Genomic DNA, 112,763 nt, shown 5'->3' on the forward strand with positions numbered 1-112,763 from the left:
GTTCAAATTGTTTTAGTATCTGGGCTCCTTTGAGAGCAATTGACTGATTTATCACTACAGAAACAGAAAGAGGCCTTGATAGCTTGAACTGTTAAGGTAGCACAAGGTTTTTAAGTCTGGTATTTCTACAAAATGTAACAAAGTTAATGCAACATCCTAGACAATGTGGAGGCCCCAGAGGGCTAAGTAAGGTAGAGCTCACATTTCTTGTTTTTTTGTTCTGACCTTGCACTGACATTCAGACTATGTGTTTCTCTGCATCACAGTCTGTTGTGGAGTGGAAGGACAAAAATTACAAAGGCTCTTGCTGGCTGAGCACTAGAAAGCATGTTTTGCCAAATACAGAAAACAAGAAGCCTTGTGCATTGCTCTCCTGTAAAAAAACAGAGACATTCCCCCATTCCAAAATGTCTGTTTACAGAAGAGCAGCAAACCCCTTTTGTACTCTATCAGCCTTTAAGGCAACACAGAATAATGGCCATATCACCTAGCAAGGTGGTGTCACTGTTCAATGCTGGGCTGACAAATAGACAAATGGCAGGTGCTCTCTATTAACTAACCCCTCTCCTTTCCCTTATAGGAAAAGGAGAGAGAATAAGGGAGTGAGACTTGCAGGCTGGAAACTAAACTACACAGCTTTAATGAAACAACAGTGATGAAAAGGAAAATAATTAAATATGTACAAATATATACAAAGAAGCCACTATGGTGCTCCCCCCAACTAACACTCACGTCAACACTGAGGCTGCAGCGCAGGCCCTGGAAAAGTCCCAAACTGAGCTACTAGAATCAGTGGCAAGCAGAAGCTGGATTCAGGAATGCACAGTTTCAGGAATGCGTGGATCAGAATGAATGTCAGACAAACTGATGGAGTCCTCCCAGGATGCTGGCCATGGACAAAGAGAGCTTGATCCTCATGATCCCTTCAATTTATGCCAAGTATGACACATATGGGATGGAATACTTCATTTGGTCAATTTTGGTCACCTGTCTGGTCATCAGTCCTACAAGCAGACACTGATGGAAAACACACCATTGATTTCAACAAACGCAGCTACTTAGAAGAGATTTAACTGAAAAGTAAAGTTATTAAAAAGAAAATTGGTTCTATCCTGGCTCAAACCATGACACAAGGACTTCATCTTACTCCTGCAGTTGCTACAGGTTCAACAAACAGGTTCTTTTACATTTCTGATGATGGGGATTTTGTTCCCAGGCTGCTAAAGAGAAGATGTTTGCTTGGCCAGAGCCTCCTCTGCTTCTTTCGTGGCTATCACATTACTCAGCCAAGAGCATTCTAGCAGAATGACCAAGGTAGGGATTTTGCCAAGTACACAAGAGTTAGCAATTACCTAAATATCACTGAGGAATTGCTTCCTGATTAAATGTTTTGAGCTTCCAAGGAAAAATACAGGGGGGAAAAATTGGCTTTTTATTCCTCCAATCCTGGTAACATCTAATCATTGACACTTCAAAGAACCATTAAGCTCTGCTGCTACAGCTTTTGGCATGATTATTTGCTGCTTACAATAAAATTACACTAAGCAAATACAGGACATTATTTAGAAGCACTAAACAGTTTCTTTCTGAGTCAAAATAACATCATTAGTCAAATACTATACAAGTCACATTAAAGATTTTTTTTTTCCATGCCCAGACTTCACAGCCTCTTGTGTCCTGAAGGTCTTGAATACAATTGCACTGTGGTTTGTAATATTATTTTTAGTTATTTGTAATGGTTAAACAACTTATTATCATTAATATTTATTTTATCTGTGTTTTGGATCACACATTGCTATATAGTTTTCAAAAGCATTAGAAAGCATTAGAAAACTGTCCAAGGGACAGTTGCTTGAGGGAAGCAATTTTTCTTTACAAAACCTCAATGACAGGCCACAGCTCAGCCCTCTGTGATATGCAGCATTTTGGGACATACAAGTCAAAACCATTCAGCTAGACAAAGACAAGCATAAAAATAAAAGTTGATGTTCTTTCCCGTAGGCATACTTGCTAATACCAATAATTCTAATTCACCTCTGCAGATCAGTCCATACATGGACTCTGCACTCACGTCAATGAAATTCAACACGTGCTGAGGGCTTCCTCTTGCTTGATGTTTACAGTGGAGACAGATGACAGTGGTTATTCACAACACTTGAGATTTTCTTGAAGCCATATGCCTTCACCCCCCTATAATTACTTTGAAGGTTTCTACAACATTTACAGAATTTCTGTTCTAACAAGTAAAAGTTTTCCATTTCATTTTCAATACACTACTAAGAAATGTTGGTTTAAAGACACGAACACAATTGTGCTGTTTCATGTGAAGAAGTTCAAATATATCAGTTTAAGCACAAGTTTGTTTATTTTTCAGAGAATTTTAGAGCTGCAAGCCGTATCTTCAGATGTGATAACTGGAAGATTAGCAAAGGTTGGAGCATGTTTCTGAGACCTCTGAGTGCATAAGACAAGCATAATTTAAGTCTATGTGCTTAGAAGACATCACTAGTCAGGTTGTAAAGAAAAAAAAATAAAAACCAAGCACATCAGAAAGCAGATTAATATACTTGCTAACATCAATAAGATGAAAAAAAAAATCTAGGAGGTGGCATCATTCAGCTTTCAAGCACATGCTAAACAGATACAGCAGTTTTCTTGGAATTCATAAGTGATTGTAAAATGCCCAAACTGCTGACAGTAGAGGAAAAAGCCAATCAAACAACAGTGCAGGCCTGCCTTTTAGTGGAGAAAAGACAAAAATGTACTATGCTGCTTGAACTAACCACAAAAATCATTCTGGATTTCAGCACATTATTTTACAGTCCATTGCCTTTCCAGTCCCTTAGTATTCAGAGCCATATGACTGAAACACTAAAACAATGAGATGTTAACAGTATTTCAAACATTAAGTCATTGTAATAATACCTAGATGATAGACAATAAACTATGTTAACTTTAAAGTACAGGTAGACTAGATTAAATGGATTTATCATCAGATTTTAAAAGATGCCATAGTCAGATACAGACCTAAGCCATAGATCTGTATCAAAATCACATCCCATCTACTCTAGTCCATAGTGGTGTTTTGGGCTTCAGTTTTTTGAGGGAGTGTAAGGGATGTTTTCTTTTTCTTTTAGGCATACAAGCTAGGACTTTCTAGACAAGTTCAAATCTAAATTTGTATATACCCAGGAAAGTGGAAAATTAACTGCAAATGCTTAGAAACAATAATGATGTCACATTATCCATTGTCATGTTTTTAATTACCTTCCACACTTCAAAATGCACAGACCCCAAGTTTTTGTTTTGATAAAGCATTAACATTCTGCTTTCTTTCTTTTAATGAAGTAAGTTATTTTCATTCTCCAAGAATTCAATTAATAAAAAACAACCATCCCGCCTGGTACTGCACATCAAATGTTACTGCGCATGCTGTGGTTATGATTCTCATCTAATGCAAGGTATCAAATTACTGTCTAATTAAAAAGAATTTCCTAGGAAAATCACTACCACACTTTTGAAGATACCATCATATCTCGTATCACAGAAGTACAATAGTCACTGAAAAATACCAACATTTCTCAGATGAGCAGAGTATTTTGGAATTACGTTCTTTCTAAAAATCAACTGACTAGAAAAAGCTGTGCAAAAATGAAAGGACTATTTAAACAAAAAGAATCACCTTATTAAGCCTGTTACAAGTCAATTTCTCAGAGTATAAATTTCCATTCCCTCTATATACCTCATTATCAAAAGCCTTGGAAAGAAGGTAGACTAATGAACAAAAGCAGCAGCCCCGTCTCAGGCCAATTTCCTTAGGAAACACCTATATTCCCACTGATGGAACAGAAAGGAGGTGTCTGTTCACATCCACAAGAAAGAACTTGGCCTGCTATTTAAATTGCACTTCTAAAAGACCGTGGTATTTGAATTACTCACTGTTTAGACACATCAGGCATTATTGTCTGTTCTTTTTTCCTTGTATCCACTGTCGGTTCTACAGGAGTAAGTACTACAGCAGCACATGAGACTATTGACTGGTATGAGTCTTCCCGGCAAACTGCGAAGATAAAAATAATATCAGTGTTAAAGAGTGAACTTAGTTTCTATTTTGAATGTTTAAAGAAGAAAAACAATCAAGTCATACTGTGCCCAAAAAAAAAAAAAAAAAAGCAAATGATTAATTGGACTTCACCACACTCACCTGCAATGAAAATTTCATTTTCACATTTCCTAAAGTACTTACTTGGCACCTTTTTTGCCATAGACTGATACCCCCATCATCATTCACCAAGTTTTACCTAGCACAAGTACTGATGTCAGCCTGCTCTAGCTGATTGGTATGCATGAGTCCTAAAAGAACTCATAGTACCATAAATTACATTAGAATATGATGCTCTACTTTCTCCTTTTTCATCACAACTGAAAATGAGAGTAGAAATTATGGATGGTTTTCAGACAAACCAACCTTCAACAATTTCAGACTTCATAAGAAAATAGATTTGAGAAAACCTGATTAGTCATTTTTTTGTTTTCTACCATTACATGTCAATTTAATCCAAAACAGCTAAATCTAAGTGCTCTAGGAGAGTATCTGATATATTGATCCATGCTTTCCACAGTTCCATATAAATTTTCTATGTATTACTGTGCTGGATAAATTACTTAGAGAGTATTTAGAGCTAGAAGAATGATAATGTATTTTATTAGAGCATCTGGCTCAATTAGCCCTAAAAAATTAAGTAAAAGTTCTCGACCTTCAAACAGCAAACTGTTCTTGTTAAAAGTTAGACATGTCTAAATTCTAGTTTGCAAGTGTCACTACTAATTTAGCACTTAGCAGTCACCCCTTCTACTGATTTTGGAGATGCAGATATCTTTTACAGCCAAACTGTACCTTTATGAGTCAAATAAAAGCTGGGATTAAGAGTTGGTTGTATCAAACAAAGCCCAGCAGCTTCTTATATTCAACACTTACGGTACTTTTATTATATATAAACAAGAAGCAATGTGGTCACCTAACTTTTAAGTAGAAAGTCACATGATATTTTATATGTGTAACATACAGAACTATTTTATGAAGCGCACACGTGCACAAAGGCAGCCAATAACAGCCTATAAAACAAGCATGACCACAACAAATTGTCAGTAATTTAAAATCAGAAATAGCCTGTTTTACAAGTACATATATGCATTTATGCAAGACTGTGACAGCTGGGAACACCGGACTGTAGCATTTATTTATTAAAGGAAAATTTGTTTCTGAAATCTTTCCTACCTTCCATCCTCCACAATCATGTGCCTCCTTATTTCTGACAGAGAACTTAACTTTTGCATAGTCCAGCCATATGGCCAGTTTTCAATTCACCTCGCTCTGTACTCATTCATCTCACACATCAACAACAAGGATGTATTATTACTTAAAAAAACATATTTCCAATAGTGAAATAAAAGACACTGCTTACAAACTACAAGTCAGAAAAAACCCAATGCTACAAAAAAAGTCTACTGTCATATAATACTATTATAAAATTTTCATAGTGCCTTTGAAGTTCCATTATTTTCCCCAAAATTCAAGTTTATACTTCAATGATGCATACAGTTTGTTTTCTTCCATTGCCAAGAATTCTAAAAGTACTTCATATATTTGTCATTAGCAGTACTGGCTTGGATTTACCGTAGTTGGTTCAAGCCATCCCAGTCATTCACTGTCAAAGCAGATTTCTACATCTGAAGAACAAAAATGTTAGGTGTTTTTTTTTTCCTTTGCTGTTTCTTTCAAGAACAATGACTAATTAAATAGTTTTCTTCTAATTTGAACCAACTAGTGAAAAGTTTTTAATTCCCTAAATAGTAAGACAGTAGGAAGCCTTCACCAGCAACAGAATAGGAGATATCTCTCCAGAGATTAAAAAGTCTTTTAAGCTCTAGGGGAGTCATTCACAGCATCTATTTCACCATTACTCATACAATTTATTTAATTATTTATTTATTTTATATAGAGGAGAGAAAAAATCTGGTTATCACCAGTCACTAACAAAAAAAATATATCTCTTGACACAAGATGCAAGTGATGGTTAGATGAAACTAGCAGGAAGTACTACCTGCTTAGAGAAAACAGAAGGGAAATGTCCATATGCAGTGTGCAATGAAGCATAAGGGATTCTTGGCACAGGGAGACAAAAACAGTGAAGTATTTCTGGATTTAAAAAAAAGCTGGGCATTCATTCTGACAATTTAAAGTGTTTACACTTGTGCCTGCAAAGTTTAACTTGATCAGGTCTCATTGTTCAAGAGACAGTTTGTCTGGAAACAACTGCTGTTTTACAAACAAACAAACAAACAAAAAACCAACCAAACAAACAAAAACACCACAAACAAAACCAAAAACAACCCAACAACCCGTAGTGCTTTGGTAAAAAAGATAGGCAACCAGCCAGCAGCATGGAAGGTGCTAAACACTTCCCCTGAAATATCTGTCAGCTGCCACTATAGGAGATAGGGGACTGATGCATGGGGGAGCAACGTCTGGATCCCAGGTATGCAGTTGCATGTTCCTTTTACTACTGAAGGCCAGCAGATCCCTTTAAACTACTTCAGAGCACCAATTCTCAGTGCAGGCACTCACACTTTGGCACACTCACTCCAAAACAGCTCTGCCACGAGGAGGCTCAGAAAATGAGGTGCTCTAAACAAGGGATAAGGAAGAGCTGCAAGATACGCAACCTATATTCAGGTTCTTCAGATAAGGGAAACACAAGACAAAGAACCCTTACACAAGAGACAGACCCTTACACAAGTAACCAAACAACTAAAAAGGAATAGAGGATCTACTGCAAATTTCTTTAGTAGATTAGTCTAGTTTTAAGGACAAGCAAAGAGCTGAGAAACGAAAAAGGACTATTTAAAACATGTAATTCAAACTATCTTCCCAGGAAACCTGCTGGCACTAGAAATGGTTTATAAGGGAAGATCTTGAAATCTAGTCTATTAATTCTGATATCTCCAGTAAGAACTATGGTTAATCACCATGCTATTCCCTTCCTGACCACACAGACATATCCATTTGTTCTTGGTCCATCCAGTGGGCTCAGAAAAGAACCACTGTTCAGACCTGTCTCTTCATCAAACACAAACATCACCTGCATGAAAGACTTCAGTAAAAGACAAGGGTATGATTTTAGTTCCATACCTTCTTTCTCAGCGCCAGAAACACAACAAAGTTTATTAGAACTTTGTTATTAAACACTACAGCTCAAGGAGACTTTCAGTCTCTTTAAAGCAATGCAAAAGGTCAAGGTACTTTGTGTGAAAGCCATTTTTGCACATCTACTTAAAGAAAACCTAATATTAAAAAATAATAACAATAAAAAGCCTAAGTTTCCTGCTGCTTGATTCCAGATTTTATTATAGTCTTTGGGGAAAAAAAAGGAAACTAAATAGATATCTATTTTATTACTAGTTCAACGTTATTCTAGGGTCTCTTTTGCCTTAGAAACAGCTACATTTCTCAACACTGGTCAAATGAATACTTAAGAGAATGAGACTATATGCTCAGAGTTCTCAAAGGGTTTGCTGTAATAATTCTGCAATAAAACCATAGGCCCAGTTTTTAAACACAGCATAGTCACAATCAGAAATTTTGTAACAGCAACAATTACATGCCCATTACTTGCAAATGAATTACTTACTAACAGCTTATTATGTTTCCTGGCTCTCTGCAGTATTTATGAAGGCTGCAGACACACTCTGCTTTGTGCTGAAAAGCAGGAGTCAGGGAATTCTTCAAATGCATCAGCAGCTCTGTAGTGCTTATCTGCACTCTTGCTTTCATATCCTAAGTTTGCTTGTTGTCACAAGCCACTATGATAACATGGCGATAGCCACACATGAAATTTGGGCCTACTGACTTTTATCATATGTGTAAGAAATTAGACTGCAAGAAGAGGTGAGTGCTGCCTCTTTTAATGTTAATGCTTAGTGGAATGCTGCTAGCATTGACACTGAATGGAAGGGTATGCCCTGATCACCTAAGGACCCTATGGACATGGTAAGTAATGGAAACACCAGTTACTAAAATAATTACCTAGATAATGATGACACTGGTGGCCCACTTGCACATTTTCTGTTAAGTACACAGTATTGACAGGGTAACTGTAGTTTGGTCTCTCTTGAGGACAGGGTAGCACCTTAACTCCTGCTCAGAGTCTTCTCAAGAAGCCTCCCTCAACTTACGATGACTTGCAAACTTGCATAAACAGAGGGATTGTGTCTTTAGATACCAATCCCTCATGGAGTTTATTAATTTGTTCAGTTACTTCCGTTCTTGTGCAAACTTGCAGCACCCACAACACCCTATGGAGTTCCAAAGCTGAACTATATGTTACGTCAAGAAAAATTCACATTAACTTTCTCGCCAGCTAGTTTCATTTGACTCTTCCAATTTTAGTACTGGAAAAGACAATGCACAATTCCCCCTTGACTTTTGATTCAGGATTTTACCAACTTCTTTTGGATACTTTGCAAGGCATCGCTTTTACAGGCTGAAGAATCTGCATAAAACCTGTTCCTTATCTTTGGTTACCCTGCTAATCTCTCCACAAACAACCACTCCGTGTTGCAGTTCCTGCAATGATGGATCACTGTAGCAACACCAGGAGAAACTGTAACTCCATTCATGGAAAATTAAGTAGGTTATTTTTCAACTGTACCTACAGTACACCTAAAACTGTTAAAGTGTATCTACTTATGCATGAGGTAGCTTCTGAAATACTTGTTGTATTCACAGTGAACAACTTAGAATATATATTGTTCCATGCAGCCTACACAGGAATTGAAAAAACAACCTTTAGAAATAAAATCATATTCTATATCCTGTACGTAGGTGTTGCTTCTCAATATCAAAATGCATTGTTTTAGTGTTAACATTAGGACTTAAAAAATAACAACTAACTTTTATTAGTTTTTGGCAGGACAGTCAGGTGATGTCATAGGCTTGTATGTTTAGCATTGTAGCCTGTGACTTGTTTTGTGACATGGACGTGAATAAAAACCATGCACATAAACGAGGGAAATGCTCTGATGAAAGACTAAGGATATGAGCCTCAACAGTCATGTCAAATTCTGCCAAAATGTGGGAATTCTCATAACCGAACACTATGAATATCCATTAGAACAAAGAATGGAGGCTTAGTCACTCAGTATAGGATAATAATCATCATGTGGTCCAAACAGGCCCATCACTTTATTCAAAAACAGCCTTTGAAGATAACTGGTTAAATTAATTTACTACAGAAAACAGCTGAAGGTAGGTTCATGAGACAAAAGAGGCTCACTCAGACCTCCTCTGCTCCTTATCTGCCATTCTTTGCCTATTCACAAGATGATCCCTTAGACCCCTTGGTCCTCGTGACTTAGCAACAGAGTCACAAAGTCTGAGACTGCCTGCAGGAGTTCTCATTGCAAAAATAATAAAGAAAAACATCAGAGTCCCAGGAGACACAAGAAAACAGAGCAGGCAAAACCTCTGTTTTTCCAGTACGAATGCAAAAGGTATTACTGAATTGCCAATTTCAGAAGAAAGTATAAAGTTATAAAGTTATAGTTATAAGGTGCCAGAAACTGGGAAATCCTTGTTTCTCCTCCTAAAGGACATGGAGAAAATCCCAACAGGGATTTCACCAGCCACAAGAGCTAGCTGCCTCCAAGTCTCCTTTTCAGCAAAGAGAAGAGTAATAGTTTTAGTTCTGGTTTTGATCACATTTGGGTTGCTGTTTAAGGTATGTGACGCCTTCAAGACAAGGAAACAAGAGCAACTGTGACACTGGCATCTTAAAAGGAGAATACAGAAAGACCTGCAGGGCATTTCTTTAGGCAGAATACTAACTCCTGAAGGAATGACTGCTCTAACAACAATATCCTTGACTGCCATTCACTGCAAGTAAAACTGTCAAAACTCAATGGCAAGCATTTTCAGGAGCATAGTTGCTTGTCTTCAAGTATTATTCTTCGCCTAGATGCAATAAAGACTGACAGGAAGCAAGATTAATTTATTGTTGTTTGTACTGGATGCCTGTAGTCACAAGAAATTAATTTAAACAATTAATACAGAGATAAGCCTCCAAAAGCATAGTTGTCCAAGAGGAATTCTTTAATAAAATCACAATGTCAGCTCTCCCTGCAGTTTCTAAAAACAAAAGCTCACAAGGAAAATTATGTGAGATATTTGCGTATTGCAGGAATATGACGATATTTTAGGTTGTTTTGGTTTAACTGTATTGGCAGCCACTAGCAGGACCACAAGATACAGCTCCCAGTAGAGCTGTATGTCTTCACAGTCACAGAATTACAGCCTCTGTCAACCTCAGTGACAGGTAACCCAGTGAGCAGTCCCTACAGCAGCACATTTGTCACAGCTATTCCTGACCCATTCTTCCTTTGACATTCACTCATACACCATGTATTAGAAGTGTACATCAGACATTGAAATTATTTGAGGATTTATAACAAAAACGACTCCTTTCTCTCTTTTCTCAGGAAATTCATCTTCAGTATTCATTATAAAAAACCCAAACCTTTGCCATCTCTAAGGTGGGTGGTTTCCTTTAAAAAATACAGAAAAACAAAACAAAAAACCACCAAAACAGCAACAAAAAAAACCCTCAAGTAATTTTGCTCTGATTGCTTTTATTTAGAGATTAAAAATGCCCCAACTCTGGACCCTTGTTAATAACTCCAATATTTGCACATCTCCCCATGAGAAGATTCAAGAGCATTATGCATTAATATTGGGGTTTTGATTTGCTTTTCTTAGAGCTAAAATTTTCAGAATTTTATAAAATCAGTTTTGTGGTACTATTTAATAAATCTAAAAACAACATATACCAAATAAAAGAAATCTCTTCAGAAAATGAAAATAAACATACACTAGGGAAAGTCAATTCCACTTTATTTTTCAGAAGCTGTCAGAAGTGGTTACAGACCTTTCCTGGGATAAGCTGCAGGCTGGACCCCATGCTCATACAGGATCCTACAGGAATTCAACTCCAATGTCTCTGAAGTCAACTAATCTTGAGTATGAGCAAGCATAAGCAAACAGCTGGGTACTACTCCAGCTGACTGCTCCAGTGAAACTGCAAAGCAGAAGAGAAATGATGAAAGCTGGCAGAGCATCATCCACACTCTTACCAGTTGGTACTCCAGCAGCAAAGGTACAGGCCAGCAGAATTATGACCTGGCCTGTACCAATATCATCTATTGATATACCTCTGAATCAAGAAGGGAACTGGATAGCCTTTAAGAAACACTAGGACAAATGTTCACTACAAGAAGGATGTCAAGCTGCTGGAGCATGTCCTGAGGAGAGCTACCAAGCTGGTGAACGGTCTGGAAAATAAGCCCTATGAGGAGTGATGAAGGGAACTGGGATTGTTTACTTTGAAGAAAAGGCTAAGAGGAGACCTTATTGCTCTCTACAACTACTTGAAAGGAGGTAGTAGGGAGGTGGGAGTTAGCGTCTTCTCCCAAGTGTGTAATGACAGGATGAGAGGAAATGGCTTGAAACTGCACCAGGAGAGGTTTAGACTGGATATTAGAAAGAATTTATTTACCGAAAAAGTGGTTGGAAACTGCAACTGTCCCAGGCTGCCCAGGGAGGTGGTGGAGTCACCATCCCTGGAAGTATTTAAAAGAAATGTAGATATAGTGCTTAGTGACATGATTTAAGCACTGAACAGGTAACTTAGGTTATGGTAGGGGGATTTGGGTTATGGTGGGATTTTATGATCTTCAAGGTCCCTTCCAACAAGGTTGATTCTATGATTTTACAAAATCCTGGGATGAAAAAGAATACACTGCACCCTCTTCCTGCAGGCATCTATGACTAAGCACCAGTTAAACCTGAACATGAAGGAAGAGCACTTGTACATTCACAGGCTTGGAAAGTGAAGGCTCTTGACTGGCTTGTTGTGACAGCAAGCAATATATGGACTCCAGAAGACAACCACAGTAAAAATTTCATAGGCTGCTTACACTGCTTTTCATGCAATACCAGGGAAATGGTGTTCACGAGTCAGCTTGGTCACAAGAAAGGTCAGTACCCATTGTGGAAAAGAGAATGGTAAGAAGCTTCCTGTGCCACTAATAAAACTGGGAAACAGAATAATACTGTCTGTTTGTTGTGCCTGTACTTTTAAAATTCTGCTCATTTGTATAGATTGTAGATTTTGCTATGCTTTGCGTTTGTCACATATAATTTACCAGATTTCAAGGCCAAATTAAACTGTTGTGGTCATTTGATATGACACGTGGCACAGATACATGCTGTAGTTCTTCCAAAAGTTCAGTACTATAGTGCTGAGGCAAAATTTTGAAGAGTAAAGGTCACTGCTATGTCAGGTTCCTAAGTGATCTGCTGATTTCTTCCAATAATGGTCAAAAAGAAGCATCATTTTTCTGATCGATCATCGAAAGTACAGACTGGTAGCCAAATACCCATGCTGCAGCTAAAGCATATGTCAAGTAAAATATATGCATCTGTCTGAAAAGCAATAAAACCACTACACTGATGCCTTTTCACATTTTCTCTAAGTGTCTTAAATATTCTATTAAAAAAAAATCACTACAGTTTGAAATCTAACCAAGTTTTGATGGCAATATATTTTACTTTAAAGATAAATAAATGTACATGGGAATAGATTGTGATTGGCAAAAAGGACCAGGGTCAAAATGACAGGCAGGTCAAGCAAGCTTAGCAGTCTTGAAGAGCCATTATACTGGATGATTCTAGGAAACAGCATTTGAATGAAGCCAAATGCAGGATTATAGAAACAAAGAAAGAAAGTATGTAGACTCTCACTATGCCTCTGATGTAGAGTTTTGATTCACAGCAAACCAGTAACTCAATGTGCTACCTCTACAAAAATGTCCAACATAAACCTTTGTCCTGGTTTGAGCCAGGATGAAGCCAATTTTTCTTTTTACTGATTTTTTTTTCCTTCAGTAAGCTTTCTTGTAACTAGCAACAGTGTGTTCTGCTAGGCTGATAAGACAGTGGAATGTTTTTCTAACTACTGAGGCTTCAAGGCCGCACCTGCACTCTGCCAGCTCAGACACTATGGGGAGATCTGTGACCCCCCCGTAGGAGGCTGAGTTAGACGGACAGCAAAATTGGCCAAAGATATTCCATTCCATATATCTACGTAAGCTCAAAGGAAGGTCAGAGATCACAGAAGACAACTTCCTTTTTTCTTCTCCCTTCTCTTCCGTCCGTGGCCGGTGTCCGGGGAGGACTCTGTTCATCCCTCTTCCGTCCATGGCCGGCGTCCAGGGAGGACTCTGTTCATCCATCACTGTCGACCCTTAGGCTCGAGATCTCCTGACCCCCATAACTCTCTGCTTTTTCTCCAGCAGGAGCTCCGGGATTCCTCGGGACTCTTCCCAGTTCAGGGAAGTGCTGTGGGAGTTGCTGGGGTGGGGGGAGGCGAGAGGCTTTTGCCTATACCTGAGTATATCTGTATATAATTGTATATATTTTCTTGTATCATTCATTAGTGTTTTAATTAAAGCTGTGTAGGTTAGTTTTCAATCCAGCCAAGTCTCTCTCTTTTTCTCTTTCTCCTTCCCTACCTTGGTGGGATGGGGAGGGCATCGAGAGCATTGTTGTCGGACCTGAGTCAAACGGTGACAACCTTGGCTGTACAAATATGGAATTGGTGACTTGAAAGTCACTGAATTCAGGCTTAACTTGGTTATCACTTCACATTCTCAAAAAGATGACTGAAGATTGTGTCCATTATGCTGTATGTGATCCTGTATGTGTGAAAATCCCCAGACTTCCCTAAATAAGCATAGAAAGGTACAACACAAGTCACATTGTAGCTTCAGGAGAAATTAAACTGTTTGGAGAAAAATAAACCCTAACATAAAATTGGTGGCTGTCTTAAGACATGTTTAAAATTAAGGCAAATATCCTTCTGAAAGATGTGTGTTAGTCAAGTATATATTTTAAGGTTCATGACAACAATAACTATGCAAAGATAATCACTTTGTTATTTAGGAGTCCAGAGTTGATGAATTGAGGCCCCTACCTGTGAAAGTCACAAGAGTTGGTTAAGATTACACTACAAGGGTGTGACACAGACGCTTCAGTTATTCTGATATGTAAACCAGCAGTCATGGCAAGCAAAATATCGTTAGCATGTACAGAGGTATTTTGGAGGCTGTTTATCATAATAAAGTTATCTAAATTATTTTCTTCTTCCTGTAATTTTCAAATCTGACACTGACATTTACAATGTAGCCCCACAGAACTCAACCAAGTGAAGAAGAATCATGTACCAGAAAATCAGGTATAAAACTACATGGTTTTAATTTCTTCCCAAAATATTTTCCTCTACATAGGTCATAACTCTGTATAACATGCAAATGTCTGTTAACTGAATATATGCTTGACATTCATATGTAAATATGTCTGAAAAACTTCCCAGCAGGCTAACACAGGACAATGAAGCATTAAGCAGATAGACTGGTACTGGATGCAGAATAGCCAGACTTCAGTGGTCTACATCGAGGGTTGCATTATATATGCTCCAAGTTCATTAAACTTACCAATGAGGAGTAATTAAAATTCCTAACATGAATCAAAATAAAAAACGAACTTGCAAAGAAATTCCGTTGCTTTGTTTCTTGTTTCATGTTACGTGTGAAGTTCCTGCCAGAATAAAGTGATACATACAAACCTAGAAAACAATGCAACACCGAAACCCAAGTTTCATCAGGGTCTGTTCAGATTCTATCCACTGTAACAACTCCAAAGCAAAGAATGAATAAATGAGTCAGTTTTGTATTATTAGCAACCAACGATTTGGAGACTATACAGAATACCGACTTGCATCTAAACTCTCTACCCTGGTTTAAGCACCTTTCTTCAGCCTTTGGCTCTAAAGGGTTACAGTGCCATTTAGTGGTCAGGTAGATTTACTGCACCTTTTAAACAATACAATATTGTGCACTGGTGATGTTACTGAGAATTGCAAATGCTGAGCAATGGCACCGTTATTAATGTAGTTGTTTTTACTTGATGAAATACTGTAATTGTCTTTCGGAGGGAAAGGATGAGGTTTTATTTAAAGCCCGATTTGGAACCTGCACTGAATCTTTTTGCACGTTGTCTCCCCCACTAACCAAGAACTGCATGCTCCTTCTTCCACACTCCACCAGGTGATAATCTAGCCTATAAATTTTATGAATAGAGAAGAGAATACAGGGAAGTTCAATAGGTGCTGGCAGGAAGATAACTCGAAAATCCATTTCAAAGAAAAAGTAATTATGTTCTAAAGCAGCAGAAGATGCACAGGAAGTAGGAGTAGGAAAGACACCAATGAATAGTTATCCCAGGATAACTCCCCAGCTGAATGCAAAAAGTACATGGTCAAATTCACCTGTAGCTTTTTTTCTTATTCACCAACCTCAGGATTTCTAAACCCAAGGCGAACTGGTTAAATAGAAGCAAAAAGATGAAAGTTCAATTCTCAAATTGTACCATTTGTCAAAGCTGATGAAGAATGTTCATGAATATGGAAGACTAGTTGTGCATCTGTGAACCCAGCAAAATCTGGCCTAATGACTATTTAAGTAGTGAGAACACATTTACAGTCCCATGTTCCATCTTCCCTTAGGAAATCTTCGATCTTTACTTCAGATGTCATTTCAGAGGCATCCAAGGAACCAGTCAAGTACAACAGATCCTTTTGAAAGTTAGCAAAGTGCAAGTAGACCAGATTGCTAGAGATACCTAAAAATGAAGATAAACTACTTTTTTTTTTTCAAATCCACAGTGATTCTGGAGACTTTTTTTACCTACAACTAAATACCAGGGAATCTCACCTTTTTACAATATCAGCTACATGAATCAGTGTCCATCACTTGTTTTCAAGGGACAATACATCCCTTTACTACATACTTACTTCCTTGCTCCTAAAGGATGGCACACAGAGCACAAAAAAATTCAAGTTCTTGGAACACTGTAAGCTACATAGGGAAGCTGGATAAATTAGCTCTGGAATTTCTAAAAGGTAGCACATGTAATGGCACTGCACCATTCTCGTGCAAATGTCAAAAGCCATCCCCTCCATCACCTAATTTAAAATCCTAGCACTCACTGGAAAGAGTTCCATTAACTTGAAGAACCCTCTAGACACCAGGGCACAAAGGTTACCCTTATCTCTTCATAGAGAGGGTGACTAATGTGACCTTTGGCACACAGAGCATTTACCTGCATTTTGGAGTCCATGACCACCAATCTTGGAACCTCCTTCCAACTAGTCCTTTAAGCCGCTGTGTATAAGAAGGTAATGTACTTCACTCTCTAGTGAACAATTATGCTCTTAGCTGATTGGAATTTAAAAGCAGGCCTAGGATTAACACTTGACATTTGTTGAAAGCCCTCCAATTTAAAAATAAGGATTCTTTGGAAATTAGCCAATATTTTAAATATGATGTGTATTAATCAAAATAAAACTTCGCTTTTGACAAAATCCTATATATGAATGTTACATGTACTGCATTTAATCTACAGTTAAGGTAATATTCAAAATACAAAGATCCAAAAATGGAAGGAAACATATTCAACATACCATCCTCCTTGAAAACTCCTCCCATAACTGTCCTGTAAGATTAATTTGTATCTATCAACAGCATTTGAACCAGGTGGATGCTTTATACACTCAAAATAATAAAAAGCTGGAAAATCAGCTATCTAAAGTAACATTATCCCATTTGAAAGTGTAACTACTGTTTCAGTCAAAATACAGTTTTATAACTCTGCAATAAATAAATGTAAACCTACACCACTAAGACATGAGATGCCATGCATAAAATGTGCTAAAGCTACTGTGCTCAGGCCATTAGCACTATGTAGATTTAAAAAGCAGGCAATGCATTTCCTACTCGACTCTATTCATTCTCACTGTATACTTTTAGTTTTCTTTCATATGTTCAGTTTCTCCTTATTAGCTTTGGTTTCAGAGGTACTGTCCAGTGTACCAATTTAAAGCATAAAATTCTCTTATGAGATACCTGCAACACCCTGGGATTAAACACTTCACCAAGGTTTCATTTCTACTATTCCCTGTCTGCCTCTCTACAAATGTACAGAATGAGAATAGCAATGATTACGGACAGAACTGCTACCTATGGATGAAAAATGCTATGAAAGAGCTCTACATTAATATTTTATATTGATACTATTTCTGAATTCTAAGCATCTATTTTGATTTTTAGACTTACTAATGGGTTTGTTGCTGAAATGTGTTTTTAATATGAAGTAATACATTAAACATTTTGCAACCTGTCAATGTCGAGACAGCAGGTAGACTGTTCAATCTAACCAGCAAATGATTCCCAGAGCTGTACTGTCAGTATTAATGATGTCAGGCCACAAACATGAAAGAAAGGAATGATTACTTACTTTACAAAGCCATGATTCCTTCTGATAGACTAGGAAGCAAAGATTGCACAGTAAGCTATGGTTCACTGCAGCTTCAGATAGGATATATATAGGCCCCCGTGCCTCTGAAGGAAGGTCAAGAATAACAGAAAGATCAGCACTCTGTCTCTGTCCCTTGAAATTCAAACATGTAACAAGCAGCCAATGACTGAAAACTACATTTGAGAGTCAATCTAGGTTGACCATGAAGATCTCAAAGACCGACATTTACTGTGGAGTATGTGAAACTTTCCTTCCTTTGATAACTATTTTAATTATTTTATTTATTTAAAAAAGCAATCAAAAGTAGTGTCTTTTTAGGACAGTGGAAGTCAGGATTTCTGACTTTATCAATCAGAAATAACAGCTCTCAGCTTGGTGCTTGATCCAGCAGGTAAAATCTAAGGGGTAGGAAGTTTTAACCAGGTCTGGGGGTCAAGTTACTCCTTGCTATTTTCCAACATTGGCATAGGAGTCAGAGTGGGTAGCTTGTCTTCTGCTTGCAGGAAGATGTCGAGAGCAAGAGAAATGTTAGTAAACCAGAAGTAAACTGTGAGATAACACACAGTCTTCTCTTCAGTACTCTTTGTGAAGAAACCGCTTAATGTCAAAAACATCCAGTTATACCTCTCAATAATAAGGAAATGCATTGAAAAGGTGCATTCAAAGTGTATAAAAAAATAAAACCTTATATAACTCCAGGATACAGCTAATGTGCCCAGTAGTTCTCAGTAGGAATTTCCCATGCCTCAATTTAGGACTAGAAGATGAAGATATGGAGCCTGCTGTGGAGGTTGGCAGTGATGAGGTACAGTGATGAATGATAACATACAGAGAAGCTGTACAGTCAACACACAGATTAGCTCAGTTCTCTCTTCCTTTGTTACAGACTATCTAACTTGTCAGAAATAAAAAGAGAATTAAGAAATAATTCTAAATAAACTAATCAAAACCAGTTTGAAGTTCAGCACACAGTAATGTACTGGGCAATCTCCAGATTCTCTCTTGCTGACACAGGGAAAACAAGGGAACAAACAATAAAGGCAAAGGCTGAAATCAATTTGGATGGAGTATCTCAGAAATATTTATATATTGAAAATGTAAGTACTTCCTACATTACAAGCTCCATTTGGAGATAAACTATTCCTGTGCTGTTAAATAGGTATTTTGCAGTTTTTACTATTAAGCTGTATTCCCTTGAGAGGTATTTTCACAGTTTAGTTACTGGTATTACAATGTTCAATATAATAGAAATTATCCTTGCATAGAATTTGCCGGAATGCTTTGTTGTGTACATAAATCAGTAATGCTATTAGGATAGAAATATTCAACAACAGTTGTCAACTCTAAAAACTTTACATAGTAAAAATTAGTCACACAGCACTAACTTTGCATTTTTAAGGACCTAGTAATCAGTGATGAAGAAGTAAGCCATCCACTTAAGTGACTTACACTGTGTACTAATGTGCACATTCAAGTGAGCAGTTATTGCAGAAAGTTCCAGTCTCTGGTCAGATTAAGTGCAAACTCTTACTAACCTTAATGAGGAAAAAAGCACACAGAAAATATATGCACTGCACTTTGTACACCAAATAAAAATTTGCAAACAGATGTTCATTTCTGTGGAGTGCTTTGGACACCATTCTGTGTGAACACAAAGAAAAGTTTGTAAAAGCACGAAGAAAAGATTTAGCCATTTATTTTCCTTGTGCCTTTAAGTTCATCCAATATTCAGTTAATCCAGAAACAAGCTTTCAGGGCCCATATATTATCATCAAAGTTACTGCTAATGTCAAAAACCATTTTTATTTACTAAGAAAAAAAAAATTATCATTCCTTAAATATGAATTATTTTTCTAACCTTTCAACTTCTAAATATTCTTATGGGCTTCAGATATGTGCGAATCCCTCCCTGATACAGAGAGCACGGACCATTGAGACCTTACACTGGAAAAAATTCCCACAGGCTCTAGCAAAGGCATAAGCAGGGCTGTGACCCTGAACAGTGGCAGAGAAACATAGGTGCACTATATAGAAGAATTTGCTGTTTAGAAATCTGAATAGCCTTTATTCATGAGGTACTGGATAGACAGGAATTATCATTCAACTTCACAGTAACTTTTTGGGTTGATTTTACAGTACTAAGACTAAATCTGGAGTTGCTCTAAATGCAATGTTCTTTTTGGATTTTGTTTTCACTGGTCTGGCTTTTCAGGGGTACTGATAAACATTCACTTAAAAAAAACACAAGTCTTTATAGCCATAATTACGTTGTCACAAGGATGTTAATTACTGCTGAAATTAACAGTATCATATAAGATTTTAAAATAATTATATAGCATGTGGGCAAAAATTAAACTTACTGACACATAAGCAAATAAACACAGAATTATTCTGTCCACAACACACTCTTTTTTGTCCAAGGTCACAGCTGAAGACCATAAACTGCCCCATCAACATATTCTAGCCTTGGCTGACTTCAGGTACATACAAACAACAATTCTGATGGAGGGGCTGGGGCAGGAGGTGGGGATGAGGGCGGAAAAATAAGATTCAACTTCTCCACATTTTGCAGAATATCAGATAATGCAACCACACAAGTTTTCCCTAATGCTTAAGAATATAATCAGGGTACAGAAATTTATCTGAGGGATGAATATGGCCTTTTTTCCTCGTCTTTTTACTCATTTTGAGTAAAAAGATTTTAAATATATGTTGTATTGTAAAGGAAATACATTAACTTCTGCATGGTCCTTTTTACCAAAACAAAAAAAGGTTTCTCCTCTATATTGCTAAGTTCTCCCAGGTAAAGGCAGGATGATGGATAAGAACAGATATAGTTCTAATCCAGAACAGAAACTCCCATGTTACCATGTTATTCTGATCTTTTTATTACACAATCTATATATAGGAATTCCCTGTGCTTACAAATCAATTTTTATGAAACAAATTATCCTTTCTTAACTGATTTAGATATATCAAAGTCCTTATTATCTCAAAAAATACAGTCATAGGTACAGTAAGAAATAAAATAATTAAAAATTCCCAACTTCTATCAAAGCATACTGCTACAGTAGTTTTTCCTTGTGGTCTGAATTCACATATTTCAAGCACTTCATAGCCACCGATTCACAGCTGTCCTTTGTAATTTGGTATTTCAAATCAATGCTTGTAGTTTAAACTGAATTTGAAAGATCATAAAAGCATGTTCCTTTACAAAGTAAAAAATTGTTTTCAAAGACTATTTTGAGCTTTAAGGATTTTTAAAAGTAGTTAAGCATACAAGATATCACAGTTAAATTTAAAATGCATTTTGAGTGAAGATTGAAATAACTTTTTTGCATACAGAACTGAAATGCAGATGAAGAAGCAGACATATCAAAAAATGGTCACAATTCCTAAATCCATCACTGATACAGCAAACGTCCAGTAAGCAAATCAGTGCACTGTGCACAAGTTTCCTGAATTAAAGCCTTCCATTTTGTCTATAATGTGAAAAGGTAAAGCTAAGGCCCAAGTTTTTAACACGGATGTGCACATTGCTTTGCTTAGGTTGTAGGACTTATCTGAACCAAACTTGAGTAGATCGAAAAGCTTTAACGGCTATGAAAGACAACACCTAGGTCTTTTTGGACTCTGGACTTCAGTCTGATTTCAATAGTCTGACTCCTGGGAGCTTGTCTCTCACTGCAAGTCAGAGGAAGAACACACAGTAACCGAGTGCTTTTATGAAATAAGACTTGTGCTGGTCTTGCAATGTGAAGCACAACACCTTTAAAAACCAGGAGGCAGACCCTTAGCTGAGGAAAACTGGGATAACTCAAATTGTGTGCTAATATATTACATCCATATACAGTTTGACACGGCTGTTTAAACAGCCCTCTTGGTAGCTTAGGAACACAAGCAGTAACAAAGCATCCATGTACTAGAAACAGAAATAGCCTAGCTAGATAGCTAAAGCAGATATGTACAATAATGTATTCCATGTGCGAGATGAACATCTCTTCACACACATACAAAATGGGGAGTGGGGGGGGGAGGTCACTCGTGCTTCCAGTTAGCCCCTTAGTACTAATTGTTTTTTGGAGTAAAGATTAATTTAAATTTTAAGTAACACCCTCTGCAACCACTATTTATTACCCTCTCTGTAAAGGACAGCTAACACCTTAAAATGCTACAGCATTAATGATGCATATAAATCACTACACAAAGGACACACAGTTAATTTTAATTGTTAATTAATTGTTTGCTGTTTTTGTTACAAAGACTCAAGGCTTAATTAAGTGCCACAGGAATAGTCTTTCATGTTTTCTGACAGACACTGTCATAGATGAAAGTGTTCAGAGACTTTCTTCCTCCCCCCTATTAGCTTACATCCTCTACAGTCCTACCAATTCAAGGCACTATAACAAAGAACATGAAACAACACCACATGGAGATACAAATGAAAGAGACAGCTACCTGCAGCTGACCATACAGCATCAGAGCTCTTCCCTTAAAGCCTCTGAGACTTAATATTGAGTCCTCACTCGAACACCTGAATACTATTGCTCCAGTTAAAATTCACCTACTCCAGAGACCTACCCACAGCCAGAATCTCAACCCACACAATGCTGTTCAGTTAATTTAAAGATGTCGCAACTTCTTTTGCTAAAGAGTAAAGGACAAACCAGTGCAGATAGCTATATATAAAAAACCGTTTATGACAGAATGACAGAAGTGATAAACCAAGAGTGTGTCCATGACTGAGAGCAGTTATGCCATACCGGTTTCTAAACAGATATACCTACAAGCGGTACAATAAAGTCCCAGATAAAACTTTTGCCTTGTCACTAAAAAAGTTCATATAATAGATACAACCCTCTTGCTCTGGATCATCTGGAAGGAATTTTACTTTGCAATTTTGCTAGAGTTTACATTTTCCACACTCTAGTTGTCAATGCAAATCCTTCAGTTGCATCTAAATTCTCTTACAACAAATATTTTAAGAGACACATGTAAATCAGAGGGAATTCTTTCTTATTTCAGAATACAATTATTTGTTTTATTATTGATTTTTTAATTTCATAGCAGAAGAATTCATCCAGAGCAGTTGATATCAAACAGTGGATGCTAAGGATGATGGAGTGGCTACTGAGTCAAAAGCACATCAGCTAACACAGTCTTGAACAAACAATGAACTCCTGAACGTGTGATCCTGATATACAGGGGCACAGATAAGTAATTTACACTACTGAGATACTCAGCTTCACCTTTAGCCCTGGAAAAGTGATGATTTTTTTTTTTTTTTTTTACCTTTATATACACTCTTCTGGGATCTCCACCTTTCTGGCATATGCAGGAGACTAAGCTTTTCTTCAGTTCTCAGATGGTCAGCTGAGCTCTGTTGCTATTTATTTTCCATGTAAACGTGGAACACTCTGGGAAATAACCTTCATTTGATGACAGCAAGGCTGAGAAGAACACATTATCTTTCAAGAGCCACATGAGCACCAAAACCAAACTATTGAAATTGGCACTATTGAAGTTCATATTTAGGCACCTAGGAAGCATTCACAGACAGTAAAAAAGACTAAGTGCAGAACTGAAAGTTAAATTGCAAATTTAATTGACAAAAGCCAAACCATTCACCTTTGAGAGTTCTATTTAAACATCAAAAGATACAAGAATATTTGTATTATTTTGGGGACTGCTGTATATGAATTTCCTGAAAGCATCATCACAGTATGACCATGCATTTATTCTCAAAATTATTCTAGAGCAAATGTGCTCCATTTATTTCTATAACCTTTTTATTTTTCCTCATGGCATCATCAGAATGCTTAATAAAGCCTCTGGGTTTCTTTTTAGGCTAATGAATAATTGCTAATAAAAATCAGAAGCAGCTCACAATTCTGATGATTGAAAAACTGTTGATTAAAACCAGAAAGTAGGATAACAGTCAAATTGTTCCTTTTTGCACTCCTTCCACTAAGTAAAAGATCAAGGAAAATTTTAGGTCTGGATGTAAATTTTTGTGAGAAATGAGCGGATTAGAATCAGAACATATATCAGAAGCCAGCTTACTGAGTAAGATGGTATTCACCTGCACGTTTTCCTTACTACAATGAAGAAATCATATTGCTTCATGGAAGTCATGAGTGAAAACAAATACAACGGGGTAATTGCTTTTATTTATAGCTCTGTATGTATTAAGAGATTGAACGAAATACCTGTGGCAATGGGGTGTACACTGTCAGTTGATTACATGGGACTTTCAAGATTGTAATTTTTTTACTTCTTCAACATCGTATAAAGTACAACTTAAATAATAACGCTGCCTACATTAAAAAAAAAAAAAAGGTGTTTCTGATTTGTTACCCACATCAGGAGGAAAAAGAAAAAAAGGGGGAAAAAAGGGGGGGGGGGAAGAAGGAAGTTATTTGCTCTTAGATGAGTATCCATTAAGTTTAAAGTAAACATTTGTTACAAAGAAATCACTAATATTATTTTTATTAAGAATCAGGGTCACAGAGGTAAAAAAATGCAACAGTGGAACCCTAGACACATCTGTTCACTCATCTCACTCTCAATTCTTCCCCTGAATCTCTTCAGGCATCACTCAGATCTATGAATGCTAGATACAAATCAAATTAAGGAAAAAGCTGGAACATGGAAAACAGGCAACTGGCTGTGGTCTCATAACTGAGGTAATGGGAACCTGATAGGAAACACACCATAGAAAACATCCTGTACTGGCAGGAAAATGGAAGAAGAGAAACAAAAATGAACATGCCAGATGAGGTAATTAGCTCTTTCCATCTGTAACTTCCATGTTATCCAGCCCTACTAGGTGAACTGAATGCTGCTGGTGAAGTGATTAGCAATGACAGAGGTAAAGCTGGCATGTAAAATTTCTCACTAAGCATCAGGGTTATTTGCCTGCTGCTGGCAACAGGGAATTTATACTATGTTGGAGCAGTCATGACAAATTATTTTTTCAAATACATTGGCTTTCACTGTAGGTTTTTGTAAATAGCCTAGTAAAATAAGGCTTGTTAGGCATAGCGGAAGATTGAGTTTCTCTCATATTTAGGAAGTCACCTCTATAGCTGTTGAAGTTAGCAACTTAATTTGCTTTGAATTTAAAAATTAAAATTAACGGCAACAAAAGAAAACAATTTTCAGCTCAATTTCAGCATAATGAACAGGAGGTGCACAGATAAACATCAAAAGCAGTCTGCATTTTATGCACACAGTGAACTTGATTCTCCAGCAGTTCTTCAAATGGATTTCCCATTTCAGTCAGTCATAGACTCTCACTCCATTGCTTTTTGAGACTTGAAACACTTTAAATAAATACATAAGCAATAGTTTGATTAATCAAGTGCACATGCAAGAACCATTTTAAAATCAGGATCAAGGAAACCTTCCCAGGAACTTCAAGAGCCTTGGCAATGAGGGTCTGCAAGAGTACATCAATCATGCTACACCAGTAAAACAGATAAAAAACAAATAAGAGAACTGAGATATGTATCTACAGATAAATACATGTATTCGTGTGACTATAGCTTTACACAGAACCTAACAGGCATCTAGCACTTCTCGAATAAAACTCAGTTTTATTTGCAAGAAAAAACACAGATGGACCCCTCATATCTGTTTTAAAAAGTAAAACAGAATCTACAATAACAACAGCAGGATTCATGTCACCTGGATTAGTTTAGATGCCTTTGCAGCCCATGCAAAGAAATGGCCACACCTGATTTATGTCTCTCAACAAGCAGTGGTGCACACTGGCCAAGGAACGTAGAAGAGTCCTCGGTGGTTCAAAAGTAGATTTCTAAAATTAAGCAGTATGAATTTCAGCTCTGGGCAATAACAGAGAGGAAAGAGGAGAGGGAGTGACCAGGTATAAAACGAAAAGTTTGAAGTTGCCTGCACTCATGCTCTGAGGAGAGTGAGACACACTGAAGGAAAAAGTGATACACCTCTGGATGTCAACCTAGACACTCAAAATGTCTGCAGTTAATACTAACCAATGACTGAAGGTAAGACATGTCTAAAGTCTTAGGGACTTGGCTTCTGCCTGGATATTTAGCTAAACAAACAGAAGACTGAGTGAATAAAACCAACAGCTCAGCTGGGATAGCCTTCAAGATCACCATTAGTGCAGAGGTGTCTGGGCAGCCCTTAAATAATGAACCCCATTGTAAGGTAAATTGCCATTGGTCTTGATTTGTTTTAAAATGCCAAGTTCTAAACTGCAGAGGCTGGGTATTGATTCACTAACAGCTCAGACACCAGGGCAGGGAGAACAGGCTTACCAACACAACAGCTCTCAAAATTATCTAAATCATAGACTATAAGCATGTTTCTAAGTACCTAGCAATAGTAAAACATAGACAAAGGCATGTTTCCATGCCCTCCTAAGTCTTCAAATATGGGAAATTCCTGCAATTCCTATGCACAACCAAGGCAGACACTATGTGAGCAGATACATTAAGGAAAAAACAAACAAACAAACAAACAAAAAAAACCAAACAGAAAACAACTCATGTGTCTCTAGGAGAAGGAAGATTGCAATTACACATGACCAAAAAAAGAACTGAAATAGAACCTCTCAAATTTACAGTTCACCTAAATGACTGGCACTAATTATGACAATGACATGAAACTACAAGGCACAAAGAAACATTCTTTCTACTAAAATGTTTCACATTAATATAATTAGGCTACACTCATATATCAATAATTGACAACACATTATTTCTGCTAAGTGGTTTTAAATAACTTCATACAAAACACATCAACTGTAGGTTACTATGGTGTTCTGTATAATTCAGGAATAATTGGTTTGTATTTTAAACAAACACTTTTGATTGTTCAACTTGAGGCATTCAGTAGCTAGTTTGAACTTCAGTTTTCCTGCTTAAAGCCCGTGACATATTGAGGAAACTATGACCCCCTCAAAGTGAATAATGCATTGAAAATGCTCAGTCCCTGATGCTGAATTATGTATAAAACCACACCATTCTGCCCTTGATTTTTGTTGAGTGCTAGTATTTGAAACTTAGTGCAAAAAGTATGACACAATTTGCCAGTAAACGGATATGACTACACTTAATATATTTTCAGGCATGGTGTGCCAGGCTGTGATCTCCCCATCACCACATGGACAGTATTAGGCCCAACCACTATTTAGATGAGGAATCACTGGAAGAGCAGGAAACACCTGTGACTTGGGAACTGATTCTGTGTCTGTGACAAGAGCTTTGGCTCCCTGTCCCAATATTGTGCAAGACAATACTTTGCCTTTTCATAGTTACAGGGTAGAAAGACAGATGCTCAGCTCATTAACATAAGCCAAATGTTACTATTTGATTGTTTGTTTCCCAGAACTAAAGTGATTTATGCTGGCTCTTAAAATCCATGTTTGTTGCTTGGATGAAAGATGTCAAAATATTTTTCAGACAAGTAGGGATGGTCAATTATGTGCTCTTTTAAAATGTCTATATTCTAGTTTTGAACGAAAGTATTTTTCCATTTCTGTAAATATAGAGATGTTAGTAATGTCATAAACAGTAATTTCTACAGCAGAAGCATCTAAACTCTAAACACTAGTGAATGCCAGGAAACCGTACAGAGCAGAAGGTCTTATAACCACAGGCTCTGAGAAGTCACAAAACAATCCAAACTTCAGTTGGGTATAGAGCATAATGGTAAGTGTAGATGATGAAAATAGCTCAGTTTTTTCATCTTGATCATTTGCAGGAGGGTTTTTCCCCTCACTGTAGTTTGTTTTCCAAATTGGGTTTTAAACTAAGAATCCAGTTACGGATATAATTCCAATAATATTGCTTGTGATGCCATAAAATGTTCTAATGTTCTTCAGGATTAAGAGCTTCAGTTAAAACATGGACACACATACAAAACAAATACTTGTGAACTAAATTAGTTTCACATGTTGTACAATATGTACGATGAGAGCACACCTACAGATCTGCCAAAGGCAAAACGACAACACAGAGCACTGGGGTCCTTGGACTAGCCCCTCCTTCAGTGCAGGCTCATTATCACAGCCTGAGGACACAGCTCCTGGTGATACTCGTTACTAATACTCCAGATCAGAATCTCCTGTCTGCTTCTATTCACTGTCAATCAAGAACAGAAGCTCCTTACAGAGCATTTTTTTTCTTTATTGTCAAAGATATTTACTTTCTTATTTTTTAAAATAAACACCACTTGAAAAATTACAGCAAAAAAAGTGTAAAAAAAACATTTCTCAAAATCAGACTCTTATTTGCAAAATGCTTACAATAAGCTATTAAACTGCAGGATATTCTATAGCACTTGGAATCACAGTATATAAACACCTATGAAATAAAGAATGTATCCCAAGAGGATCCTTATGTGAGAGATAAATACTGATGAGCAAATTAAACAGAGTCTCTTGCAAAGGATTTTATATACTAACTGTGACAGAGCTAGAAGCAGGTCTCAAATTTCCTGAATCGAGACTACACAATTTTCCTGTGAACTCTATGATTTATTTCTGCATGTCCAGAGTAGGAATGTAATTCCATTACAGTTTCTGGGAAGATCAAAAAGCATATCAGAAAAGAAGCTGTTCTGAATACAAAAAACTAACATGTAAGTGGAAAGTTTGTGCTCGTTTAATTTAGGATATTTATCAAGTAAAACTAACAAATACGACTGAATATATATTTTTAACTATTTACATAGTGTATTTTGTTACATACATGTGTATTTTGTTAAAGAAAGTAAAAATCAACACTAACAAGAAAAATATTTCTCTCCTTCTCGCCTACTCTCCCTTTTTTTCTCCTCCTCAAAACCCAGTAACCAAACATACTACATTTTTGTGTCAGCATAATTATTGATGTCTGGACCAGAGGTACTGCAGGGAATCCACGAATCTGCACAATATCCTTGAGTGTGAGATGCAGTGTTAGAATCTCTCTGGATTATGTGAAAGACATATGAGGTCTCATGTTACGGGACAGTTCCTCAGTAGGTACAAATGTGAAGAGGAACATGAATCAAATATCACTCTCTCCAAAGTCATTGGAAGTAAATTCTTTGATCTGACTCAATAGTCACCTCTTTAAAATTACAGTACTTGACTAAATTAAATCTCCCAAAGATATTTTACATTCATTTGTTTTAGGGTATGTAGCATACTAATGCTCTAAGGACACCAGCAAGCCTACTGTGAAATTCTATTTATCCTTGCCCCTCCCCAGTTTCATTAGAGCTGAGTCAACTCTAACATCAGAAAGCACTTAACAACAGACTAAGAAGGACAGTCTGGTACATTTTTAAAAATTAAGCTGTTTTGCATATTTTAACTGGAGCAAAAGTAGATTTTTACCAATCAGTTTGCTAGGGATACTTTCAAAAGCAAAGCACAGTTGTGCATTCATTTAGAAACTGAAACCAAGTTCCAAACACAAATAATTGTTTAAATAGATCCATTAATAAAAATTATATAGTGAACACAAAACATATTTTGCTGTTCTCAAAGCCAATATCCATCTAAGGAAGTCTGTCACTACCTTATCACCTGACACTTCATTTTACCAACAGTGTTAAAAAAAAAATCAACTAACATAAATAATGTATTGAATATTCTGGTTGTTTCCTAACTACCCTCCAAATACTCTACAAGTGCTTCAAGGCAAGAAGAGATCCCCAGACCACAGCCATAAAACTCCGTTTGCTACATCAACAGGAAGAGAAAATTTGCTTCTTGAAGATGAGTAAAATTCAAGGTAACTTCTTCATTAGAAACTCTGAATCACTCTCCACTACTCCACTCTCCACTGTCCACTACCCCCTTTTAAAAACATCTGCTGTGTCACCTTCAAATTCCGTGAACTGCTCTTATTCCCATTTTCAAGTGACAAACTAGAAGTAATAAACAGTGGTGACTCAGCAGCACTGCTTCCCTGCCACCTCAAGTATTAAGAAAATAAATAAATATTATTTTTTCACAATGCAGTAAGTCTTGTTTCTCTAACATTATCTTACACAAACACATGTATCTTCTCAGGATAGTAAATATTTTTTAGACCAACTACCAGTTAAAGAAAAGAGCTTTGAAAAAAATCACAGGAAACAGTCCAAAGGTGTACAACAAATACAGTGTAACATTCCCTGTGGTATTTGCTATGGGAAATTCTAAGGTGAAAGACTGCCAAAAATTCCCCAGATAAATATTTCTAAATCCTGTCCTCTGCTCACACAGTACACTGGATATTATTTTTAAAATACTTAGGTGTAGTAAAAGGCATGAAAAGTTATTAGCTTATTCCTGCAATCTGAAGAGCTATACAACATGGAATGAAGCACATGAATAGCAAAGACAAAAAAACCTCAAGCCAAAACTACTGAGATGATTAAAGAGCAGAAGGCCAAGTCCAGCTAAGTATGGAAAGCTACATCAGCACATGAGAAATTACAGCTGACCCCACTTCTAACAACCTAAAGATCGATGGCTTCACAGATCTATTCCTCCTGTAAGTAGTCTACACCTAACCTACTTTATTTTTCCATCTATGCATATCCTATTTTCTGTATGTATGCACTGCATCAGGTTAAAAAACAAATAAACAAACATGAACAGTATTTGATTTTTACCACATCACCACATCTGACACTTGAATGGTGGGTGCTCCATAAATTTACTTCAATGAGTGTGTGATACCTCCATAAGTTATTTGATTACTTTGTACCTAACCAGAAGGGTAAGGAGTGGAGGTTAAAGCCCTTAACAGCACAGACCACATACCCAGGTAGGAACTGAAAATTGTGAAATCGTGGTCTTTGGTTTAGATCAGAAAAACAAAATAACCTTATTAAGAATCCCTTAAGCAGATTAATTTAGTTATGTAGGAACCTCCACATATGATCAAGGATGCCAAGAAGGAGAAAGCTTCTGTTCTAGAGAACGCCAGACTGTAGCAGACAAAGGGCCCAACAATTTCTTCTGTTCTAGTTTATTAAAGAACCAATTTCGCATCACTTCTTACAGAGGAGCCTAGTGAGTTAAAAGGCATGCTGAGATTTTAAATGAACCTCATCTAAATGAACCTTGAATAAGTTATTTTTGCATTAAGTTTCCTCCCCAGACTACATAATTATTGTCAAGGTCTCCTCAGACTACTACATGTAGGAAACTGGCAGTTATAAATAATAAAAAATATGTTTAAAGAAAATATTTATTACAATTAAAGTTTTCATATTATCTATTTCTATGCTGCTTGGATGATTAAAAATGAGTCTGGAATGATGCCCTCATTGTTTTGGGAAAACAACAGTTTGTATGGACTAAGTCTTACCAGAGGAGAGTGTCTTCTGAAGGAATTTATTATGGAAAAGATATTAACATTTTAATTGAAATAAGCATACTGTGTTTTGCAACCAAATCTAATTTTCCTTCCAATATAAACAAAAATTTTGTAATATCTTCAAATCCTTTTGTTCATATCCATGCCTAGAAAACACATTAAATTAAACAGTTAGATTGCATCCTCAAATGTATTTTAGGAAAAATAATCATTACTCCTTTAATAATATGACCATTTGCTCCCCTAAACTATGCTGCCATTAGTATCACAATTCAGAAAAAAACAGTCCATACATCAGCTATCTGTAATTACACATTTCCTCAGCTGGGTTACATAGTTTAGTTTTCTATCAGATCTGTTAGCAATACTCTATTTATATCTACTTTTAGACACAGCATAATTATATTTAAGGCAAACGGTAGCAATTGCATAGCTATAAAAATTCAGACTCATAGGGAGCACTATATGAACTGAGTCCAAGCCCCTACAACCAAGGTCACTTATGAATGAACTGAAATCTGAAGTGTATGATCAAAATGACTTCAGTGGAGCTAGTTATTTGCATTTGGCTAAATACATACCTAACGCCCCATTGAGAAACCTTCACAGCAAATTCTCAAAGCACTGAACAATTCCTGTTTCCCAAAGAAAAGCGTATTTCCCACAAAATAGTGAACATGCATATCCACAATGAGTTAGGACATTGAAGATATCTGAATCTCTAAATAACTTCAAAAAAATTAAAATCAAAGAGATAAGGGGTAAATGTAAAACACGCTGAATCACCCTTGATACAGACTGAAATTTAAATAGAATAGTAAATGCAGTGACCTAAATCCTGAGGAGGTACCAAAATTTCAAATATATTTTTGCAGCAATAAATACAGGGACAATTCATCCCCACTCATAATTAGAAAGTAGGCTGATCTCCAAAGAGTTCTGCCGACTTCAGAATGTGTAACCTGTAATTTACAAATACAATTAGTGTTATCAAATAATCACGGCAATTCTTTTCTACAACACAAGAAACAAAGTAGTCTATTGGGAGAAAGCATTCTTCATTATTACATCAGCAAAAAGCTGGTAAATTAATGCCTTCGTTGTGTGGACTTTAATACTTGGATGCAAGCAAGACTTACCACATTTGATCTACAGTTTCAAAATATACTGTAACTTTAATATGCTCTTACCTGAAATCAAAAAAAAAAAAAGCTGTCTGCAGCATTCCTCAATATGAGACTAGAACAAGCATGTAAAGCAGAAAGCAGCCCATCAAAATACATTTCTTTAACAGAAAGCAAACAGAACTAGGACAGGAGAAGGACTAAAGATGAGCAAGTAAGAGGTGTTTTTTTTTCATGGCATCTCTAAAATGAGCTGAATCTGCAAAAGAAGTAACTAATTTTATAGGTTAGATTTGCAAGCATAATAAATCCAAATGTCATCTAAGATAACATAGGTTCCTACATATTCTGGGAAAGTACAGAAAGCTTGTCGGTATAGAAAAAAGACATGCTAAATTTGATGGGGTGGTGGCAGGGAATATGGGGCAGAGGCAAAATTACCTCATTTATATTTGAGAAGAAAGCTCAACAACTAAGAGAGTCTTCTGCTACTTACAATTACAAAATCTGGGAAATATAAAATCCGACTCTGGAAGAAAGAACTGTCTTTTCTGCCATCTCCTCTGGCCTCACTATGTTCCCATGCAAGCCTTCTAGCACTTGCCACTGAGCTGATTTAATGGCTCATTATTCCTGTTTGCCAAGAGAAGAAATCCTGAGGATTTCTTGCAGGTTAGATAAGAGTGCAGGCTATTGTGAGACTAGATAGACCATGTAAGATACGTCTCCATAACTCCGAACCCATACTCTTGTGTTTGCTGTGGGGAACAAGGGGAGCAGCGCACACAGCAAGCATTGTTGTACTACAGAGAGCTCCTACTTATGATCCTTGCAGACTGAAGAACACACTCCTGGGATTCATTCTTTCAGAACGGAGGGACAGAAAACACTTCTGCTGGTATCTGAAATCTGGAAGAATTTGAAAAATTCCTTTGTGCCACTTGGCAACATATCATTCTAAACCAAATTTAAAGCAAATTCATTCCAAAGAATGGTGAGATTTTCCCATGCAATTTTTCCTTCTTAACCCTATTAATTTCTTCAACCCTTTCTATTTACGCCTGCTACTCACAACTTGTGATAACTCAGTGTCAAAGGATCACAGCACAATGATTCCACAAAAACTGAGTGCAAGGCAATGCCTTTTGTCTGTTGAATATTTCACAGTCAAAACCACCCCTTTCAGATGCCCAGATACACCCAGCAGTTCCTCCATGGGAGTAACTCCCCTCAGCTCTGCACAGCCTGACTGCAAGCACGTAAGTGCTGTATCTGCAAACTGAGGGGCTTGAAAAACCTCAGAATCAGGAGCTGTTTGCATTTAAACTATATATACACTGACAATAAGATGGTTAAGTAACATATCTGTCTTTTTCTAGCCTAAAACTATTATTTAGAACCAGTACATCATGTCAGTAATGTTACGTTAAGAAGCATAAAGAGTATCTTTTCCTGAACCTCCAGTGCTGAAAAAAATCTCCAAATGCATCAAACAAACAAATTAAAGATTGAGCAGAAAACAAAACAACAAAATTGAACCTTAGAAATAGAGTTATTCCATGTTTTATTCATAAAGGAAATGTGTTAGAAATACAGAGGCTTGTCAAAACTATTTTCTGTGAAATGAACAGTTTGGGAGAAAAGCATTAAAATAATACTACTACATACTGTACTTTCATTTTATCTTCTGCCTCCTTTTCAACTTCCAACTTGTATTTCAACTTTTCAACTTGTATTTTTACAGTCAAATTTCTGTGGGAAAAAATAATCAAGTCAAGAAGATCTTCAACAGGTTAATCACATTTCCTGGGCTTTTAACAGTCAGGAAACAATAAACTATTATAATAAAGAGTTTACTTCAAAGACCTTATTTCCTTTTTTCCTTTTCATAAGAGTTTCTCAGGTCCTCAGGTTTCTATTTTATCTTTCAGCCTTCCAGATTCAGCAGTTACTCTGTTACAAATAAAACCTGTCACTAGTTCTCAAAAGTTGGTTGGAAGGAACTAAAGCATTTAAACCACTGAAACAGCTCTAAGAAATGCCTATGTTGGGTACATCTTACGTTTATGTACATACGTACATTTATGTACAGACTACTTTCAGCACAGACACACAGCACCAAGGGCTGAAGGATGCTGCGTGGGGCCACTGCCTCCTGTGCTCCAGCGCAAATGACACTGCTGCCACTTGCATGTTTGCAGCTTCAACCAGCAGCGAGAAGGAGCTCACATGCCAGAGACACACAGACAGACAGAGGACACTAACATGGCCAGACCCGCAGACAAAGCACTGCCTGCAACTGCACCTACCTACAGGACTTGCATAAAATGCAAGCAGAGACAGCCAGGTCCCCTGCTCCTCTTGGGCTGAAGAAGACTGAAAGTCACTGATAAAAGCACAGACCACTTTACTTTCTGGATTCACAAATACATTCATGGATGCTTCAAGTACCAGCCCAGCCCTTCTCTCTGACTGGCACCCTGCCCACATCCCTGCCCCTCTTGCCCCTCATGATAATCTTCTACTTTAGCAACCGCCTATTTTGCTGGCAGTTCAAATGACCTTAATACTAATACCATATTCACCACAACTAACTGTAACCTCTTTTCCTCAGTGTGCCATTCACTGCCTGCAGGAATATGCTGATTTTTCCTTTTTTTTTTTGTGTCAATGTGAAAGAATTTTAGTTTCACCATTGTGTTGAAATAATAAGATTTTGTAGAGGAAGATTCAACAAACTCTCAAATTACCAATTAATTAAACGATGCTCTTAGAAACTTTCCATTGGCAAGCAACATTTCACAGAGTAACACAGAATTCAGCAACTCTAAACATCAAACTGATAAACACCTAGTTCTTTGAAGAAAAGAAAACAACATGGATACCCATAGATTCGGTGTAATATCAATTTATTAATAACTTGCCACTTGCAGATCCATCAGTCTATGTGTTCTACATTCTGCAACAGACCACGTGTTGACGATTTTCAAAAGTGCATTCTGAGTATTTTCAACTGCAACCACACTTCCCTTTAAATCTCGCCTGGAAACGGACTCTCCCAAAGATGATACAACAAGCTGGAAACAAGAGAGAAAAAAAATCCCAAGCCTCGTAGTTCTGATGCAAGCCTCAGTAGGTGTAATGAATGCATTATCTTTTGCAGAAGCTATTGAAACAGCAGCAAGTGCTTTGACAAACATTCATTTTAAAGCTGTCCCTTACAGTAAGGCTTGCACAGAAGTATTCTGAAGTCAGGTGTAGGAAAAGGAGATGCCTGGGCCTTATTCACTTGGGTTGAGATTGAACAATCCTAAAATATGCCTAAGTACAGAATGTTAACCCAGAAAATTCCTTCAAGGTAACCTTTGAGAGTTTATCTCAAATTGCTCCTTTGGCAAAGGAAGGTGGTACAATTTTCTTCTTACAGTATACTACAGAAAATTAGCTAAACTATACAATCCAACAGCACAGACTTCTTATGGGGGTCTCCAAGAAGTCAAAACATTTTCAGGAAGCCCATGCACCCCTGCCTTACCTCCAAGGCATTTGCTACATATTGACCCCCTCCCCCCTGCAGCTGAAACTAGGCTGCAACAAATCTCAGGGCTTACTTGCCTGCACTGCATTTATTTGTGATTTCCTTTCCCCTCAAGGGAAGCTGGAAGTAAAAACATAAATAAAAATCGGCAAAATCCAAACAATATCAAGTATTTGACAGGATCCTTAGCAGGACAAATGAAGGAAAACAAGCTCTCTCATCACAAGAGATTCAGGTACAAGACATACAATAATAAATTAATACTTTCAAACAATACAGCAGATATGTCCCAATCTTTGAGTAATGATGGATCACAGGTACAATTCTGGAAAGGTTTAAAATGTAATTTACTTTTGAGCCCAGGCTTTAGTTGATCAGTATGACAGGCTTTCACAGTTGTTGTTTTTTCCTGCTGTTACAAAGAAACTTGTGCTCTGCTTTGGCATTTTTCAGCAGAAGGTAAGACAAAAATAACCCAAGTGGTAACAGTAGGGGACACACCAGCAATAGCAGTGGTAGTGTTTGCTCTACTTCCTGGAATGACCTATGAAAAGGCACAAAATGTAACATAATCGGCCTCTAAAGACTGTAATGACTCCATCCCAATGGTATGTTGAGTATCTCTCAAGCTATAACGTCAAATTCCAGTGACTTGAGAGTACAACTTTCTATGTGCTAAGTGACTAGCCCAGAGTAACACTGGAAATCTGCATCAAATAACGCAGCTCAGCCTAGGAGATCTAGACTACCTTTCCTTTCTTTATGTAAGAGGATCCCAGGGATAAATATATAAAAATGTCAAAAGCCCTCACTAACTCACTTGCTAGACAGTTTCAGCCTGACCTTGAAATAGGATCATTGCAGAAGTTGTGTGGAAGGTGCAGTTGTTTATGTATAAACTGAGTTATGGCTCTTCTGCAAAATAATTGTCAGCTTCTAATTGTTCCTCTTTGTCCCTAAATCTCTTGGTTGTACTCACTGAAAACTGAGAAGAAACAGCATGCTCTTCTCAAGTTCTCATCACATTTCCATTTTGGCAAGACATCCAGTCCAGATCTTTATAAACTCATAAAGCAGGACAGAAAAGCAGAACTTGGCACCCTACTTAAACTTTGCAATCTCAAGACAAAGAATTGCTTTAAATAGTCCAGTATACTTTGATTTGGCATAATGTTTACTATTGCAGTTATTTTCCGCCTGCAGATACTATTAAAGAAGATGTTTCATCTCACTGTATGTATAAAATCAAAGGAATGAAGAAAGGCAGTATGCCTAATTTAATTACTGTCCTGGTTCTTTCAGTAAATGGCGGCTGAGCACACCAATATGAATAAGGATTTGTAACTAAATGTCACACTATAATTATGAAAGAGCAAGAAATTGAGATTCAGACTCTGATTCTCATTGGTCCATGATAACAATACAAAGTATTCTTTCATGACCGTAGAGTTCGGGACTGTGCTCTTTTGCCCTATTTGTCTATTTATGAAGGAAAATCATTTTGTTATCTAAATTATGGCTGTGATTATCTGTGATGCTGATCTTCTAACCCATCCATTTAACTAAGTAGGATTTGAAAGAATGTTTCACTAATAAAATTTCTATCAACTAGAAAAGAATCTAACATGTGTCCACTATCTGAACATATCAGTCATTCACCCCTCTTCACATATACGCATAAAATATACAAATACTAATTTGCTCAGGAAATTAAGTATTTCCCTTGATCCACTCAAAAAACACAGCACAGACCAATTATCTATAATATCTCAGACACACTTGAAAGATTTCATGGAAGCACAGCTAGAAGCTAGTGTTACATGCTTTCTGCAGCTCATAAACCAGGCTCGTTCACAATTCAACTTTTCAGGTAAAATACACTAACAGAGTTTTAGAATAAAGTTAAATTGGTAGCAGTTATGAGTTTTGGAGTGCTGTGGGGTTTTTTTCTTAATTAAAATTGGACTAAGATTACACCATTTATTTACATAAATAACAGAACTGAGACAGGACTCTCAATTCAGTATTTCTTTTTCAGAATATGGACCACAGTGCTCCAGGATGATGGAGGACTAAACTTATATTAGCCTATGATTTCTATTTAGTTTAATTCCAATTTCATGCTAACTTTTTACTTCATTCCAGAAAGGAGAGCCACCCTCCAGGAAGACCTGGACAGGCTGGAAGGGTGGGCTAACAAAAACCTTACAGAGTTCAGGATGGATAAATGTAAGGTGAAACACAATCCAGGAGTGCAGCTTAGATTGGAATCCACCTGGCTGTAGAGTAGCTCTGTGAAAAGGGACCTGGGGGTCCTGGTGGACAAGCAGCTCTATGAGTGAACAATGTGTTGCAGTGGCAAAGCCAACAAGGTGCTGGGTTGCATCAACAAAGGCATCACAAGCAAATACAAAGAAGTGATCATCATACTATACTCAGTGCTTGTCAGGACACACCTGGAACACCAAGTTCAGTTCTGGTCCATTCTATTAAAAAAAAAAAAAAAAAAAGCATACAGGCTGGAGAGGGTCCAGAGAAGGGCCACAAGGATTATCAAAGCACTGGAGGCATATGAGGAAAGGCTGAGGGAAGTGGGTTTGTTCAGCCTGGAGAAAAGACTTACGGGAGACCTTATTGCTATGTTCCAGTACTTAAAGAGTGGCTACCAGCAAGTACATCCTCTGTCATTACTGACAGTGCTAAGCAGACACCACATCATAGCATTACAATTTAAACATAAAGAGCATCTATTTCATAACTATTTTTCTATTTTTTATTGGGTATACATGAGCAAGTGTTACATCGTAAGAGTGACACTATAACCTCAGAACTTCACATAGACTTTTCTTTCAGTTATATTGCCACAAAGCTACATAGAGAACAGGTCCTTCTTTTTTAACATCCACTAATAGAAGAAAATACACAGGACATGTAAGAGCCATTGCCACCATTTCAGAAGATATTTTGTCAAGTCACTTTTTTTCATCATAATCCTTGAGGAAGTACCAAAGGATGTATGACCACATAAATAGAATTAAGCACACATTTAAAAACTTTCTAACAGAGATGGTCCTAGATTTGAATAAAACGTGCCCTATCTCTGAAAGCGTTTGGGTTCTTTTCAGAGTTGAACAATATTTAGATGGAGGCTAAAGCGTACTTTCATATTTCCACTTTTAATTAAATTATTTCCAACAAATAAGAAAAATATTTTCATTTCTGAAATATGCTGGTTGAAACAACTATGCATTAAATGTACGCTGGATCACTGCTTCACAGATGAGCCTGAAGCATTAAATCTAAAATGCCTAAAGCTTCAGCTGAAGACAAATTTCTTCTAAAATTATAGTGAGCTACATTATTCCAAACTATGCAGCAAGCATTTAAGCAACAACGTGACGGATGTGACAGGCCAGTCTGGGTGCACAGCTAATCAATATCGTGCTCGTGAACAGTCACTGCATAGTGGGGAGCCTGATGTGGAAATGGGATGCACTGGTGTTCAATATCCAGCCCCATAAGCAGTGCCCCCCACTGCAGCCAGATCCTCGCTACAAAGCCCAGCAACACACTACATCTCTGTAGAAAGATGCAAGGGCACCCGTTCTATGACACCTGTGGTTAAGAAACTATAGAAGACATTGGAAAGCTACTCCTTTGTGAGCTTAGAAAAGACTACTGCAGTTGTGATGTAATTACAATACTAACCATACAAAATTAAGTATTAAGGTTTTCAATAGGCTATGGCACAACACAAGCACACAACTTACATCAGTGTGCATTACTGGAATAAATTCCTTACTGCTTATATGACTGAACATGAAGGTCTTACATAATTGAGTAACCAATACTCAGAATCAATTAAGTTGTGTTTTATCAGGGAAAAGGAAAATGAATGAGGTTAAATTAATGCTGTCACTTTCTATAAACCAGCAATGGTTTCCCACTATAGAAGCCACTAATTATTTTACAACTGGAAATCAACACTTTAGCATATATTAAAAGTCTATTTTACTTAGAGTAATAAAAAGGCCTCCCCTACGGCTCATCTTGTGTGTCATATTATGCTTAGGTTTTAAAGATTCCAGCACAAGAACAGTACGCAAAAATCCTGCAAATCAAGTTGATTAACATTTTACATTTGTATGCAGTTTTGCTCTCCACTAACCAAGTACTACATAAATATTACTTTATTAAATTTCAAAGCAAGTGTGTTAGGTGGCATAATAAAATGTTTCCGTCTCCCATTCTTTATCTGGGCAATACAGCCCTTAAAACATTGTAAATTAATGCAGTAAACACACAGAGAGAAGGTTGGAAAGTAGGGAATTCCAGACTTGCAAAAGCTGTGCAGGACACAGAAATCTACATTCAAATTACAAGTATCTACATGAGGCTTGCAGGTATCTCTTCACCTTCAATCATAAGAATAGAGAAGTTAGGGATATTTTTTATTTTGTAGTACTAGGGTTCATAGTGACTTTTTGAAGGAACCCCATCTCATGAGGAGGCTGCTGGAGGGCAAACAGCTCATAAAACAAGTGAAAACTGAGATGGAGAAATACATTTTAAAAACTATGAACAATGAAAAAGCTAACAGATCTTTGTCTCTTTCTCCTTTCTAGCTCTGTATTGTAATTATTACAGCATTCCACTTTCTGGAACAATGTCTCCTCACCTGTCAATTGGCTTCTAGGTCCTCTTAAAACTCACTCCTTAATACTTGCTTCTCCCAGAAATCTTTCCAATAGTATTTTATTTTCTATTCATAAATGGTCACTATAATTATGATATAGCAATGTAACCATTTTGATAAATTATTATTATATTGTCAACTTCAGTAAGAAGTCAAGAAGACATATCCTCACCCTAGCTAATACTACTCTTTTCAATCACAGCAGCTAAAAGCACAAGCTATTGTAAATCAGCCTTAACTAACAAGAGACCCTAAAAATCTGGAGCTCCTAATGGCAATTAAGAGACTGAGTTTGCCATTAACCAGCCCATCAACTGTATTTAACTGTGCCACTACACTTCCGAATTGCTCTGTTTCAGTGATACAGTTTGCTGCATACAGCCTCCTGATTAAGGAATAGTTTGTGATATTCAAGGCAAAGATATGATGTTAGCCTTCATATTTGTTTAATTTGTCATTTCAGAGATTTTCATAGGTTCCTGAAGAGTAGGAACTTCCTCGATTCATTAGTTATCCCTTGTAAAAATCAAAGAAAGAACTGAATTATTTTCCAATTGCACATCATCATATTACACTGTATTTGTTAAAATACTGAACAGAGTTTCTCTTGGAACATTTCCCCCATTATAATTCCCCACATAATTCCTTACAAAGAGAAAAAGTGAGGCACAACGCATTGTAATATTACTCTAGAACTTACAGCCTTAACCAAATAAATGCTATAATCAGCCCTAGAATGTAGAACATCAGCAGGATTTTTTTCACTACAAACAGTCACAGAAATGTTGGTAACTTTTGACTTCCAGAAGAGAATATAATTAAGGTTTCCATGCAAAAAGTGGCATTTTGTGTCATATTTTTATACTTGTAGACACCTTCTTTTCAATAACAGATCTAGAAGCACATGCATTAACTTTCACTTGACCTCAGTATGATACACATGTGAATGTCAGATACTCAGATCCCTTTCAAGTATTACAGAAATCTTGTCAGGAATGTAAAAAAAAAAAAAATTGCTACAAAACTGCTTAAATATGCAAAGCTCATGTAACACAGGGCTGAATCCTATATACCATGGACAGCAGGTACCAACAGGGAAGAAGAATCTCACAGATTTGTGTATCTAGGATGGTCTGGAATGATTTTTGGTGAAGTAAGCCATAGGTAAACTACTAAGAAGATCATCTTTAAGATGCCTTTACAAAGAGCCCAACAAACCAGCTCCTAGCACTACAAACACTATGGAAAATGAACTACTTTTGTTTTCAGGCTGGTCATGTACTGAAAATAAATAGCCCCTTGGTTTTATTAAAATTCAATTAGAATAACAAATACTACCCTAACACTACTGGCACATCCTCAGTGTGTAATCTGTTGTCCTCTTGTTTATGAAGGGGGTGAGACTGAAGAACATGTATGTATTCTCAGTTGTCTCCAACAGCTTATATGTGCATGTCCAGAAATATGACCACTTTGAATATAATGAGGCTACAAAAGTTTTAAACTGTGTGAATATTTTGAACATGATCACTTGATAATTCTGTATTCTGATGGCCAGAAAACAGCAGGTAGAAAAGAGGGTGAGAATTACTCCTGCTTAAAAGCATGTCACTGCCATAACAGTATCACAACAGAATACAAGCTCAGAGCTCTACCTATGTATAAATATCACGTATGTTTTATGTCTCTCTCAAAGCCCTATGGACTTAGCAGGACTTTTCCTGTTCTTGGACAGGGCCCTACACCGTCCCATGTCACAGCCAAAGGAAATGCAGGATTCCCCACTGCCGGTGCCACAACTTACCAAACCCTTGTGTAATCAATCCTATTATAAAATCATTCTGAACACACTATGAGTTTACCTCAGTTATTGCTATTAATCAAGGCAGTGCAGCAGTGCCTTGATGAACCATGAGAGAAAAAGATCAAGTTACAAGTCTTAAGTCCACCTTCACTTCAAACATACTATTCTGGTGCACACAAAATGGGATCACAATTATGTCAGCAGTGGTCTTTTCGGTAACCACCTGGAGCAAGCAACACTTATGTTAAGTATCTAGAAAATCAGATGGGCCTGCCCATGGTGCTGGAACTCTTCTATAGCTGTCAAAATCACTTCCATTTAATAAGTGACCATAGAAAATCCAAATAAAGTGTAAAGAGTATCTTCCTGTTAAATGGCAAACACATTTAAAAATAACACCACAAAACGCATACAGGTCTTCCCCTTCCAAAAGAATTACTTTCCTATTTCTAAGTAATTGTACTAAATACAGTTATTTTATATTTGTAGAATACTAACATGTCGCTACATCAGTATTTATCTGACTTACCCGAACGATGGTGATGTTGCTCTTCTAGGAACTCCAGATCAAGCATCAGGTCATCTTCATCCAATTCACAGGAACCCAAGTTATTCAAAACATCCTAATACATATTAAAGAAAAAAAATAATTTAAAAAAATGAAGCATTTAGAGAGATGTGTTAACCAAACTATTCTGCACCAAATAATGAGCAATCAGATCTGGAAAGTATATTCAAGCAGGAGCTACAGAAATGTTTTCTAACATTAAACCAGTGAGAAAGCAACCCACACCAGGCAACTCACTTCCTTGTTCCCTGTTCCTACTCTCACCAAGGGCAACTTTGGAAAATGAGGTGGTGAGGTGAGGTGTTTTCTCTAGGCCCTAGCAACCTGAAGTTGCTATACTCAATGTATTAAAAAAAGACACTCATTCTTCTTTTTCTTCCCACGTATATTTTATTCTGTGGTCATTTCTTTTGACCTAATAATATCATTATTTTCTCTACAGTCACACAAAAAAAGCCAACCAACCAAACAAAAAACCAGAAGCACAGTTTCCTAAATTGAAGAAATTTCACTAGGTAAGATGTATCAAATGGAAACAGTTTGTATACAATTCTTCACATCCATATTACTGCCTTTAAGAGGTCTTTGTTTCCAGGAACCTTCACAGTAGATGCAAACCATGCTCCATGTATCCTCTCCATCCTACAAGGCTGATGTGCACCCTGCTCCTCACAGCAACATCTCTGCATGTCCATCAGAGCTGAACACTCCCAGCTGCCTTCCCAACACACCTGTGAACCCTCTGCCTTCCCTTTCCTACCGTCTCATAGACTGCACCAACAACAGCAGGTAAGCTACAGCGACAAAGAAAAGCTCTCCCAGGTTTATTCTTTTTGGAAGTATCTTCATCAGAGAAAAAGTCTCCTGCTTTCCCAAAAGTTTATTTGTTCTTTACAAAGGGACAAATCACAGAACTAGGAACAGACAAATCAAAGCAGCTCCTGCCCATTGTGGCAAGACTGAGGGCTTGGCAGGGAGAGCTGCTCTACCTGCCAGGGGTGCCAGGGATGTCAGTCCAGCTGCTTCCCTGCTCTCTTTGCCTACCTCTGCAGGTGGGGTCCTTCCACAGCTACAAACAGAAATGAATTCATGAATGCATAAAAGCACACCCAAGCAAACAAAGTTAATTAGGTTTCCAGGGCTGTCCTAACTGAGTAATATTTTCTGAAAACATATAATTAGAAAATACAGTAAAAGGGCTCTTGAAATGACCTGTCTAAAGGCATTGAACAGCTCAGAGATACTGCCGCAAGTGCACGCCAACATTCTCCACCCCTCTGCCTCTTTGCAGGATCTATATTACTCCTTTGTTGCTATGACAATAAGTAACAGTTGGAATTTCTTTTTAATATCTCTTGACCCTTTCCCCATTCTCCCTCTCACCATCACTGCTGCACTCTTTGAAGAATAACACAATTATATTTTCTTTCAAGTACATAAAAGAGAGATTAAGCCCTAAAGAGCATTCATAGTGAATAGTTTCAAGGCTTTACTACATGAAGACAAAGAAAGGAAAGCTTCCCTCAAGGTCCCTTGCAAACATCTGTTGTCTACTTACGGTGGCACACATTTATTTTAGGAGGCAAACCATTTAGTTAAGGCAGAAACTCTGCAGCAAAACCTCTTTCTTGACTCTATAATAATCCCTTAGAAGCCTTATGACATATTCCCTACTTCTGGTGTATGCTTGGTTTCTACCACCATTTTGCCTATATAATAGACCTGAAATTAACATGATGGTGCTTTTTCCTTCCAGTTCATCTGGAAGCTGGTCGTATTCTGTGAGAAGAACATGTGAGCAGTGTTACATCTTCCAGTTTATCCTGGTCAAGATAGGTTGTAGTCCCAGATTACCTACCACATTTTCCACCTTTGTCTTAGTGAAACACCACCATTATCTTAAGAAACTTCTATTTAAACAAGAGTTTAACAGTTATATTTTAAATGCTACTAATTCAGAATAAAAAGCAGTAATTTGTACAACAGTTTAGACTGCTTTTGATAACTGATAATAGCTGCAGCAGAACAGGATGCTAACCCAAGAATATTTCAAGGCATCAGTAACTTTTCACTAACATTTTTCGTATTTAAAATTCTTTCACCATCAACAAGAAGTATAAAGTGCTCATTTTCATTCAACAACTTGGTATGTTACTCAAATTACATTGAACTCAATGGTACTTAATTTAGCTGAGACTGGGCCCAGGCATTAACATTCTTAAGAGATATGATCTAAGAATAATTTTATTATCAAAAGATACACAGTGATTCACATGGGTATATGTAATAAACAGTTGAAACGTTAAGGGGATAGAGATGAATTATACATTTAGTTCCAGCCAGCCAGCGTGCATCTGGATAGTAAGTTTACTCAGAGTTTCTGAAGGGGCATCCTTCCTACTTTAATTCCCTTCCTACCTCCATTTTTCTCTCTTCCCAGCTTCTCTTTCTATAATAACTCAAAGGAAATCCATTGCATAAAACATACATTTTCAATCCTTTTCCAGAACAGTCAAGTATTTAATTATTATTACACCTGTTCCAGCTCAGAGTCTGCAACACTTAAAATGAGTTTGAAAGCTGGAAACAGCTTTAGTAGTAAATACATATAAAGTGCCTAATATAGCAAGTCTCAAATCTACTATTAGGCATAATCAAACAACAAAAAGCAAATAACATTTCTTTATGAAGCTCTCTTCACTACGTGGGTTTTTTTAAAATTATTATTCCAAATAACTAACTTACCTAGTGAAATTAGTGCTCATGGAATTATAGTATAGTCCTCTAAAGACTGACTACTCTGGTATTCAAAAATGACAATAAAATATACAAATCAATATACAAATACACTAAAGCATACTCTTTTGTTAAGCAATACAATACAAGTCCAAAATGGACCAAGCAGAATCATATCAAGTACACAATATATATAAACAAAGCAGGGTAAATCCATGTAGAACTGAATATTTAGAACAAATATGCAAAACCAAGTTTAATAACTTGGTTTAGGTGCAAATCTGCCTATTTGAAATGGCCCACAATCAATAGCACCAATCAAAAGATTCATTTGCTGATGCTTTCACACATTTTTATTCTAGACTTGTTGCTCCCATAGCATTGAAATAATGAAGTGACAGCAAGGTCCTAAAGGAAGCAAACACAGGTTCTCTGTCATTGCCAGCATCTTTTGAGAGCTATAAACATCATTTTGGGTTTTGGGTTTTTTTCTAATTAACATGTAGTCACTGGTCAATATGGTGTACAGTTAGTGTCTTTTTCATTTTCTATGTTGGTATCTTGAGGGAGATTCAGCCCTGAAAAACTTTTTCTCCCAAGCAAGGGGTCGCAGATTTCTTTTTTTTTCTGACTAGTGTTTTTGTGTAACCATACACAGGTTGCCAGCTGGGGGCTGGCATTTCCCAGTGTTTTTCAAGGTTCTTCTACACATGTGACTGAGGTTTCCATTTCATTACAGCACAGTGATACTGCAACAAGATCTTGACTACAGCTTGGAGATTGTTCAAGACGTTTGAGAACTTGAGTTCAAGTAAGCAACTTAATGAAGCTACAAAACCAAAACACTAACATGTTTGCAATTACTTAGTTTATGAACTTCTCTGTCAAGATACATACATGGCTGTATTCACAGAACTATTCAGGCTTATACATGCATTGATACAACCTTACTATCATGAACTCGATTATACTGTTTCAAGCTTTAATGTTTGTTTTGATCAAGCTTTGCACCTGTGCTCAGCTAACACACTCCTTTTGCTGGAACGCATTCTGTCACTGCTTCCTCTGATGGGTGACCATGCAACGTACTTGCTGATACTGCAATTAAAACTGAGCAGATGAATTTTGGTCACAGGCACCCCTCTTTGAAATGCTGTTCTTCTATATCTGTTGTATACAGATGCATTTCTCCTCAAGAATCTGTAATCCTACTTCACCCCATCTTTAGACTGTATGAGGAAAGCCAGATTATGCAGGGGAATAATATTTTAGCATCTTTTTCCCCTGACATAATAGCCTGTGTCTCCTTTGCGTAAGTGATTATGCAGCAATCACTAGATTTTCAAAGATACTTTTAGAACTACAAGAACAAAACTTTGAAAACTTATTTTTAAAAAGAAATGCTGTAGGTTTTCTTTTGTTTTCCTTTCTCCTCACGTTGGCCTCTAGACATCTTTCTGATGATTTTCTGTGTTTTTGTTCTTAAATATATTCTGAACACAGATTTTCACATCTTATTGGATTTCTTTTTCCAAAATATAACAATTTAGTGTTCATGCCTCCCCACTGGAATCATGTACCAAATGTGGTTTAGAAAATTTCAGCTTAGTACTGCATGTATAATAGTACATTAGTAAGCAATATTATAGATTACTTTTTACCTGCACAGTAGAAATATATACGGGAGGCTATCTGAGATCAATGCTTTTGCAAAGCACATAGAAAACACACTTGAGGGAGAGTAATTCGATTCTTTTGTAAAGTCTTATGTACAACTATTCACCTGTATCTACTCAGGGTCACTGCATATCTGATGCTGGGAAAGATCAGAATTAAATACTTATTTCAAGTCTGAAATTATTTCCAGAGATTGTCAAAAGATAGTACTTCATCAGAATTCTATTCAGCAGAGGAACATGGCATACAATCAGCATAAGAATGAAAACTGAGATACACTCAAGGGAAAAAGAAAGACCTCGAGCTATTTAAAGTAATGCTAACCCCCAGAACCATACCTGAATAATTCATGGACATAATGAAGTATTTCCCCTTCTGCACTCTCCCACACACTTCAAAGGGAAAATGAAAGTACACAAAACCCAGCAAACAGAAAAACCTTTAAAAAACACAGAATCCTTGCCAGCAGCCTAAAAATCTCTATCAAATGCAAAGCTTATGTATGCCTTCCACATACCAAGAGCAGCTTAAAAGCATTCTTTTTTTCCTGAATATCACCATGCTAAAAGCATATTATTCCCTACTCGAATAAACTAAAGACTTTAGAAAGGGAAAAAGAAATCTTGTAACGTTTGGTAAGAACATTTTCCATACCTACTGTGTGGAAATCCATTTATATTATAAATTAATGTGCCCTTAAGAACCAAAGACAGAAAATTATCAGTGGAGGAAACTGACTAACTATAGAGCTCAGATTCATCATATTACTCTTCAAGATATTTTTTGCATGCACATTTTCAGCTTTGTAAGGGAAGAGCAGTATTTTCCATCATATTCTTCTTTGTGCCCGTTCAGTTCTCTCTGTACTTTAAATCAATGTCTGCAATGATGCTCCTTTTGCCTGAGTGATTATTACTAATAAACTCTCCTAACAGTTCTCAGTTTGCACTCACCTACATGGGGTTCATTCTGCCATGACATGTTTGGCTGGCTGAAGCCACAGAAGTGTAGTACAGCAAGGCCCAAGCACCGCTGGCAGCAGGAACAGGAGCTGACCATGCTCCTGTCTGGCCACGGTGTCACTAAGAATAAGAAGACAAGGGGAAATGGTACCTACTTTCAGAAGTCCATGGGCAAAAGCATTTGAGCAAAGATCATGCTGGTGTACAGCACCAACATTCACTGTCCCCATGTTAATCAGCTTTCCTGTCACTAAAACTGCACACAGGTATCATACAGTAGAGTACTCTGACACCCAGAGGCCACTGGCCCACCTCCCATGGCAAACCTAAAAGGGCCTTTTTTCCTATACAGCAGCCGTAGGTGCTGCCAGCTGGTCTTGGATACATTTGCTGCTGTGGAGCCACCTGAACACTAAAGCACTGGTGAGGAAAACATGCAGCTGAAAGCTACAGGTTGGCAGCACTGATTACATCAGAACAGTGTAACCTGCCTCTAAGGCAGCATTCTTGAATGCTAACAGGTTCATCCTTCTAGCTGTAACCAAAGCCATAGTCAGTATTTGCTTTTCTTAAACTCAGGCACACACGAAAATGGAGCCAGTGTTTCTGTAACCTTGCAATGCCACGAACAGTGTAACTGGGAACAACATACAGTATTTTATAACACTGTTAAAACACAGGCATATAAATAACATGCAACTCCAAAGATTCAAATAGAGAATGGTGGCATATTCACACAAACACTGTACAGGAAAACACACCAGGAAATGCCCCCCAGCAAGCTGACAACAAGGGTGCAACAGGCAGGAAAGATGTGTGATGAAAGCAGAACTAGTCCTGGTCTCAAAAATAAGATAACCTACAGAAGAGGCAGACATGGTCCCCTTGCTTTCCTTTTGGGGAGAAGGCTGAGAAGCACAAAACCACCCATGACAAGAGAACAAAGAGAAGGAAGAAGCAGTACTCTGTCTCCAGTTTCCAACACCCAGAGAGCATAGGAGCTTGGCTCCCAAAGCTTCAGTGAAGGTGACAGCAAGGACCACTGCCATCACCAGTACCTGCACTACAGCAAAACTGGTCTTGTATGACAGTGCCCTAAACAGCCCCATCACAGCCCTCTTTAATTCCTACATTTACATACACATACGTGTATCTGCACTCACCCACCTGCAACATGCAGGTCAGCTGCACAACCTGCTCTTAGAGAGCTAGGAGGCAACAGTTGCCCTCAGCATCTAAAATTTAGCAGTCTCTAAGTCAACCCTAGATAAAGAACTGTTTTTGACAAAGCTGATAAATAGAGCAATACCTAATAGTTAATTAACTATCTAGCAACAATATATCAAAGTAAAAGCTACATTTAAATTGTGCACAAGCTTCTGTGCACCAGAAAGCTTAAGATTTGAGTCTGTGAATAAAATAAACAGTATCATTTCAGTCAGAGAGGAACTTGGCTGACTCTGTGCCATTCTTTCATGTAGGTCTAGAGCACTCAGATTCACTTGGATTGTAAACACAATCAAGACAATTAGATATTCTGTGTTCAAAAAGAAAAAGTTGTGTATGTTTTTCATACATAAATTTGTAATTTCATTATCAGAACCCTAGGAAAAAAAAAATCTTCCATCAAGTACGAAAATACAGTCAAAGAAAATGTGATAACACTTAAAATTACCAAATAAAGCCTCCTTTAATGGATTTTTCCCCCCTCTCTCGAAACATGCATATGCTTTCCTGCCAGCAGACGGATACATCTGCAACATATAATTTGCTCTGTGCATTAGTTAACATTTTTACAGCTTTTGTAATAGACAAAGCACTATGCAAGTGTTCTAGCACAGTCATTACCATCATACAGCTTTGGGAAAGCTTTCTACATCTTGTGTGCCAGAATTTTCTGCCAAGCACAGAAAAAGCTCCTTGAGTATCTCTATCTTGTATTTATATAGGATGTAACTTAGACAATTCTGTGAAGCTTATTTCTATGTACCTCAGAGATATGAGTACAACTGGTTATTCAACACATTAATTAGTCAGGTAGATTTTTCCAAGCTCACTCAAATTCAACACATAACTTGCAGCTAAACTATTTGGCAACTATAAAATTCTGAATGTCTTCTGATGGCACCCAAGTCAATGCTCCAGTCAACATTTAAATGATCAAAAAATGCTTTGTGACACTTAGTCAATCTTCAATTGCTTTTTTGCATTTCCTTGGTCACTAGTACACAGGGGGAAGGGGGGGGGGTGTTAAATTAAAAAAAAAAAAAAAAAAAAAGTATGGCTAGTGAAGACCTAGCTGCCAAAAAAAAGAAACCTTTCAATTTCAGGGATAGAAGAGAACCTTAGCATTTATGCTCTTGACAAACCACCAACAGGGGGCAATCTCTTTAAAGAATATAATTTTTCTGAAACCACATGAGAACAATCCTCCTTCTGCCACCATCTAGCACCAGCCACATTCATCTGGCACAGAGTTGATTTCAACCTCCATTTCCCCAAACAGGACTAACATTGCTTAGTATGTGTTTTCAGTATTTCTGAAAAGTAATACAGGAAAAAGGTACTTGTATGGCAGCAAGCTCAAGAACCAATTAGTTCTTCTCACAAATAACTTCTCCACAAAATGTCATAACTGTTGTTGTACCATGTATGCTGTTGGAGTCAGCACTTTTGGATGCCAAATGAAGACAATCTATTTTATGGCTTAAGCATTATTGTATCTGTAAGAAAATTCTAAGAATTTGCTACATACGAAAACCTCAAAACTCTCTTGAATACATGATAAAATAAATAAAATATTTCTGTCTAGTAACAGGAAGATGTAATACTTCTTCCCTCCCAATTTTAGGATAAGCCAGTTCAAGGCAGAACCTTCTGTTTCTAACTCTTATTTGTAGCCAGAAATATTTTTGACAAATCACTAAAAAGTGAGCCCTGTAAATGAAACCAGAAGTGACCTCTTACTATAGCATTGTTAATGCAATATCATAATAGATATGCTATTGCTAATATTACTTGAATTCTTTTTGTTTCCATGGTAACTTTGGCCTACAGCTGCTCTGGTAAACAGCATTTCAAATCATTCTTTGAGAATGGCTTCTGCTCAAATTTAAATTTTGCACTAGTGCACAGTTTTTCCCACTTTCTTTGTTTTTTTCTTTTTTTTTTTTTTTTCCAAGAAAAACCGTAATGGTAATCATTGGTCTAGAAGACAGATTTTCTTTGTTATTGCAGTTGAATGGGCAGTGAATTGGGAACCTGAGGAAAAAGGCAACCTGTAACAAGCTTTGACTAACATCAGCAGTACAAAATACAACAATCCCGTATCTAAAGTATCTAAATCTCACAGAGACTGAGAAATAGCCACCACTTACTGGAAATCCTGTAGTGCATAAATTTTACAGGATTTGTCACTTCTCCTCTGCATTTTCAATATTCTCTGATACTCAAAGTTACTATCTATTTCAGTATCTACATGTGCATTTTCTTCTAACAAATATTTAGCTCATAGACATCAGAATGGAAGAACGACACAAATATCTACGGAACAATGTCCACTTGTTCCCCGTGAATTACACAGGTGCTTGAACTGAACAGAAAAAACTGGATTGCCAGACATGTCTGGCTTAAGGACTGAACAGCATTTGGGTGTCAGAGGTCATCTGGCTTTTATGTCTGAATTCAGAGACGTCCAAACCTGTACATTCAGCTGCCAGTCACCCTGCCAGCCACAACTGGGGATGACAGACACAATCTGTCTGTCACATTATTTGCATCCCCCCCTTATTCCACACCCTACCCCTCCCGCCCCCACAAAAAAAAATAAACCTATTGATGAAGTCAATAGACTACTAAGGGGGCAATTTCCTTGTAGGAGCAAAGTGGAAATACCTGAGAATGCAACCATACTGAAGAAGTATAGCACTGCTTGAATTAAGGCCAAAGCACACATTTAGGCTACCCATTAAGCTTTTGGGCACCCCTGTCTGTTCAGACTAACATAGCAGTAGTTTGATTACTGCTTCAGAGCCCAAAGAAGCCAAGATTATTCCCTTTGTAAGGCAATGAATTCACAGTCCATTTTCAGTACAACATAACCATTAATAATATTAATTGTATCCCAAACTGTGACTTGCTGGCAGGACATCCAATCCTTTAATAATTTCCTAGTGCCAATACAGCTGTTTATAAATGAAACTGATGTCAGGTTTATCAGATCAGGAAAATGTAATTGCTGATGCATTCTAACTAGTGATAGCTCAAATAATAATGTTACTTATAGCATACATTATATATAAGGAGTCCAAAGAATGTTATCCACATGTTGTAGAGACTACATTAGTGTCTAGTTCTTCAGAAGAGAACAATATTCTAAAAAAACAGTATATACTGTTCTACCACCAAGAGAAACACAAAACCTGTTCTTCACTCGGCTTACAGGTCTTTTACCCACAATTCTGTTTCCATTTATTTCGGGTAACTGTGTGGTTTTGCAGTTTAAATAGCATCTGCAACATCTCTTCAACAGTTCCCATTCTTCCTATAAATTTAACAGAAATAATGTGCATATAATAAAGCACAGCAAAGACATAAGCTTATTTTTTGTTTAAAAGACCAATGAATAATAATATGCACTCCACTTAAGCAGCAACTTACTTGTTAAAGGCTCTCTGGTTTGCCATTAAATATTATATATCTAGACACAGAATTCTTCATCCTGGGCACATGAAGAGTCTCCTACTTGAACAAGTGAGGATGGACTGCTTATTACACTGACAAGTTAGATGTCAGACCTGAAACAGTCAGGAAAGACTTATCTGCACTAGAAAGTTCTCCAAAGACCTTTTTCACTAATCAGCGTTCATGTAGCTTCAGTATAGAGAGTAACTGAACTCTGAGGTCATGGTTACACTGTCAGAAATGTTCTCAAATCTTTACTGAAAAAGGCTGTTATTATAATGATTTTCACTTGCCATTAATTCCCAGTTGCCTCATTTAGTAGGGTAAAAAGCACTCCCCACAGTACTAATTAGAATAATTTTTTAGTTTAATAGTCTAATGTGCTCCAGTTTTTGTTGTGCTTCCTTTTTCTTTCAGCCAATCAGTGCTCTCATTATTTGTTAACAGCTAGGTGCTCAGGGGCATACTTTTAAATGCCCAAAATAAAATAGCCTCTTGGTCAAAAAGTCTTGGTGTTAAAAGAATCAGCAATATATACATTACAGGCTAGACTTCTTTACCATGGTTATTATTTTCTTTCAGAAAGAGGTAAAACACAGTCTTCTGTTTTGAACAGGACATCATTTGCAGGTTCAGTTAACAAAACGTTGTTTCATTACCACTCTGAATGCACAATACCAAAAAAAAATCCAGATTTGCTTAGTGATAAGGACAGGATTTTATCCCATCATATGAATAAACCAGATCCTCATAGTCTAAGCTTCAATAGGGCCACCACAATAAACTCATCTGAAGAATACTTACCACTAAAAGTTTTTCAGCATATAACACCACATAACCTTAATGCTCAAACTTATGCTAAAAGGAACTTAGATTCTTCAATTAAGGACAAGTAGCCCCAATTTCAATGTAGTCACAACCTTACAGAATAAACTGAATTATTACACAGTAAATATTTACTGTCTGAGCATTGTCAGATTGCCATTGTTTTCAAACATTGACTAAAAGGAGGAAGCACTTGTATTATACTTTTCAGTATAGAACTTCTACAGCACTTGTAAGTCAACCAATATTATTGCCACTAAAACTACTCAATTGTCTTTTGTTGCCTTGATTTTCACTCATATTCAAGTGTCACATTAGTCAACACATTCTAATAATGCTTTCTACAAGGATTGGCAAACATCTTAGACACATCCAAAATAGAGTAACATGTTCTTTCTTGGCCAATACTCCTATTAAGAAGCGCTTCTGCACGTAAGCACCTTCTGTAGCAGCTGTTGATTTTAGGGTAAGATAAAAAGAAAGCACTGAGGTAAAGAGATTTAAGAAATATGCAGTAGAATCTACATAAAGATTAGATACTACAGGATGTGCTGAGCAAAAGAAATCTGATCAAACATCACAGCCCATATCTTCTACAGTCTTAATTCAGTACATATAGACTGCAATATGTCAAAAATTAGGTCTGTTTTTTTTTTCTATTTATTAGAGTCATAAGGTATACATAGTTACTATTATAAAGCCAGCAAATGTAAATGCTGTTCAGGTGTTCAGTACTATGCAGTACTGTTCCTCCCAGCTCTGCAGTGGAAGTGTGTGATGTCATCCCACTGACTAATCACAAACTTTTTTTGTTCTCTTCCAAGGAAATTTTAAACTTCATTACAAACATGAACCAAATCAGACAGAAAGGTGACAGTCTTAGAGGCAAGATGTGGAAGCTAAGCAACAGCAGGTATTTGGAGGAAAGAGTGGAAGTCAAGCAATGCATCTGCTACAAGCAAAAGTGCTATAAAAACTCACACCTTACAATGGCAGGTATGAAACATCCTCCTTTCTTAACTGCAGGAGGTTTCAGATGAACCCTACATTCTTCTTTGATACTGACATTGATCCATCTATCCCAAAACATAAATCCCTTTGAGAGTCATGTTCCCCTAGTTCCAGAGCTCATAAAACTCATTTGCTTGCTACATGATCAAACAGTGAACAGTCAGAGACAGGTTAAATTGCTCCACAGAATGAGATGGCTGCACTGCTGGGACCAGAAGACAGTCTTTCCTTTCTACTTCTCTCTTATTCAACCAATTGTATAATTTTACTGTATCGTAATTTGACCAAACATCCACATGGTGGAACTGACTCAAAAAAAGAAAGATGGAGTTCTTAATTTGCCAGAGGTTCTTACACAGATTTGTCTGTGCTGCCATGCTAGCTACTAAACCCTGTGTCCATCCTTACAGCTCCTGAAATGATGAGCATGTACCAGCCTACTTGTGGGTAGCCTGCTGTTACTAACAGAAGGGAGACACTTTGCTTCTCTAAGTCAGTTTTTGCTTCAGCTAAGTGAGCATCCTTAGCTGTTAGGGAACTGTATGCATGTTATAGTCAGAGATTTACTGAGTTAAAGGTTATGTATGAATGCTACCATTGTATTATTTATAAAGTGAGATAATTGAAACTGACTGAGGAACAAGTGTGTTCCTTCAATACAGTAAAACATATACCAATACAGGACACCAGTTTATCTGCTTCAGCAGGGCCCATCACCACAAACACAAGACTTAAGTATCTTCCTCCCTGCTCTGACTCACCATTGAGTATACTCCATTTAAATAATAACCATGTAATAAAAGGTGCAAGGAATGGCCCCTCCTGAGGGATGACCAGTTAGTCATGATTTTAACCTCCTAAGATAGCTGTGCCACATATACAAAACAGCCCTCTTGCCCACCTGGCACAGATTAGAGTCCAAGAGGCAGACATTTGAAAGTACTGGGCTAAAATACTAAAACAAAAACCAAAAACAAATCCAACAACTGAACAAAACAAATCACACCTGTTTACAACTAGAAACACACTGAACTAATTACAGTTTTCATCTGCCCTTTTAAGAGGTGAGAAAGGAAACAAAAAGTAAAACAATTTTCCTTGCACTGATCTCTACCTGGGCAGTACTTCACCACGTGTGATGAGCTTACACGGCTCTCAGCACCAGTCCTGGACTTCAGCCCCAAGTTAAGTGTCTCCTTCTACACTCCAAACAGTTTGACGGTGAGTACTGCTTCTTCAAGATGAATATTCAGACTACCCACATAAGTAGGAACTGCAAAGATGTAACAGGTTTGTGGTTTTCCTTTACCTCAGGATACGCAGGAAGATAGCACTGCAAAGTCTGACAACACAGTGCGGCAGTGAAAGTTTGGTATTCTGATTCCTGGGAAGAAGTCCAGTTTAATCTGTGACAATGTACACATATAATGTCAAAAGGTATATATATTTATTTTTTTTGTGTGCAAAAATGCATGTCTCACAGTGCTATTCAGATACCACCCATGAACAGAACAATAACTGTTATCTATAGGATTTTATATGCACTATTTACAGAAGTAAAATATTACACTAAAGATTCTTGTGTCATTTATAGAACAAAAAGCAGATAAAAGCTACTAATACACATTTGTCATGTATAAAATAGGTCTTCAAAATTATCTAGTCTTACTGTTTTATAAGGTTACATTAATAGCTCCATAGTTTGCAGGCCATAAAAATCCAGGATTTAGGCTTATGCCTTTGAATATTTCCCAATGGAAGATATGCTTGCATTGACAACAGTAGTGTTCTTCATATACTCCACTTACTGCATGGGTTGGGGTAAGTGTCCAAGGAAAAGTAGATTTCATGCCTTTTAGGAAAAAACCAACCAAACAAAACAAAAAAAAGCAGGTGATAACCTTACTCAACAACACGCTGCTTTAAAAACGCATCTGCAGGGAAACCGGAGACGGCATATGACTTGCTTTATTACACAATGTTAAACTTTTATATTTATCTTCTCTGATTATGAAACAAGATAAAAACTTGACACCTGACTGTATTTTGTTTTAAATTTTTTAGTATGACAAAGCTATAAACTAAAAGCACTCAAACATCACACCTGAAAGGCAATATAACCTAAAGAAACATCAGTCAACTGAGAAACTGTGAGCTTGGATACACTTTCTGCTTCATTACATCAGGTAATCTCTTCAACCTGAAGGTACCATCTCCACTCCTACTTCATGTCTGTCTAGCTTATTCAAATAGTCTCAGAACAAACAACTCTTCTAGTGATTTTTTCCACTGATATTCAGTAGGAGATTCATCAGGGACAGCTGAGGAGATCACTAACCCCAGCTCTCTGCTTCATCCCTCCTCTAGTTTATTGCAACCTTATGAGGACGTGTGGCACAAGTACTCAGTTCTGAACTCCCGTAAGTTACTACTAGAAGTGTTAAAATAAGTTTCTTTAAGGTAACTTATCTTAACAGTCTGTGATGTAAACTTTTGTGACCCAGGAGCAGTCACACATCATATTCTACTTTCCCAGACAGAAAGGCAGTCAGGTGGAAAATAAGTGCCTCAGCCACAATAGCTTCTTTCACTTGCAGCATCCTATGCCTATGTAGAATGCCCACTGTGTCTTTCCATCAAAGCCAGTGTTCATATACTAAAAAAAAAAAAACAAAAAAAAAAACCTAAATTAAACAGAGGAAATTCACAAACCACATTCAATTTAACTCTTTCATTTGTGTACAGTGTCTGTGCTATTAAATCATTCTTTTCAGAAATGCCTTAAATCATTTTATAGTAAAAAGGAAACCAAACCTAACCTCTGCTATGCAGCAATACAGTAGGATTTTATTTTCCCCTCTGTGTAGCACTTGCATTGATATTGAGGATCAACAATAAACAACTGAATACTCAACTTTAATTCTCAAAAAACTGCACATTTCTCTGTAAGCAGCAAAAAATTTACAGGTTTTTGAGAAGCAAAGTTAAGAGTGTCCAGTTGTTCAAAGCCTGTAGGCCACACCACGCTACTGAAGCCTGACCCTGAAGAGCTTCAGTGCAAAGGTTTGACTTGCCATGGTGATGTACCTGTCAGGCTTCTTTACTGCTGAGCAACCTCAGATACTTCCAATCCCAAGGATGACACATTGCCAGTTTCATAGCATGGCAGGGTTACTGTTGCCCGGCTGTGATAGTGGCATCATCAGAAAATAGAGCTCAAAGAGGTTTCCTTGTCACAGGCCTTCCCTGATCGGAAAGCAGAGCACTTGGCTTGCTTTCCTCCCCACGCCGCAACACGTTCTTCTATGCTGCAAAGTGCCAAGCTTCTCCTAAATGCTTCCAAAATATTATCACACCGTTATTTGTATAAAATAAGAAGACTATTTATGTTTTAAGAAAAAGATTTCACTATCATACTGCACAAGAAATCGAGCATCCTTCAACCTGGAGGCACAGGCACACCTTATAGCAGCCTTCATCCTTGCGAAGACACCCACTGCCACCGAGTGGCTAAGAGGAAAATCACATTTCATGGTGAAATATACTGAGTCTGCAGAAAGCCTGTAGTTCCTAGTTTTTATGCACTTCCCAAAAAAGAATGTTTCTTAATTGCAGTTGGCGATCTGTTTGTGTTAAGAATATATGGTAATCAAAAATTAACTTCTAGGCACAACAATCAACAGAATCTTCCTCTATCTCTGGAAGAGACAAGTGGAGTACTGATAAGGCAGTGTGACTGCCTTCAATTTTTGCCTCAGGGTTTTTTGTCATAAATTTAAACTATAATGGAAAGGCATATTGATTTAAATATTAATGCTATCCAGGATTTACAAAGCATATCATTATTTTTGTTACCAGTGGCAGACTTGGCAGCTTTCTAGCACACCTTTAAATTAATTCTGTGTGATAGTTTCTACTACCATCTGATGGCTTCAACTCAAGCACGAAGCAAAGAAAAACTACATCTTCAATACATTTTTGCACACCTATAATGCTTTCCACTCAGCTTAGAGAAAATAACAGCCTCTGACATAAGCAATCTTGCTATACTCTACGTCAGCAATGGACAATAAGAAAATTTCCTAATATGCATTTATATTTTGAATATTGGGAGGTAGTTAAATTTAATATCAAGAAAACTCCATTTACTGTGCACTCAGAAAATAATTCCTAATTTAATCTCTACAGTCTAAGTAAACTTCAAAGATTTTAGCTGATAATGCAGGCCTTAAAATGATGTGATAGAAATGGAAGAAAAAGAAAGCTCTGGGAGGAGCTAAAATGATCCTGCGATTCTAGAAGCTACATACATAAGGATCATAGAGACAAGAGACCTGTCTTCCTATTAGTATTTTAAATCAAGTTAGTGATAGTTGTAGAACAGTCATTAGGTGATTTAGTAGAAATATAGAATTATTCCTAATAGGAATTTACTAAAATTATGAATTTGCTGTACTCAGTTAGCTGAATGGGTTACTTTTAAAACAATGTGCTTTGTGAAACTGTCAGTCTAAGCATCCTGCAGGTTGTGATAACATCAAGTCTTCTAAGACCTGTGGCCCAACAGACAACATTCATGTTGATTCTGGACTCACCTGGGCAATCTACCAGAGGCAGATGGGAGACAGAACAAAGAAGACAAAGGACTAGAATCAACAAAGACCTCCACAGGAGACCATTGAGCATGCATAATTATGAAGCAAATACTATAACTAGATCCAGGAAATAAAATTACTATGTAAAATAATTCCAGGAACTCATTGACATAAAACTGAATATGCATGTTTTTTGGTGTATATTTGTTGTGATGTTTTGCTAACCTGCTGGAGCATTTATGGTGGAGAATCCACAGTGCTGCTCCAGCACCTCCAATAAGGAATACCTGCTTAACAATGACTTTTTTGCTGTTGATTTCTATTTCTTTGTTTCACTAGTAAGAAAGAAAGTGACAGGAAAACATTAGAAACACAAAACATCACAAACAAGAAATAAGGCATTTCCAAAAGCAGTATTAGGAAAATAAGCTTGACCGAAAATAGCAAAATAAGTATATAACTGTTTATCACGTGCTCATTTTCCAGTAGTGATAAGATTATAAAATTAGAATTCCTTTCACAGACACTCCTGTAATAAATAGATGTTCAAGCAAAGGTTCCCTTTGGTAGAAACCTTCAGACTTCTTGAGAATATATTACAGCAAGTTAGATGGTAATTCTTAACAAATAAGTTTGTCCTCTCAATTATATCCACGAAAGAATTTGCCACCTTCTTGATATCAAAGTCATCCCTTTTTTTTTTTTATAAGTCATCAATTGTGTTGTGTGTTTAGAGTAAGTCCTTCCTTATCTACTTGTCTGTAAAGCCAGTAAAAGCTTGACTTTTAGTCAAGGGGCCATTGAACCTTCTTGGTTCCCAGATCATGGCTGGGTGCCAATACAGAGTAATTACAAATACAAATTAGAAGTAACTGTTTCCCTGAGGACACTGTACAGAAGAAGTCCACTCACACAACATTCAAATACACCACCAAGCTTCCAGAGTTAGACTTCCAAATAGGAATTTGAAATGAGTTATTAAATTACTTTATGACACCAGTTTTCGATTCTCTATTCTTCACTGCTGAAGACAACCTTCAAACCCATTTGCATCTGCTGATACAACATCACAGGATTACGTTTTACCCTGGCAGATAAGGAAGTTATTACCAACTACTAAATTTTAAGAATAAAATTAAGTAAAAAAATAAAGATTGTAAGTTTTTGTAATTGATTTTGAAGCTTGATTTCAATCTCTGGACAGCAAATTCTAACAAAGAGCAAAACTCACTAAGTGAAATCCAAGTAACCTGTGGTCTGTCCACAGGTATATTCAGAGCTCATACTACACAATGTAGTAGGTGCTCTGCAAATTTACCCCAAGGCAAAGTAGTGGCAGTACATGACTTAATCAGTGATTCAACTGCATGATGAAGACAACAAAGCAGTTAAGGGATTAAATGCAATGTCCCTCAGACTGTCCTGCTATCTCACAGACTTGCAAATTAATCAAACACTATCCCAATAACACAATTTTCAAATATTTGTTATCCAGAGATAGGAGTCATGAAACTCCTTTAAACAGAAGTTGGCTTTCAGAACATAGACGTTACACTTTACCAGCTTAAAACGCTTAAAAGGGTAATCAAATTTCAGGAAGCATTTTTTTGGACTGAACTATCCATTGACTAACAGGAGCCAGGAACTAGACTAATAATTAGCACTTTGGAAATTATTCACTTATTAATGAAATGACTGCCCCAACAATGCAGTCTCCAAAGAAAAATACTTCTACTATCAAGGAGTAAGTGGACAGCAGAATTTTGTGACTTAACAGTTCAGGAAAAGTGTGGTTATTGCAAAGCACTTATTCTGAAGCAGTTCTGTAACTGAGTATCTTAATATCATTACCCATTCTAGATGTTTCACATAGGCCCCTTACTTAAAAGAGCCCCTTGCTCTTTTAGGGAATTCTGCTGCCTGGCTTCAAACAGGCTCAGATCAGCTGGGAGCTGTGATTAAGAATTCTACCGTGCAAGCCAAAGAGCTCTTCTCACTCTTTGGAACTAACATAAATGCTTAGTGAAAAGGATTTTTTTTTCCAGTGAAAAAGGTACTGATGAACACTTCCATTAAACTCCTAGAAGCTAAAACTATGATTTAAATTCAGTGAAATATACTTTCTTTTAAGACCGACAAAATTCAGAATCTTCCAATCCTGGATATTCAGCCCTTGTTTCCCCAAATTCCTGACAGTCTGATACCATAACCACATGCTTTTCTTTCCTTACGATCACTAGGACATTTTCCACATTGGGTTTGTATTGTTTTGGGAGGGAGTTTTCATTTTAGATGTTCTTTGTATGCAGCACAAGCTTCTGAATTTTCAAAAGTGAAATCACAGACTAGTAAAATCCTACACGAACACAAAGCAATTCTGTATCATTAGGGACTAGATCTTCTGCCTTAAAAAAAAAAAATGCACAGTGATGTTAGGAAAACGACACAGCTGTCTTACAATTTCTGCATCAAGTATAATTTGACCATAGAGATTAATCTGAAAAAGTTCCTGTTTTGACTCGGATGTTTTGATTACCATCCAACCCTAGCACCAACATCAACATCAGCATCAATGTTTTGTGCTGCTTTCATTTTTCATCTCCAAGATCCAGATAATTCAAGATATGCACTAAAATAACAAGAAGGCAGAGATAACATTTTTTCTCAAACTCCCAGGGGCTCTTACTGACACAGCACAGTACAAAAGAAATCCAAGGTCTCCATTCCTGTGGTACAGCCAGTTCTCCCCATGAATACAGTTCTATCAAAGGGGCCTCTCACAGAGTTTTAATTTAAGAAAAGCCTCCGAGTATAGTATGACAACTAGAATTGTTTGGTTAGGCTTCATACCAAGACGTATTCCCCAGTGAAGATACAGCATTAGTAAAAAAAAGATACACTTTCACCAGTGGTCATCACAGATACGACAAACAACTACCTTGATGACAAGCAGATGTTCTGGGGTTGGGGGAACAAAGTACCCACATACAGTGCTACATCAGAATATCATTTAAATGAAGTTCTAATCTGAAATTAATCCCATTCTCACAAGGTGCCACACTGAGTAATAAAAAAAAAAGTATTTGCCAGAGGCTGCAATTTTTTCCTGTTAGCAATGCTTCTGCTCATTCCAATTATTCTCATGAGCACCACAGCAGTGTATTTAATCAAGGGCAGAAAAAGAAAGGGAATACAAAATGAAGTGGTTAAACGGGGGCGGGAGAGGGGGGGGATAACTGGACACCCTTAACAGAGCTATCTCCAGCCTGAAAATACTGGATCTTTTTCTTGTAGGCTGCAGATAAGACATTCAATGAATAGTAATACATTCTGTCAACCCTCTAAAATGCAAGTTGCTTGATAAATTTATTACTACAGGACTTTTCACACGATTCTGTAAAATAAAGATAATAACCTTACACAGCAATACTTTGCGTATGGGAGGGTTTGAAACAATACTTTTTTTCCTTCAAAGATTTGGCCAATATTTTTTTGGAAGAGAAATAATGCAAATTCTACTTCTGAACACAAGGTCACTTATCACTTTTTCCCCTCATTAAGAAACCTATAAAAGCACTTTTTCATACTCAGGCTCAGTTTCAGATTGCTTCACTTCTATCAAAGTCACTCTACCTAGTTTTTGCTACTGTAGGTTGGCTTAAGGCTCCAACAGGATGCACTAAAGGCAGAGCAAGTTAGCAGAACTAAAGATGTCTGATCATGAAATATTTGAAGCCTAAAAAAAAAAAATTTGCTCCTGGAGAAACAGAGTGGGAATATATCTATTTGGTGGACAAAACTGGCACTTCATTTTCCACCAGTCTGCTGGTGTGCTAGTATGCCTTGGTAAATGCAACTGCAGGAAGTTTGTAAAATGTCACTGCAGGGAAATCATAAAAATATACTGGTTGCTACAGTTAAAAAAATCTCTAAGACATATCTATTTTTTCAAAGTTAACGCAATGCAAAGACATGCACTATGACAGATGTTATTTCTGGATAACAGAACACCTGACAAATTCACAGTATTAAATACTCATATAGGCACATGCAAGCTAATATAAAACTCTTCACACACAAGTAAGCACCCCAGAATCTCTCTCAGACAGAAGACATGGGCCCAATGACTTAACAGCAATGACTACTACCAAATAGGAAAGACACTTTCAGTTAATGGTGATCTAATAGTTCTTGCAATGAGTATTTCAGGTTCCTGCTGGTTCTATGGTGTCACACTCCTGCAACACATGCAGAGAATAAACGAAATGCCTGTTGAAAAGCCTGCCTGTTTCTACTTTGCATCTTCTGCCTACATCAACCTTACCTGCTGGCAAGTCAGGCTGAAGCTTTACAGCTGCCCACAGAGTGCAGAGCATATAACTCAGAATCATGGAAAGTTATAAAAGACCAAAGCAGTTTAAAAAGCAGTTACTGAGTCAAGTCTTCTACCCCAAGGAAGTAGGAAATACATGTATACAATTTCTATCCACTGCTTATCCAACTTTCCAGTGATTAGCATTCCACAATACTCTTAGTAAAACCATCTGTTTTTTACCACCCTTATCAGAATGCATTTCATAATACATAGAATCATACAATAGTTAAGGTTGGAAGGCACCTTAAAGATCATCTAGTTCCAGCCTCCCTGCTATGGGCAGGGACACTTCACGCTAGACCAAGTAACACAAGGCCTCATCCAACCTGACCTGTGCGAGCGCACGCCGGCTCATGTCAAGCTTCTACACATCCTGGATCCTCCTTAATGTAAATTAAGACAAGTATTTCTTGTCCTAAGTATTCTGAATACAGAGAATAGATTATTTCCTCTATTTCCTCTTCCAGCAGACTTCAATGTATTTTAAAGTAATTATTACTTCCATCTCAAATTTCTCTTCTTAGGTTATTTGATCTCAAATCATTCAAATATTATGCAGTTTTCTTTGATCATTGCTATTGCTTCTCCTTCCTCCGTGCTTCAGCAATGTTTGAGATATAAGTACCCGAACTGAATACAGTACTCTACATTGAAAACAGAGTTCATGTTTCTGAATCCCAGAATTAGGGAGTATCTCTCCTAAATACAAAGAGTTTTCCAATAACAGTTGCTCAGTTATGCAAATTTCAAAATCACATTCAAGTACCACTGTACAGTATACTCCATAAATCAGGATACAAATACTAGGACTAATATATATCCAAAAGAACGTTTTCAGTTCAGCAGCTTCTGGACTTAGAGATACTAAGTTCAATGCTGAATTGGGGTTGCGTAGCACCACAAACTGAAGTATCATCTCCATAAACTGCTGAAAAAAAAGGAAACCACACCAAAACTCTAGCAAAATGAAAAGCATTAAAAGGAAAACTACCAAGGACACAAAGGCACTAACAAATTGGATGTGCTAGAGCATACATAAGCTCAAGAATGGAAGCATTAAGACGTGAAGGATGATAAGAGACAAATTCAAGATGCATAAGGGAAAAGTCATGCAAAGATGGCCAACTATTTGCCTTCTGCTGGGTATTCCTGGGCTGCCATTTATAAATCTATGCCATGTCTGTAACATTAGTGTCCTTAGTGTCACCCTTTTTTTCTGTCACTAGTAACTTGCCTGTGTCTTTTATAGTCAATCACCTTTATTTTAGCATAATGCTATACCAAACTAACTTACTGGCACTAATGAAAGAAATAAATAGCTAAAAACTAAACATACCTATCTTAATACAAAAGGAGACTATAAATGGGGTGTGAGAGAATATCCTAGCAGAGGAACATACTTCCAACTGCTGCTATATGCATAGGACTGGGCCTGGCTTTTCATATTTAGACAGACTCTTCTCCTGAATATAAGCACAGGACATAAAACCACCAAGGGCTCACATGGCCCACCAGCAATGTGTTTTTTCTGCTACACCAAGTTTATTATAACTAGCAAAGTCTGTTCTGAAAAATGACAGGCTATATAGAGCTCAGCATTCATATCTCTCAACTTATAAAAGTGTGGTTTACTACTATACTGGTGAGTGAAAAGCTAGCTAACTCACAGTAGAACATACTCTCTGAACTGCAAATACAAACTTCGGTTTCTCATCTGTAGTTCTGCAGTCCGTGCTGATCTGTAAGATTAGGGCAGAATCCAGACAGAGAAGATTGCTCCCCTGGTGATAGAGTTTTGTTAACTTGATCGAGGGTTGTATTAAAGCATTCAATAAAACCTTAAATAACTGCCTGGTGCAGCTTTTGCACATACACTCACACACCTAAAATGTATTAGTCTGTGTAACCATTTTGATAAAAACAACATATGAACACAAAAGCAAGTAAAACCATATACAACTGCAAGCTGTAATGAGTCCTGCACTTCAGTGAACACACAACAATAGATTACTTTCCATTCTCCATGGAGGAGTTCCAGGGGGTTTTATTCCTCTTTTTTAACGTTCTCTTAACTTTCTTTTAATAAATATATACATAGAAGGCAGGAAAAACTAACTCCTGCAGATCTATAACTACAGTGAGAAATTTAAGTGCTCCATTCTGCCTATCTCTCCTTTTAGTATGACTTCAATATATGCCATTATTTCATGTCCATAGTTAAAATTATCTAAAGATACAAAAATTGAAATTTGGTATGGTAAAGGGAAAAAAGCAAAGCTCACCACAAGTACTTGTCATTGTGCTTGCAACAGTATCACTACTGATCTCAATTCAAGTTATTAAAATGAGGAAAAAGTTTGATCAAATAATCAATCTTCCACTGTGAGCATACAAAAAAGATCAAGATTAACCCAGCATTTTTCACACAGATTATTAAACAGTCCAAAAGCAAGGTGAGGGCATTTTTGGTTTTTAGCTACATTAATAAAGCCATAGAATTTTGAGACCCTGCCATAAATTGCTGCTTCCCTAATCATATATTATATGTAGGCAAAATAACACACTGAAGTTTCAAGAAAAGCTAAACTCATTTGCAAAAAAAGCAAGATTTCTCATTATAGTACTTAAACCAGCTTCAACTGAATGTTCTAAATTATTCCATTGAACATCTTGCTCCCAGATGTCCTAGCAAGCTGCACTGTCAAAACACATCTGAAGTATAAAATGCAATAGGCTTCAGATGCCTTCTTCAAACACTTTCTCTGCATACACCATTCAAGTTAAGCCTTTTCTTTCTTATCAAAACAGAATATTCATCCTCATGCTGAAGTTTTTTACATCCAAATTGTTGTATGGTGACTATTAGGCACTTCAATATAGAACCTGCAGGTTTAATAATACATGTTAATATTCTATTTAAAGAGAGAACAAGAAATGCAAAACCTAATAGCAGAGAATTATAAAAAAAAAAAAAAAAAAAACAACCAAAACTGGTGCACACACAAACTGTACCTCTGACTGAAAGCCTTTTAATTACCAAAGAAAAAGATTAATAGTTGATCTTCCTGGTACTTTGATAAATGTCTCTTAAAAGTCTGCATACACAATCTTCTCTTCCAGATAAATAGCTCAGGCTCATCATCACAGTTCAGCCATGTCTGCAGGATAACTGGAATCAGAGTTTTCATTTTCAACCTAAGATTGGACACGCTTGGCCAGTCAATGCACCACAAACCTCTTTTTTTTTTTTTTCCTCTAGTAATACAAACACAATAAAGCCTGTCAAGTTAATGGAGGTTTTCACTACAGTAAAAACTAAAACAGCGTTAGGTGGGTGGATAGCTGGTTGTTCTTTAAATGCAACAGGAAAGACTTAAAGACATTTTTCTTCTCACGTTAATGAAATCCAAGAGTTTCCTTAAACAAATTAAATAAGTATCTCTGTCACCCATGAGAATATTAATACTTGAAATAATTTTTTTATAGAAATAAAAGAAGGAATTTCTCTTCATTGCTTGTAAGACTAATAGGAAAAGAAAATTACTTTCCTCTTGACAAATGTCACTGGGCTGAAATGTCAGTAGATTCAGAAAGAAAATTTACACCTATAAATTAACGATGACATTTTTAATGAATGGAAATTGATTCTGAAGAATCCAATAGTAACTTTACTTGTCGAATCTACATTTTGAAATGTATTTCCAGTCTCCAACAAAAATCTCAAATCTGTAGAACCGTATCAATAAGAAACTGAAGAATATAAAGTAGCTACCTCAGAATTACAAGCACAAATCTTTGTTTGTATTTCCTTTAACATGCACATATACACAGCTGCTTCTGATTCTATTCACTGAAGCAAAACCCAGAACCCATACAGGCCCCTAGCTCTTACCTACATTCAGATACTAAACCGAAAAGGACAGACTAAAAGATAGCAAAACCTTCCAGTAAAATACCTCTTATCACCTTACGCTTCTAGGGAGATAATCCCTCATCAAATCAGCATCTTCACAGTCAACAAGATGACTGTCTTTTTTTATTTTTGCTTTTTTCAGATGGGAAAAAAAAGGCATTTAAGAAATGTAGCTCAAGCTTTGCAGAAAGCTTGCAGAAGTCTGACAGAGAGCCTCCTGGTTTACAGATCCTCAAACTCAAGTTTCCTGCATACCAAAACAAAGTCCTTCTCCAAGAAATGTGAACTCAACAAATTTGACTGGATTTTGGATCCCTTCACTGCGGTATCTCAGAAAAACAAGACATTAATGCTTTCCTATAGCATATGTGCAACTAACCACTAACATCACTAAGAACCACTTTCTCTCTATTACAGTAAACAAACCTGTGCTCCCCAAAGATCTAGATGAAATTATTACAAATATTTTAAAATTTGTAAAGCATTCCAAGCATGTCACAAGCTTCGTACAGCTTGTAAGAGCGATGTTGTGACTATAAAGAGTCTGCAACTTAACAGATCAGATCAGGACTCTATCAATCCTGGACACAGAAAACCAAAATGGAAAATAAACATCAGGGTGACTGACAATGTTCCATTAATTACCACGATGGAGAGTTCTAAGTAAGGAAATTGTGAATAAAGAAAACTTAAAGGCACAGTTCTTATACCAAAAGGGAGGGGAATAATTTAATAACCAGGCTATAACTTTCTTCTTACAATGTTAAGCTTCCAATTTATAATGTATATATTTGTGTTAAGGAGCAAAACATCTTTGTTAGGTTCTCAGCAAACTGTGACCATATATAATGCTGTATTACTGGGGTAACCAACTATACAGAATGGCCATGAATATACATTTTTCTAAAAAAAAAAAAAAGAATAAGACCTTTACAACTAATTACAATGCACTGTTGATCCTTTTTCCCTTCTTCTCACACAGTGTTTATACTGATGCAAGGAAGGAGCCTCTAATTCCTAATGGTCATCTTTATGTGCTGTTGACCTACAAAGACCTAAAATAATTTGTCTTTCTTTAAAATGTAATGGGTGAAATGTGAATGAGAAAGTTCTTGTACTACCACAGGCATTTTTGAGAACAATGCAACTTTTTGCTTCCCTGACCCTTTTTTCCTATAGAGTACATTAAGGAAAAATTGGGTTTCAAGTACCGTTTTGAACACATTATTTTACTTACTCAGGCAAAAAGGAATCTATTTGCTTAGTGACTGAAATTTCAACGACTTAAAGATTCATCTACACACCACCAAAATATCTTGTGCTTGTTCACACATTTCTCAGGTCTTCAATTCCAGGATTGTACAATAAGAAGGTACAGTATTGCTTCAATTAATACAAGAATTGGGAAAAAATATAACCTCATTAAAAAGCCTTTGACTAAATTTATACTATTTCTTTTCTGGACTTGAAATAAAAAAGCTATACTGAGGAAGGGCATTAGATAAAGCATAAAAAAAGCAACCTAAACTGCAGATGTTTTCCAGCATTTGACAATACAACTTACATTTGAATGTCATTAAGAACAATTGTACGATCCTTGGCTATATCCAACCTTTTATACCTTGTCTTTGCCCATGCAAACTTGCAATTGATTTTATTTGAAGTTCCCCAATACATGATTTCTCTTCTATTAAAAAATACAATCGTAAGACATAATGGCATATGGTCTATTTTCTAAAGCAACACAGAACATAAAAATTAAAAAACTGGGTCAAATGCTTTCATAGTGAGCCAGACTCTCAAATCGGCCAGATGAGGCTAATTTGATGAGGTCCTCTTAACAGTCAGAGAGAGCAGTGAAAAGATTTACAACATGGTTTTCAAGTTGAAATTAGCCACTCTTTGTTATTTCCAGGGGGAGACTTTTTCTCCACTTACTACAAAATACACCAGGAAAATTAACCATAAGTTAAAGCTAAGTTTTACAAAGAAGTCCTACTGGGTGCATACTATACAACATCACAGAGGACAAGTGTCCAGTGTTAGGAAATAAGACGACCTGAATCCATAGGCATTAGAAATAAGATAATATATAAGGAATTCATTTATTCTGCTAGAGTTAATACAGAACATTTTTAGGAGTTATCTGAAGTTTCTCTTCCTTTGGCTCTAGGCTAAAAGACTTGCTCAGTAAAAAGAAAAAAAAAAAAAAAGAAAATCAGAGATGCAATCTTCAGTATATAAATGAGAAATGTTGGGAAGCTATGCAAAATATAATCAACTCTGCTTAGTAATTACAAAACAGCTTTGAAGGAATGAAGCTGTTCATGTCAATCCCTTGAATCACTTGGTTAAGGCCAAATTCACCAAGCCTTTAGAAAAGACAACAAGGTCAAAGCAGCCAAGGAAATATTTAACTGTCTGAAGCCCTACAAGAAGCTGAAAGCATGAGCAGTCACCAGAGTTTGTGATTTTGTATGTCAGACAACGAAAATCTCTGGGGCTGACAGAGACTTTGAGGAGAAAGCAAATGGGCTCTCTTTAATGGGCTTGTGCATTCACACAGTCTTTTGCTGTCTTAACAGGGGAGACTCTTCCAAGTTCACAGAGAGAACTAAGCCTATATGCTACCCAGACAAGTCAAATCAAGTGCCAGATCACTGCAGCTACCAAATCAGAACAGCTCTAGGCATCCCCTTCACAAGTCTTCTATTTTAAGGGAAGGAATGGCACCCAAGCACAATAAAATATTCAGTAGATGATGTCTTTGCTCTCTAAAGAAGTAATCAGAAACAGCACAATAAAACCAAATAGCCCACAGGTTCTCAGGAACATCTGGTGCAGAAAGCTTTATCTCCAGGAGCCATAAAAGGTTTATCTTGCCATCCTGTTATAAGGCAATATGTTATAAGCCTTCTGTCTCTGTAGTCTCTTCTTAGCATTTACTTCTGTGGGTATCTAACTTTTCCACTTGTACTAAATAAAAAGAAATGCTTTTAAAACACAGTCCTGCAGCCGTCACATCCACAACCATGGTACAAGGCTGAAGATTGAGTTTCAATTCTTAATCCTGATTGATGTGTCTGTGATTAGCAGAGAAACTTGCAATCAGCCCAGTCAGACTGTATACCTGTTCAATTGTTCTCTGCTGTCCACATTTCTTAGGAGAAAGGATCCTGTCAGACAGGACCTGCGAGATGGCAGCAGTCTCTGCAGCTATCACGCTAAGATAAACAAAGCTTCATTAATTACAACACAATCAAAGTGCAAGTCCCTGAGCTCGTCACATCCACAAATGAGATTTTCTGTTACCATGAACACCATCTATTAGCTTATGTCACCTTGTGCAGCACCTCATATGCAAATGTTGTAAGAGCACTTCATAGGTTGACACTTAGAGTTAACAAGTGTAGAGAAAATAACATGACAAGTGTGTGGAAATGACACAAGTATGCCGTTGTGAGCTTAGACCCCTAATAAATCTTGGCAGCTTTCACCTAATAATGTAAATGAAGAAACCTGCCAAATTAAGAAAGGCACCTTTTTTTTTTCCAAATCAATAAATTAAATATGCAGAAATAGGAGTTTGCAGTGAATAGCTGCAGTGGGAGATGAGCAATAAAATGAAAAATTAAAAATATGCTTAGTATCACTCCTGTAGAAAGAAGTGTTCTGATATGTTACTGCTTTTCCCAACTTTCACATGTGTGTAAAGCAGGTAGTTTACATTCTGTTTATATCAGCTGGAGGCACATAAAAGCAGGAATATGAGAAAACAAGAGCTACTGAAAAAATACATTAGCAGAATTGTTGCAACCACGATTGAATAAAGATCTAGGAGAAACAAAGATTATTAGAAGAAATAATATACTTTACTGGACCAATTCTATAGCTACAAAAAAACACGTGTTTCCTGGACAAAAGCACTTCACCCAGGATGATTATTTATTACATAAGGAACAGGCCCTGGAAAGGATTTATCTGCCAAAACCTTGTTAATTTTTTCCTCTATTTCAATTAGACTCATAAAATATATTACCTGTACTGCTTGCATCTTTCTGCAGTGTGATGCAGCACATCTTTTGACCAAAAAAAAAAAAAACCCCACTTCACAACATCTGTGGATTTCAATGCAAAATGCATGACAGGCAAATTAATGGATTAAGAACGTTCATTTAAAGGCTAACAGACAAGCAGTTATGATCAGCAGCTCTTCCAAAAAAATATACATGTAGCCCTCAGACAAATAAATAAAGCTGAAGAACAGCAGAACAGCTGCAACAAAGAAAATCTGGTCAATTATTTCCCATAATACACTGGAATAACTTCATATGTCATCCCACTGAGCTACAAGAGGACTTCTACTTCAGTGAATACAACTGCTAACATAAAACTCATGTTGCTGCCTGCGCTTTATTTTTCTTGTGTAAATAGTTGCATTGGCTTTACAGTAAATGGCACAGTGGAAAATATGCAAATTTAGAAAAGGCTACTGAACAAAGTGCTTTATGAGGGATTAGAAGTTTCTACCATTTGCATGAGGCAATATACTTTGCAGCAAAGAACTCATTGTCTTGGAAGGTGCATTATATGTTGGGCTGAAGAATTAAAGTATTCACTGCAACAACAGATAAAACACTAAGACAGGAATGAGGTGGGGATTTTTTTTCTTTATTATTATTACTTTGTTAGAACCAGGTTTTTTTTTACTTTTGCTTAATCCAGCCTCCCACAAAAAAAATGTCAGTAAAAAGCCATAAAACCATTAAAAAACCTAAAAATATTCTGCAAAGCAAGAAATGTAAAAACTTCAATATGTTCAACTGAAAGGGAGAAAAAAACAAGGAGGTAACTGATTACAATTTACAAGCAGCTCTAATGGACAGAAAAATACCAGGTACTAAAGATATCCTTAATTCTAGATACAGAAGAAAAACTAAGGCCTAATGGCTCGAATTGCCATTAATTTAGGAATTATACACTTTTTTCAAATAGTTTTCTGTTTGTTTGTGTTTCCATTTAGAAAAAAACCACACACATGTGGAATACTTAACAAGTAAGAGCACACCTGTTCCGTCTCTTTATACTTTCAGTATCTTCACTTCACACATTGTCCTTGACCCAGAGGTACCTGGTAGGCTTTTATGGCATGTCCTATAGAAAAGGTCTAACCAGAGGATCCAACGGTCCTTTCCAGCTCTAAAAATATTTTTGTTTGCTTGGTTTTTTGTTTGTTGTGGTTTTTTTCCCATTGAAACCCGTGGCTACATATGTACAAGGAAGTTTTTTGTTACCGCCTCTTGTATATACAGGAGCAATGCTCTGTTCTCCTCTGTGACCCCACAATCTCTGAAGTTTTGTCATACCACACACATTGATATTTGCCTTCTGCTTGGCCAAAGTACCACCTCTTACCTAAGAAAACGTAATTACAGAAAAGAACAAAATAGCCTGCTTTTGGGCTGGAAATACAGTTAGTAAAAATAATTTCCCACAGTCCACAAAAAAAAATGCTAAAATATAAATCTCAGACAACAACAAATATTTTTTTCTTCTATTCATAGATTTATGTCCTTTTAATCTATACTCAGGAATATCATTACATACAGTCCTATTCAAGTTCACCATTACTGTGAAGCCACCCATAAGAGTTAAATGTTTAATTCTTTCAGTCTTCCTTTACATATTGTTTGAACTTTAAACTATGACCATTGTCCTGGTTTGAGCCAGGATGAAGCCATTCCTTACAAATACCTATTAGCATATGGATTTCATAACACTAGTGTGCAAGCCCTGAAATGTAGCAAAAGCAGAACAAATGGAACCCATGTCTGAAATTAAATTCTAATTCACATTAGGATCTGCTAATAATTTCTGCTCTTCTTGAATATGTAACTAGCCTGCAGTATGTCATATAAAACATTGTCTGAAGCTGCATCTTTTTGAAATATGTAGAATTAATAAAAATAGAAATGTCCTTTGTTCTTGGCCAAACAATTCTAAGCTTGAACAAAGCCCTCAACAGAATCTGTAGTGTTTGCTGTGTTTTTGGTAAACAAATGCTGTTTGCCATCACAATACAGTGCCAGAATAATGAGAAATTAGTTAGTTCACCACTTAGCCATAGGATTATTGGCTTTCCTTTGCTCACAACAACCAAGCTCATGAACAATTTAGTTTTTGCAGCTTCACATGTTAGCTCCAAAAAGGAGAGCTCCATTAAACAAACTGAAATGTGCATTACAGGGAGAACAGAGGATCTTAAACTTTTTACAGACACCCTGCTGCACAGATATATTTTTTTTAAAATAAATATTGAATAACAACAAATATCTTTGAACTTCTCTAGTTAATAAGCCTTACAGACCTCCTACAGTGTGGCATTAAATATGCCTCAAAAAAATCAGTTTATCACTTCATACACTTCATTTAATAATGCCACAATTGCCTTTGTTATGCAGACTGTATAGAAGGGTGAATGCTATCCGAGTGCACAACCATGCATTTAATAGTCCCCTTGTGTTAGTAAGCATAGCACCCCTGCTTCGGTTCTATTCTCTTCCACCTGTAGGTTCTTCCAGTAGACAGCTGAGTCCACTTAAAACATTAAATTCAGAATAGTTTGGCATCCAGTTTCCCAACTCAAGTTAATGAAACCAGAACTGCTGTGATTCGTGAACCATGGCTGACTATTCCTTTCATTTAAGTTCAGGATTTTTATTCATGTATCTGTACCTCTTGGAAATAAAAACTTCACAAAGACAACAGCATGCTGAGATTCAATGTCTCATCAGTGCCTAATACAGGCAATGAAGAATGTGACATCCACAAACCCCCATACTAAATCTGTCTATTCTGAAGATTTCATTTGCACAAATAAGCTCTGTAGGTTGCTACTCACTTCTGAATGGGTTACTTTACTCCTGATTTTGCATCTGTGCACAAAAAAAGTGAGAAGGGCATTTTTCCATTATTTTCTTAGTTCAGAAATATGAAGATATATAAAGATATATGTATATTTATGAATATGCACATTCACAAGAACTCAGGATCACTATATTTCACGTGAATGTACTACTTCTGATCTTCTTCCTAAATCTTCTTCCTAAACTGTATTGTTTCCAGGAATTAACTTTACTTTTGCTTCCCTTCTGCTCTTAGAAACCTGAAAAGCAGTATGAATAGCTTGACAGCTTGTCTCTGACATATACACAGTTGTCAGTCATTAACAGGGAGTCTTGTTTATTTGAAAGACAGAATTTTCCCACTGTGATCAAATCGTAGAAAATACTCCTTTTTTTTTCTTCCAATAGTACACTTTAGAAGTTATTTCCATATAAAAAAAAGTCAACCTATGCCTTACTTCATACTTGATTGAGAATTAATTTACATTAAGTAGACATTGTGTTATATAAAACGCACACCCTTAACATGTGCCTGGGAGCAAGCAGCATCTGAAGTCAAGTCTTGACTCTGTCTTAATTTCATTTATTTATTTTTCTGCCCACATAATTGTTACCAACCGCACACAGTTCCTCTGGCACAGGAAGTGAGGATACAAAGCACAACATCCCAAACTATGGGGAAAGTAAAATTTCTCAAAAGTTACCTTCTGTCTGACTCAGATGGGAGAAAACTGTCCTCATCCCATATCTCTGGTGATCAGTTTAGCAGTGTAAGTGTGAACAGGGCATATTAGTTAGGCATCTCAGAAAAGCTTTGCATCTATCCATGTGATACCTAATACCACAGCAGTCGTTCTCTAATCTCCAGCACAAGGCTGGTTTGACATGTACTTTAAGTTAACAGCGATGCCAAGAAAGATGTTTTCTCTGCTTGTCACCCTCAACTTGCAATTTCCCTATGGTCACATCGCTCCCTTCAGCATGGCGTCATGACCACAGTGAAACAAGCCATGGTCAATCAATCCAGCTGTTGCTTGGTTATTTTTAACCACAGAATTTTCTGATATCTGAAGTCCTGAAGCATGGAGTTAAAACAGTAGAAGTACAGTAATAATAAACAAGTGATACCACATCTTTCTGTAATACCCTTAGAAATATCAACACATTAGATACACAGAATCCATTGCAGAAGCTTACTTTTTATTTTCAGGTATATGTTCTCCTCAATACAATTCTGTCCATAAAACAGTTAATGGTCTATACTGACCACTTCTTTTCCCTCTCTGTCTAAATCCACTTATTACAGCCTCAGTCTAGTTCTGAAATGGTACATAAATCCATTCTAATGTGTTGCAGTTACATTTTTAGATATTGTCCTTAAGGATGCTAAATCAATAAAGGAAAAAAATCATCACATAAGCCATAAGCACAAAGGAAAGGAAAAAAGTCTTTGCAATGTAATGTACCTGCAAACTAAAGGTGAAATCTAAACAAGAGCTGTGAAAACCATTGCATGCGGTGAATACCAGGTGACAGAAGAAACAGATACAGACAAAGAAATATTGTGGTCTATTGCAAAAAGAGAGCATAATTGTAACATCAGAGAGGAGAAAATGTATTTTGAATAAAGACTTGAGTTAACAAATAAAAGAAAATGCCAGTACTGGGGATATTTTGTGATTTAACTTTGGTCAGAGTTAACATAAATGGAAGTTAAAGGCATAAATCTCTATGAATCGAGCTGCAAAAATATTCCTTTTTCTTTCCCCTTTAGCAGGCCCAGAGAAGATAAAGTATTTCAAAAAAAAGGTATAGCTTTGATAACAAGATCAAATTGCTTTCCATGTCACATCTGCCCTTAAAGAGTAAAGACAAATATGACAACTTCTTATTCTCATCTGGACAAAAAAACTGTTCAATTGTGACTAACGAAAATACAATAACACCTTAACTACCATGGACACAGACGCACTTTCAGTAGGAAAACTGCGTTACTTCCCTCTTTTGGCTAAAATGCCGGTCAAGTTGTTGCCAACTAAATATTTTACAGACTGCCTTTTTTCCCTCTGAAAAAGTATCACAGGCAGAATTTTCATAGAAAATAAGATTAACCCCTGGATTTCAGTATTTCTGGTAAGAGACAGGTTACAAATTTTTCTTGGCAACCAGTTCTGTCAGCTCTTGACCTGTTTAGTTCCCAGCCTCTCCCCCAGTTCTTGACTGATTTACAAGAATACATAAAGTTCCTTCCACTGACCTACTTTCCATCCTCTTAACTTTCAGCACTATACTAGCCCCAAATTTCCTCTAAACTTCTTTCCTTCCCAATGCTTCATCACTTCTTTTTCCACGATACCTGCAATGAACTCCACCCAATACTTAATCCCAGGTTTCATACCTTCAACCCTTATTATCCTTATTATCTTATTATCCTTCCCATTTTCTAATGGGATCATAGCCCATCCCCCAGTAAATCCTAACCTTTATCATCCCTGTCTCTTTCTAGATCAGCTCCTCACTTTCCCCCACTCCCACCTCCTCCACTCCAGTATGGAGCCAGATTCCAGAAGTTGGCCAACTTACAAATACAAAAGTCTGCTAGGGTAACAGTCTGCCAGATTTATAAAGACTATTTCATTTAACTAAGTGTTCCCTCCCACTATTTACTCATTTTACTTCACACAAGTTTCACAATGCTTATTTTGGGATAGTTTCTTCAAAATACATTTTGAACACTTAAAATCTGATCATTTCAGGTTAGAGTAACTAAGTTAAAACTGGTGGGTTTTACTTTTTTCAACTACAACATGCCAGAAAAAAAGATGACAGGAGACATCTCATGCAAATGCAAACTTCTGATTTTTGGAACAGTCAAAACTAACCTCATTTCCTTTGATACATTCCAAAACATTATCCAGTGAAGAATCCTGTAGGAGTTATTTTTAGGGAGCAACATGAATTCTGGTGCCTCTTTTACAGGATTGGACATAACAGAGCAAGTACGTGGGAGTAACTTAAAACATGCATATGAATCAAAATGAATTGTGAAAGAAAAACTGAAGCCCTTCTTTTTGTCTAAGGTATCTGTCTGAGATACAGAAATAGACTTGGATTAATAATCTTCAATTAACCTGGGATTGATGAAAACTCCCCATCCCATTGCACATATTCAGGATCCTGAAGCAGACTGTTACTAAACTTTTTAACTCCTCTCCCCAGGTTTTCTGTGGCATCAAACACTGCATTTTAAGTAAGTGTCATGCAATGCTCTAGCTATTACTTCTTCTTCTTAAGTACCAATGTTCCTCTGACTGCCAATCAGCTCTGAATTTTAACAACTATCCAGAATGCTTAACTATAAATCCTATACAATTTTCTGACATTAATCATCTTCAAAATCAAAAACGCTTCTCAAAGTACAAAAATGCAAAATTTTTGTTTCTTTATAAAGAATTTAAATACAAAAATACACATTCCTATCCTGAATTTCAAGTGTATTAATTTCAGAAAAGTTTGTGTCATTTGGAGGGTTGTGTGGTTTTTTTTAATTAAAACATCTGTTCAGTGAGTTATGAAAATTTAAAAAGAAAGCTATTAAGCTATTCAACAAGCCTATGCTACCTCAATGAATTTTGTTAGTTTTACTGAATAAATGCTTTGAATACAGAAAACTCTCTGAGGCAGTAAAGCATGTTTTAACACCTCATTTCTTTTGTGAATGATATATTTTTGCCCATTCATCTGTTAAAAGGTTAATTAACCTAGATAAGCATTCCCAACTTAATTTCCATATATCAATCAGTAATACAGCATGCAAAATACGAGTCTTAAATGGGATAGCATGCACTTGACTCTCAATCAGAAAACACTCTCGTTTTAAATGGCAAGTTTTTTTGGATCTGCAGCTAGTTTTCCAGCCACTGCTTTAACCCAGGGTTCACTTAGAGTTGCCTCCAGCAATGAACTGGAAAGGCAAGAAGGACTGTAAAAAAGGCTGAACAAGTGACCCAACAGTGCTTCCATTTCTCACCCCATTACCTTGATTTATCAATCAAAGGGATCAAAGGCCTCAAATAAGCACCCTACTCTGAACTGCTATAGCCTGGGGCTGGGAAAATATTGTGTTTATTCCGAATTTATTCTCGAATAAGCAAAAGCATGCAAAGAGGCAGCTTACAGGAAAGCCCTGCAGAACTCCGACCATACAAGCCTTCTTGGCCACACTGTTTGAGGGACCTACAGCAGGAAACAATGTATATGAGAAGGGACAAGAGCAACTCAACTCTGCTACCAAGACTGGGGAAATTTAAATTTTTATTTCCATAAAAACCAAGTAAGTGCACACTACCTGTGAATCACCTGACATACATGATGAAAAACACAACACGCTGTTAAATTCGTATACACCAGTAACAAATTTCAGCTTTAGTGAATTAGCTTTTCATTAACTGTCTCCCTTAGATAAGTCACTTAGTAATTTCTGTTTCCCTAATGTATGTATTATTTGCATATGCTAACCTGGTAAGATATACCACAGCATCAAAAATACTATCAGTGCTAAGGGCATCTCCCTAGATAAAAAGACGTGACAATAATCTTCCATTGTGTAGAAGGAATTAAAATCTAAAAAATTATCTTTTTTCCTCAAGTACTATCTGTTATCAATACTGGATAGAAAGATTTTTCTACTTTACTATATTACTCATTGCGTAAGGACTCCTCTTTTATTTAAAATTCAAGTGTATTATTTGAAATATGGGCATTATATCAGCCACACTTAAGTCACATAATCCTAGAACCTGCCTCCACTGATGGAAACTCTCAGGTTCCCCTGACCAGTGTCCTTTCTATAATGAGAAGAGATCCCAATATGTAAGAACAGAGTGTATCAGGTCTTCTGATTCCTTCAGAAACCCTTGTTAGGGTCCTGGTTGCTTCATCTTCCCCCTTACACTTATACTTCATAAGAGGTACTCCAGCTTCCTGATCAGCTTCATGGCATTCCTTTGGACTGGCTCCAAGAACTCCATGTCCTTCCTGTCTTGGGGGTTACAGAAATGGACACAATACTCCAGGGGGAGTCACACAAGAATAGAGGGGAGAATCCTCTCCCTTGACCTGCTAGTCATGCTTCTTTTGATGCAGCCCAGGACACAGTTGGCTTTCTGGGCTACAAGTGCACATTGCTGGCTCATGCTGAGCTTCTCATCAACCAACACTCCTGAATCCTTCTCATCAGGGTTGTTCTCTATCCATTCTCCTCCCAACCTCCCAATTGTGCTTGGGATTGCCCTGACCCAGGTGCAGAACCTTGACTTGTGTCAACCACACCACACAGCTTGGTGTCAACAGCAAACTTGCTGAGGGTGCATTCGGTTCCACTGACTGTGAACCAGACAAAGACACCAAACAGCACCAGTCGCAGTACTGATATATTTTTCTTTTTTTGCTTTACCTGTTAAATTATCTTTAATTCAATCCACAAATTTTTGCACTTCTATGCTTCTGATTCTTCTTCCCATCCCATTGGAGGGAACAATTGAGCAGCTGTGTGGTTCTTAGCTGCCCACTGCAGTTAACCAACAACAGAAGTAGAAGAACTTAATCTGTCTGATTTTCACTACGTAAAAACACATCCATCCTCTACCATGGTTACTCTGGGATTTAATATTGCTTATAAATCACTCTACCTTCTTCCTGTATTAACATAACTCTGTTCAATCAGAATAATTACACCAATGTTAGAATAACAGTTCATTTTTTTGCTATAAATTATTATGTCCTTAGAGAAATGCATAGGACGTTATAGCCTAAGTAGTAAGCCACATCTAAATTAATTGCTGTTAGTGACTTGATCTCAATAATTAATTTAAAGTGTCTAACAACTGCAATCTGATTTTTATAAGCTCTTAATATGTTAAGAAATGTGTATTACACTACAGACATTAATTTCCCACAGGGTATTTAGCTGAAAAGCTTCTCGTTGACTTGACCTAAAAATCATAGACAAAATGTTTAAATATAAATTTTCCATTTCCATTTTTTTATGCTAATAGTATGTGAAAGGCACTTCTCCATGCTAAGTTAACAATTTAAGGCCCAAATTACTACTTACTTACAATCAGCAGTTTATTCCTATTTAGATAGCATTGCTCAGCCTTATGCTATCAAAACAGTCCTGACAGGTCTTGCTTTAACTCTTTCACAATTTCTTTCCACAAAGGAGCAAAATGCCAAAATCATTACAAAAGGGGAATTTTTGTTATGTTACTACAAAGCTAGTTATACATGAATGCTGTCAAGTCCACTTCACATGAAGGGAGAACCACTGCCTTACAGGGTTTGCTTGAACAGTTCAATAAGAATTGATGTTCCTAAATATTCTCCCCTGAGAAGCTCAGCACAGCAGAGATGAATTTGAATTAAGCAGAAATGCCATAATTCAGTGACAGGAAAAAAAATGTAACATCTTTTTTAACTACATGTGAACATCACAGATACCAGAGATAATATTTGTGCAGCAAGGTAACAACAGGTTGCAGCAACGCAGAGAAAACATAACCTTGACAGTTCTAAAGAAGGTTGTGCAGAGGACATTAAAGGAGCATGTGTATTTATCTTACCCGGTTCATATTTTTATAAACAGTTTTGTATATGTGAAAAAGGTTGGGTTGGGGTTTTTTTGTTGTGGTTTTGTTTTGTTTTGCTTTTTTATAAAAACTGAAACCTTAAGCAGTCAGATCTCCTCCATAACTTTTCATTTACTGACTTTCCAGTGCAGGCTGGCAGGACAGAAGCTTAACTGCTATTAAGACAGTAATCATTAATGTGTTTTCAATCTGTAAATAAACAGTATATGCCACAGGCTCTTCTCAATCCTCTACACATCACATTTACATTTCACAAAACCAACCACCTTCAGTTCCATTTTTAAGTCTAGTGGTCACCTGCTGTAAGTCATAAACCATTCAACTAATGTATTTTCAATAGCATTTTCCACCTAATGTGTTGGCCATCACAGACTGCATAACAATCTCAGCTTTCAAACGATCTTAGTACAGACTGTCAGACGATTCAAAGCACATACTCAAGGACAAAAGAGCAGGACAAATTTATTTTAGAGCAACTTGGAGCAAATATGAAAATTACTTTAATCCTCTCTAGACTAGAAGCCAGTCAAGATTTACCAATTCTCAGTGCTTCATCAGACACCAGCAAAATATCATACTAAGCATAGAGAACAGGAACATAAAAAAAATTTAGCCCTTATCAGGTATATTCAGTGAAATACATGGGGGTCACAGGATCCTGTTTCTCTCATGATGTAGCAACTAGGCTAGGCCTGGAACTTGATAATAAGACTACTCAGGAAACATTAAAAATAATCTGTGATAAGCAATCATCATCCTTTCATGAGTTGCAGATTTGGATAGTGCTTCATAATGTACAATATCAAACAGAAGGATAGATGAGTACAAAGGTTTGGATAATTGCTCTATCATTTGCAAGTACCACTTCTGAAGTACACTAGAAACCTGACTATTAATTGCTAAGTCACCCCAAATCAGCTAGGTAACCAAACCTAGGAACAGTTACACAGAATATCCAGGATATCTAACAAAAATTTAGACATAAACTCTAATTAGGTAATTATCACAAAGAGACATTCCAAGCAGCAGCCATAAGACATTTCCAATGAAGTGATCTGTTTTGCCTTCCTGCTTCCTCCTAAGATACAATAAGGATCTCAGATACTTGCAGTTAGTATCTCTTTTGCTAGCATCTCACTATTTCTGTGTCAATCATTTACTTCTGTTATGTCTTCCAAAGTTTCAGATGACCCCCTCTAAACTCTCAAAATTAATAATTCAGTGCACTAATTAATCACAATGTTTAACTGATGTATTCAACCCCTCCCATTATCAAACTAAACTCGGCGGTAGCCCATGAAATATTACCCTGTATTCCAACACTGTTTTTTTGCATATACTGTTCTTAATTCATATTATAAATATATTTACTGAGATGTTAGGTTCTCAAACCACTCCCACATAGTACAAGAATGAGGAAAAAGGGATTTTGCCTAAGTGTCAGCATTGGATGGAGAAGTAGAAACCTCAGTAATATAATACTGGCATGCGTCTTGAAAAATTATCTTAGTTCAGTTTCATTTGTTACTTGTAGACAAGGAAATAAGGAGAAAGGAAATGGACAAAGTTTTGCGGCACCTTGAGTTACTCTAGCGTGTGGTAGGCAGTGTGGGAGAAATATGAAGACAACTATTTGACAGTTTGACGAGTGGGCAGTAAAGACCTGTATCACAGTTAAAGCTGAGGAGAAAAAAACTGAGATAACCCTCAGGCCATGGAAGTCCTTTAACTGGCAACATGCAGTTTTACCTAATATATTGGAATCACTGGAGAGATGCAAAGGAAGAAATGGCACAGTCAAAGCAACAATCCAGAAAAATAAGTTGTGCAGCTCTAATTGGACTGACACAAGCAGGCAAGGCTGTCTTGCTCTAGGCAAAGGGAGAGGACAACACAGCACTGAAGGCAAGTATAAATACCTTTACCTGCAAGGATGAAAACTTACAGCTGAATTTAAAAAATGAAAAACTGGCAACATTTGCACAAGATTCTGTGCTCAAGAGAGTGCCCAGAGAAATGCAGGCCTGCAGAACAGGAGGGACCATTCACCCACCAAGACAGGAAAAACCTGAAAAATGAAGTTTCTTTTAACCATTTAGCATATATGCTGGTAGCAGGTGTGGACAAGGTAGTATTCACAAAGACAATTGTTTTCTTTGTGAATAACTGCAGAAAGGCAGGTCTGTCAGACTCAGTGTAAGAGGGAAGCCTTGTTCTACTGCATGTCTGCAGTCATTTTTCTAGATTGAGTAAAATCACCTGTGAGCTGCACTGCTGCACGCAAACATCTTGAAAATGGGCAGTGTGATCTAAGAGATGCAACAACCCTCTTGTTTTTTAATTTGCAGAAACATGAAACTACTTTCATTAATGACTGACTAATTTACTAGCATCCCAAAATGTCTATCAGTAACTTAAAAAAAAAAATAAAAATCAGTACTTTTTAACATTTTCTCTATAGCACCAGCAAACATGGTATTTAGAATAGTCATCTTTCCATATTAGCCACTACTAAGAGAAGTGAAGGATCATTTTGTTGCTCTCACATACACCTCAATTTCTTCTGTGAATTCTAAGTACTCTAGCACATCAACTCTTTTTTCCATTGCTGTTCTGTTTCCTAATCCTCTTCAAGAAATTATTTAGAGTGATCTAGGGGTCTGGATCCTAATTTTTCAATGTGGTTATTCTAATTCTCTCCTGCATTTCAACTACCCAGGTTTACATTATTCTTGTTCGTCTTGCAGGGCTGCATATTTCAGATCATTCAGGTCTTTTTACTATGCTGCGCTGCATTTTTCTTTCTTTTTGCCTCTCTCACATATTTATAAAGGGGAACCACCCCTAGCTGGAGAACAGAGAGTTCAGCCATAACCTCTACCAAATACTCTCAGACATAATTTACTAGCTTGGATGTTATATCTAGCATTGTAACTGATGACTTCATAGTTGGAACATTTAAATTACCACAATTTCTATAGCAATATGAATCTCTTTACATTTTATCAGGATCAACCATGTTCATTTGAAAAGAGTCTATTCTACTATACAGGCCAATCAACATTAAACTGTTCAAAAATGAGTCCTGAATGGCAGCTCTTGCTTATAACTATGTAATACTGAAGTGTATAACCACTTTTAATAAAATGATGGCATCTTGTGGCAGAAACCGGTCACTGCAAGGATTACAGTGTAAGAAACTGACGAAAAAATGTAATTAGTAACCTAAACTGTTAATCTCAAGTATCTGTTTCAGTTTATTTCTTACATCACTACAAAACTGGAAGGTTTGCAGTGTTATTTTGAAAGACTTTTCTTGCCCTAGATTATAAATTACTCTTGGCATCTCACAAGTGATTTAACAGCCCTCTGGGGGTAGGCGGTGACCATTTTTGCAGGTTTTACAGATATTCTCAGTTTTAGGAGATCCACCTATCCAAGCGTTTACCTATTGCCTTCAAAAAGAGCACTGGCAATCATGCAAGAATACTCTGCTGAGCAGGTTGTTTAGGAGGAAGACCATTTTCTCAGACACTAACTTAAATTTTTTTCTTCTCATATCCTGTGAAAATCTAGCACCTCCTCAGGTCTTCTGGCTCCTCATTCCTGCCAGCCCCTCAGCAGAAGCCCACAATGCCTGCGTACAAGAAAAAGGAAGCAAACAGGGTCTTGGAGCACTTCCCTCAGTTTGCAAGGAAAATGTACATTTCATGCTGTAAAGCTGCTTCAGCATAACACAACGTCTGAATGACGCTAAAAACCAGCATCTGCAGCTTCCAACACTTGCTGGGTGCTGCAGAGCACAACTGAACAGCATACCTGTGCTCGTCAGAAAGACCTCAGTAATTGCCATGAATTTGCCATCCCTTAAATGCCTGTGATGTGTTTTTCTAGGCATTTAAGTTACATCGATGTTTTCAACAATATTTCATTAAGCAACTCCAATTCTTTACCTAGCATTTGCTCTTCAGTAGGATCACTCACTGGTAACAATCTGCTACTGTGGTGTTAAACTTCAGTTCCTTGTTTGCTGCTCAGATAGGTATTATTACAAGCATTCAATTTCTTCAATTTTTAATTCTTTTTCCTTACAGGGTACTCAGCTTATTCTTTTGTCTTCTGGATGTTTGAGGGGGGAGGAAATTGTGTTATTAGTTTGAATTTTTCTTATACCTCACTTTTTACTAAAATAGCTTACACCCAGCGTTTTTCTTAGCATATGAAGATGATATCCACGTGCACTGGGGGAGAAGGCAGGAACAATTATACCTTCACTCATTAGGATGCACAGTAATCTTGACATAAAAGCTCTTTGTGACTGTGATACAAATAAGCATGAGCAAACTACTCTGAATTTGTGGACAAACTTGCTGAAAGTGACAAAGAGATGTGGACATGAAAATGAGACTCAAATCACCACCTACCTCCCATGCACTTTGTTTGCTTCTTGTTACTCTGTTGTTACCTTCCCAGTCCCTGCTATGGTATCAGTCTAGCTTAGTATTTAAACGAACACAAAGATCTGCCTAATAACTAGAGTCTCAACAACCCACATAAAGCTTACAGGCTTGAGCTTTTTAGGGCAGAGAACCAGCTTTTTAGAGCAGGAGCTACTTCTGCGTAATGCTCTGTATGCCTACATGAAACAGCATCCTCAAATGTCATCCATCATGTGCTTTCTGGCTTTGGAAAATGAGACACTATTCACCAATATTTGAATGTTAATTTCCTGCAAAAACAGAGAAATACGCTATAACACACTTCAATAGCACAAAGGGTTCTTCTGCTATCTGGCAATTCTGCCTCTTTCTCTCTTTGTTCTACCTCTGGGTGTAATAATTCAGTGGATTAAAAATATTCAAAACCAAGGATTTTTATAAACAAATTTTGCATTACTTCACCTGACAAGTTGGCAACAATCTATAAACAAGAAAGGCAGATGTATAAAATAATCTCTTCGTAAAATTAATTTGCCTTTTGCCCTTTCAGGTAGTATAAAATTTATTGGTGAATACTGACAATACTGTACAATCTGCTACTGCAAAGAAGAGATTAATCCTGCCTTTGGAGTGAACGTAATTCAGTCTGCCCAGATTATAGAAAATGAGCATAAAGACAAGCATTTCTGTATAAGACATCAAGTAACTCCATTTTAGTTGAGTGTTTTTAGTGAGCATTGTTTCAGGACACCGTTACACCAGGAAATGTGTTGTGTGTTGGCTGCACATAGTAAGAATATGCTTGGTACCGACATAATTTTCTCCTGCCATCCACAACAGCGTTTGTTGATCCCAGACACAAAGGACCATTTGGATAACACATTCAGACATGTGGGTGACATTGACCAAGACAAAAGACAGATTTCAAATCATCTTAGGAAACCCATAAACTCTAGTTTCCTACCACAGTTTCTGTAAGGGAATTTCACATTAAATCAGATCCTTCTCTGGGGTCCTGTTTTGACATGACCAGCCAGGGACTATTATGTTTGAATACTACTGAGCAAGACAATTTTAGCCTTCCTTGGCTTCTCAGGTGAGAGAGATGATGTTATGTTTTGTTTATGTTTATGTTATGTTTATGTTTTGCCAAAGCAGCACACGGTCATAAAAGTAAGGGTATGAATTTTTATATTGTTCTGTGAAATTACATGAAAAGAGCATGTAACTGGAAAACTAACATCAGCTTGCACCAAACAATTTTACATCTGCAAATGAGATGCAAAAATCCTTTCTTACAAACGCAGTTGTGTTCACATTTGAGTCTCTCAGAGATGTGTTTGGTCCTGCATCATTGTAGCCTAATGGCTATCACATAAACCTGAGCAGGAAAAGTATCTTCATTTATACATCTGCTTAGCAACTCCAGGCAGTGGTAAGAAACTTGGAGCTTTTTGCATTCTGTGGAAAGCTGTTTTCAGCCATGGATACACAAAATGAATCCTTTTTTCAGCTAGCATGTCGCATAAAATATTTCAAACTAATAATGATGAGAAAACTTGTTTTAGTGATTCCCATAAGCTAGAGAGCAGATGCCATTGCTGTAGATATTAAATCTCAGCATCTTTATTTCTTTCACTGGGGAACATGTATAAATCACATTCATCTTGTATGTTCATTCTCACTGGCTATAGGAAAGCGCAAACTTGTCAGTCAGTCTCTTCTATGATTACTTCACTAGGAGAGGTCTCAAAAGTAGTATCCTGCAGTTATCTGATCTGCCTTAGCTTCTCCAGTCCTCAGGACCCTCAAGGGCTCTCAGAAGAGATCCTTTCCTCTCCTCCTTCACCTTTTGCTCAGAGTGAAAGTATTCAAACTTGTCACCAATTTTGAAAGGGACCACTCAGACCTTTCAAGTCAGCCTCCTTAATGACTACTTTCTAACTTCTGGTCCGAATCTCATCTCACTCTCGTACCATACATGAGTCCATGAAATAACTACCACAGTAACAATAAAATGTCACAGAATAGCCCACTGTATTTAACCTCAGAAATAGTCCTACTGAATTTTGCCGCAGTTCCCTCTCCCAGGCAAATCAGCAGAAGATGACAAGAAGAATCTCTTCAGAGAAAGTATGCAAACCTTTTCATGTCACACCCAGAAAAAATTACTTTTAATATCTGCAGCTAAGTCTGAATCACATTTTGGAAGCCTTAGACAGTATTCCCCACCTTCCCCTTCACCTTCGTTAACATCCATTATCAAGTTGCTGTTTCTCATTATAGTTACACCAATCACAGAAAAACAAAAGCATCCACATAGGGGAATAAAACTCACCATGCTGTTCATTTTTGAAGAGGATGAGTTTGCTCTCTGCTTCTGTAGGCTGTTAAGCTCTTCTGTATTTCCATCCTTTGGTTTTATGATCAGCCGACTGCCTCCAGCAGTACCTTCTGAAGATGATCTCAGTCGTTTCTCAACAAATCTGCTTTCTCTGTATGGACTGAAGCTATTGGCAAGATCAACTACAAACAGAAAAGCAACCAGAAATCACTACAGAGAATTAGCCTCTACAAATACTTTCTAAATGAGAGCATTGCTTTGCTTGAAATGCTTACATTAAAAGGTAGTCACATAAGAGATGTTCTGTAGAAAGCAGATCCTTCTGACCTAGATAAAAGTGTCACCTGGATCACCAGTTCAGGGTTCAGCTATCAATGACTAGCACACTCTGCATGCTACAGCCCAGTCCCATGGCTCCTCACAGACTCCAGAAAGATGTATGCTCCATCCTTTATTTTCTCCCCTCATTCTAGGGCACTTCCAAACCGCTGTCCAGTAAAATCCACCAGAGAAAATATCACTGTTGCCAAAACCTAACCTGTCTTACCCTAAATACTGAGGTTTTACAGGGCCAGCACTGGTACCACTGCATAAGACAGGGATGTACACTGGTTCCTGTTCCTGTTTCGGCCTCCTAGCTCAGCCCTGCATCCACACCCTCCAACCCAGGTTGCAGCCAGCAGGCAGAATCCCAGTCCCCAGTCCCAATTAAACAATAACACACTCAAAAAGAGGGGAAAAAATTACATTTTGAGGTGTTAGAGCAAATTTAGATATGAGGAAAGAGAAAAAACATAATAGCATAATAAATCTAATGCAGAAAATAATATCTTCTTGACTTTTGCGAGAAAACAACCATTTTCCATCAGGCTCTGTATCACCTGGAATCCTTATCACGTAGAAACATATAAAAATATACTAAGAAACACATGGCACGTCAAATTTGCTCATACATTAATGTCACATCCACAATGCTATCTATAATATCAGCTATAATACCAGCCACAGAAGAAAAAAACCTGTTCCCAAAGAAAATGCACAAAAATATGTTGCATGCACATCTGGTTTTAAATACTGTCTCAGCAAACCCAAAGTTTTAAACCAGTCTGTTTGTAACAGCTAAAACTACTTATAACCCTATTTTAATGAATGTCATAGAAGCTTTTTCTATATTTATTTCATTTCATATCACAGGATTTTACATCTTTTTTCAATGGTCCCTTTGTATACTTGGCCATTTTCTAATTTTAAACTGATTCTTCAACACTCAAGTTAAAAAAAAAATAATAAAAATTGCATTTTGAACAGAAGTATAAAACCCTAACAATTATTCATTTACTTCTATATAGTGCAGTATCGCCCTAGTCTTTCTGTGAACATGGATCCCACTTACAAAAATCCTTTATCACAGTTTCAGGTCCAGTTAGCTGCCTTCCAGAAATATAGATTAAGTACACAACTGTCGTTGTATGAGTTTCAAATGCACTGTGTATTTCTAAACATCACTCTGAGCTGCCTACTTGCTGTTCTTCAGTACACTCCAGTAAGCCAGCTTCAAAAGGATGAGCCCATTCACAAATGGAAGACTGAGTGCTCAGGACCAGTAACATACACTAATGGAAATATTTTTTCTCTCAATAGATTAAAGTTCTGAAGGAAAGAGATCCCTTACAGTGAAAGCTATTTTAATGGATTTATTTGACTTTTTTTGCCATTTATATACAAGATACCTAACCAAGCCTTGCGGTGACAAATAATTCAAAACACAAGATTGCTTTTGATCCACATACTTAGAAAAATGTCCAAGCAAAAAAGATGGGTATGAATTTATGAGTTTATACTCATTCATCTTCTAATACAAACATTATGAATGTAGTTTGGTTGACACCCACAAGTTTTGGCCTACCAGATACAGCCTTAGAATTATCCAAGAAAGCACCAGTCTTTAGGTTGGTTTTAAAAAATGAACTACCAGAGACAAATGCCTTTTGACAGGTGTCCTTCACTCAAGGGCCTGGTGCCTTTATTCATCTGCATCTTTATAGACTGGGATTTCTAAGCACAGCCTTTCTACTTAATCTTGTTAATACTTCCAAATCCCTTTTCATAAACTAAAGATCCAGTGTGAAATTTAGACAGTATTTAACTCCATCCATTTCATAATTACATAATGAGAACTTGCACAATGTTATTTCAAATATAAGTAGAAATAGGATCTTTCAAACTCTGACACAGGAACATCCACTCCAAACTACTCTATAACATCAGCAGAATACAGCAATCAAGAGTCTAGAAATTTTGAAATCCAGATCAATGTAAGATAAATTGTGTTGGTTTTTTTTTGTAACCGGGCTAAAAGAAGATTTATTTCTTTGCTGATGTTTCCATCACAAACAAAGTAACTCTTTGGCTCAAGGGGAATATAGGCATGCCTCAAAAATCCTGGCTTCAGCATTGAACAAGAGGAGAGAATCAATACTTTCCTTCTTAAATCATTTTCTACCACAGGAAAGCATAGCTATGGACAGCACAGATGGGTACTAGCAAACTGTAAAACGTGAACTCAGAAAAACAGACTTTTTTTTTAATTCTTACCATTCTGGGAGGGCACAATTCAGAATATTTTAACTTCCTAGCTTGCACTCAGAACTCTACCAATCACTTTATGACAAAACAATTCTTACAGAAGAACTGCAGCCAAAGAAAGCCTACCAAACCGAACAGTGAGAAGACCATGAGACATACCTTTAGAATGTTTTGTTTCATAACCCTGTTGTGTTTTCAAGGAGCGAGGTTCAGAACATGGAACAATCTTAGACTCCATTAGAGGAATTGTCTCTCTTGTGTGCTTGGACGGTGTGCTTTCATCTCTGTCCCCACTCAACCCCTGTGCCTTTGGAGAGAGTAACACTGGTTCTCCTCTATGCTGTAATACAAAAGTTTCTAAATGTGCATTTGCAGAGTTAATTTCTCTTATGTGCCTGTCATTGTTAATATGTAGTTCATTGGACTGCAACAATGCTTCTGTTTGATTAGCACTTGAGGTTTTGAATAAGTTATTAGATTCAACACTGCAGGAGCTTGCACGACTCACAGGAGATACACCAACAGAATGGCCAGTACTTTCCACAATATCCATTTCCCTCGCAGGAGCAGCAACAGGGTTAAAGAAGATCTGAGAGGTAGAGACATTGTGGCCAAAATCCTCTGCAAGCGGTGCTGCAGTCCCACTGCTGGGCAGAGCATCAACCTCCGAAACAGAATCCTCTGTCAGGGCGACAAAGTCAGAGGGGGTCTGGGCAGCTGTGAGGTCAGCTGAGAGCAGTGGGGACTGCAAGGAGCTTCCCATGCACTCTGTCACCTCGGCCGAACATGGAGGAGAGGACTTGGCAATCACCGGTTCACTTTCCACATATGATTTAACTTCCAGCACACACGTGGATTGCTGCACAGATGAAACTGACTGACTCTCTGGAACTGGTTTGGAAAATCTGTAGTGTGATGAGAAAGATTTAGTGAGAAGCTTTCGCGTGGATTGTTTGACAGAGTATCGGCACTGCTCCTCTGCAAAGCCTGAATCATCACCCTCATTATTACCAGAACTTATACAATTTATAAAGACATTCTTATTAGCTGAGGGCTCCTTTCCCTTTTCAAAATCATCTGTCAAAGACCTTGTTATCTTCTTGCTACGTGAGCTGCCAAAGCCAACTGAATGCCTTCCTTTGCTTTTAATGTGTTCCTCTAAGCTCAGTTTTTGGAATGCGTCAAGAGAGGACTGGGCACCGTTTGAGACAGCAACATTTTGAGTAGCCACATCAGGCTTCTGCTCACTCCCCTTCTTGTTATGGAAGCTAATGGAAGGAGTGCGGAAAATACTCCGGCGCTTGCCTGTGCTCCCTGAGCTGGAGTTCGTGCTGGATGGGGAAGAGGCGTGGACACCAATGGCATTAGCAGAAGAAGGTGAAGAAGGAAGGGAGTCGTGTCTCCGGCTAATACTTCTCCTGAATATTGGCAACCGAGATACTAGAGTTGATCGTCTGGATCCTGAGTCCCCCATCAGGGCACAAAGTGTCCGTGGGTCTTCGCAGACAATAAACTAATCTAGGATAAAAAGAGAAAAAAAAATAATAGAGGAAACAAAAAAATTATTTAGCCTCAAAGTCCCCTTGAACAGGTTTTAAGTCAGCCTAAATACATGAGATGCCAACAACCATTTTGTGATTTTATGATCAATTTTACATACAGCTGCAAGTTCGTGTACATGCATCACTGAACATTTTTAGAATTTCTAAGTGAGGTTCACTAGGCAGCACTGAAAACCCAGGAGCTGAGCAAAGACATAGCCCCAAACATTCTAGAGATGAGAGATACAGTATTATATTTGATATTTTATATACAAATATATCAGCCAAGGGTCCTTCTTTATCCAAGTTCTTAGAACAAGTCTGTAAGCTCTCTTTTTCATCATCTGAGGCGAACAAAACATTTTGTTACGTCCCTAAATACTCATATATTTTGCAAAAAAACAAGAGGATGTAAGTTTTCCAGTCTTCACTGAACCTTCTTTTGGATTTGAATTCCCTTATGTGCTCCTGATAAAGGCTGCAGTTACCACCTACCAGCAGAGAAAATGCTGGCATTGCAGTCAAGCTAAAATATGCACTACTAAAAATTCTTCCTGAGAACTTGTAAGTTCTAGGAATTTATTGTCAAAATATGGGATCATGTTTTTCAGTTTGAACATCAGTGGTTTCTTTGCACGCTTATCTGAAATCCTTGCAGCCTACTTGCTTATAATAAGCTGGTTTTGCAGTTCTTCGAAATTAGTGAAAAGTGTTTCAGACACTTGGCATTTTTTATAGGTATTTAAGCAATAAAAACTTATTTTTATCAGCACAGCACATACTAGAAGAAAATAATTCTTTATGCAATATATACCAGTTCCATCTCCTTTCTGTTCTCATTATAATAAACTACCACTGTGAGAAACAGGACCATGGAGAAAGAAACAACATCATGTGATATATAATCACTAGAACAAGAGAGACAATAGGCATAACGTCCAAGTGCAACTTCATGAGCTGCAAGTGTTCAGCACATAGGAATAAAAATCAGTTCATTTATCTAAACAATGGTTACAATGGTCGTACGTCAAGTGCAAAAACAAATTCATTCTTCCAATGAGCAATTTAATATGCATCATGTAGCTGCACAAATATCTATCAACAACATCTATATTTATACAGTGTATATAAACACACACACATAAAAATAAAACTGGGAACAAAATATTTAAGGAGTAATAAAACTACATATATGTTATATTGCTGGGAAAGAAAAGGTAGTAAGTTCAGAGACTATTTCTGACCAGACACTGAACTGCTCTTTCTGCATTGTTAACATTTTTTTTCTGAAAAGGTAGTACAGCCCCAGTCTGAACATGCACTGCCAAGCAGACACAATATTCACAAGCACCAGGAATCAGTAAGTAATTTTGTGGTTTAAGATGACGGTAACAGTCACTAATTCCTAGAAGCCATTGGTGACTAAGTAATTTTGTGGTTTAAGATGACAGAAACAGCTTGGGAACAGTCACTAATTCCTAGAAGCCATTGGTGATCTCTGATGACAAGCTAAAACCTGACCCAGGTCCTGAAATTGAAACCTAAATTTGAATTCACTCCAATGGTACAGGCTCTGATAACACAGGTATCAGAGTAACTTTACATCCACCAAAAAATTGATGCACAGCCAGTTGCTCCACATAAGGTGGTCTGCTTTTCCACCACTGTTGGAGCAAAAGGAGAGGCAACAGCACAGAGAAGCTGAGGCCCTCCATATTCGCACAGGGGTTTACGTTATACCAGCTTGCCCAGCTGCCCACAATTCAGCCTACTGAAAATGGGATTTGGCAAGTTGCATGCAATCCTCTCCACCTTCCCTGTATATGAACTTCTGTTGGTTCTTTAACCACTTCCACACCTACTGTGTTGAGGTTTTTTTGTTTTTGTGAACATGTACTTGCAGGCATGCTGATATGTATGGATATGCACATATACACAATGCAACTTTAGAGACTGTGAGGGTTCTTCCTTATATTTTAGGAAGACATCAATAATTGCTAAAAAAAGACTTCAAAATGCTGTTTTGCAACTGCAGTAGATGAGCAAAATGTTTATAAAATACTTTAAATTGCTATAATCAATTTATGCTCAGACAAAACATTGGCTACCATCCTTTGTCTCTCCTATCTAAACCTTAATTGCCAGTTCACTGGAGAACAAACCATCCTGGTCTATAATTATTGAATTCTCTGAGTTGAGAGCAGAAGGAAGCAGAAAGCTCAGCAAAAAGCACATATTCTAGCTTTTGCTGGAAATGTATCTAAATAACAATAGATTACTTCTAATAACTGACCCGTGAATATACAGAGCCTTAGCTTTCCAGGTGGCAACAACTTTTAATAGAATGCATTGCGTCTAACTGCAGACAACAAATTGATATTTATTAATTCATTTTTCCTTCCTTGCCTCTAGAAGGAAGAAGCACAAAGAAACTGTTAACATTTCTCTTACTGTCTAAGCAGCAGAAATCCTCACCCATAAAACATGAACTAACTACAGCACACTGTTCTTTTTAGGTCTATAATAGCTATCAGAGGACATTTCACAAAACACACACATCCACTTTCACATCCATACATACATATGCATACATTAATGTTTATGTGCATACACATTTTAAATCCTTTGAATGTTGTTAATATTTCATTAGTATTTTTATTATTTGCATATAGAATTTATGATAAATATGTACACAAACCTCCATAGAGGGGTACTTATACATGTGTGTATGTACATATAGATATAGAGAGAGATGGGTATTTAAAAGATACATAGATGTGGTGCTTAGGGACATGGCTTAGTGGTGGACTTGGTAATATATTAGATTATTGGTTTGACTTGATGATCTTAATATTCCTTTCCAACCAAAATGATTCTATGATTATAAACACATACACATATATACATGCACACAAATTTTGCAGTGTACAAGTTTAGCACTGAGTTCAAGTGACAATTCTACTTGTAATACAGAAAAAATAATATGTATTTGAAGATATTGATACCCTCAGATATTTCATTATTTAATTCACTTACTGCAGAGGAGTTATGAACTGCCACATGCCTGATTATGAACAAAATTGGAGGTCTTTCCTTTTAGTCTCCACATTTAATGTAATTACTTGTGCTTACCACTTTGTAGCAGTAATCCTTACAGAGTGAAATTCACTCCAACTACATTTCTCTACACAATCACTAATTTTCTGTATCTAAATCCTCATCCCAACTGGCATCATTCTTAAAAGCTGCAACAGAGGAAAAAGAAAACAGCAGAGAAAGACACCTGTGCAGTGGTATTACACCACTTCAGACAAGTCCTTCAAATCTACACTGGGCAACAATTCTGATCCTATACAGTAAACCTAGGACCTCATATCAAGATCCATGAATCTTAAAAGAAATAATGAGTTTTTACAATAATAGCAAGAAGACAAGTAAACAAGAAGTACCAAGGAAAAGTGTCAGCCTAATAATGCTTTTAATTAAATCAGGCTCCTTGTTTAGGACAAAATGTATTTTGCACCCCTGTCACATAATGTGACCAGTCAAAAAATACTTAGCACAGTGTTCTGCACAAACCATTAGTTTGTAATACACTTCAATTCTAACATCAAGTTATTCCTGAAACTGAAGTGTATACTTAGTGCTACAACAGAAAGAAATTCACATTTTGCTTTTTATGGAAGGGATTTTTTATACACATTTTTGCACCCGGTATTACAAAAAACAAAGTTTTATATATTGAAGGAAAACACGTGCACTATTTTGAAAACACCTAATTGTAACAAGAGTGATGGTAGATTATATCAGGTTCTGCTTTTCCTCAAGAGTTTGGCTATAGCTCACAGTTCCTTAGCTCCTGTGCCAAAACAAATGCAAGTGAAAAACAGGCAAAGTGCAAACAAAATGTTTGCTCCCTTATTAGCAATTTAAAGTTCATCAAATGGAAATAGTTTCCTTTCACCTTGGTCTGCAGCAAGATGTTGCAAAAGGTAAATTAATCTCAAGTATCTTAAAAGTCATGTATTTAAATTGCCAGAGAACACAAAGAAGCAAACTTTTTTATACTTGGAACTTATTCTTTCCACAGAGAAGATTTTTGGAAGAACCATCCAAGCATACAAGGTCTTTATCTTGCCTACAGTGCTTGTATAAAATACATTCAGAGTACGAAATACATATAATACAGGGTAAGAATTACACAAAAAGCTCTGCATTTTATCTATTATTGTATCTTGTCAAAAGAAACAAATTGCTCAACTTTCAAACAGTGAATGTAATAGAAAAAAGCCCACAAATGTTAAAACAAGTAAAATTGTCAAAACATTTCACCAGTGTCTCCAGAGAAATCTACTCTGTAAATCTACCAGCTGAAGAATAAAACCTAGTAGTTCTTATTTCTGCTTCTGCTGGGGAGTTACTCACACAAGCGTGCCAGAGTGCAATGTATTCAGTAAACAACTCTCACTGCTGATTTTGAACTCCAGTAGATGGAGCTACGGATCTACTTTTTCATTGACTACAAGTATGAAAAAGCAACTGTCTTGTGCCTTTTACATTTCTCATTGCCTTTGAGACAAAATTTAGAACTTGAAATTATTTGCGAATATTACCATTATCATAATTACATACCAAAATTACATTCCCAAGAGTTAATATATGCTTATTGAAGATAGAACTGTAACACATAGGCTAGTACAAACACTCCCTTTTATAAATAACCAACCTACTATTACCTCTCAAAACTTTTTAAACACAGCTTTCACAAAGATATATCTCCTAGAACTACCAAACAATATCTTCCACACGATGAACAAAACTGAATTAGCTATCCAAGTTTCAGTTGCGTGGATAACATGACACATACCTGAAAGGCCCCAACCTTAAATCAAAGAGCACAACGTTGATAACTTGTATGCTCCCTACCTCTCTCCTCCACAGCAGCATGATTTTTAGGCTGAAATTAAATTTTATGGAAGATTATACATTTTCTTTATTGCTTTGCATCAGGAATCATACATTAAATCAAAACACACAGGACTAACATGAATCTTGAACTTGAACATATCCCACCCCTCACCTGAGCACTACCATATGGCAAGAGGAAAGGAATACAAAACAGACAGATTCTACAGACTAGCTGGCTCCAGATTTACACAGAAATTAAGTTAATCCCGGGATACTACAAATACTCATGGAAACGTATTAAAACAAATAGTTTTAATTGCTGGTGAGTCAATCGAAGTTATAATGCAGCTGATGCACTTGTAAGGAGTGGTTCTTTAGCCCAACACTTAACAAACATAGTAGCCTGTGGCTCCCACTCAAATCATTAAACTTCCATCATTAGTTTCCCAGCACTATATAATTCTCAGCATTCTAACATTACTGCCTTCAATATTATTTAAATATTATTTGTCTCTCTGGAATGTTTGTGACCTGGTTTTATCTACATAGGTCCCAGAAGTCACCATGTGAGCAATCCAGTACCTCAGGAGAATGTCAGAGCCTAAAAAACCCATTAAAATATTTACATTTAAAATTAAACAAAGTAACACCTGCATATAAACACGCAGAGCTTTAGTTGCTATCAAGGATTAATAGAGCCTTAATGAATGTACTAGCATTAATAGAGCCTTAATGAATGTACTAGCAAAGCCAAATGCCTGTAAAATAGAAGACACTAGCAAAGAAAGGTGGGACACCTGATACTGAAGAAATAAGGTTTTGCAAATTAAATTAGTGAAATACATTCTAATATATAACAGCTCCATGTGCTTCTGTGAATAACACTCTTACCTCTTCTTCCTCGTGCATGTAACCTTGCATCATTGTACAGAGCTCAAGAATGTATTTTGTGGAACAGCAGCCACAGCCATATTCTCGGGGTAAAATTTTTTAAGGTATTACCATGTCTGCACTCGTTTAGTTTTGTTTTTCTCAAGATTTTTGTTTGCTTGTTTGTTTTTAAAAGAATAACACCGGACATAGGCAGCTAGACCTTTAAATAGTGATGTTTGTCTAAATGTGCACACATAGAATTCCACATATTATTCTCTCTGTATTGAAAACTGATTGGGGAAAATAGCTTTATATATCTCAAAAAAAAGAACACGGAATCCAAGTACTAAGCTATCCTAGGGCATCTTGCCCTAGGTTCTTTCCAGTTTCCTGTGTCCTGCAGCCCAGGCCTTATCTTTATTTTCAAATGTTCCCATGCTTTCAGGAAACAAGAGGAAACAGACATAAGATTGCAGTAAATAAAGTAGAACACACACACATTAAAACCCCATTTCCCATTTTGACTGGTCTTGTACAAGCTGAAGACATTTTTATAAGACTGTACCTCCAACTCCCAGTGCTGAAACTAAATTAGAAGTGTAAAAAACATTAATAGAAGAAAACTGGAGATATATTATCTAGATATCCTCTTTTGACTTTAAACTAGCCAGAAGGCAAATATTAGCATAAGACAGATCACATGTGACAGACTTTAATTTATTACCACTAAGTATGTAAATTCATCCCACTTGGACCAGGTGAACTCCAGGTTTACTAAAAGAGAACCAGGGAAACTGATTACTAGAAACCTAGAGGCCACAGTTCTCTCCTGTCTACACTTAAATCATCTACTTCAAATATACTCCATATCACACCAAAGATTGATCTCAAAGCACCTTGGTAGAGTTTACAAAATATCAGGACATAAGTGAATCCTTCTTACTGGTAGTCATTACATGCACCCAGCAGCCAGTTACTCCAGTAAGAGCTTGGATCATCTACTGGCAAAACGTTGACTCTGTGAAGAAGACAAACAACTCACTTTCACCTGTTCAGCAATCAGACACAAAAAGGTCAGAAAAAAGGCAAAGATCACACCATAGTGAAGCAGCAGTCACACTCATGTGACTGGGCTTTGTTGTGCTGTCAGTTTTTTAAAAGAGGAGAAACTGTATCTCTCACATTTATAATTTATTTGGCTATGTGTACAATGCATTTCCTACAACATCCAGTATTCAAAATATTTATAGGTTAAATAGAAACAGTTACAAGTATAAATAATAACCTGAAAATAGAAGTATTGAAGAGTATATGCCTGCTTTGTGATTCAAATATCATGGCATCCACACTCTGATTAAGTTTCCCAAATGTGTTTGTAAGCAATTAAATATTAATTTTTAACAAGTGAAGTGAACTTACAGTCCTTGAATGCACATGGAAATCACAACATAACAGGACAAAAAGACATTCATTAATGTTGACGCATTTTTGATGAACACAGGGATGGAAGTCTGGTGCCTGCGTAGGATTCAATAGGATCAAATGGCATCCTTCTTCCCTCACATCTTTCTCTCCTCTCAGCCCTAATGTGATGTACATGGTAGTGTTTTGATTATGTTCAGAGACAGTAGAAAATCTTGTTCAACTAAGGCTTTAAGCAAAATAATTATGTTTGGGCTTCATACAAAATGCTAAGACTTAATCACGAACATGGGATGTGTTAATTTATTGACAGTGATTTGACTTTCAGCTGTATTTTATATTAACCGAAAAGGAAAAGCAACCTAGAAAGAATCAAGAATCTTATTTTTCCTTCATGCAGGAAAAAAACAGGTGTAATGTGCCCACTAGATCACTGGCTCATTTGCACATCAGAAAACAGCAGATCTAGCATGTGCCTGAGCCCAGGACATTGAAGAGAGGGAGAGACTCCTTGCCAGCCATTTGCTCTGGAATTCAAGTGGAACCGATCACCACTGTGCAAGCTGGCTGGTATTCTAGCGAGGAAACTAGCCAGAATAAAACTGCCCTAGCTCTGTACCTGTGGTTCACTGTTCACTGCGTACAATTTGCCAGTGGCAAATACAGGTTAAAACTCCCACAGGCATTCCAAGTATATCCCGTCCCTCTCCTCTCTACCCCCCCCCCGTTGCTCTGGAATTCAAGTGGAACCGATCACCACTGTGCAAGCTGGCTGGTATTCTAGCGAGGAAACTAGCCAGAATAAAACTGCCCTAGCTCTGTACCTGTGGTTCACTGTTCACTGCGTACAATTTGCCAGTGGCAAATACAGGTTAAAACTCCCACAGGCATTCCAAGTATATCCCGTCCCTCTCCTCTCTCCCCCCCCCCCGTTCCCCTTCCCCCTGCCGCCAAACAAACAAAAAACACAAATACCTTAAAATATCCTGCTGACTCACAAGACATCATAACTGTCTCGAAAGCATGACCCAGCTGATTTGCACCATCAGCTGTGAATTCAAGCTGGTTTATGTACTCCTTCTAAAATCTCTTTCAATGTATCACAAATGCATACCCCTTGCTCACTTCAAGCTACCCTCTCACAACTGCCTCAGTACTATGTGGCCCCAGCAGAACTGCAAACCTGTGTTCTGTGCTCTCTCATGTCTATTGCGCTTATCTTTCAGAATCACAGCTTCAGTGTCATCAGCAATTTCTTTTTTATGCTAAAGCTTCCTGCACGTTTTCCAGTCTGGCTGCTTTTCAGTCTCAAGTACTGCCTGCTTCAGCTGTGTATGTGGCAACCACAGTGACAAGGGCTGGGGTCATTTATTACCTCTGTCATCGGCTGAACATGTGACCTTAACTGCATTAAAATGGACCAAATCCTCATCTGTTGTAAATTCACGGGGCTCCACTGAAGTGAATCATGCTGATTTAAATCATTTGGCCTTGCATCCCTGTAAGCCTCAGTCACCCCACCTGTAATTCCTCTTTAAGTCTTGCAAAAGCAACACTTGGACATGTATGATCTAATCACTCCTAGTACACAGACTCCCAATTTAGGTGGATGGAAGCAGGATTTTTTTTGTGTCCTTTTTTATGCTAACCAAGTACAGAATCCCTTAATGTTTTATAATGAAAATTGATAAAACCCTAACATTTATCATGCAGCTGTGCTCTATTACTACTTCTCCCTAATCATCTGCTTAAGGCCACTGTTGAAAAGTGTACTGAGATAGAGGGACCCATGCTCCACCTTCTATCCTCACAGGAAAAAGACTGGGTAATAAGAACTCTTCCACAGAATCCAGATGAGTTAAAGGATGTTTAAAATAAAGCCATGTGGCTACAATGGTATTCACAAAAGCTAACTATGAAAACTTTGCCTAACATTAGGCAGACTAATTTACAGATTTGTCTTTGATGAATAATGAGGTAATTCTAGTACCTCACTGTAGCAGCTGTTGACTATGTTACCACAAAACAATGTATCATTAACAGCAATATGAACAGGACTGCTCTTTTCTGAATTCCTCTAAGCTCAACAGAATAACTATTCCCAGCTTGTGCTTTGAAAGAAGTCTGGTGGTCAAAAATTATCTGTGAATCTCCCGACTGACTGTCCAGGCAAGGTACTCCCAGCTTACTAAGCTTTAATGAAAGGGAACCCTGCAGGTTTTACCACAGATAAGATGCGTGCCTTGTGGGGCTGAATATTAAATAAATTTTAATTACCAACCCAAATATTGTGTAATTGTATTGTTTTAATTGAAAACTAATTGCTCTCACTTCTTTATATGTTAATGTACTCCACTTGACACCGCTTATGAGAAGAATACATTTTTAAGAGTCAATCATACTACATTTAGAAACAAATCTTGGTACTTATCACATTCTGCTTAAAATTTCTATTAATCTTAGCAAAGACTCAGGCAATTCCTCTTTTGTTATACTGAAAAGTATTTTTATTTCTATATTAGATTTATCACACTTAATCTTTATCACAACCTATCTTCTTACTAATAAAAACAAGGGAAGAAAACTCCAGACAACTAGGTATATTCATATTATTAAATTCTGACTGTGAGTTGTTATTCAAACACTAAAACACAGTGGCTCACATTTCTGCAGGAATGACTATAGCACACCCTAAGAAAATCAAGTACTATAGCAGCAATGCCTGGAACCACGTATACCAGGTTTACACACCCATAATAAAGTCCTGCATTTTGTTCTGAAAACTGAAGGCTAAGAAGGTCTAAGGAAAAATCTGAAGTCCACAAAGCACACACAGAAACGGGGGAAAAAAGAGCAGCTTACAAACACAGATCAGCCTAACCGGAAAAAACATAGAAGGTCATAGGAGCCCTTCAAAATAAAGACCTCATTTCATTTGCTTTCCTCTGGATTTAGGAACTCAACCCTCTGGAAATTCACAGCTTGTAGTCAGAAAACAACACTGACTTCCACTAATGCTAAAATTAAAACCAAAGTTCAACAAAGAAAAGTCTACCAAAAGATGGTATATCACAGTTTCTATTTACCCAAGTACTGAATCAAAATCCAGATGTTAAGTGGAACAGTAATGCTCTTTGAAGGCATCAGCAGTGTTCCCTCTAATTAGCAATGATCTGCTCTATGACTAAGGCACTCATGAGAACCTCTCTCTCTCATCTTACATGTAGATCATACTCAGGCATCCTGTAAAAGCAACTTGAGACATCTACCTGAAGGTTGCAGAAAAGTACTGCTGCATTATCAGAGAATTATGATGTATTATAGACATGTTAACTTCATGCTTAGAACTGATAGTTTAGAAACAGCCAAATGAAAAACTCTGGATGATACCTAATATTATTTAGGATTATTTTATTAATTTAAAAGTAAGTAAAATAGTTTGTCAAATTAATTTCCTACAGCTTTTTCACATAAATCTTCATTAAAATTATTCATATCAATGTAACACCTTACCAGCTCAAGACAATTCCAGTAGTCAGCACTGTGTAAGAAGTGAAAAAAGCAGCCTGTCCACACTGACTGTCAAAACCAGATTCCACACAGATTTAGTATTTTATTTTCAAATTGTTCCAATCTGATTTCCAAGGAAATGCTTCTCCCAAGCATCACTGTTATACAAAGTGATGCTGTAGGAAGAAAAGGTGAAGGAGAAAGGAGCAGTGAAAAGTAATGCTTTGGGAAAAATAAGAGCAAGAAGAAATAGTGATTATATTAAGGGAGTGTTCTGAGAAAAGTAAAGGTGTACGGTGACTGCAACGAACAAATGACTAAGTTGGTTCCATTCAGGTTTCTTGAGAATCAAGAAAGAGTACACAGACTCAAAAATGGGTGAAAAGTCTTTCAGTTGAGATATTCAATTAATTATCTTTTACAACTGCCTTTTGTTTTAAAGTGTATTGCTTTACTGTATTCCCTCTTGCAACTGAGGCAATGACCTGTTACTTGAACGTCCCTTCACCACAATTCTCAGCAGTTTTGAACAAGAACAGGTGACAGTTAAACTTATCAGGTAGTGTTTTTACTGTACATTTCGGGATGTCTCTAGTGTACCTTGCCATTATTAACCAAAACCAAGCTGTACAGTTCTGAAAGATCTTTTATCAGACTCCATCATTACATCCAAGTTGGTATAATTTGCTCCTCAATATCATAAAATATAAATGCCAAAGCTAGCATGATTTTCTGAAAAATCAGGAACACTAGTGAAGGCACTTTTGTAGAAACAACTGTTCTAAGTTAATCCTGGAAGTTCAATCAACAAATTAACTTTTTAGCAGGGTATAATCCATTTGTACTCTGCCTCCTGGTTGGGATAACAGAGAGCAGAGATGACTACACCATGCCTACAAGTCTGGTAGGAAGACAAATTGCTATTTTGTTACATGTTCCCTTACATTTAAGAAACTGTAGAGTTGTAGCCTACATTTTGCCTCCAGCAATTACTGGCATGTAAAAATGTTCAGGAAATACAAAGGGACAAAATTGGTAAGCAAGGATGCCAACAGCAACAGAGAAATTATGACAGAATAGTCTCTCATGTAAATGCAGACCTACTTCAAGGCAGAAGAACATAGAGAACAGGTAAGGCAGCATCCTAACATAAGAGATGTCTATTGAAATACAGAACTGCTCAGAAACTCAAGGAAGAAATTTTGGTCTGCTCTCAACCTAGAAAAAAGATCATTCTCTAGAACCAACAGTTTAAAAAAAGCAGCTGGAAGCTGCAAAATTACAAGTTAATAAAAGAGGCAAGATTAAAAAAAAAAAAAAAAACAGAAGTTATGTGATACAGATATGTTTGAAGAAGGAAGAGTTCTGAAGTCTTCCTAATTTTTGTTCTGTTTCGTTTTTTAATTCCATTCATAGATAGCGTGCAAAAGACATTCCTTAATGACACTATCTCAGAGTCCATCAAACTGAACTGGACCTTAAAGGCACTACCAAGTTTGGTCTTTCGCGTGCTAAGGTACAGAAGCTAACTAATTCAATTCTGCCAACCACTTAAGTACATGCTTGACTTTGAGAATAATCTCATCCCTATTCAGTAAAACACTTAAAAAGCACACACTTAACTTTCAAAAGGTGAGTGGTTGACTTGAATGGGACAATGCTGAGTGCTCTGCTCGGATCAGCTAAAAAAGGATTTAATTTAGCCTCCCTTCACCAGATGAATTGGACATCCTATGTCTTGCCCTTTCATAATAAAAGACAGAACCATAAAACAATCTTTAAAGGGTAAAATTAACTGCATAGAAACTGTAAACCAAACTGCCCTATTTGGAATGATTTTTAGGGTAATTGTAAAAGCTAAAATGAATTCTCAGTATATTTTATACAGAAAAAACAATTGAATATATTATTTTCTTAAATTTATGCACAAGCCTAATTGCTATGCAGGCACAATTAAGAAGATCTAAGAAATGCAAAACCAAGATACCATATGGTTCTCAGTTCCAAAAATCAGAGACATAAAAGCAGATTTCACACACTTCTGTGCGAACACAGAACTCCAAGCTAAATACAGCAGGTCTCCATGCTTTCCTGATTTTTTTCAATACAGTTTTGAATGCATAAGAGGTATGAAAAAAACAAGCCAGGGCATTCCCCAGTTACCTCGAACATTCTTAATAAGTAAACAGTGTGCACATCAATTATTTAAAGGTTAATAATTTCAGGTTAAAAAATTGCTTCAGAAGTACATGTTACTCCATTTCTGCATATATAGTTATGAGATACCAACATTCATATATCACTAACCTCTAACTCTATACAGATCTAAGGTTTTGCTGATTTAGTTAAGCTCTTTCAAGATAAACAGTTTTACACATTGTTCATTTTACACAAGCACGTTTTGGCTGCTAACACTGCTGAGTCTGAAGAAGGTGTGAGGTGGGGAAGGTATTAGGGGAAGAGAAGGTCCCAGGGAGACCTTATTGCAGCCTTTTAATATGTAAAGGGTACCTACAACTAAGATATAGACTTTTTACCAGTGACTGTAGTGATAGGACAAAGGGCAACAGTTTTAAACCAAGAAAGGGTAGGTTTAAATTGGATGTAAGAAAGAATTTTTTTTATTATTATGTGGGTGGTGAGACCCCAGCACAGGTTGCCCAGAGAAGCTGTGGCTGCCCTCTCCCTGGCAGTGTTCAAGGCCAGGTTGGATGGGGCTTTGAGCAACCCGGTCTAGTGGGAGGTGTCCTTCCCATGGAGGGGGGTTGGAACCAGATGGTCTTTAAGGTCCCTCCCAAACCCAAATAATCTATGATTCATGTCTGCCCAATTCCCAGAGCTGCAGATAAGTGTGGAAAAGCATCTAGAACCTGTCGGCTGCATAAAGCATGCTAGAATAACTCCACAAAGCAAGAGATCCTGTACGCTATTTTCAAACTTAAATTCTAGGTGGCCCACAAACAGACCTCAAAACTGATTCTGAGACATGTGGCTCTGGGAAAGTCCCTTAATGAGGAACATCAAAATGAAAATAAGCTAGCAACATGATTTATATTCTGCATTCTAGGAAGGAAAACATCTTCCATTCAGAACAACTTCTTAACATGGCTGCTGAATAAGGACCTCCTACAACATAGCACAACACATGACTGTATTGCCAAACACAGCACATCTACATCAAATATAAAAACATCTACTGATGTTCATATATTCTAATTTTCATGTACTCATTGATCTTTTTGTTTGTTACATAATGAAGTTTTCAAACTGGCACAAACTAGCAAGGTAAAAACCTGAACAGGGGTACTTAAGCTACTGTCAATACCAGCTTCTGTGAATAAGAACTCTTGTTAGCACCATGATTAATATTGCTCAACAGTGAATCTCTGCATATTTACAACTCTCCTGGTATTTTCATTTATTTATTTTCCAGAAGTGGAATGTGTTCATTATTTTTCAGAAAAATAGACCAAATTGTATAACTAAAATGCTTTACTACTAATTTAACACATAAAGAGGGAATAGTCTGTTAGGAGACAAAAACTGCAACCAAAATTCAAAAGAATAACATCATCTGAATTCCAACAGAGATAGTCAGATTAAGCAACCTTATTTTGAAACTTTGAAGCAACCTTCTGAATCCGGGTGTAGTACACCTACTTCTTATTCTTGTAAGGATATGCTTAGATGACATAACCAAGATATGAATACCATGAATCAAGAGCAAGCACACACTATCTATAAGTTTTAACAGGATGATAAGGATATAAATACTGAGCCTAGTATCTCTGATTAGTCTGAACTGTCAACTGAATTTGTTAGACAATAAGCAGTTGCAAAAAACACATTTAAGTATCCTGCTTCCAGACTCTCTTTGCACACTGTAAAAACAATGCTAACAAAATGACATGGACAAAATGGGGAAATTCTGCAGTGGGGAAATGCTTGGAAGCAAAGAAGGAGCTCTGTTGAGTTTCCAGAGTTTCTCTGTTGCCAGACAGCAAACTGTCAGCATCAGATCAAGCAAACCAACTTCTCTGCTTAAGCAGAGCACGATACATGTTGTATGAAATTTCTATAACTGTTACCAAGAAACTGAACTACTGACATTGTAGTTGCTTTTCATACATGAAATTTAAATTAAGTCATGTTTTTGAAAGATCACTTATCTCCCTCTTTTTCTCTTCCTTTCTGTCTTCAGCCTAGCTAGAAAGTGGATTGAGTCCTTCAACACCCATCACACACTGCAAACTACACTATTGCTGTATTACTTTTCCCCTAACATCAATAAAATTAACACCTCTGCTTTTGTCCTGATTTTCATGTCAAGCAGAGTAGAGATCGCACTCTGTGTTACCTCTTAAGCTCATTACTGCTCTAGTAATTACAACCATGGTTACGTTTTTTGGCCGTGGGCCAAAGGCCATTCTGTAAAACAGGGCACAGGTGCAGGGAGCTAGCCCTGTCCAAAGAGCAGCCTCTATCCTCCTCTGCCCAGCTGGGCATAACCCTGGGGTCCCCAGAGGGGGTCCCGCTTGTGCCTGCAGCTCAGTGGGGTTTGGCTTGTATGCTGGCTTTGCAGAAAAGCCAAGAGATGCCAGAGAAAGGCAAGTGCTGGCGGTCTGTCAGGCAGGTAGGATGGTGCCAGCTAAGAGCCAGGACCTGCCAAGACCTTGGGCCAATAACGCGTAGGCTGAGGACAAGCAGTTCATGTGAAGATGGAAGTCTGGGCAGGCATCAAAGGTCCTCTGCCCCTTCCTCAGGCCTTTGCTCAACCCCAGGAGGCACGGGTGGGTCTCAGCCACAAAGGAGGAAACAAGAAGCTGAGCCACAAAGCGAACAGGACAGTGCCTGCCTAAGGTCTTCTTTACACAACATGCTGCCTGGTGCAGCCCTGCCAGGCCCGAGTTTCTCCAGGAAAGGCCAAGCCTCATTCCCCTGAAGCCCCTACCCATTTCATCATGCTCCCTGCCCTGTTGTTTCCAGGATATGGGCAGACACACTCAGCTTCTCCAGAGACATGCCGTCAGGGTGACTGCTCCTGCAAGAAGTAGGAGTTAATCTGCCAGCTGAAGAAAAATCCTGACTTAATGAAGAACCTGAAGTGACGGCACCACTGCTGCCTGCAGGAGGACATTCTCCAGAGACACAAGAAAAAGAATATGTGGGAAGACTTGGAAGAGGAGGTGACACGTCTCCACTTGACCCTAAACCAACAGTTCCAGCAAGCCTCTGGATGCAACAAGACATAGCAGGGGATGCAGCAAGCAACTCTGTTGCTGTGCAGTATGGCACCTCCAACAAGAAATGTTTTATATTAAACTGGCTCCAAGCTAAACGTAACATCAAATCAATGTTCAAAGATACGGAAGCCAGATACTCTGCACAGGGAAGCTGCAAAGTGCCGCCCAACCAAAAAGAACATCCACGCTAATTGTTCAAGATCCTCTAAAGAAAAAGCAAGAAACAAGAAGAACTGCATCAGCAGCAGTTAAAGTACCATCACAGAAATCAGACTGCTCCTACATTGCCTGTGAATAACATTATTCCTATAATTAGTCCCACAGGATTAAGTACGGCTGCTCTCACATTCTAAGTTAAACGTATTCAAATACCTGCACAGACCCACATAAAATTTTACTTCTTCTTAGTTCCACTACCAAAACACCTCCTTTGTCCCTAGCACCCTGTTATCACAGACAACATGAACTCATCCTCAGCTAAGATCACAGGTATTGTAATCATGTGTTTGACCAATTTAAGTATTACTACAAATCAAAGAAGTGATTTGGGCACCCATCACTGTAACAGCTATGACCTTCCACAGTAAAAATCACCTGACAAACTCAGGGGCACAGGGACCCAATGAAAGAGAGAAAGGAGAAAGGTAGAAGGCAAATCTGACAGAAATAGTGTTGGGGTTTGAGACCTCCTGGTCAGTGGCCAAGAATGAACTGGTCAGAATCTGCTGTGAAATTCCATCATTTTCAGATTTTGGGTATGTTTAATGAAGCCAGCACACTCCCAGTGAGGTATGTACAAGCATGTCCATGAAAGGATAGTTGGTTATGTGCACATACAAGCAAAAAATCTTTTGGAGGGACTACAAGATGTAAAGACCATTCCTTATACCACCAGAATTTCCTGCTGTGATGTACATATCTTGCAATGCAACATTCATCAGCAGAAATACGCCATAGTGAGTAATTCATTCATGTCATCAGAAGGACTCTTCCACAATTCATAATGGCTACCAACATATCTCTCAGGCCTTCTGGACAGATTTTGTCAATATGAAACTGTTGGTCTCGGAAAAAAAAAATAATTAAATGTATGCAATACATTTTGGTTTTAAGAAATAATTTTACCATATCAACACACTTCCGCAACTTGGTTCCCTGACCAAGTTACTGCTGCTAATGTACAAGTTCATTATATATCAAGATTTTTCATTCTACCTCAGGTTCTGTTAATTTCAATCCTTTATCAATGCCTTTAGTAATTCAGAGGAAAGAATGGGTCAGGATGGAGTCTATAACATTATTTAATATCTATTTTCTTATAATAATCTTAATTTTAGAGCTGAGTACTTTGAGTTACATCCATTTCAGTTGGTTTGAGAGAGAACACCATTAATGAAGGCAGTTATGTCAAACAAGAAATGAGCTGTCTTTTCCTCTGTGCAGGCCGCAATCCAAAAGCATGCCAATACAATTTTATTTCCAGTGGTCAAAAGAGTGAAATATTTAAATATCACTCCTGAATACAACTGATACAGCTTTAACAGAAATCTGTGTGTGGTCTTTCAAGGCCAAACAAAGGTTTCTGAGAGTAAAACTGTGTTGAGTTTGGGGAGGTATTTCATTCTATTAGGGAAGGTACTGAAGTATTTGAAAGCAGGTTACTCTAGATGAACAGACCATTTCTTAAACAAACATGACATTAGGAGAAGTAGTTTCATACTTGTAGGAGAGCTGGCTGTCTTTCAGACTCAGGTCTAGGAGCTTCACCTTTTCATACAAAGAAAGTGATTTAATCCTAGAAGAAAAGGCATAGAAAAAAACACAGCTGTGTTTCAGAGCCATGGCTAACCTGACTGTCCTGCAAAAAGTCAAGTCAACAAATGCCTTTAGAAGACAGGAGAGTTAATGACAGAGCAGCCCTCTTCCCCTCACAACAACTTCAAGCTTCACTAAAACTGACCTTCAGCAAACTGTATTTTATTCTACTCATACTCAGACCTCTGCTGGGCCAGGATTTCATATTTGCATCTAATAGAAAGCCAGCTTAGATCAGCAGTACATCATTTTTATATTACTTGCACTTTTCACTTCTCTAGCGACACAGAGAGGTTGGATGCTATTCAAGAAGTAAAAAATTACCATGCTAAGAATGCAGCTGTAGACAAATGAAGAATAGAGATGCTTAAGAACAAAGCCCTTAATTTTGATGAACCTCGTAAGTGGACAACTCCAATGCCAAAATTAGGTCCACATAACTAGAGGCAGGTCCTGGATAGGTCCTCGGGCAAAAAAGCTAACAGCATGGTCTATGCTTCAGAATTAAGTCTGACTGGGGGAAGGTCTGGAACTCTGTCAGGATCTAGACCAAACTGGGAATGACTTTGGAAGGCTACTCTTTCAGCTCTCTTAGGAATACCAAGAGAAAGCCCAACAGGTAACATGTACTGAACGCTAAACTTAATGGCTGTCTTCCTAGTGAAAGTAACATTTGCGTGTCATCAGCAGAACTATATCCCATGTATCTCAGGAAAGAATGCTCGTGCAGCTAATGCAGTCTAACACAATTTGATCACTCATCCGGATAAAATCAAGAAATACCACCGAACAATCGAAGGATTTTTTCTTTGCATTTTATCCTCAGAAGACACTTTGAATACCACAGCCGCCAAACAAGGCAAAATAATCAAACCTGCAACAAAGGAATCTATTGCAAATTTGTTCACATACTAAAATCATACCATTTGTTTCTAATTACTGCACCCTTGATAACATTGTGCCTAACAAAAGAAAAAATGAATATTCAGCCTTGACTGGTTCTCAGTTAGATATGGGATAGAGATCAAGTATCTACACCCTACATAACTACTACCAAGGAAAGATCTGATAATTATTGGTTGGCTTAAGGAGAAGTAAAGGGGTGGGGGGAAGTTGTGGACTTCTAATGCACAGTAAATAAACTGTAGAAAGAGACAATAACACTAGACAAAACTGCTAAAAGAGCTTTTACAGTTAAAAAGAAATGTAATAAAATAGAAGCCTTTTGCCTTTTCTTACAGCTTTGGTACTGTTTTCATGACCTTAAGAATCAAAGTCCCACAAGACTACATATATCTCTAGCAAAGACTACATAAAAAAGTCTTAAGATCATCAGTTTTGCACTGAAGGAAATATTACACACATTTCCACATTTTATACACATTTGAGACATTTTTCCATATAACTATGACGCTGAATTGGAAAAATAAAATTGATCAATACACTCCTCAGGCTATAAAGGCCAACATACTATTCAAAATAAACAATACAAGATTCCTCTTAAAGAACATTACTAAGAAGGAACAATTTTAACTGACACTTTAAAAAAATATCCTACTACAGTCAATCCCTTTCCACTTTCCTATGGAAGGCTGAACACAGTGGACTTCGAGAAACCAACGCCATCTAGCTGGACCTGTGCAAAGCTTTCGACACTGTCCCACAAAACACCTAAACCGAACAGTACGGATTTGATGGAAGGACCACTCATTGGGTAAGGAACAGGCTGGATGGTCACACTCAAAAAGTGGTGGTCAATGGCTCAATTTCCAGACGGAGATCAGTCATGAGTGGTGTTCCTCAATAGTTAGTACTCAGACCAGTGCTATTTAACATCTTTGTCGGCGACATGGATGGTGGAATCAAGTGCACCCTCAACAACTTCGCTGATGACACCAAGGTGTGTGGTGAGGTTGACATGCTAGAGGGAAGAGATGCCATCCAGAAAGGACCTTGACAGGCTTGAGAGTTGGGCTCATGCAAACTGCATTAAGGTCAACCAGGCCAAGTGGAAGGTCCTGCACCTGGGTTGGGGCAATCCCAAGCACAAATACTGGCTGGGTGGAGAATGGATTAGAGACAGTGCTGAGGAGGACTTGGAAGCAACGGTGGACAAGCAGCTCAACATGGGTCAGCAATGTGCACTTGCAGCCCATGGCACAGTTGGCTTTCTGGGCTGCATCAAAAGAAGCACGGTCACAAGGTCAAGGAAGGTGATTCTACCCCTCTCCTCTGCACTTGTGAGACCCCACCTGGAGTACTATGTCCAGCTACAGAGCCCCCAGTGCAGAAAGGACATGGAGCTCCTGGAGAGAGTCCAGAGCAGGGCCACAAAGATGCTAAGATGGCTGGAGCACCTCTCCTACAAGGACAGGCTGAGAGTGGGGTTCTTCAGCCTGGAGAAGAGGAGGCTCCAGAAAGACCTCAAAGCAGCCTTCCAGTACCTGAAGGGGGCCTACAGGAAAGCTGGGGAGGGAGTTTTTATAAGGGCTTGAAGCAAGAGGACAAGGTAGGTTAGACATGAGGAAGAAATTCTTTAGCGTAACAGTGATGAGACACTGGAACAGACTGTTCAGGAAAGCTAGGGAAGCCTCATCCCTAGAAGCATTCAAGGGCTGGTTGGATGGGGCTTTGAGCAACTAAGATGGCTGGAGCACCTCTCCTACAAGGACAGGCTGAGAGTGGGGTTCTTCAGCCTGGAGAAGAGGAGGCTCCAGAAAGACCTCAAAGCAGCCTTCCAGTACCTGAAGGGGGCCTACAGGAAAGCTGGGGAAGCCTCATCCCTAGAAGCATTCAAGGGCTGGTTGGATGGGGCTTTGAGCAACCTAGTCTAGTGAGATGTGTCCCTGCCAATGCAGGGGAGTTGGAACTACATGATCTTTAAGGGCCCTTCCAACTCAAACCATTCCATGATTCTATGATGACTTCTAATTCAGATTATAGTCTCCAGACTGCTCCAAGACTGAGACCATCTATCAGAAAATGCAGTTGCAATCTGGTCTCTTCCCCTGTTCCCATTATCTTCCATCCTGTTATGACATAACATTATACCTACCTTCCACCTCCTCAAGATTCAGCAGTATTAGAAAGCAAGCAGCTTCTGTCAGCAGAGAAAATCTGAATTAAAATCCAGTACCTGGAATTCCATTTATTAATGAAATACATAGTATTCAAAAGAGGGAA

General features: G+C 37.4%; 1 protein-coding gene across 1 annotated transcript; it reads right to left on the reverse strand.

Annotated features, from left to right (window-relative positions):
• Window positions 1-3,935: 3,935 nt before the first annotated feature.
• Window positions 3,936-91,742, reverse strand: CCSER1 (coiled-coil serine-rich protein 1). Its single transcript, XM_009995866.1, has 4 exons — window positions 90,428-91,742; window positions 87,677-87,864; window positions 42,529-42,622; window positions 3,936-4,060 (listed from the first exon to the last, which is right to left on the reverse strand). The coding sequence occupies exons 1-4, from the start codon at window positions 91,740-91,742 to the stop codon at window positions 3,936-3,938; spliced, it is 1,722 nt and encodes a 573-aa protein (XP_009994168.1).
• Window positions 91,743-112,763: the final 21,021 nt, after the last annotated feature.

Source organism: Chaetura pelagica, unplaced genomic scaffold, assembly GCF_000747805.2.
Source record: "Chaetura pelagica isolate M959 unplaced genomic scaffold, ChaPel_1.0 scaffold142, whole genome shotgun sequence".
Classification (NCBI taxonomy): Eukaryota; Metazoa; Chordata; class Aves; order Apodiformes; family Apodidae; genus Chaetura; species Chaetura pelagica.

Excerpts from the sequence above, each read along its gene's own strand:
- CCSER1 (XM_009995866.1), bottom strand. The coding sequence starts at position 91,742 with ATGGGGGACTCAGGATCCAGACGATCAACTCTAGTATCTCGGTTGCCA. Across the intron at positions 42,623-87,676 it reads CTTCAAAAATGAACAGCATG|GATGTTTTGAATAACTTGGG; the intron begins GTGAGTTTTATT and ends AATATGTATTAG. Across the intron at positions 4,061-42,528 it reads GCAACATCACCATCGTTCGG|TTTGCCGGGAAGACTCATAC; the intron begins GTAAGTCAGATA and ends TTATCTTCGCAG.